Raw genomic sequence first — 144179 nt, forward strand, 5'->3', positions numbered from 1 at the left:
AATGGCACATTTTGGGGTGGCCTACCCTGAACTCCATCAGAGGGAATATGAGGGGTAGGTCCCTAGTTTGACAGGGTGGGGGTTACAGTTGGACTTGCTAAATTTAGAGGCATAATAATCCAAGCAGTGATGTGGGATAGCTCAGCAGAAATGCTAGGGAGGGAGACTTATCTTTGGGTCTTGGCAAGATCTGTGATCTGAAACAAGGAGAGGAGAGATGATCCAATTAGAGAATGAATACAGTGAGAATCAAGAAGAGGTTGAAAAGCTGAGGATGGGGTTATTCTAATATTTATTGTTTAGGGAGACATGACACAGCCAACAGGAATACTGAGAAGTGGCTAGGAAGGTGTGAGGAAAACCAGAAAGGGAAGGCATCCTGTAAGTCAAATACAGAAAATTTATCGGGAGGATGGTGCGATTGACTGGTCAGTGATGCTGAGTTTTCCATAACCCTTAGATATCACAGAATAATTTTAATAGCTGGTACCTCAGTATAGCAGTTTATAGTGGCAAAGTATGTTTGTTGGTACAGTAATTTTATAGAACATCCTGTGAAAAATGAGTGCAATGATCAATTATGGGACATGCTGGATGTTACGTTTCACTCAGAAGTTCATAATCTACAGTAGTGTATGGATTAGTATATGGCCCTGACAAGCCATGGAAAAGAAAACTGCTACTTTCTTAAAACCAGGAATTACCCAAACTGTGTTTTTTTAAACCAAGTCTAGTGGGAATAATTCTTAAGCAATAAAACCCAACCATTCTAGGTATACAACATTATGAATTTTTATACAATCATGTAACTACCACCACAATTCCAACCAACTTTAAATCATGAATTGGGTCAACTTTGAATGTCTCTAGCTCCACTTGGGGAAATGAGGGTTTGCGTAGCTCTTCTACATATATTATCCCATTTAACCCTCATGCCAGCTCTGAGTTACACACTAATGGGGTTCCAGACATGCTACCCCAGAAAGTGGCACCTTGGTATGCTAAAGACCTTAAGCTGAAGAAAATTTTTGTAAATGGTGGAAGGTCACTCCGACCTCCCCCACTCCCATCACCTTTCTTCCCTGAAATTAGGCCATAAAATTCCCATGTGAAAGGTCCCCTCCCTGTACCAGGAGGAGGGAAGACATCACTAGAGACAGGAATTTGAAGCCAAGAAATCTATATAAGCAAACCTTGTTTTTTTGTGTGTGTGTGTGTTTTTTTAAGATTTTATTTATTTATGAGAGACCTAGAAAGAGCAGAGACACAGGCAGAGGGAGAGGGAGAAGCAGACTCCATGCAGGAAGCCTGACATGGGACTCGATCTCGGTGTCTCCAGGATCACACCCTGGGCCGAAGGCAGGCTCTAAACCTCTGAGCCATCCAGGGATCCCCTAAACAAACCTTGTTAAACTAACTCTTATCTTCTTAGATATTTCTTCATCATTTACTACTTCTAGCCTAAAACTTTTTGACTGTCAATTCTTCACAAGTTCACCATTTCTTTCTCTAAAAGTTATAAAAGCTTCCTAGTCTGGTCACTTCTTTAGCTCTTCATTCTCTTGTGAAGGCTCCCATGTACCAGTAAAAATTCAATACAGTCTGTATATTTTTCTCCTATGAACCTTTGCCAGTTTAATTTTCAGACACAGCCAGGAACCCTAAGAAGGTTGAGAAAAACTTTTTCCTCCTTTGTAGTACCATTATTTCCTATAAGACAGAAAAAGAGCCATAGAGAAGCAAGGAATCGTATTCAAGGTCACACAAAGCTACTCAGTGAAAGAGATAGATTGAACACAAATGATCAAATAAATCCTCTTTTCGCTTGGCAGGGTGGAAAAATAACACTGGGACAAACTATCAACAATTAAGACTATTTACTGAGGGCAGTCTGGATGCCTCAGGGGTTTAGCACCTGTCTTCAGCCCAGGGCCTGATCCTGGAGTCCCAGGATCAGTCCCACGTCGGGCTCCCTGCGTGGAGCCTGCTTCTCCCTCTGCCTGTGTCTCTGCCTCTCTCTGTCTCTCTCTCTCCCCCTCTCTCTGTCTCTCATGAACAAATAAATAAAATCTTTAAGAAAAAAAAAAGACTTTATTGAGTCCTTGATCCATCAAGCAACTCTTTAAAACAGATGTTGTTATTCTTAACACATAGGAACATAGGAGTTAAGTATTAAGGGGTCAATCAATTTGCTCAAGGGTAAGGAGTTAGAAATTGGTGAAGAAAAAATTCAAATCTAGTCTTTCTGAATTCAGAGCCTGAAATTCTAGCTGCATGGTGCTTTCTTGTCCTACACAGCAGCCATTAGCTAGCTATATTCGGCTATTTGAGAACTTGAAATGTGGCTACTACAAATTGATCTATGTGTAAACGTAAAATATACCAGGATTTTGAAGACATTTTAAAAATGTAAAACAGCTCAGTAATTTTTTATACTGATTACATATTAAAACATAATATGTATTTTGGATATACTGGCTTAAATAAACTGTGATATTAAAATGAATTTCCAGGGGCCTGGGTGGTAGTTCAGTGGGTTAAGCATCTGCCTTTGGCTTTAATTGTGATTCCAGGATCCTGGGATTAAGCCCCTGCATTGGGCTCCTTTGTTGGGGTGGGGGGGTCTGCCTCTGCCTCTCATCCCAACCACCTACTCATGCTTTCTCTCCCTCTTTCTCTCTCTCAAATAAGTAAATAAAATCTTAAAAAAAAAAAAAAAGAATTTCACCTCCTTACTTTTTAAAATGTGGCTCCTAGAAAATTAAAAATTACATATGTAGCTTATGCACTGTTTTAATAAATATAGGCTGTCCATAGAATTTATTTCTTAGTATTGTGGTCAAGAGATTTCCCTTTATTTTTCTATCCAGGGGTAAGACACATCACCAGGATATGCTGTTTTATCCAGAGTTGTTTTTTTTCCGGGAGAAATAGGTAGAAACAGGATTCTTCCTTTGGTCCTCAGCTGTTTGCAGTCCTATTCTTTTGGTCCTACATAATGTTATTGCATTCATTTTTGACAGATGCATTTTATTAAAAATATTAGCTAATCAATGATTTGTTAAAGGCATGCACCAGAAGGTTTTTCTTTCTTTCTTTCTTTCTTTCTTTCTTTCTTTCTTTCTTTCTTTTTTAATAAAGCAATGATATGCAATGATCATGGGGAATCATACTGGACTCCGGCATCCAACCTGCTGTATTTCCTGGAAGGGCAAGCCAGCAGCTCTCTGATGCCTGTATTCTGTGTCACATCCCACGCTTATCCTGAAATGCATGTAATACCTCCTAAAACATCTCAAGGGGTTACCAAGATCTTCTAAATATTTTTAAAGCTCTAAAGAATTAGAATTATTTGAAATAATATGTTCCTTCCTGAAACCTGCTTCATTCTGGCTCTGAACATTCCTTTAGTCATTGGTATTAATTTATCGATTCTGAAAAAGGAAGAAGTCTTCATAAGAGTGTGCTTCTTTAGACTAGGAAGATAAAAGTATTATAGTGTGTGTGTGTGTGTACACATACATATATATATATATACACTCACATATATTTACCTATAGTGTCCACTACCTCAAAGTTAAGTGGAAATCTGGCACTTCTCTAGTATCATTTTATTTGTGTGTTCAGTAGCTGTCAATCCCATTTCTGTATTGGAATCAACAGGGGAAGTTTTGAAAAATACAAATGCTTGCACTTTGCTCCTAGAAATTCTAATTTAGTGAATCTGAAGTCTACCTCAGTCAACTGAGAAAATGTGAGGCACAAATGAAGTTGAGAACTATTTGTGAGGACAGCAAAACTAGTATTTTAGGTTCCCTAACACTTACTTTTAAAAAACAAATTAGTTTGCACCCACCTCTCTCTTCTGTCCTCTCTGCCTGCAAGGTTTATCAGGACATAACCCCATTGTAAATCAAGGAAGATCTGTGTGTAATTTGGATAATCAAAAGACACTTATAAGTGCGAAATAAAACAGTTTATATTACTCATAATGAGACCATTAGCTTACAGTAGTCACAAATTTTCAATATGGTAAACACAATTTAAGAAACTTATGAGTTTTGAAGTGTTCCTTTAGAAAACAGTACAAGGCAAAAACAGTCTTGGGAATTGCAACAGCACAGGAAATACCATCTAGACTTCACGGGAATCTATATTAGTTAGCTTGGGCTGCCATATAAAATATCACAGACTTGGTGACTTAAACAACATACATTTATTTTCTCACAGTTCTGGAGGCTGGAAAGTCAAGATGAAGGTATTGGCTGATTTGGTTCCTGGTGAGGACTCTCTTCCTGGCTTGCAGATGGCCACCTTCTCACTGTGTCTTCCATGGCTGGGGAGAGAAAGAGGAGAGAGAACTCTCTGGCATCTCTTCTTACAAGGCTGCTAATCCTACAGGATCAGGTTCTCACTTTATGACTGTATTTTACCTTACTTACCTCCTTAAAAGCCCAATCTCCAAGTACAGTAACATTGAGGGTTAGAGTTTCAACACATGACTTTGAGGGTATGGGGGTGGGTAATACAATTCAGTCCATAGAAGAATCTTTCCACAGTATCTTTGTCCAGCGATCAGCCAGCCATTACCCCAATGATTCTAGTGAAAAATCAGTACTTCTTGTGGAAAAGCTCTAATGGATAGAAAGCACATGTGATATGAAGTCAAAGTTGTATCCCCAAAACTTCAGTCTTTGGTTCATGATATACTCTTAGGAACATCACAAAAACTCAAATCAAATCTCTCCTCTCATGATGCTCCTGTAACTAAAGGTAAGTGCAGCTGTTATGGAGCTCAATCCACAAACTAAAGTTTGTAAGAAATATAATCTCCTAATTTTACCCAAGGGAGGACTTTAAAATCACCACATTCAAGATTTTCTCCTGACTCATCCATTCCTTAACCTCAAACTACTAGGGTCCATCTTCTTTAAAGCAGGCATGAAGGAAATGATATCTTATAAACTTTTCTTTTTTTTTTTTTAAGATTTTATTCGTTTAATTCATGAGAGACACACAGAGAGAGGCGGAGATATAGGCAGAGGGAGAGGCAGGCTTCCTGCAGGGAGCCCAAAGCGGGGCTCCATCCCAGGACTCTGGGATCATGCCCTAAGCCAAAGGCAGATGGTCAACCACTGAGCCACCCAGGCAAAACAAACAAACAAACAAACAAACAAACAAACAAAAAAACAAAACCTCTCCCTACCTCAGAATTTTTGTTAATTACATAAAATTTCCTGAAATGCCATGTTTTGATTTATCTATCATACCATTAAATTAGAATATATACAGCTAAAGTGTGATCGAGACTTTATATTTTACAAGTATTATGGTAGCTATTTTACAGTTATCACAGCTGAGTTTTCTGATCATAGCAGTGTCAAACTATTATTTCAGAAGAATCAATCTACCATCCACGTTGATGAGTAGGTTTAAGAAATTAATACATTTTTTTTTTCTTTTATGAGACTTCCTCCTCCAGGCCTATTTTCTGGCCCACAACCCAATAAAACTCTGTTGACTTCCCACTGGAATAAAAGTTTAAAAATAATTTTGACGCACCCTATTAAGTCAGTCCTTCCTAAATATTCTTCAGTGAAATACCAGTAGGAGAAGAGGACAGAAAGTGCAGTATGTAGCTGGAAGTAGCCCCTAAACTAAAATTTTGTTGCTGATTAAGATTAAATCCTAATGAAAATTTTCCACTTCATATCTTTATACATCATTCCTTTATTTTTTTTAGATTTCATTTATTTATTCATGAGAGACACAAAGAGAGGCAGAGACATAGGCAGAGGGAGAAACAGACTCCATGCAGGGGAGCCTGATGTGGGACTCGATTCCTGAATTTGGATCACTCCCTGAGCCAAAGGCAGCCGCTCAATGGTTGAGCCATGCCAGGGGTCCCACATCATTCCTTTAAATATTAAAAAAGGTTTCACTTCCATGAATCTTTCAGTGAATTGATGCCATAGGAAAATACGTTTGTTTACTTCGTGGCTTTGAATAAATTGGTGATATACATAAAAATAAGCCTTAACTCCTGCTGGGAAGAAGCGGAAGCTTGGAGGAAAGGAAGAAAAAGCAGGCCCCATGTAAAAGCATTGAATAACAAAAAATTTCAGTGTGAAAACCTGAGGTTTGCTTGATATGCTCATAACGTACCTTAGCCCTTATTCCCTTAGACCCCTTTACCCTGTAGTACTTGCAACAGGACTTCCTTTCCATGGGGCCACTAGAGCCTGAAGGTGCAATCCCTTCTGATTCATTACTCTCTTTCGCAATAGCAAATATCCTGCTTTTCCAGCTAATATTGATTGAGCACTTATTATGTACTTGATTTACTTTTGAACTCTTCACATTTGTTAAGGCTTTAAATCCTCTCAACAAATCTATGGTGATGGCATTATTATTATGCCCACTATACGTAAGAGAAATCTGAGCTATAACTCATCCAAGGTCACCCAACTAGTGCATAACTGGTAGGGGACATTCTCACCTAGGCATTCTTAATGGTTACAACATAGTGCTTTAAATGACTCCACATCTAAACTATGGCCTTAAGGCAATAACAAATGTGTAGAACACATAAAGCCTTGATAATGTTGGTTGTGTCATAAAGAAAAGGGGTTTAAGGAGATCCCTGGGTGGCTCAGCGGTTTAGTGCCTGCCTTTGGCTGGGGTGTGGTCCTGGAGTCCTGGGATCGAGTCCCACATGGGGCTCCCTGCATGGAGCCTGCTTCTCCCTCTGCCTCTCCCTCTCTCTCTGACAATCATGAATAAATAAATAAAATATTAAAAAAAAGAAAAAGGGTTTAAGAGTAGACTCTTTATTCATATTGAATATTGGAAGTGCATAAATCATGTTCAAAAGTAAATATCACCCACGTAGAGAAACAGAATATAACGAGAGATCCCCATTCCCTCTTATGCTCTAAGTTTCAAGCTTCAAAATAAATTTTCACTTATTATTTACTGAACCCCATAATCTGTTTAAAACCCTAATTAGGGGCACCCTAATGAGGCTCAGTGGTTGAACGTCTGCCTTTGGCTCAGGTCCCGATCCCGGGGTCCTGGGATCCAGTCCCGCATGCGGCTCCCCGCAGGGAGCCTGCTTCTCCCTCTGCCTCTGTCTCTGCCTCTCTCATGAATAAATAAATAAAATCCTTTAAAAAAAAAAAAAAACCTGATTAAATCCATTTCCCTAGTAATATACTCTTTCCAGAGCAGTGATCCTCAAAATGTGGTCCCCAGACAAGCAGCCTAGCATCAACTGGGAACTTGTTAGACTTGCAAATTCGAGAATCTCAATGCAGTTCCACGGAACAGAAACTCTGGGAACGGAGCCCAGCGATTACGTTTTCACAAGCCCCCGAGGTCACTGTGATGCACGAAGGTCGCAGGGGCAGGGACGTAAGTCCGCTGGAAGGGTTTGGGTTGGGGAATCCTAGCGTCTAAAGCGTTATCCCTGAAAAACGGGGACAGGTTCTAATAACCTAAGTGGTGTTTTTTTGTTTTGTTTTGTTTTCTTTTAAATAACCTACCTTTTTGAAGTATACCACGGATAAAACGCTTTTCTATTTGAACTAACCGTGTTGCCATTCCCGTCCCCCCGCGTTTTACAGGAGCGCGAGGCGGCCCCTCCCTCCCCGGGGTAGCGGCCGCCCGTTTACCAACAAGAACCCGCCCCAGCGTGGCGGGGAATTCAACATCCAGGGGCGGGAGCAAGGCTCGGCCAATCAGAAGCAAGGCTCGAGTCGCTCGCCCATCCGAGCAGCGTGATTGGTGGTTCCTCACCGGCGGAAGAGACCTTCGCGGGCACCGTGCGGCGGGGCCGGGCCCGCGCGAGCGACCAACATGGCGGAAAGCGCTCCCTCGGCGGCTCCGAGCCCGCGGGGCTGTGCGGACGGGGAGGACGCGGCGCCCCCAGAAGAGGCGACGGCAGAAACGCCGAGAGATGACCAGGAGCAGTTTGAGTGCCAGGAGCTGCTCGAATACCAGGTGCAGGTGGGGGACCCTGAGGAAGAAGAGGACGCGGGCGCGGTGGCCGAGGCCGAGGCGGTAGCTGCCGGCTGGATGCTCGACTTCCTCTGCCTGTCGCTCTGCCGGGCCTTCCGCGACGGCCGCTCCGAGGACTTCCACCGGGCCCGCGACAGCGCCGAGGGTGAGTGCTGGGCGCGCCGGGCTTGCGGCGCTGCGGCCCCGGCGGGGGCGGGGGCGGGGGCGGGGGCCGACCCGCGGGACCGAGGCTCCGAGGCTCCGGGTTAAATGAACGTTGTTGGTTCCAATCGCGCATCCGCCTGATTTCAGCCTCTCAGGTTTTCTCATTCTAATTTTTTTCTCTTCAGTAAAAAGAGTAAGACTCCCGTTTGGAATTGATAACAGGATTTGGTGAGTGAAAATGTGTGAAATCGGGCAGCCCGGGTGGCTCAGCGGTTCAGCGCCGCCTTCGGTCCAGGGCGTGATCCTGGGGACCCGGGGTCGAGTCCCACGTCGGGCTCCCTGCATGGAGCCTGCTTCTCCCTCGGCCTGTGCCTCTGCCTCCCTCTCTGTCTCTCTCTCTCTTTTATTTATAAACAAATAAAATCTTAAAAAAAAATGTGTGAAATTGCCGCATCTTTTTTCTTTTCTGGCGTTGTATTTTTTTTTTTTTTCAACTCAGGTATTTCTGGGATGGCATGCATGCATGCATGTATTTTTTTTTTTAAGATTTTATTCATTTATTCATGAGAGACACATATAGAGAGGCAGAGACACAGGCTGAGGGAGAGTCAGGCGCCATGCGGGGAGCCCGACGTGGGACTCTATCCCGGGACTCCAGGATCACGCCCTGGGCTGAAGGCAGGCACCAAACCGATGGGCCTCCAAGGGACCCAAGAATCGGGGTTTTCTATTAATTTGTGACGTTTTTAGATCTCCTTTGGCATGCCTGCACAGTCTCAGCTGCGGGATAAAAGTAACTGTCAGTGACATTTCCTACCTAAGACACCACAGTCTGTAACTGAGACAAAGATACAGACCCCTTAGAGAAAGAGGGACTTGGCCTGGCTTTTTCAATGATGACAGAAAAATGCTCTATTTAATATAAAATTAAATACTTCAGAAAACTATATTGACACATTTCATCTTCATAGTAAGCCCATTCCTTAGGTAAGTGATCTTAGTTTACAGAGTGGGCTAATCTAGCGGCCTCAAGTATTGGTAGATGAAAAGGATTGTGACCACGTCTGTGCCTTATCTTCCAGCTCAAGAACCGGCCCTCCACCTGTATCAGATACCACAGATGCCGTGGTTAATTAATATTTATGAAAACGTTAAATCCCGATATGAGTTCATTATGTAGATTACCTCATCTTCCTTTGGGGGATGGAGAGGGGACATTTGGCTGGCTCTTTGGCTCCAGTCACAAAATTCCTCACCAACAGGTTAAGACTGTATTTCTGGGGGAGGTTGAAAGGACAGTTAGATTTGGTGTTAAGCCCCAGATTGGGGACTCAGCCTGAAAGACCATTTTGGGCCAGTGGTTTTAACAGTCGTTGCATATGTATTTCTATACATATCTAGGCACAGGTTAGTATATGCTCATATATTTCTTTGTTCTGTTAGATGAAAGGGCACAGAAGCAATGGAACCCTACGTAGCAACCTAGCACTCCAGTCTTGGTCTCTAATACCATTCCTTAATAAAGGGAACAATAGCTCTTTGGAAAAATGGCTTGATTCTTGGACAGGAAATATGCAAGATGAACCTGGAGCATCTTGTGCCAGAAAGTAAGGGAGTACTTAAAAACCAAACCCCCAAACAGAAAAACTCACAATGGTGGCAACACAAAGGGACACAGAAGCAACTGCAGAGCTTGCAATGGCCAGAGCAACTCAAGCAAGAAAATAGTTTGGATTAGAGTCCAAAGGTAAAATAATTATGAGTCCATACATATTGATGTAAATAAAGATGGAAAAAATAAATGGCAGGAAAAAACAATCTCATGCAGAAGAATCCCCGGTAATTTATGTAGCTGCTATATCCTCAAGGAGGTGAAGTATAACACCCCACTCCTTCACCTCAAGGAGGTGAGGTATAACACTCCACTCCTTCACAAGGAGGTGAAGTATAACACCCCACTCCTTAAGTGTACTGTGCATGGTGACTATTCTGAAGACTACAGTATGGAATTGGAGGGAGGAAAACTTTACATTCAAGAAATTTAGCAAGCACTACTTCATGCCTATGTAATCAAGGTCAACAAGAACAGTGACATTTGGTAGTATCTATACTTGATATGATGTGTTGAAATGGAACTCTGATATTCTCAAAACCCATTAACCCCAGTCAAATTGTAAGGAAAACAGCAGACAAATCCCAATACAAACTGCCAAGGTCATCAAAACCAAGGAAAGTCAGAAACTTTCATAGCCAAGAGACACCTAAAGAAACATGATAAGTAAATGTAATGTGTCCTGGGTGGGATTTGCAAGCAGAAAAAGGAAGTTAAGTAAAAACTAAGGAAAACTAAGAACTTTAAACATTATTAATGTTGGCTCATTAATGTAATATATACCATACTAATAGGGGGAACTGGGTGGAGGGTATATAGGACTAATATCTTCATAGTAATTCTGTTAATTTACAGAATTACCTTTCTGAAAAATAAAGACTCCTTTTGAGGTTCTAGATCAAGCCCCAAAGAATAATCTAGGTTACCTCTATTATTTTAAGGTTAAGGGCACAGAAACCCAGAGAAGAGTAAACTGTTTTTTTATTTTTTAAAGATTTTATTTATTTATTCATGAGAGACAGAGAGGCAGAGACACAGGCAGAGGAAGAAGCAGGCTCCATGCAGGGAGCCCAAAATGGGATGATCCCGGGTCTCCAGGATCGCACCCTGGGCTGAAGGCAGCACTAAACTGCTGAGCCACCCGGGCTGCCCTAGCTCTTTCATTCTGACTCAGAATTGTTCTCACGCATCTCCCTTACCTCAGATAATGCCTTTTCTAGACTGTATTCCTAACCTCTCTTTCTCCATGGGAAGCAGTGTAAAGCTAGTGATTAAGAGTGTGGGCCCCAGAATAAATGGTCTGAGTATGATTCCTGGCTCTGCTACTTTCTAGCTGTAAGGCCTGAAGCACGTTACTAACTTCTTGGTACCTCGATTTCCTCATCTGTAAAATGGTGATGTAGTATCTATCTCACAGAGCTGTTTCTCAGGTATAGAGCAAAGTTTCTCAGCCTCAGCACTACTGACATTTGAACCATGTAATTCTTCTGTGAATGCATGGTGGGGGCAGGGGTTGTGTAGGCATGAAGGTGGAGGTTCTCCTGTACATTGTAGAATGTTTGGCAGCATCCCTGACCTCAATTACTAAATGCTAGGGGCACACCCCTTCTACTCATGATGATCAGAATTGTCTTCAGCACTGCCATATGTCCCTAGGGGACAAATTCATCCCTAGTTGAAAACCACTGGTGTAAAGTGCTTAGAATAGTGCCTTGTATTATCAGTGCTTAAATACAGTTGCTATTAAAGCTAGTCATTTGATGTCCCTAATGTGTTTTTTGTCATCAGTGTTTTGTTACAGGTGAGGAAAAAGCAGGGCAGTGCTATGTAGGGTATTTGTAGTTATTGCATAGTGGACTAAATTGAACATAGAGTGAAGTGAAGATGGAGGCCTGACTTTCTTCTCTAGGATGGCGCAGGTCCTTTTGTTTTGCTTCTATACCATACTTAACCTTGGTGGCATTAAAATTTTAAATAATAACTGACATAAATTTTGAGTTATGTCTTCTCAAACTAAAACCTTCCTGAGGGGCAGGGGCTGGCTGTCTTATTAGTCCCTGACATTGGGTAGCAGTAGATGTTTAGTAAGTATTGAATGAATTGTTTAAATTTTATATAACTTTTCTATTCTCTCTGAATCCTGTTTAAATTGTGGCTATATTTCGTCTGAATAATCTCTAGAATAACATAAGATTATGCTAGTTTAGAATTGAGGAAATACATACAAAAAATATTTATTTCCTTGGTAGCTGCAGGATGACTGCTTTTGGTTTTGCTAGTTGATTTAATGTTTGTAATACATACCAACCAAGCCCTGGGTGAAGTATAACAGTCATACCTTCAGGTCTTTAAACATGATTTCCTCAGAGAAGCTTTCCAACTTCTCCAGCTAGCTACTAAAACACGCTCTAAAGGTTTGTTACATGCATCACAGCATTCTGTAGTTTTTCAGTTTTCTCCATGTTTTTTTACTGTTTAATCATTTGTCTTTTGTTAACTACATAGTAATAATAAACACACTGAGGCCTACGATTATGGCTTATGCACCATTATACTCATAATATCTGGGCGGGCATTCAAATATTTGGGAAATTAATATTAATAAATTTGTTTTTATACATCTGCAGTTTTTCTTCTTTGAAGTTAGGGTTGTGGAGAAACAGGTTCTGACTGAGAAGTAAACTTTTTTTGCTGAAATTGTATCCTGAAAGTTTTAAATCAGTAGCAGAAGGGGAAGATATAGGTAGTTGGTAAACTGGGGCCTAAGGTTGCCATCCCTTTTCCATGTCTGGCTCCATGACTTCCTGTCCCAAATCAAGTTACAATAGGAAAGGGAACCATTCTCTTTTATTTTGCTTGGTAATGATCTAGACAGGAGACAGAGAAGGGGATGACCACAAGTCCCAAGAATGAGGAGCATGAGCCCATTCATTGTACTGTCTACATCTGAGGTACTGTCCCTAACACCTTTATCAAAGCATAAAAGACCTCTACAGGGACTTGATTTGCTTCCAGGATTTTTCCAGAGCTTTTCTGTCCAACTGTCACAAATGAACAAAACCATGCTCTCAGTAGCCTCTTCAAATTTCCAGAACAAGTGTTGTTACATTAGAGCTGAGCAGCAGCTTTTGAACATTCCTCTTAGATGAACTGCACATGATTTTCTCCACATACTCTGAGGAACTCCACCTGAGGTGGTTTTAGCCTGGGAATTAGAACATGGAGCACCTTTTTCAGCCAACACAAACTCTTCCACCAGCCAGCATGGCAGATCTGACATGCCCACTGACAGCTGCTACCAGAGCCTCTGCTTGGCAGAGCAACCAGCAGAGATGGCTGCCCTGAGGGAGGCCTTGCCTCCCTGGGCCCATAGGGTGCTCAGCGTCACACCTGTCAGGGACAGCAGGACCAGCTTGACTGGCCTCATACCTCCAACTGGTGCTTACACTGCAGCCCTCCAGGAGCTTCCAGGTCAGGCCTGTGGTATGCTGGAGTTGCCTGTTGGGGCAGAGGCTTTATTTCAGTGTGCCCACATTGAGAAAAGCCAACGTGTTTGTCAGATTGGGCTGTGAGCCCACTTGATCCTCAGAGCTCACAGGAAAGGCACGGGGCCTAGTATCTAGCCCCACCCCCCACCCCCAACACCACCGGGCCATCCCTGTTGCGGCCATCTTGCCCCAATAAATATATTTTTAAGATCTTTGTCAACTTAACAGACTCACTTAACTGGAACCTTGACCAAAATATAAAATATTCCTATAGTATTAGAGGTTTTAAGACATAAGCTTCCAGCTAATGATTTGACACGTTTTATAGTTTGAATCTATACTAACAAATCGCCCCTTTTGTTAGTATAGAGTGCTACCTGTGGAAGTACTATTAAATGTTATCTGCATATGAAAATCTGTTTTTATTTTGCAAGACGTGTTCATTGCTATTTTTCTCATTTAAAAAAAAAATTGCCCGTAAATAAAAGCATACAGCTCTCAGTTTGTGACAGTTTTTTCTTGTTTTGTAACCTATTAACCAACCACACAGAGGCACTGCTGGGTCAAGTTTGGCTTTTTAAAAAAAAATGTTTTGGGATCCCTGGGTGGTGCAGTGGTTGGGTGCCGGCCTTTGGCCCAGGGCGCGATCCTGGAGACCCAGGATCGAATCCCACATCGGGCTTCCGGTGCATGGAGCCTGCTTCTCCCTCTGCCTGTGTCTCTGCCTCTCTCTCTCTCTCTCTCTCTCTCTCTCTCTCTCTCTGACTATCATAAATAAATAAAGAAAAAAAATATTTTATAAAAATGTTTTAATAAAATTCATGTTTTTCTTCTTCAGCTATTATTCACGGACTGTCCAGTCTAACAGCTTATCAACTGAGAACTATATACATATGTCAATTTTTGACAAGAATCGCTGCAGGAAAATCCCTCGGTAAATATGTTTTTATCTTACTTTGGAAATATTTCAATCTATGTCTAAAGGTAAAATGATGAGAAGAAACAGATGGGAGTTATTACTTGTTTTTGAGAGTTGGCACAATGTATTTGGCATGTACATCTACAGAAGCATATCTAAAGCAAAGTAAAAGAAATATAGTTCTAATCCTTTTGGAGCACTGGTTGTCAAATTTAGTTTTTTTCAGGATTATTAGAGAACTCGTTCAAAACACACACACACAAACACAGAATTCCCCATCATGAATTCCTGATGTAATAGGTTGGATGAGAAGGGCCCTGGAATTTATATTTCTAGTAACTTCCCCAGTGATTCTAACACTGTTACTGAGGAGCCACACTTCATGAACAGTCTTGGAGAGTTTCAAATTTGACTATGGTAACTTGGTGGTGACTCTTTTACTATCATATATATATTTTTTTACTAGCAACTATGATAATTGACACCTCTTATTTGAACTGGATTTCAGCCCTTCTTTAGATAGGCAAATATGATTTGTAGGTATAATATCCCTCCTTTATCGCCACAGGTTGTTTTAGATTGTAACAGGCAAGACTGCTTCAGTTTATTTATTTATTTAGCAGGTTTTATTTATTTATGACAGACACAGAGAGAGAGAGGCAGAGACACAGGCAGAGGGAGAAGCAGGCTCCATGCAGGTAGCCCGACGTGGGACTCGATCCCAGGCCTCCAGGATCACACCCCAGGCTGCAGGTGGCGCTAAACCACTGCGCCACCAGGGCTGCCCAAGACTGCTTCAGTTTATTAGAAATGGCTGATACTTACAACATGGTCATTTTTTTTTAAGATTTTATTTATTTATTCATGAGAGAGAGACAGACAGACAGACATAGGCAGAGGGAGAAGCAGGCTCCACGCAGGGAGCCCGACATGGGACTCGATCCCAGGTCTCTAGGATTAGGCCTTGGGCTGAAGATGATGGTAAACCGCTGAGCCACCTGGGCTGCCCCACAACATGGTCATTTCAAGGACCTTTTGTCGCAAATAATTACATATTTATGTTGGCTTTTACAATTTATGAAATGCTTTCCCAACAGTACCAGGTGGTAGGTGGTACTTAACATGAGCTGCTTACTTATAATCCTGTTGTGTTACATAAAATCCCAATATGTTAGTACCACTCTCATGGCCCTCACTATCTAGTTCTGGCTTACATAGTATGCTCCATTTTAGTAGTGAAGCTGGGCCTGTAAGTGAATAGGATTAGAAGCAGAGTAAATGTTAGGGAGACAGAATTATAGGTAGTCTGGGCCTGTAGCTAAAGAAGAAAACCGTCTTAATGTAGACATAATTGTAGAATTCTTGACCATGTAGACAATAAGCTAGTGTGGTTGTTAACAGTTGTTTTGTAAATTAAATATGACAACATATTCTGAAATGCCAACTTTGTTTCATATATTAGCAATTGTTCAGTGAATCTTACTTTTTTCCCCTACAACCTGTCCCCGAACCTGTCCCCCAACCTGTCCTTTCTTTTTTTTTTAAAATTTATGATAGTCACACAGAGAAAGAGAGAGAGAGAGAGGCAGAGACACAGGCAAAGGGAGAAGCAGGCTCCATGCACCGGGAGCCCGACGTGGGATTTGATCCCCGGTCTCCAGGATTCCGCCCTGGGCCAAAGGCAGGCACCAAACCGCTGTGCCACCCAGGGATCCCTCAACCTGTCCTTTCTTTCTGTAAAGAAATGCAAATTTTTGTGTGTGACCCCATTGATCTTGAAATTCACCAGGATCCCCTTTTAGGTATATCTTAGACATAATAGACCCATGTCAATTATCAAGAATCAATATAGCTCAGCATAATGGACTCAAGTGAGGCAGCTAAATTTTATTTTAATTTGCATGTTGGATTTTCAGTTATGCGTAACTCTTGCTTTTTTTTTTTTTAATAAAGTGGTTGCTCAATAGCAGCACTGCCTAGTAGAAATATGTGAGCTATATATATAATTTAAAAGAAATAGGTAGAATTAATTTTAGCAGTATCTTACTTATCCCAATATTTCTAAACTATATATCAACATAAAATCAGTATAAAACGTGTTAATGAAAAAAAAAACGTGTTAATGAGATATTTTACCCCTTTTTTTGCAGAGTCTTTGAAATCTCAGATATATTTTATACTTTTTTTTTTTTTTAAGATTTTCTTTATTTGCCAGAGAGAGAGGAGTACAAGCAGGGGGAGTGGCAGGCAAAGGGAGAAGCAGACTCTGCTGAGCAAGGAGCCTGATATAGGACTCGATCTGAGGACTGTGGGAGACTTCCTTCCTTTCCACTTCAGCTTTCTGCAGTGCTCCAGAATTCAGCAAGAGTCCTGAGGCAAAAACCAACCATGTGTTTTCAGTTCTCCTAATTTCTAGTCCACCAAGCTAGCCCCAAGGAAACCACTAAAAGCCTTTGTTTACCTTACCCCAGTAAAATCTCCCTGCCTGGAATACACTGAATTCTCATCCTTATAAGCAAACAAAGCCAGGGAAGAAAAGCTACAAATCATCCACTCACCTCACCCCTGGAAATGTAGTTCATCTAGTTCTCTTGCTTCCACCACTATCCCATGTCTTTAGCAATATGATTTTGCAACTTACCCTACTTTGTTCTACATGTAATGAGAGTGTTGGCCTACTGCAGTGTCCTACATTCTACCTGAAAGTGAAAGTCTACTAAAAACATTCTAAAGGTCTAACATAGACACATTGGTTTTCTATATCTCACATTTATAAGAGGGCAACAGATTAATGAGATGGGTTAGATAATGTCCAAAAAGAATAGGAAATGCAAATATTTAAATGAGGTTTTAAAAGAAAAACCAATGTGAAATGAAGAAGGATTAGGCAATCTGCCTTTGCATTTTCATATTTCATGCTTTCCAGCATGTACTCTAGACTTACCAGGCATCCTGTTATTCCTGAAACACAGGAATAACTTGTTTCTGAGACACAGTTGTGGTTTTTAAGGGTTCTGGTGTCCACTTCTGCTACTTGCTAGCTATGTGACCTAAGACTCAGGTCCTACTTTATAAGACAAGGTTGATAATGTTATATATTATATACTCTTTTAAAGAAATCGTGTGGATAATGGAGCTACTGCACCTTAGGCACTTAGTTTAGTGCCTAACATACCTTAATATGTGTTGACTATGAGTGTGAATATCTTTTGTCCTCCTCTACTTTATGTTCTGTTGCTGCCTTCCTGAAATGTTCTCCTTCCCCTCCTTATCCTCTTCACTTAGTTATCTCCTATTTATCCTAAATGTCCCAATTTGGATGGTTTCTCTTTCATAAAGGATTCTTTTTTTTCTTTTTTTTTTTTTTTTTTCATAAAGGATTCTTTCCGGTATCCTTTCATAGAGCTAATCTTCTATTTCTCAGATACACTAGATCCTCCTAGAGAGTTTTTGGAAAATACAAATACATGGGGCTCTACCTTGTACTAATTAAATCAATCTCTAAAGGACGGGTCTAGGCATCTGTATTTTTCTAAAAGCTCCTCAGATGATTTCGAGGCATAGGTAGGATTGAGAACACCAGCATAATAAATTTGGTAAAGTACCAATCACATTGATTTGTCTTTTTTCATAGCTGGCATATGAATTTCATAAGGGCAGGAACTGTCTTTTTCTTCCTGGTCATATCCTAAATATCTGACACAGGGCCTGAAATATAGAGAGACTTTGTATATGAATTAATATATTTTTATGTTTAAAATATTGGAGAAACAATTAGGAGAAGACAATAGGAAATAAAGTAGAAATTGTTGAAGCTACTAACATTGAAATTGCTTGCTCCTTCTAATTTTTCAAAGAAGGAAAAGGAAATTAACTTGAAAAATCACTTGGCTGACCTGTTGGATACAGTAATAGTGCCTGGTACATAGTATATACTCAGTAAATATTTAAAGAAATTAATTCATAAAAAACTGACAAAGTAAGGTTTTACTTAGCTTCCTAAGTTACTTATCTTTGTTCTGGTTTTAAAAGATGCACAATTTGAAACTGATGAACAAATTACACCCTTGGAATCAGCCCTGATGATTTGGGCTTCAATGGAAACAGAACATGACAAGCTTCATGAAGAAATACAGAATTTAATTAAAATTCAGGTATGTATGTGTACTGCATTATTATTATTTTGCTAGAAAATAAACATATTACATCTAAAGAAACTAAGGGCCACTTAATAGAAGTTGGGCGGTAAATTCAAAGTAAAACTTAATATAATCATTCTCTTTAGTAAATTGATCTTTGGTTTATAGTCTTGATGCATGCTCTAATAACTAGGACTTAATGTTTGCTACTTAAGTATGTATTGCCCCCACGTAAGAAAATATACTGCATTGACTTAAAGATCACAAAGCAACTTTCAAAAACCAGTGCTTTGTGCTCTCCCAATTTCTATTCAAGATTACAAATATGAAAAAAATAAGTATTCAGTAAGAAATCAGTGGATTTTTGTAAATAAGATAATGTAAAATTTTAATCTTGTAGAGGAAATTTAAGGAGTAACCTATTAAAGAGTGAGAAGCTTAAAAAGTCATCCAAAGATAAAATAGCAGGGAAAGTATATTTTGCTAATGGGCAGAGCAAATACTAAGGATTGTTCTAGTTAAATAAATTTGTCTTCATTTTTAGAAAATTATTTTATCGTTGGGTAGAAGAGAAAATCCAGGTGATGTCCCACCTTCCCAAAAATTAATTATTGTTAGTATGGTGACTGTCCAGTAGAATTAAACTGGAGGAGAATGGGCAGAAATATGACTGCTACTTTTAAGAATTTCAGCCTGGGACAGAGAGTTTTGTTATGTCTGTTTTGGGGGTTTCTAGAGAAGGAGACCATCATTAATATACTAAGATAAAGTTGAGTAGGTTACTGTAAATACATAGCAAACATGTAATACATTACTATTTGTCAGGTAGTATTCTAAGCACTTTTCATGTAGAACTTCAATTCTTATAGCAGCCCTACAAGTAGGTGCTTATATCTCCACCATTTGACATACAAAAAACAGGCACAGGAGGTTAAATAGCTTGTCAAAGTTTACAGACCTACCCAGATGGTAATGATTGGTCCCTATTTTACCACAGTATCAGGCCAGTTTATCAAATGATCATTCAGAATCATCTGGCTTCCTAGGTTTCTATTAGAGATTTTTCAGGGATCCTAACTAGCTAATTTTAAATATCCTCCTGTCATGAACACCATCAACCTCCTCCCTCATTTTCCTTTTGCTAAAATTAATATTTAGGTGGGTCTTAAATGTACATAATGTAGCTCCTAATTTGTTTATTAATGTCTGCTTTTAATTGGCCTAAATTCAAAAGATCTAGAAAGCTGGGCATTTACTAGCAAATAAAATATGCAAGGGGCCAATGAAAAATGTTTACATCTTTTTCAAACCACAGTTTTCATCTTTGAAAAGATAGTGAAGTAGTTTAGACGTAACAAGACTTACTTCAATATTAAACAGCAACTTTACATTTTTAAAAAATAATCTAAGATGTGTATTTGTCATCCTGTCTTTTAGGCTATAGCTGTTTGTATGGAAAATGGCAATTTTAAAGAAGCAGAAGAAGTCTTTGAAAGAATATTTGATGACCCGAATTCTTATGAGGTAGTTGTTTAAATTAGAATTTTTAGAACTGCGTCTATGGAAGTAAATGAAAGAATACTAGAGGAAGAAAGGGATGCTTTATCTTTTAAACAGTATAGAGCAGTGCTGTCCAATAGAAATATAATTGCAAGTCATATGTGTTTTAGTAGCCATAGTAAGTCAAAAAACCTAGTGAAATGGATTTTAATATTTCATTTAGCCCAAAATACATCCAAAAACATTACTTTTAATGTTTAAGCAACATAAAAAAGTATTAGTGGAATATTTTACACTTTGTTTTTTGTACTGAGTCTTTGAAATCTGGTGTGTATTTATACTTCTATCTAAATTCAGGTCTCGCATTTCAAGGGGTCAGTAACTACTTATGGCTAATGGCTACTATATTGGGCAGCACAAGTAGAGAAAAAAAAGCATTTTTTAAAAGATTTTGTTTATATATTTATTTGAGATGGAGGGAGAAAGAGAGAGTGCCAGCATGTGCATGAGCAGGGGAGAGGGGCAGAAGCAGACTTCTCAGTGAGCAGGGAGTCTGATGGACCCTGGGATCATGGCCTTAGCTGAAGGCAGCTGCTTACCCTATTGAACTACCCAAGTACCCCCAGAAAAAAAGCATTATAATTAGCTTATTTCTAGAGGTTTCTTATGTGATCATTAGTAATTTTTGTGTATATGTGTAATGTTAAGGTCAATTGAACTTAGTTTTTAAATATTAAAAACAAAGCATTGTTGGAATAAAACTTAAAGAAATGATAGTTTTATACATTTTTTTAAAAGATTTTATTTATTTATTCATGAGAGACACAGAGAGAGAGAAAAAAAGAGAAAGGGGGGCAGAGACACAGGCAGAAGGAGAAGCAGGCTCCATGCAGGGAGCCTGACGTGGGACTCAGTCCCGGGTCTCCAGGATCAGGCCCCGGCCGAAGGCAGGCACCAAACCGCTGAGCCACCCAGGGATCCCCAGTTTTATACATTTTTTAGTGAACTTTTTATTGAACAGCAGCATACCTTTAGTAGCATACATGTAATATAGTGTATAAAGAGATGTGTTTTCACAAAAGAAACATGCTTTTGTGATGACCCCCTAGATCAAGAAAAAGAACATTGCCAGCACCCTCCGGTCACTATCCCTCCCACCTTCCTAAGGATAACCACTATCCTGACTTACAACATCCAAGTTTAGTTTTACTTGTTTCCGAAGTTTATGTAATGCAATCATATAGCAAGTTTATGTAAGATTGATCCATGGAGTTGCTTGTAACAATAGTTCATTTATTCTCAATGTTCCATTGTTGGAATATGCAACTTCTCCATTCTGCTGTTGAGCAACATTTATTTCCGGGTTTTGGCTATTAACATTCTTTTACATATTCTTTGTAGAATACATATGTGTTTCTATTGGTTATATACTTAGGAATAGAATTGATGGGTTATCAGATATGTACATACTCGGTTTTAGTAGATATTGCCAAACAGTGTTCCAAAGTGGTTCTGTCCATTCCTTCAGTAGTGTGGAAGAGTTGTACTTGCTTCACAGACCTTCTCTGTAGTTTTCCTTTTAGTGATTCTGGCAAATATGTGGTAGTATCACATTGGGTTTTAGTTTCTCTTTCTTTGACTAGTGAAATTGAGCACCTTTTTCTGTGCTTGTAGAGAGTTGGGGGCTGGTCACCTTAATCTGTTGAGGGACTATGCTGAGTCAAGAGTTGGTTGAAGTTTTATTAAGGCTCGGTCTGTCTCTAATTTGCCCCTGTTCCTAGGGTATAACCCTCCAGAGATTTCAGCTGAGAGCCTGATCTGTTTATTGGGTTCCTTGCCTCTACTTTTTTGCCTTAGCACTGTTAGGCTACTGCAAACCCCACTCTGTACCTCACAGAAGAGGAAACCTTACAGCCAGTAAGCATAAGAGGAAATGTTTAACCTCACTAGTGTGAGTAATCCGGGCAATCCCATGTGATATATTGAAATAGTATGTCTATACCTCAGACTGACAATGATTAAAATATCTTAGAATACTAACAGTTGGCTCAAAGAGTGGGGAAATGTTAAGGCTGCCATACCTTCTTAGTGCTATAAATTAGTACTTAAACTTTGGAGAGCATTTTAGCAAAATCTGTAAGTATGTATTCCAGCAATTCTACTTCTAGATAAATACCCTGAAGTAATTGTTTTTATTCTTGCTGCCCATTTTAAAAGCCATGAACGGGTTTTTTGGTTTGTTTTTTCAAGATTGATTTACTTATTTTAGAGCCCAAATGAGGGGAAAGACAGAGGGAGAGAATCTTAAGCAGACTCCCACTGAGCGTAGAGCCCAACTCAGGGCTTGATCGCAGAACCCTGAGATCATGACCTAAGCCAAAATCAGGAGTTAGCCATTCAACCAACTGAGCCATCCAGGCTTCCCTAAAAGCCATGAAGTTTTATTTATAAAAAACAAAAAGGGCAGCCTGGGTGGCTCAGCAGTTTAGTGCCACCTTCGGTCCAGGGCATGATCCTGAGGACCCAGGATTGAGTCCCACGTCAGGCTCCCTGCATGGAGCCTGCTTCTCCCTCTGCCTGTGTCTCTGCCTGTGTCTCTCTCTGTCTCTCATGAATAAATAAATAAATGAAATCTTAAAAAAAAAAAAAAAAAAAAAAAAAAAAGACAGTTTGCCCTGTTAAGACAATTGATCTGAATAGAGCCTAAGTAGATTTTTTTTAAGGATCTGTAGCTTTTATTGTATAACCAGCCTTGAAAAAACAAGTCCAAGAGAAACTTGTACTGTCCACAAGAAGACCTGTAGAAAAATGTTCAACAGTATTGCAGTAATAGAAAATAGCTTTTAAAATCTTTCAAAAGGCTGGAAGAATGGATGAATAAGTGGTATTTTTGATCAGTGGAATATTGTTTTATAGTGAAAGTAATTAGTTCTATAAAAATCAAATCAACATGGATAAATGTCACAGAGTGAGCAAACATAGGAAGTTTCAGAAAAATATGCATATGCTAAATAGTACCATATATTTAAAGGTACATTCATACTTAGTGCAAGTTACAGGAATGTATGGATATGATAAATTCTAAATTCAAGATAATGGCCACCTTGAGGAGAGGAGAAGCTGGAGGTGCAATCATTATGGTAGTAAACAATGTCTTCAGTTGTACAGATGAGATTTTCTTAAACTTGGCAGTGGACATTCAGGTTCATCATTTTTTAATCCTTTTGTATGTGTGTGAAATGCAAAGTAGGTTTTTTTTTAAAGTAAGAAAAAATATATTGGTGAGCCGTTTAAAATAGGAGAATTTATTTTAAAAAAATCTCCTGTGTCTCTGAGTTTATAATGTGATTTTTTTAATTAAATAAGACAAAATTTCTATCTTATTTGTGATTTATGTGTTAATACATTTTTCCTGTTGTCTTTAGCCTTTAAAAAGGAAATTGCTTGTGATAATCTCTCAGAAAGACACATTTCACTCCATTTTTCAACACTTCACCTACAACCACATGATGGAGAAAATTAAGAGTTATGTGGATTATGTGATAAACGAAAAATCATCAGCCTTTCTTATGAAGGTATGCATGTTTCAGACTCTAACAGTAGAGTAAGGAGAAATTGTTATTATAAAGGGGAATACTTGAAATAGAAATCCTTAAAAGTAATCAGAATTTTATTTAGTGATTTTGTAGAAGAATGGCAAAATGTTATAATTAGTAACATTTATTAGTGATCTTTGCAGTGTTTTTAAACTTTATGAAATAAGAGTTGGGGAAATTTTTCAGAATTAAAGTTGAGGGGAGAACAGATTAAAGAAATTTTTAGCATGTTTTTGGAAAAAGTAAAATTGGGCTGAAGAAGGACCTTTTAAAAAGATTTTTTTTTTTTTAAGATTTATTTATTCATGAGAGACAGAGACACAGGCAGTGGGAGAAGCAGGCTCTTTGCGAGGAGCCTGATGTGGGACTCCATGAGTCCCGGATCCCAGGATCACGCCCTGAGCCAGAGGCAGACACTCAACAGCTGAGCCACTCAGGTGTCCCTAAAAAGATTTTTTAATAATATTTTATTCTCAGTCTTGGCCTCAAAAAATTTTAACTTAATGTTATAATGGAGTACTGATTAAGGGAGTGTAGTAGATACCTAGAATTTTTTAAAAATTTTTATTTAATTTTTAAGATTTTGCTTGTTTATTTAAGGGGGTACAGGGGGAGTGAGAGAATCCAAGAAGACTCCATGATCAGCGTGGGGCCCATTCTGGGGCTTGATCCCACAACCCTGAGATCATGACCTGAGCTGAAATCAAGAGGCAGATGCTTAACCAACTGAGCCACAAAGGTGCCCCAATCTGGAATTTTTATTGTTTTTTTTTTTTTTTTAAAGTAACCTTTTATCTTAAAATTGCCTAGCAAGCACTGTGTGTATCAAATACATATACAAGGAAAGATTTTCTCTATAAGGCTTGTAGACCAAGCAGGTAACTAAAGCAGCTGCTGTTGATGTCATAGTTACTGGAGAGAACACAATGCAGTCTTTTTATTGACCTGTGAACAGATATATTGGTTATGACTATCAAAATATTAGAAAGCTTTATTTTTAATACTATTTGTTCAAAATGACCTAATGGATTCCTTCCTCCTCCACAACTCCATTTTTTAAGGCAGCAGCAAAAGTAGTGGAAAGTAAAAGGTCAAGAACAACTTCTCAAGATAAACCTAATGGTAACAATATTGAAATGGAAACTGAAGCTAATTTGAATGTAGGAAAAAGGTTTGTAAATTCATTATTTTCAATCTCATGGATGCATCTTTATGTGAACATGTTGCTAGTGAGACATTTTTAACAATTTTTATAGAGGGCATGTTTGATTATTAACATTTGGATATTTGGAATACTGTACAATTACTTCATGGTTTATGTAAATTGTTATATGTGCTAAGCAAAATAGTGGTTTAAATAGTGTACATTCTCAGGCAGCATGTGCTCTGAAACTGTTAAGTTTGAAAACTTGAATCTCATCTGTGCCCCTTAGTTCTCAGATCTCACATCCCCCATCATGGGCCCCAGGATACTGAGGAATGTGTTTTAAGACATTGTTCTTACATCTTTTTTTTTTTTTTAAAGATTTTATTTATTTATTCATGAGAGACACAGAGAGATAGAGAGGAAGAGACACAGGCAGAGGGAGAAGCAGGTTCCATGCAGGGAGCCTGACGTGGGACTCGATCCTGGGTCTCCATGACCAGGCCATAGGCTGAAGGCTGCGCTAAACCGCTGAGCCACCCAGGCTGCCCTCTTCTTACATCTTTAACAGTAGCCTAACCACTTGGTCTGGTGCTCAGCTGAAGAAATTGTGATTTGCTTCAATGCCGAAGGGAAATGGGCTATGTCAGTCCTACACATAGACCCCTTATCCATGGGGGTATGTTCCAAGACCCCTAGTCTGGGCCCGAAACCTCTGAAAGTACCAGACCTATATATATATATTCTGTTTTTAACTATCTATACATACCTCTGATAAAGTTTAATTTATAAATTAGATACACTAAGAGATTAACAACAACAGTAGAATTCTAACAGGATAATGTAATAAGAGCTATGTGAATGTGGTCTTTCAGAATATCTGAGTTCTGAGACAGCGTGACAATGTGAGCTGATAAAATACTTTGTGTGGTAAGATGAAGTGAGAGTAATGATGTAGGCATTATGACATAGTGTTAGGCTGATAAGATTCTTTGGAGGATGATCTTCCAGATGCAGTCAGCCATGGGTAACAGAAACTGTGGAAAGTAAAGCTGCAAATAAGTGGTGGACTACTGTAGTAAGAGACAAGTTCAGTCTCCAAAATTATTTCTTTAGGGATTTTCAGGGGTGATTTTTACCTTTCATTTGGACTTTAGAAGCTAACCTTATTGAAGAAGATAAACTCTACCATTTTAAAGTTTTTTTCTTGAACCTATGGTCCATTGCCTCTATTCTTCTACCCTTAACTCAAGGCCAGACCTCAGATCCTTATGATTTCTGGATGGATGGATTTGGCAGTGGATTTCTTGGTCCCATGACTTTATTGCTGCAGGTTGCTCATCTTAACTACTTACTTCGAGGTGGGGATTGGAGTTCAAGTCGGATATATAGTCATTATATCTAAACAGAACTCTTGATGTTCTCATCTGTCTCTGTACCCTGACTCTCCTTACATGTCCAGTTAACTCCCTACGTGTTATGACTTCCATCTCCATGCTTCTTTAATATATTCTTCTTATCACTTGTGTCCTAGGTTATTACTTAGCTTTGTACCATGCAAATCCATCTTTGACATGACTTCTAGAGCCAGCATCCCATAAGAATAAATCTGTTTAAGTCACTTTCCAGCTTAATCTCTTTTGGCTTTGTTTCGTGCTAGATGAGAGTTGGAAGTTTATCGGCATGGCTTACAAAGCCAAACTTAGCCCCCCCCCCTTTTGTTTTTTATATACAACCTTATCCCTAAGCATTAGCCTTTCTCTACCTACCTAAATGGTACTTTCTAGCAACACAGAACTTCATCCCAATCCTCAAATACTATAAGCTCTTTCGTGCCTGTCTCGTGCTTCAATTTTGAATTCTCTTCTTTCTGTTGTCTCCAAAGCAGGCCCTTACTTGCCATTCAGGGTCAAGCTGAAAGAATTTGCAATGCACTAGACATAGGGAATAAAACTGAAACTAGAGACAAAATAAAGATCAAGAACCAAGCAGATATCAAGGCCATCCTGGAGGCAGATAGAATCAGGACAAGTTAAGCATCAAAATCACCAGTCTCAGGATAAAAATCAGGACAGAAATGAACAAGGATAGAATCAGAAGTGTGATTGCAAAATTAAATAATAGGAAAGATGAAACCGTCATGTTATCAGTGATAGATAAAATAAAAACTTTGCCCTGATAAAGTGTATAAGCTATTTTGTGACAAAATGAATTATAGACATGAAACAGGAACAGCAGAAGGCATTACATAACTTGTTAAAATATATAGACTTAAATGCTGAAGAAGTTGAGATGGACAGCTTCCAAGAGGAGTGAGCATTGGGCAGACACTTGAAAGATACTTTTGATTTTTACAGTTGGATGGAAGAGGAAATGTCTTTTTAGGACAGTAGAATTGTTCCATTGAAGGCCCAAAGGTGTAAATGGTCACGCTGTGTTTGTGGAGGCTAAATTTAACTTCAGCAAAGGGGGAAGGGACTTGGTAAAAAAGTTCATTTGGAGCCTGGTGGGGAGGGCAAGAAATTAAACTTGAATCCATGGAAATAAAGATCTATGGAAGAGTTTTTGAAAGAGCCATATGAATGCTTGATTATAACATTAACTCTGCTTAATTTATGTTTGTGAAGGCTTGATTTAATATATGGTAAGCACATCTGGGCAAAAATTATCCATGTTGTAATTCTCTGTATGTTCTAATATTATCAGAGTTTCTTTCCAAAGATATTTTGTATAAATTGAAATAGGACTTGATTATATAGTAGGTACTAACTTTGTGCAAAGTTTCTTTTGCTTACATTCTTACATATTTTTTCTTCTTTTGAAATATTAGTGACAAACAGCCTGCAGGAACTGAATTCTCAAGGAATACAGTATCCTTATTGAGGTGAAGTAAATTGACCTATTTCTTATCTATCTTTTAAAATCTTTGAAACACTTCATACAGACTTAGATATGTTATAATAACTGTCATATAAATACTATGATTTAGAGAATATCGTAGGTGACTGCTTATCTCAACAGGTATTCAAGACCTTGACATGTCTTGAAATTCCAAACCATAGAGATCTGCCTCTGGGATCCTGGGTTGTTACACATTGTTTCCACAAGGCCATTACTAGCATACACATATAGGGAGTCCTTGAACTTAAAGCCAATATTTAATAAATTCTAATTCTGTCCTAGAAACAAGGATATGTTGCTGGGGGTGGGGGACAGTTACATTTCTGATGAATATCCCAAGTTCTTTTTTTTTTTTTTTTAAGATTTTATTTATTTATTCATGAGAGACACAGAGAGAGAGAGGCAGGCTCTATGCAGGGAGCCTGATGTGGGACTCGATCCAGGGTATCTAAGATCATGCCGTGGGCTGAAGGCAATACTAAACCGCTGGGCCACCGGAGTTGCCCAATATCCCAAGTTCTATTTTATGAAATTACTTGAAAAACTATGTTTAATCTACATTTTAGTTACAGACATGTAACATGTTCAGAGAATAGAAAGTCTGCATGAATGATTTCAGAGATAGAGCAGCTGAGATGCTGAACAGGAACAGTGATGCGAGGTTTTGGTTTGGTGTGGGGGAGGTCAGTGGAACTGAGGAATTGAGAGGTCAGGATTGTATATGGGTTATCCATGAGAACACTGAAGTAACATGATAAAACCATCCTTGGGGGGTAGAGAAAGATCTTTGAATGATGGGAAGTGCTTGCAAGGTTAGTGAATGATTCTGAAGAGTGGTAGATGGAGATACACATCAGTGGCATAAATCCTCAAGGGCTAAAATTTCTGTGGAACCAGGACCCTAAAAGTGGTATTCGTTAGGAAATGAGAAGTATAGAGACCCACCTCTGGGACTCAGTTCATAAGAAGGTAGAAGATTAAACCTGTCTACTTGAGTAGGCCACAAAGAAAAATATTCTCCCTAAGGGAGAGCTAGATTTTGGGGCAAAAGAAGTAGGGGAGCTGGTGAAGAGGTTGAGAATGACATTAGAGCACAGGGAGAACGGGAACAGATTAGCAGGTTGCATGTGTACTTAGGTAAAAATAGAGGTTTTAGGTGGTGGTAAAATCATTTCCTAAGCTTAGGTAAACTACATTTTTCATCTAGACTAGCTCCTTTATAAAAATTGAAATAATACCAACTTTGCAGTGTTGTCAAAATTTTGCTACACCCTGTATTTCCAAACAGCCTTCATTTCAAAAAAGCTCTTTTTGGAAGCTATAAAAATAATCATTATGTGTAAAGGAATTTTGGAATTCCTATTTTGGTAATTAAAAGCCACAAGAGAGATGAAAGTTAATAGCTGATAGTCTGAGGACTTTTTTTTCCTTCACCTATATAATTAGGAGGTCAAAAGAATCTTGATTTCTAAGTAGATGAGATAGGGAAATTAAGTGATAGGAAGAGAGGAAGTCGGACAACAAAAATCTTAAAGAGGCCGTGGTTAAGAGGAGACACTCAGCAAGGAAACAACCTGAAGTAGGAGAAGGTCTATAACAGATTAAGACAAATCATCTATCTTTTTTTCATAGCTATTCTACTTTTTATGGAACCAATCCCATGCTTTTATGTTTAATTTAGGTCTCACAAGAATCTCTTTCTATATAAGTCAAAACATGGAAGCCAACAACAGGATTTTAATAGGAAAGAAGAAAGAGTGGAAACTCTTCAAAGTGAGTACTCTTACTTCAATTTTAGAAGTGGAGAATTAATGTGTCCCTGAAATTGATCCAGCCCCTGACCTCCCCATCATAATACCCAGACACTTCAGAAAACTGAAGCACAAAGGATTAAATGCCATACCTCCATAGAGTTAACTTAGAAAGTTAGTACTTAATTTAGAAAATTAGCTATTCTGATTGCCTAGCTTGGAGTACTTTTGCTATGTTGGCACACTGCTTTTCTACTTTAGCTTTTATTCAGCAACTTGAAATAGTTACTTATCTGAAACATGGAAGTTGTTACTATGGTAGTTATGTTCTATAAAGTCACCGCAACTAGTAAATACTAAACCTTAGGGGAATTACAGGGTTAGATTCCTTTGAGCGTCTTGTCACCAGCTTTGTCAACTGATAAATATAAATGTATAGTCTTGCTCAGAATGTTTACATGTTTCGGTTTAAAGACACTTTTTAATATATAATGCTGATTTGACAGCCGGTAGCACTGTGACTTGTGCCTGGGTAAAGCTTAGCTAACACATTTTTTCTGTTGGGAACATTCAAGTCTTCTTGCACTTAGGAACACTAGACAACACTTCCACAATACATTTGGGGGCCATTCTAAACAGCAAAATTACCCCCCAAACACAAAATGTAGTATAAAATAGACACTAAAAAAGACATTTATAATAGAGCTAAAACAGAAAGGCAGAGAGTTATCTTGTTTATTAACCTTTGCTGGGAACACACACATCAGGTGAGATGAATTTTTTGGTCTATGAATGTCCACCAGTGTCCACTGTGTATTGACTTTTGAGTTACAAATTATTAGGGATGTAAATTCACAAATACAGGATACATGAATAATGAGGATTGACTGTGGAATCTAGCTACTCTCTTCCTTGCATTTAGAATTTATTCTTTTTTTTTTTTAATATTTTATTTATTTATTCACGAGAGACACAGATTGAGAGAGAGAGAGAGGCAGAGACACAGGCAGAGGGAGAAGCAGGCTCCATGCATGGAGCCCGATGTCGGACTAGATCCCGGGACTCCAGGATCACACCTGGACCAAAGGCAGGCGCCAAACCGCTGAGCCACCCAGGGATCCTCAGAATTTATTCTTATAAAAGGGATCACTGTATTTAAAAAACAACATTAAGCACCCCCCCAAAAATCTTAAAAGCAGTCCTAATTATTTTAAATTAAAATTTGATTATAAGTTTCTCATTGATATTTATTCATTCAGCAAATGTTTATTGAACCTCACTACATTCTAGGTAATGAATGAAAATGAATACAATCATTTTTAAACTATTGATCCACACTTAGCAACTTATTGGTCAGTATGAAAATAATAGATGTACCAACTTGATGCCAGGGACATAGTAGAGCTACAGTAAGTATTAATTGACTAAATTAGTTCATAACTGATGGCTGACGACAGGACTAGTCTTAACTAATATTTGTAAGTTATACCTCTAAAACATTTACATCCATAGATCTTATCATCCTCATTTTAAAGATGGTAAAGTTAAACTCAAAGAAATAATTCATGTTGTTACTCCAAAATTGTTCTGCATCTCTTACTGCAAAATGGCTAAGAATCATAATTCTAAACTAAAATAATTTGGGGATTCAGGGCTTTTAATTTCATAATACAAAATTCAAAGAAATGGAAACTTATACTACTTTTTTAGATTCTAAGTAGTTGATTAGTAGTTAAACTCAACTGTAATCCCATTGCAGTGGTTTGACACTGGCTATGGATATTGAGCCTAGAAGATTTTGAGTTGTAGTACATTTCTTAACTTTTTGTTAGATGTTAGTAATATATACATACATATTTTTTTTTAATTCCACTTTGCTTAAAGGGTACACAGTACCCTTTCTTCATAATTAATGGATTTCGTTTTATTTATGCTAAACAGTTTTTTCAAATTTTTTTTAAAATACCCTTTACAAAAAAATTTTTTTCAGATTTGTAATATTGTCATGTACTTTTAAAAAATCGAGTGATTCAGAAAACTTGAAAGAAAATTACCTAAATTCTTTCTGTGCAGAAAAAACTTAGCATCCAGCGAAACAGTATGTAAATTCATTTAATCCTCAAAAATCTTAAAAGTGCCTTTTTTTTTTAATAATCCCATTCTATACATGGGGAAGCCACTACAAAAAGAGATTAAGTAAAATCTACTTGATCTCAGAAATAGTGAACAGAACTAGAATCACAGGCAGGGAGCTCCCATGCAGGGAGCCTGATGGTGGGACTCGATCCTAGAACTCCAGGATCATACCCTAAACCAAAGGCAGACACTCATGCTGAGCCACCCAGGTGTCCCTAGTGAGTTCTTTGCCCAAAGTGGGGCTTGAACTCACAACCCCAAGATTAAGAGGTTCATGCTCTGCCGACTGAGTCTGCCAGGCAAAATTAGACCTTCTGCCTGCAGAGCCCATGCTTTTAATTGCTGGGCTAGACTACATCAGTAGAAAAATAGTCAAATAAAAATTTAGAAAAATGTGATTAGTTTGCATGTTAACTTTATTTATTTTTTTACATGTTAACTTTAAAACACATTTACATTTTGAACTTTATGTAAATGCTGTTTCATAAGAAGTCTATCATAATCTATATGATTCCTCCAAAATGAAGAATAAAGAATATGAAATGCTTCAAGAGATTGGCTAGGCTTGCCTCTGTAATCATAAATTTAAATTTTAGACTGTTGATTATCTAAAAAGGGCAATATTAGCAAAAAAACAAAACAGCCCTCTCCTACCAATTCCCAATTTTTCTTAGTTTTATTTTATATGATAAAAATTTGTTGAATTCTCTTTACTAGTCATAATTCCCAAAATAATTTAATCTGTATTTAAATTGATTTCATGCTAGTTACTAACCTTTGATCATCATGTCCCCATTCCTTACCTCTTGTTTGGCTAGATTTTGTTTTTAAAGATAGATAGATGATAGATAGATAGATAGATAGATAGATAGATAGATAGATAGATAGATTATTGATTGATTGATTGGTAGACATAGGCAGAGTCACAGGAGGAGGGAGAAGCAGGCTCCATGCTGGGAGCCCGACGCAGGACTTGATCCCGGGACTCCAGGATCGCGCCCTGGGCCAAGGCAGGCGCTAAACCGCTGAGCCACCCAGGGATCCACTGGCTAGGTTTTTTAAAAAGATGGGATTATAGGTTCTATAATTTCTAAATTCCTATATTGCTGGGAAGATCTATTATTTGGAGGGAGTTGAGAAAGAGAATTTATTGGCTCCTATTTAGAAGTTCAGAGGTACATTACCTTCAAGTGTGGCTGGATCCAGCAATTCAGTCATTCACCTCAGTTCCTGCTTCCTCTATCTCTCTCAGTAGTTGATTAGACCTGCTTCCTCTATCTCTCTCAGTTCTACTTTCCTCTGTGATGGCTTCCCCTCTAGGCAGACTCTTCAGGTGGCAACCCCTGACAGATCCATACTCTTATCATCACTAAGGTGGAAGATGCTCCTTTCTTTTTTTTATTGAAGTATAGTTGACATACAATGTTACATTAGTTTTGTGTGTACAGCATAGTGATTGGACAACTATATATTATGCTGTGTTTACCCCAAGGGTAGCTAACCATCTGTCCCCATACAAGATTATTACAATGCCATTGACATATGGAACTATGCTGTACCTTAAGTGTATACTGTTTTTTGCTAAAGAAATTTGGCTAAATATAATATTCTTTGGAAATATTTTTCTTACAACTTTGCAGATACTGATCCATTATATTTTGACTTTATGAGTGCTGCTGTGGACAAGTCTGATGTCAGCCTTTCTTCCCCTTTATATATGAGTTGCCTTTTATTCATAGATTCCCAGGTCTTTTTTAATATGTGCATTTAATGCTATAAACTCCCCTTTAATTACTGCTTTAGTTCCATCCCAAAGATTTTGAGATGTTGTTTTTTCATTTAGCTCAAAATATTTTTTCATTTCCCTTAAGACTTTTTTTTCTTTGACTTACAGGATACTTAGAAGCTGTTTGTTTAATTTTGAAATATTTAAGGGTATTCCAGATATCTTTCTATTATTGCTTTCCAATTTAATTCTGTTTGGAAGAGAATATACTTTGTAGGATTTTTTTTCTTTCCTTTTTTTAAGATTTTTATTTACTTGAGAGAGAGAAATAGAGACAGCACGAATGGGGGGGGGGGGGGGAGGAATGGGAGGAGAAGGAGAAGCTGAGCCAGGAGCCCAACATGGGGCTCAATCCCAGGACCCTGGGATCATGACCTAAGTCGAAGGCAAACACTTAACTGACTGAGCCATCAGGTGCCCTGGATTTCTTTCTTTTTTTAAATTTAAGATTTGTTTTATAGTACATGATATGGTCTATCTTGGTGAGTGTTGATATGCACTTGAGAAAAATGTGAATTCTGTTATAAATATGAGGTCAGGTTGATTCATAGTGCTGTTCAGATTTTGTGTATGCTTGCTTATTTTTGCCTACTTGTTTCAGCAATTACTGAGAGACAGTATTGAAGCCTCCAACTGTAATTATGAATTTCATTGGTAATTATTAATCTCTGCTAATTTATTAATTTCCTTTTTTGCTATTTTAGTCCTCTAGCACCTGCTTAAACAGTTTGCAGTATGAACATCTCTGTTCATAATTAGTGTGGTTTCCATTTTCCTGACTAGAGTCTGATCAGCATGTATGGTCTGTTCCTGCAACAATACCATATTGTCTCAATTACTGTAGTTTCATTATAACTCAGTATGCGATAGGGAAATCCCCTTCATCTTACTGTTCTTCAGGAATATCTTGACTATTCTTGGTATTTTGATCTTCCATGTTGTCAGGAAAAAACCGAACTTCATAGAAGATCGCAAGCAGAAAAACTGCTACCACTCTGTAGGTGCCAAAAGTAGGCAATACGACTTAATGAGTCAGAGCAAAACAGTAGCATGGCATCAGAATAGTTGTGCTGGTTTCTTTATCCTGAGTCCCATAGGCAATACAGTGGCCCCAGATAGATGCTGTACAGGCAGATAGGTTGTACTATATCTTAGAAATTTGGTGTTAAGGGCCTACCACTTTTTGAGTAAGCAGCAAAACAGGAGAGCAAACTAGCCAGTCTGCTCCCTGAGAGAGTAGTTACATGGTGGTCAGGCTATGGTTCCTTTGACCTACTTAGGTGCCTATTTGACTATAAAACTGCTTAGTATCAGGAAACAAATAAGCCTTGTACATTCAGCAAAAACTGCAGGGATGCTCAGGGCCAGTGGTGGACTACTCACAACACATATAATTTTAGAATAATGTTAAGTTCTACCAAAAAACTCTGTTGAAATTTTGATTTGAAACTGTGTTGTAATAATATACTTTTCAGAAAGAATGGACACAGTTATTATATATTAGTGTTAATTATAGGCTTTAATTATATTAAGTCTTCTATGCATGAACAGAAGTATATTTCTCTATTTAAATTGTCTTATATGAAAAAAATAAATAAATTGTCTTATATGTATTTTCTTATAATGTGTAGTATATATACACATACACATAGTAAAGCTTTAAAATTTACTAGATATACACATCTTTACCACTTTTACATGATTTATCTCTAAGAATATATTTTTTGTTAGTATTGTAAATACTATCTTTTATTGTCAATATTTTAACTGCTGCTAATGAACAGAAATATTATTGAGCTTTGTTTACTGATCATATTTATTCATGAGAGAGAAAGGCAGAGGGAGAAGTAGGCTCCATGCAGGGAGCCGGATGCAGAATTTGATCCCTGGTCTCCAGGATCAGGCCCTGGGCTGAAGGTGGCGCTAAAATGCTGAGCCACCTGGGCTGCCCAACAATTTTTTTTCAATACTTAACTGTTTTCTTTTCAGTTACAAATACATTTTTATCTTACTAAACTGACTATGAATAAGAAAGGAATGAAAGAAGGGCTGTCTTCTTATACTAGGTCAAATACTCCTTAAACATCTTAAGAAAATTTCAGCAATCCTATGTGATAAATATTATTCCTTTTTTTTTTTTAAGATTTTATTTATTTATTAATCAGAGAGAGAGGCAGAGACACAGACAGGGGGAGAAGCAGGCTCCATGCAGGGAGCCTGACCTGGGACTCAATCCCAGGTCTCCAGGATCACACCCTGGGCTGAAGGCAGTGCTAAACCGCTGAGCCTCCCGGGCTGCTGTACTATTCCTTTTTTTTAATAGATGATGAAAAAAGGTAGATTCTTCTGGAAGGTGAGCTAACTTGTTTGAAGACCTATAAAAGAATCAACAACATTCAGTACCACCTGTGATTTTCAGAAACTGATCTTTGCATTGTACTATGCTGCTCCCAGATTCAAAGGGGAAAAAAATAAGCAGATAGAGTTCTATTTATTTATTATTTATTTATTTATTCATGAGAGACACAGATACAGACAGAGGGAGAAGTAGGCTCCTTGCAGGGAGCCAATGTGGGACTCGATCCCCAGACCAGGATCACTCTCTGAGCCAAAGGCAGACGCTCAAATGCTGAGCCACCCAGGCATCCCAGTTGTTTTTTGGGTTTTTTTTTGTTTGTTTGTTTGTTTTTAGATAGCTAAATACTAGATAGGAATTTCATGGTAACCTTTAAAAACATCCCCCTTTTTTTTTTTTTTTAAAACATCCCCTTTTTATTATAATTTGGAACAGTTTTTGATAACTATTTCTACTTTTAGGAGGAAAGAAAAGATTCAGACAAACCACTGAAAACAGGAGAAGACCTGTTTTGAACAGTCACCCAGTAACTTCTAAAAAACTTCAATCTAGGAAGAAACAGGTATTTATTATATTTAATAATAGTGGACATTAACGATGATTATTTTACATCATTTCTGCTCAACTCTAAAAGATCTTAAATGTAAAATGTTTCCACTTCACCGTCTTTGATTTTGCCATGTTAGATTAATTGACCAATCTACCTGTTCAAATTTCCAAAAAAAATATTTTCACCTGTATTTTTAAAATAGCCTTAAGTTGCATATTGATAATGACATTTATTTAGAATTACTACAGTACTATCATAGGTCTATTTATCAATGTAAATTGGGACTTAAATCCACCTTATAAGCTTTTATATTCATATCTTCTGAATAAGAATCCAATTTAAATAAGGTCCTTCTGTGCCTTAAAAAAAGAAGAAACCATTTGATAGGGGATTTTTCTTTTCTTTACTTTACTTTTCTTTTTTTAAGATTTTATTTATCTATTCATGAGAGACACAGAGAGAGAGGGGCGGAGACACAGGCAGAGGGAGAGGCAGGCTCCATGCAGGGAGCCGGATGTGGGACTCGATCTAGGCATTCTGAGATCACGCCTTGAGCCGAAGGCAGATGCCCAACTGCTGAGCCACCCAGGTGTCCCCAGGGAATTTTTCTATTCAGAAAGTTCAGATGAGTTAGTTTTAGGTTCATTTCTGCACTCAGTGATTTTAGTCCTATGCCATTGGTCCAGTGTTTCAAACCATTGTTCCCTGTAGTTTATCTAGTTTTCTAGTTGTTTATAGCAAGTGAACAAATCTAGTCCTTTTCTATCACAGCTAGAAGTTGAAGGTGACTCTACTTTTTTCTTTTTTTCTTTCTTTTTTCTTATTCTCCTTTAAGGATTTTTACCCCCCTTAGATGGTTCATGTTCAGACACTGGGGCTAAGGTCAAATTCCAGGCAGTTCCTACTTCTGATTTGCTTCCTGTAAATATTGCTTATCCATATGATTCCTTATTTTGCACTACCACCTTTACTATTTAGAGCAACTGCATGATGAGAGAGTTTCCTGCTCTTGCACACCACAAATTCAGGCTAGGTTTTCTTTACTCTGCAAAATTGCACATCCACAGGCTTTCTCAGATCTCTAGGCAGAGTGGCTCTGTTCTGCTTCCTTGCATACCTTCTGTCAGTTCACCAATAGTGTACCCCTTCCACCTATATTATGATTCAGATCATAGGGGTCTTCTAATTTTTGTAAGAGTTTGGGATTTTATTTCTTTCCTTGTTGCTGTTGGGTGAATTCCCAAAGGAGAATGGGGAAATGCCGACCATATGCTGCTATATATGCAGCCAAAAGTCTTACATATTTTTTTGTCTTTGAATTTTTACTTTGAATATCATGTGCCAAGGTGTAGATATTTTGGCATTTGTCCTACTTTGTTTCTTTGGAGTTTCTTGTGTCTTGGCGTCTGTCATTAATTTTGGAAAATTCTCAGTTGTTATTACTTCAGTTCTTTCTTTTATTCTCTTTCTGATGTCCCATTATCTATAGGCCACATCTTTTGTAATTTTCTCAGAGTACTTGGCTGTTCTTTTCTCTCTTTCTCTCTCTTTTTCTTTCATTCTTTTTATTTCATTGCTTTCCAGTTTGGGAAGTTTCTATTTTTAGTTTCAAGCTCACTGATTCTTCATCCATGTTTAGTTTGCTGATGCGCCCATCAAAGGCATTCTACATTTCTGTTACTGTGTGTTGATTTCTAGCATTTCCTTTTGATTCATAGGGTTGACATTTCTCTGCTTACGTTTACCTATCTGTTTTTACATGTTGTCCATTTTTTCCATTACAGCCCTTAACATTAATCGTAGTTATTTAAATTCCCAGTTTGATAATTCCAAAATCTCTCTCATAGCTGAGCCTGATGATGCTTTTGTCCCTTCAGATTGTGTTTTTTTCCCTTTTAGTGTACCTTGCCATTTTTTTGTTGATAGCTGGACATGATGTATCAGGTAAAAGGAATGGCTGTAAGCTAACCTTGGGCATAAGGTTTTATGTTTGTGTAGCTCAGAGGTAGGCTTTATTTACTATTTGCTCTAGTCCATGTCAGAGGCTAAAATTTCCTTATTTTTGTCTCCCTTGCTGTCTTTGGTTTTCCCTGGTCTCCTTAGTAAGGACCTGAGATGGCTCTTTCAGCTAAGACAGTTGATTTACAGGAACCTAAATAATATGGTATAATGAAGGAGGAAGAGAAGAAGTATTCTATAGTTTTGTGTGATTTTCTGATTCTTTTAGTGAGTTTGTGTCCTAGACTAAAGCCTTCATATCTGCTTCTCAGCTTTTATTTCCCCCCCTTCAGTCAGAAAGGATGGCTAGAAGGGGTAAAAGTTGGGCATTTCCCTCCCATGATGGAAGGGTGGAGGGAGCTGGAGTTAAGTGGAGATGAGTTGGAGTTGTGGCCCCGCTAAGACTGGACATCTGGAGTTTTTTTTTTTAACTCAAGCTTGTCCACAGTGTGCCTCTATCAGTTCATCCATCATGGTTAAGTTTTCTGTCAGTACTGGTTCCAGCTGTGAGCTTCTGTTCCTGGTAAGCTGGGTTTCTCTGTATCCACCTTTATGTTTTTCTAGTTTTGTGGCAGCAGTTTACCTATTGATGTTAGTTCTCTGACAGATCTACAAAGAGTTGTTGACTTTCAGTTTGTTTAGTTTTTTTCTTGTCAGAACTGGAGTAATATTTGCAAGCTTTTTATATGTCAGTCCCCAAACTAGAAGTCTCTGCCTCATATTTTAATTGATTTTTCCCAGTAGTTATTCTGGCAACAATTCTCGTGAGTTTGTAGGTGTTATTTAATAGATGTATATTAAAAAACAATTTCTCTCTCTCTCTCTCTCTCTCTCTCTCTCTGCATTCAAAACAAAATGTGGGTAATCAACTATGTAATTTAGAATTAGATTATAGGTGATACTGTCTATCACTGCTTACCATGCCAAAAAAGATTTCTGTGGCTATCACAAGTGTCTCATTTTATTTTCTACTTTCCTCTGTTGGCTTTTTGAGTAGGACTTTTTTTTTCAGATGAGTAACAGATTTTATCTTACTTTGTGTTATTAACATTTTGATTCTTTAAAAAATGTTTATTGCACTACTCTGTACCTGATTAGATAATTTCTCCTTGCTGTATTTGTCTGTTAAACAGATAGGTATTTCTACCAGCTTCATCACAGTTCACTGAGACTTCCTTTTGTAAGTTTATTCTATTAAAGAAGAAAAGTAAATGTTTTTCAAGAAGAAAGACTTTTTTCCCAGAGATAGTATATGATGGAAATTACTATATAACTTTTTTTTTTACTATAGATAGTATCACTTTAGGCATTATAAACCATTGTTTTTTCCTCTGAACAGCATTAAAGATGATATATAATTTTCAAATATAAGTTATATAAAACCTTTTTAGCCTTAGGAAAGAAAAAGATTGGTGGTTCTTTTTTTTTTTTTTTTTTAATGATTGGTGTTTTAATTTGTTATATGTTCTTTGTATCTTTTTGGGTTGTGGGCTTGACCAGGGTTGTTATTTTTTTTGTTGTTGTTGTTGATTCTATTTTTAAATTTTCAAGAAAAGGAAGACAGAAAAGCACAAAAAGCACAGGTTTTTTTTAATATATCCTAAAATATATTATCTTAAATTCTTTGTTAGCTATGTGATATTATGGATGGAATCTACAAGAGTCAGCAAAAGAGTAGACTCATGAAATTGTGCTACCCTGACATTTTCTTTCTGATCTGTCACTGATAAGCCAAATGTGTCATCCAACTCCTTTCTTGAAAGTAGGAGTTGGCCTTTTTAAACTTTTAATATTTTTATTTTTTATTGAGAAAGAACGCACCTGCAGGGGCAGGCAGGGAGGGGAGGGGCAGAAGGAGAGGGAGAGAGAAAATCTTAAGCAGGCTTCATGCCCAGCACAGAACTCCATCCAGGGCTCGATCTCATGGCCCTAAGATTATGACATGAGCCCAAATCTAGAGTCAGGTGCTTAACCAGCTGAGCTACCCAGGCGCCCAGGCCTCTTTAAACTTTTAAAGATTGTGTTATTATTTGGTTATATGATCTTGTTCCATATGATGTTTTTCAAGACACTTACCTTTAAAACATAGATGAAATTAAGATTCCAAACATTCATAACAAAAGAAGGCATAATCACAGAGTAACAATATATCAAATTAAAGTTGCTCTTTTTCAATAGAAGAAAACATTAAATACTTAAAAATGGTAGTTTTCAGTTAACCTTCACTTGACAAAATTATAACTAACTTCTAGGTCAGAGTTTGGCAAAGCTTTTTTATAAAGGGCCAGGTAGTGGGTATTTTAATAGGCTTCCTGGGCCGTAGATAGTTTCTATCACATTTTTTCTTTTTTTTTTTTTTTTCTCCTTTAAAAGCAACCTTTTAAAATGTAAAAGCCATTGTTAGCTTCTGGACAGTACAAACAGCCTGAGGCTGGATTTTGGCAGTAGCTTGCTACCTTTGCTGTATGTGATCCACTGGAAAATACTGCTTAAACTTGTATCCAGGAACCTAAGTAAGATTCAGGCAGAGAATATTATTTATTTCTTGCGATAAATGAGTTTTTGTATTGTATCAGATATCATCTGTGCACTCTTTAATAGTAATTAGCTCATATTCAAACAAGAAAATTATGGTGTATATATGAAATTTGCCTAAACTAAGAACTACTCTTTAAAACTGAACAAAACTGTAGCAACTTCTACAGTTGGGGACAGTAAAAGCAGTTATTTTTTTTTAAGGTTAGCCTAAGTAGCCCCTGAAATGTTACATAAAATTTTGTAACCTTCACTTCTCTGTGAGATGGATCCACAGCTTTGATTATATCCTCAAAGATCTAATCTGTAAGTCCATTTCTCTCTTTTAAACTGTTCACCCACACGTGGAAAAATTTACATCTCTTTTGCTTTAGCATCAGTGACAAGCAGTGGATTGAAGCTTGTAGGAGTGGTGACTGAGAATTGGGCAGGTTAATGTAGACCATCATAGGAGCATGTCTTCTTTCTTTTTGTCTAGAGATCAATTAGCCATGTACACTAGGCACTCAGGAGACAACACATTTGCCAAGACAAGCATCGCAAACAAGGTTTAATTATGGTCACTTCCAGTTTTATGGCATTGAGCCATTTACAAGTCTTCATCTCAGGTCTGTCTTCTGGAAGCCACCCTGAGTTCTTTTTAAATAGTGCATCAGATTAGCGGAGTAGGAATTTTTTTAATTGTACTAAATACACGTAACAAAATTTATGATCTTAACCATATTAAAGTATATATAGTTCAGTGGCATTAAGCATTCATATTGTTGTGCTACCATTACTACTGTCCATCCACAGGACTCTTTTCAACTTGCAAAACAAAAACTATATCCATTAAACAATAACTTCCCATTTGCCCCTCTCCCATGCTTCTGCCAAACACCGTTCTATCTCCCGAGTTTGACTATTTTAGGTACCTCTCATACAAGTGGAATCCTATAGTATATGTCCTTTTGTGTTTGACTTCTTTTCACTTAGCATAATTGTCCTCAGGTTTCATCCATGTTATAGTTATGTGTCAGAATTTCCTTACTTTTTTTTTTTTTTTTTAATTTATTTATGATAGTCACACACAGAGAGAGAGAGAGGCAGAGACACAGGCAGAGGGAGAAGCAGGCTCCATGCACCGGGAGCCCAACGTGGGATTCGATCCTGGGTCTCCAGGATTGCGCCCTGGGCCAAAGGCAGGCGCCAAACCGCTGCGCCACCCAGGGATCCCCTAATTTTTTTTTTTTAATTTCCTTACTTTTTAAAGCTAAATGATATCTCACTGTATTTATATACCATATTTTGTTTATCCATTCATCCATCAGTGGATAACTTAGTTGGCTTCCAAGTTTTGCTTACTAACACTGTTATCAACATGGGTGTTGATACCCATGGATTTCTCTTCAATTACCTGTTTTCAATTCTTTTGGGTATATGCCATAAGTAGAATTACTGGATAGCATGGTAATTTTAATTTTTTTTTGAGGAACCACTATTCTGTTTTCCATTCTGGCCACACAATTTTTATTCCTTCCCGCAGTACATAAGAATTCCAATTTCCCTGCATCCTCACCAACATTTAGTTTTTCTCTGGTGCTTAGATTTTGTTTTTCTGGGTTTGTTTGATGGTAGATGTGCTAATGAGTGTGAGGTAATATCTTGTAGTTTTGATTTGCATTTCCCTAATGATAGTGATGTTAAGCATCTTATCATGCAATTACTGGCCATTTGTGTATGTTCTTTGAAGAAATGTCTTCTCAAGTCCCTTGATCATTTTTTATGTCTTTGTAGTAAAACATACATAACAAAATTTATCTTAATGATTTTTAACTGTATGGTTCAGTGGCATTAAGTGCATTCACGTTGTTGTGCAACCAATCTCTATATAACTTTTTCATATTGCAAAACTAAAACTCTGTACCCATTAATTCCTCATTGTCCCTTCCCATCTCCTGGCAGCCACCATTTTACTTTGTTTCTGTGAGTTTGACTATTCTAGATACCTCATGTAAGTGAAATCATACAATATTTATCTTTTTGTGACTTGATGATGAATGGATTTTTAAAGAAAATAGGAAATTCAACTGGGGAAACTAATCACAGACACAATAAATAAACACATAATCATTTGCTCCTTCAGCATGTCAGCATAAGGAATAGGTTAGTTGGTCTCACCTGTAGCAAATGCCAACTATCAATAACTTTTCTCGGTGTATGGTACTAGCTTGATTTTTAAAAATCTTCAGCCATTTTTCTCCAAAATAAAATGTTTTGAATTCGTCTGATTAGTTATGTTTTCAAGAATCTGTTTTAAGGGGACGTCTCGGTGGCTCAGCGGTTGAGCGTCTGCCTTCAGCTCAGGGCATGATCCTCAATCCAGGATCGAGTCCCACATTGGGCTCCCTGCGTGGAGCCTGCTTCTCCCTCTGCCTTTGTCTCTGCCTCTCTCTCTGTGTCTCTCATGAATAAATAAACAAAATCTTAAAAAAAAAAACTTTCAAAAAAAGAATCTGTTTTAAGGAAGATTTGAGGTTTATGGCTATGCGTACTTTGCCTGACATAGAAGTGGGTTTTCTCTGGGTTCCTTAAAGAAGTATTAAATATTCATAAGTTCTGTTTAGAGATACATGGGATTAAGAAGTATCATCTGGGGGCTTCTATGTGGCTCATTCAGTTGATTTTCCAACTCTTGGTTTCAGCTCAGGTCATGATCTCAGGTTTGTGAGATTGAGATTGAGCCTCAAGTTGGGCTCCTCCATCGCTTAGCAAGGAATCCACTTTTCTCCCTCTACTCCTCCCCTCACATGTGTGCGAGCATTCTCTCTGTCTCTCTCTTTTTCTCTCTAAAATAAATAAATCTTTTTAAAGGGTGAGGGACGCAGAATACCAGTCTCATGACAGTTGTAGAAAAGCATCTAAGAGACAATGTAGGCTTAAAGTCTGATAAATTGGGTTGGGTTAGCTCTACAATTGTGTAGCTATCTGATCTTGGGCAGCTGAGCCATACTGTACTTAGATAAAATGCACGGTAATAGTAAGGACCCTGAGAAATCTTATAAGCTCTTATAGAAATCTAATACATATATGCAAATTCTTCCATACTTAAGAAACTAATATCACTTTGATTTTAAACAGTTGGATTTATAGTAAGCATGTTCTTTAAAGAATTGTTTCTGTGAATAACTGTTCTGCATTTTATCAAAAGGCATGGCTTTGGGAAGAAGACAAGAATCTGAGATCTGGTGTGAGGAAATACGGAGAGGGAAACTGGTCTAAAATACTGTTACATTATAAATTCAACAACCGAACAGGCGTCATGTTAAAAGACAGATGGAGGACTATGAAGAAGCTAAAACTGATTTGCTCAGACAGTGAAGACTGAATGTGTTTGTAAAAGCTTGATGAAAAGACAGTTAAATATTTTGATCACTGCATTTTCTTTGAAACTTCGTGGTCATTGATGTATCTTAAAATTTTTGTCTAAAGCATTACAGTATCATTATGGTATCACTTTAACTAAAATGGAGATTATGCTGTAAGAGTAAGATTAGATCCCGTCATTGCATTCTTTAAGAACCTTTTTCCTTTGGTAAAATGTAAATTTGTTGAACCCTGGTGCTTTCAGTAACCCCATCCCCAAATCCTATTCCAATTAAAAGGGAAAAAAAACCTGGTAAAAGAAAAATTATATTTATTCCTATTAACCCATTCCATGTCTGTAGGCTAACCTCACCTTTGTAAGACACATTAAAGTGAAGTTTCTCTAAGACTTGATGATGGCTTTAATAGATTAGTTACCAATGCATTTGTTTATAGAATGTTATATGTATGAGGTAATCCATACATAAGTAGTAACATATTTAAGTTTTTCATATAGAGGAGAAAACTAAAATAGTAATACCCATAGGAGGACAAAATTTGTAATATTACCAAAAATAGCGTCATGTCTCATTTAGGTACATTTAACTTTCTTCCAGTGTTAAAACTTTGACAAAGATGGTTTTAAATCTGCATTAACCTGGTGTCATAAATACCAGTTTCTTTGATTTTTTTTTCTGTATTTTCATGTAATATATCAATATTGGGTTTAAGTAATATTCTATAAATGCTGCAGTTGGTATTAACCATGATCATTTTGATGTCCGTGGTGATTGTTAACTAAGGTTAAATAACCACCCATACCTTACTTAACAATGTTGAGTATTCATCAAGATTGTGTTCTTTAGAGAATTTAGTCACTAAGAATTATTTAGCATTTTGAGTTACATGTGCTTTATTTAATGAGTGGAAATACTGATGTATTGGTGTACAAAAGTAAATTGTAAATGGTAGTTTATAATTTATATTTCATTTCTTAATAAAGTTGCATATATTACTTTCCCATTGTTCCTGAACTTGTCTTATACACGTAGTTAACAGAATTGTGGATAATTATTATATGCTTCCTGACTCCATCTATCCTGTTAGTTACTGTCACTGTTTATTACAGACATTTTGATGGTTAGTGCCAAAGCTAGCGATGTAAACCAAAATGGACCTGTAAGTAAACCTCATACCATAAATACCATAAATCATCAAATCCTAAGTTTCCACTAACTGCGAAATGCTCAATTATTTTATGTGCCACTAAAAGAGATCAGTATAATTCTATAGTACGATGCTTTCTTGAGAATTTTATTTTACTTATTAAAAGAGCTATTTTAGATTTATCTAAAGATAATTTCTATCATTTATGGATGCATAAAAATCAGTTGAATAATGTGCTTCTAAAACCTCCTCATCCTAAATCTGAATCTTCTGAATTACTTTTTTAAATTAAAATTTTTGAGATAGATAGTTGTAGATTCACATGCAGTTGTTAAGAAATGATACAGAGAGGTTCCTTGTACATTTGTTCCTCTGATTTTTTTTCCCCTCAGTATTCATAAAACTATAGCATATCACCATTAGGATAGTGATACAATTCACTAGTGTTATACACATTTCCCTAGTTTTACTTGTATTATATGGTACGTGTGAATTTATTTAGTTCTAAATTTATCACTTGTGTAGGTTCATGTATTCACCACCATAGGCAAAATGCTGAGCAACTCCAACACCACAAAGATGCCTCTTGTTGCTGTTCCTCTCCCTCTTGCATCATTCCTCCACCCCGTGGCAGCCACTAATCCATCCTCCATTTCTAAAACTTCATCTTTTTAAAATGTGACATAGTGACATGACCAAAAATGGTGGAGTAGTGAGCACCAAAAACTTTTCCCTTTACTGAGACAACTATTAAGTTGGCAAAAGCTTTTAGAATCTAATCTTTGAATCTCTGGAATATAATAAGAACCTAAAACAACTGGAGCAGCGCTTAATAAAGAGGCAGTAGCCTCTTGTAAGACATTCTTGGTGTGGCATGACTGTGCCAGAGGGGCGCTCTGTTCTCACATTGTTGTGTCTTGACCGGTCTGGCATTTCCCTGAGGGTTTAATTCAGAAATTTGCCTTTGTTTTACCCCTCTCTGAGCTATTGAGGCTTTAAAACTATTACTTACAGTTGCCTAGTGTCAGACATGGTACACACACCGGAAATCTGGGGAGGAAGATAGATGGGGGGCAGGGGGTTGGAGTAAAGGGGCTTTGAAGGACTCTTGAGTAAATCAGGGAATCCAGAAGGCCACGCACAGGCCCAGAACTGCACAGTCTCAGGAAAGACTTGAGAGGACCCTAGGCCTCCACCTCTGATCTTTGCGCTTCCCAGGTACAGGGGGTGAAGGATAAGGTGGAATTGTAAGTGATCCAGCTCCCCGCTGAAAGAGCCCCAACTCAGCCAATGTGCAGAGGCCAGGAGAATACCTTGTTTTCTTTTTGACTAGAGAGACATCTAAGGAAATGAAATAAAACTCTAGTTTGGGGGCTTTTTTCTTTCAATTTATGGATGTACCTTTGTTCATATATGCAGTAACAGACGATCATGTCACATTTATTGTATTGCTGAATACTTGAGTTGTGGAAATAAAAACCACCCCCCCCCCCAAAAAAAAAAAAAAAAAAAAAAACACCCAGAAATGAGGACAGGCTCATTCAGATTCAGATCTTGTTATAGCAAAACATGACCACTTGTGTTCTGCAGAGTTGCAGGCAGAAGTCTGTAATGGGAAAGCTTTATAATGAGAAACAAAGCTGCAGGCATGTTCTGATTGGAGATCAATGGCAGGAGAAAGCTGGAGCCTGGCCAGCCAGCAGCAGGCATGGAACATGATTGTTAGGGGGAACATATTTGGCTCTCTGGTCCTGAGTCTGGACAAAAAGTCAGGATGTTAGCAGTCACCAAACAAATCTTGACCATTCTGGGTAGTTAGTTGGCTGCAGGGGTTTCATTTGGCGACCTAAACTGGTTGCTGCAGAGGTCCTGAGTCCGTTTGTTGTCATGTGAGGTCTACCCATTGTCCATTTTTATATTCAGTCTCAGCTGTTTCAGTTTATTGCTGCAAGGCTTTTCCAATTTACATGAAGTCTAATATTAGGAATGATACTAACCCTTAAATAGAAAACTTCTTAGGTATATTTGTAATCCCTAGAGCAACCGTTTTAAAGAATGCATATTTATAGCCAACAAATTAAAATAGAATATTAAAAATTATTCAAGTAATCCAAAAGAAAGTGAAAGGTGGGAGGAACAGGAAGCAAAAACAAACCACAGGGACAAACAAAAATTGGTGCACCAGAATCCAACCACATCAATAATCATAATAAATGTCAGTGGCCTGAGCCAGGGGTTGGCAAGCTTCTAAAAAAGGGCCAGATAAAATAGTTTAGGCTTTGTGGGCAGAAGGGTGGGTCAGGTCTGCTTGGAATACTAAATGGGTGGGTGTGGCTGTGTTCCAATAAAACTAGATTTACAAAAACAGCAGGCAGCAAGATTTAGCTTGTAGGCTGTTGTTTGTTGACCCTTGCCTTTGAGTTCTAGATTTTGTTTTCTTTAAAATATGTAGGTCTCTGTTCTGGTAAGCAGTTACTTCTGAAACTGGGAATGTCTTTTAGTTCTCATTTTTTTCCTCCAGGTTTGAAAATTCCCAAGTTTAGATCTATCCTTTTTTTTTTTTTTTAAGATTTCATTTATTTATTTGACAGCACAAGCAAGGGGAGTGGCAGGGAAAGGGAGAAGCAGCCCCCTTCCGCCCAGCAGGGAGCCCAATGTGAGGCTCAATTCCAGGATCGTGAACCAAGCCCAAGCCAAAGGCAGATGCTTAACACTAAAGCCAACCAGGGCGCCCCTAGATCCACTTTTACGTGTCCTCCTTTCACAGGGGCCATGCTAATCTCCGTATCCTTCCAATTTTAGTATATGTGCTGCCAAAGCAAGCACTAGATGCACTTTTATTTTTTTTAAAGATTTTATTTATTTATTCATAGACACAGAGAGAGAGAAAGAGGCAGAGACATGGGGAGAGGGAGAAGCAGGCTCCATGCAGGGAGCCCGATGTGGGACTTGATCCCGAATCTCCAGGATCACACCCAAGGCTGCAGGCGGCGCCAAACCGCTGCGCCACCAGGGCTGCCCACTAGATGCACTTTTAAAGTAAATTGGCCATGTGGGGTTTCTAAAGACCAGCCTGGTGATGAGAATTTGGGGTGCACATTCACAGGACAGCAGACTGGTGACAGCCTTGATTAAGCCAAAGTAATGTTCCCACAGTTCCCTAGGGAGAAGGGGACTGTTTTGTATTTACTTCCAGTTCCACCTTCCTCTGAGAATACAGTCTTTTGGCATTCTTGCTTAATTATACCCCACCTTGGCCTTGGGCTTTGCATTACACACACACCCCTCCCCGTGCTGAGGAAGAGAAGAAACTACCAACCAAAAGGCACCCCTCTCCTGCCGAATGGTGGAGCACAGCCTGCTGGAGGTGAAGAAACTCGGTGAGTACAGGTCTGTAAAAGCAGTCCACCATTACTGGGCGGTGTGGGGACGATGGAGAGGAGTCCTGACATGCAGCTGGAAGTCCTCCCGTAGCTCCCTCACTCTTAATGGGGCCATAACGGGGTGGGGGGTGGGGGTGGATTTGCTGTCACTATCATTCTAGTGACTCCAGCACCCTCTGTTGATAAAGCGTAACCCCAACGTCAAGAAATGTGTGCAGAGTTCCAGCTCCAATACCACAAAGCAGGGCAAAGAAGGGTTTGCAGCTGAGAGCCAAAAAATTGTTTTGGTTTGGTTTGGTTTCTACGCGCCGCTCCCCACCACATATACCTTCATATGTCAGAACGCTTTAATATATTAAAGCAAGCCCTAATTTCAACCTCTCCTGTGTCGAAAGAACAAAAATAAAGGGACAATTTAACCTAAGAAATGTGATGGTTTAATAATCCACGCCTCTCAAAGGAAAATACTTCCAGTGTTTCTGTTTTTTACAAGAAAATTGTTTAAAGAATGCTTTTCCTTGCCACTTGGGTCCTAGAAGAGCTCACATCTGTTTTTATCTTTATAAATGTGTGAGTGCTTTGCTTTGCGTGGATTCGAACTCTTGCAAAACCCTGATGAGGAGGCAGAGGAGTAATAATACTGATCAGCGAGTGTCACAGAGGAGGAATCAAGCTTCGGTTACTCTGATTGCATTGGCACAATCGCCCTGGTGACAGCACGTATATTGTACCTGCTCATGTCCCGCAATTAAAGCTTTATCAGGAAAAAAAAAAAAAAAAAAAAGAAATCCTCTTCCCTCTTTAGTCCGCGAATGTCGATGTCCCTCATAAAGCCCAGCTCCGTGTTCTCAGTACCAGTGGAACTTAGCAGCTGCAGCAGCAAATGAAATGTGCAAGAACTCCTCAAAATATGCCTGGGATTGGGGTGTGGTTTTCACTGTCAAGTATTTTCTCATTATTTCAGAGATGCTCTTTTAAGTTTCTCTAATTCTAAGGCTTCCTACCATTACCAAGTGGTTAAAAACAACAGTAACGAGTTTGATGAGTTGTCCTACAAATGAATCCTACGATGAGCCCTTTTGCTTCTGCTTCCATATCTTGATGACCTACACTTGGCTGTTGCTATGATGGTAACTGCCCGATATGATGCATGAGACATTTAACTCCCCTTCCCTCCCGTGCTCCTCCTGAACTTCACACAGTGAATGAAGCTGCTTCTTTGAGTTACTCTTATGCCATCGGCTTTATCCTTGACTCTCCAGTGTAGGATGAGGAAATTAGGGACCCTGACCTCAGCACTTAGGCTCTCCCCAGCTTCCTATACTCTCCTAGCACTATTACATGGCCAAGGGTTCTGTTTCTTTGGTTTGTTTTTAGCATTCAATCTGACAATTATAATGAAATATTTTGCACTTTAGATACAGAGTAAATTTTTTAAATTTTTTTCAAGATTTTATTTATTTATTCATGAGAGACACATACAGAGAGGAGAGAGAGAGAGGCAGGCTCCATGCAGGGAGCCCAATGTGGGACTCTATCCCGGGACTCCAGGATCATGCCCGGGGCAAAGGCAGGCACTAAACCGCTGAGCCACCCAGGGATCCCCCAGATACAGAGTAATTCTTAAAAAAATCAGAAACCAATAAGCCTGTATCATGACTACTCAGTATATTATTCACATTGGATCCTAGAAGCATGAGTAACTCAAAGTTAACTTTGTATTATAAATTCTTGCAACTTAAAAACCTGAAGGTCAATTGTATTCTCCCTCTCTCTCTCTCCCTCCATTCCTCCTCCTCCAATAGCTCAAATCATGGCATGTTTTAGTTCACTTCGCATTTTGACCATACTTATATTTTCAATTTTTTCTTGGAATTTTTATTTCCATTTTCACTAAAGTAATCCATGTTCATAGTTTTAAAGGTAAAATCGTTGCACATGGCTTAAAATGGAAAAAATTCTTCCCTTCCACTGCCTTTCAATTCTCCCTAAAGAATGAGAGATCATTCTGAACTCTCAACTCATTTCTCAAGTATTGATTTTTTTATTTAATAAAAATATGCTCATACTGCTATTTGTTATTTTCTGGCTTGAGGTATTAGATTATTGACCTCCCAACCCCCACTGTATAGGATGAGGTTTTAGGTCTCTTGCATGTTCTTCTCCCAACCCCCAGAAACACACACATTGCAGCAAAGAACCTCCTCCCAGTTCTTCTAGAGTATCGGTACCCATTTTTTGGTTGTATCAATAATCAGTGTTTGTGTTATAGCTCTGTGTGTACCCATCAATTATCATCTCCAAATTCTCTGACCCAGCTGAAAATCTGAGTACACTAAAATATGTCAGATATCCTGTTGATTTCATTGTTTTCTTGGTGACCTCCTTCGTCCTGCTGTCATGTGTCTGGCTGTCCCCCAGGCCTGCTGCACAGCCATCAAGCTCACATGTCCCTTCTTCTTTCTCCTGGGGATCCCAGTCATCTCTTCTGAATTGGATTTCCTATTTCCTGGGCACTCGTTTATGGTTTATACCCTCATTTAGGTAGAGCACCTCTCCCTGTACCTTCTCAAGAAAGGATGCATAGAATGGAAAATTATTTTATCTGGCATGTTTGACAATATTCTTATTCTATCCTTGTATTTGACTAATAATTTTATTGGATATAGAATTTTAATTTGGAAAATATTTTCTCTCAGAATGTCAGAGGCATACTTCTTTCTTTAGTGTCAAATGTTGTTTCAAGTAGTCTGATAACCATTGTGGTTACTGATCCTTTGCATGTGACCTACATTTTCCTCTCTGGAAGCGTTTAGATTCTTTTACGTGTCTAATAATCTAGAATTTCATGGTAATTTGCTTTGATGTGAATCTTTTTTCTTTCTTTTCTAAACTAATGAGACACTCTGTGGCTTTGGCAATGCATATGCTAAGTTTTGAAACATACTGTATTATTCTGAGTAATCTCCCTCCTAGTTTCTTTGTACTCTTTCTAGAACTCCCATTATCCAGATGTTGGATCTCTTTGACTGCTCTTCTGATTTTTTTTTTTATCTTTTGTCTCCCAATTTCTGTATTTAATTTTTTTGATTATTTTCTGGGAAAATGTTGCTTGACTTCCAAATGTTACATTTATGTTTCTACTATCAATCATTTTAATATCCAAGAGGTTTTAAATTCTCCTTTTTAAAAGTTTTAATGTTTCCTTCTCTGGGCATCCTGTTCTTATTTCATGATTGATATTATTTCATCTCTTTTGAACCTGGCATTGTTTATTGCCTCTGAGTTTTGTTATATTGCTTCTTTTCTATTTAATTTTGTTTTCTCTGTTTGTTAGTGGTTTTCCACAAATGTCTGCTTCCCCTGGGCTGTTTATTTATTTTCATGAGTGAGAATGAAAAAGGTGACAGAAATCTCTATGAGCACTAATGGGTGCTCACATGTCGAGATCAAGGCATACCCAAATAGTGATTGGACAGGAACTTTTCTATTTCAGCTGTCATTACCTGTAGTCATTTCTCTTGGATGATCGATTTCCTCAAAGAGGAATCTAACAAACTGCTGTGAGCAGATGAGCGTGAGGGTGAGGAAGGGGAGTACATATTCCTGGTTACAGTACTCTCAGAGCATGTGGAGGAAAGACTTGGCGGTCACCATTCAGAATGGAGACTCACTCAGTTTCCATTCTCAGTTGCTGTTTCTGGCATTTCCAATCTGGAGTCTCTCTCAAGAGTAGACCTGTCAGGCTGTTGCCTGGCTGCAGAGACTCTAAGGCTCTGTTTCTTATACCAACTGTCAACCATTCCATTAAAGGAAGTATTGGGAACCTTTCCGAAGGTGTTGTAAATTACCTTGCTCGTCCAGATTAACTTTAGTAGGTATTTGGCTTTCCCCTCTCTTCTTAGACAGCCATCTGCTTTTTTTGTCCCAAAATCTGGTGGCCATCCCTTTCCTGCTATCTTTTTCTCTCTTGATCTTCTTATATTTTTTAATCTTTTAAAAAAAATCCTTTAAGTTTATTGGAAATTGGGAGACAAATATATGTTTAACCTACCATGTTTAAATGAAAAAAAAAATCCTATTTAGGACCTTCATAAGGCTTCTGTATCCTTCTACCTCTTAAAGTCTGTTTTGCTTTCACACTTCATTAGTAATTTGGCTGACAGAGAATGCTAGTTTCAAAATTATTTTCCTTCAGTGCTTGAAGGCTTTATTCCATTAGACCTCAGGCATCCGTGGATACTGATGAGAACACTGCTATCTTCCCATGAAAATTCTTCTTCCTTTGTAGATGATCTGGGTTTCCTCTCTCTGGAAAGTTTCATAGTCTTAGCCTTGATTTTAAATTTCACATATTTGTTTCTAGTGGTAGGATGTTTAAAATTCATCTTGCTTGTTGCTCAGTGGGACTTCTCCACCCCGGGAAGAATGACCCTCACCTCTGATTACACCTTCTTTTCTACATTCTTAAAGGGTATACTCTTTCCATTGTGGTTTGTCCACCAAGAGAAGCCCATTTACTTGCATTCTTTAAAAAAATTCTTCAAAATCTCTGATTTGGGGCTGATACCTCATCTATGTTATGGACTTCTCTGCTGTGGATCCTGTAATCTCAGCGGAATTTGGGGAAGGAGAGAGAGTAAATGTGTATCCATTTGTCACTGACCTAGGTGGTTCATCTCTCTTTCAGTATGCTCATCACCTGATTGCTAATACCTCAGAATGTCCAGGTCTTTGTTTTCTAAGTCAACTTGAGGTATTTATATGAATAGTCACCAGAATATTCTTAAAGAGTAGAACCAGTTTTATTTTGCATCGTTTTTGTGCATTTCTGGAAAAGATGGCTAAACTATTGCTGTTGGTATTTATGCTTAATTATAGCATTCGCAAATAAAAATGTCCCAAGAAAAATCTTAAAAAGAGAATAGTGTGATCATAGTTTACCTTGACCCTTTTTCTTTTTTTTTCCCATCTCTTTTTCACTTTTCCCTTCTGAGTGATCACCATCCCTAATTCCTTTCTTCATCTTTCCTGAGTGTGTGTGTATCTTTACATATGATATAATTTTTTTGGTATACTTATTTTCAAATTACTTTCCACAAATACATTTAAAAAATCAATCTATTAAGTAATCCTAGGATCCGCACATCACCATAGAGTGCCTGTGGCAAGGACCCTATGGTACTCATTGAGAAAAAATACTGAAGAGGTCTTAAATATTTTGATCTTTAGCCTTGAAAATAAAACTTTTGGTTCTTCCTTAATCACTTGGGCTACAATTTTTAGTTCTGAACTGTTTCCTTGTAATCTGTTAGAATTAATAACCTTTTCAAAGCCATTCTAGCCTATGAAGTTGTTCTCAAAAATAGAAACAAAAATATACTTCACTGTGAAAGTAATAAGTGGCCAGCACTAAAAACTACATAAAGTGAAAAATGATTTTATACAACTCAATATGTTAAATAATATAACACACCCTGAAACCAGAAATACAGCTTAGCTTTATGGCTGATAGTCTCCATATGTATCCCTAGCAATTCTGAAGGATTTTTTAAATTTGGTTTTGGGGGAAATTTTGCTCATCCCCTGTCCAGTCCAGGAAATGTGGGTATTTTCTAGTCAAACAAGTAAAGATCTCTTAAAAATGTGAACAGAGAGTTTATTAACTGGTATAAAAATGTTAAGTAACATTAAAATTACCCAGGTATAATCTTCAAAAATCTTGCTTTACAAATGTTAGAAATGGTCCTAAAATGTTAATACTGAACTTGTAGCTTAAGATCCTTACCTTGGACTCAAATTTTATTAATTAATTTTATTATTAATCTCTGAAGAATTTACCATAACAACAACTCTGACAGTTAAGTGAATACATAGTCAGAAATATTGCTACTCTCAGCATTAAATACTAGGGACTTTCCTGGCCCTATTAAGGTTGCTAGTGTCATTCTTGCCATTACTTGATAAGTACCAAGAAATATGTATTTTAGTAAATCATTTGTGAGTGAATAATATTTCATATAAATGAGACTGAAAGGGTTTAGATTTTAAGATGCAGCTCTCCAGAGAAAACACCCTAAACTTAACATTTGTTTCAGAACGGAAAAGAGCTTAGCTTTCACAGCTGTCTTTGGCATAGTCAGGCTTTTCGTTGAAGCTGAGTCCTGGATGAGAAACTAAGATTGGTCTCTGTGGCTGACCAGCAAAATAACCCATCCGTAAGCCACTCTCTCTGGTTCACTGGTTTTCCAATCATAAAAGAAGAAGACTAATACTTCCCTGTGTGTGAGATCACCACATATGTAATAAAATCCACGTCTTCCATAATTTAGAACTCTACCTTCCACCCCAGTTAGAAGAAAATGTATGCTGTAGAAAAAAAGTAGTAGGTTTACTTCAATTAAACTTGAAGTTAGTTTAAGCTTAAAGCTGAAAGATTATTTAAGTCAACTTCAAGTTTTAAGCCAGCGAAACAATCTTAGATGCTAATGACGGTAAAATTTTCATAGTTAAAGCATCGTGTCCTTCACTGGTGCCAAAATTCTCTTCATGAAAATTATAGCGTTTAAGGAACTTGGATTGACCTAAAATGAACATTTGATTGGTCTTCTCAATTAACCAAAGAAAATTTCTTCTTCAAAAAAAGCATTTTTAACATAACCATTGTTTTTTTTTTTTTTTTCATTACAAAACACCTACTAAATCTTAAATAACTCATCCTGTGGAAAATTATTTGTGACTTTTTTTCTTGAAATCATTTCACAATTTATGGAATAATATATGGGAAATGTATGTGTGGGAGTGTATATATATATATATATATATATATATATATATATATATATCTGTACACATTTTTTAAAGTGAGAAGTTTTTAAGAGATTACAGAATAGAAAGAAGGAATGCAAGATTCAAAGCATGGATACCCTTCAGTGACAACTTACCAATAAATGGACCATATTGTAGTGATTTTAGTGCAAACAGACATGTATTCTGTGTTGTGTGGGCCACCTTTGTATGAGGGGACACGAAGCCATAGGACATGGACATGAAACTACAGGAACCTTTAGAATGGGTCTTCAATGCAGTAAAAATAAAAACAAAGGTACTGTACATCTTGAGAACCGGCCCGTGAATTTTCTTTCTCTTCAGATTCTGGCAAAGACATGTGTTCAGGGACTTTGGCCAAATGGTTTTTGAAGGTTTTTGAAGTACTGAACATGACATGGTAATGTGTAGCATGTTTACGAACACATTCTAGACACATTGCATCTATATAAAAATAAAACTGTGAACAGCTGGACAAGAACACTGATCTACCCGCCGAACTTTTTTCCAAGTTCCTTGACACCGAGGATTGCCAATTGCTTGCCAATGGAGAGTTTGATTTCTGAAACGATATTTTGAAAAAGTTAATGCTGAAAGCAAACCAAAAAAAATTCTAATTTTACAGAATCATACGTTGAAGTGTTTTGGTGTTGCTTAAAGAATGATCATACCAGAAGTTTTGAAGTGCATTAAAAATTGAAATTAGTAAAGGATCACAAACTGAGTTTCCCTCCTTAGGGGTTCCATCAAAACAAGTTACAAATTAATCTCCTTTTTGAGGATACGCTCTTGTTGAGAGAACTGTTTGAGGTTTCTGTATTCATCTCTCTCACTTGATCTGAATATATGAAGTGTTACATAAAGGAACATAGCTCCTGTTTCATGTATATTTAAATTACAGAGGTCTACCCAAATGAGCTCTTGAATCCTCCACTCTTTGATTCCATAGTGAAAGAACGGGAAAAGCAGGAAGAGCAAAGCCAGATTGTTGAAGTTAATATTTTTAAAGTCATTGGAACTTCAGCCAGGGTTTAAGGTACTTTCTGGGTACAAATTAAATTATAAATTCATTTAACGACAAAATATGGATGAGATATTCAGAAAAATATTAAGTCTAAAGATTTCGTTTTGATTTGATATGCATGTCTTACCTACTTTGCTGTTCATATGGTGTACTCCTTACAAAGGCTATTAGGCACAAGTGACTAACAAACATAAATTCAAGTTATTAAATATTAAAATATACTGTGGGGAGTAATGACTAGCTGGAAAAGTTCATATTTTACTTTCTAATTCGTATTTTTACCAGTTCCACCTGATATAGTTAATCGGGGATCCCTGGGTGGCTCAGCGGTTTGGCGCCTGTCTTCAGCCCAGGGTGTGATCCTGGAGTCCCTGGATAGAGTCCTACATGAGGCTCCCTGCATGGAGCCTGCTTCTCCCTCTGCCTGTGTCTCTGCCTCTCTCTCTCTCTCTGTGTCTCTCATGAATAAATAAATAAAATTTAAAAAAAAAAACATAATCCATGTGTGACTAAAACTGGTCTTTGTCCAATAGCTGACCAGCATGAAGTCTAGTCTTAGGAAGAGTGTTATCAGATATAACTGATAAATGTACAGACTGGGATAGATTTTCAGGGTGACAAAATGTTTTCAGGGTAACTTCTTTTGGACAATCTATAGATTTCTGTAGGTTTCTGATCCTGCAAAGATGAGCCCACCACCATCTCGGCTATGGTTTTATGACTGTCCCCATTGGGCAGTGGTTCTGAAACACTGCTATGGGAGTGAATCATCTGGGCAGGGGTCAGCACACCACAACCCTTGGGCCAAATCCAGCCCACCCTTTCCACCAACTCCTGACCTAGAAGATGGTTAAAAATCTACCCCCAAAGATACTGATTCAGTTTGTCTTATATGGGGCTCAGGAATCTGTATATTTTAAATCACCATCCCAAGAGGTTCTGATTTTCAAAATATGGCTTTGGAGTGATCAGGTTTCAATGGTCCTTTGGGAGAATGATATGAACCCCAATATCCAAATTTATCCCCTCATCTCTGCCATAGAGCCTCTGAGTCCCATAGTGTAAACTGGGCCCTGGATTCAGGAATTGCTAGACAAGGTTCTCCTTGGTTTGTTGACTCTCAAATTATACCCTGATATGTTACATAATAGTCTGCTGTTCAGGACACAGGATAGATCTCTCCAAATGAAAAACAAAAAAAGTCCTTCAACCAACGTTTCTTCCTTACCCATCAGAGTCCAGGCCATCTCCAGAACAGCGAAGGCTCACAGAATTCATAGCTGGGCGTTGACAATCAACGCACACTGTGTACCCCTCTCGGAGATACTGCATCCATCGAGTCAGAGGGCGATTTTCCAGAGCACAGTGATGAGTCAATGACTCTGTCTTGAACTCCATACAATATCTAGAACAAAAAATGCAACACTTTCATGGGGTGTAATTAGAGATAGGCTAACACTGTAAAAAGCCTTAGGAAGCCTGCAACCCCCAAGGACATTTGACAGATTGAAGAAGGCAGTGGTGCCGTGCATCTTCACAAGCTACGCACCAGTCACAGAATGCCTTGTAAAGTTTCTCATTTGCTGAACTATGATGATGGACGTTGTCTGACTGGCAACTAGAGTGAAACTTATGGCTCTTTTCCAATCCATAAGTTTGCAGAAATTTGGATATCCTGTTTCCTATCAAATCTGACCACCAAATTGTGTATAAAAAGTACATTTCAGTAGGAAGAGAGCCCCTAATAACTTTGCTGATAAAGAATAGAAATCAAGTAAGAACTTGCTTATTATTATCAGTGCCTTAGCTGGCAACAGAGCTTTTCTGCCCCATAGACGTTCCCGGGGGCGTTCCCTATGCTCCCCATCTGGCTCACCTGCATGATCTGGGCTAATGAGGAGGAGTTTGGACTTGAATCCAAGCATCAAAGTTATAGAGGGCATCATCATAGATAAAAGGAAATGGGAAGCTGGAGACATTTTTCTGTGACAGAGGCTAGTGTCACCTTCCACTGAACTGTAAAACTCCCTAGCACTGTAAGTGACTAGACTGAAGGCCTGTGGGGGGAGCATCCAGACAGGGGTGAATATTTTAGAGTCTTGTACTAAAAAAGCAACACAATTTTACAATTCTTCAGGGAAGCAAAACATAGTAAAATTTCTACATGTGGTGTTTTCGGTTCTAATTAAGCTCCAATGGGCTAGTTTCTTGTCCATAGAATTCTGAGCTGTCCTAGGTTAGATGGAAAGCGACTGGCGAGTCTGCTTCAAAGAGCTTTAAGAGCAATAGGCCGTTTACTAGGTACCTTTGGGTACTGAAGTAGGAAATTCTATGACGCAGCTTCAATCAGCTTCAGTCAGACAGCTTAACCCAGACGTCTCTTCATTATTTTCTCATTAAATTCTCCTAACAACGCCATGTGGTAGGCATTAATATTCTCATTTTTCAAGAAGAACAACTGAGGTGGGACACCGTATCCAAGGCCTCACGGCTAGTGCCTGGCAGTGTGGGGGCCTGAACTTGCAGCTGCCTGGTGTCCCTGTGCTGACCGCTGAAGTGCAGGCTTCAAGTAAGCGTGGAGGTCCCTCCCAGCCTGTGCCTTCTGTCTTGAAAGAACTCCTCAGAGCTGAGGTGTGGGCCACTTTCAAATTCACCAAACACGGTACTAGAGTCTGAGCCTGAATTCTCCTAAAGCCTGTAAGAGGAACATCCTTAGTACAACTGATAAAGTGATATCCTCATTTTATATAGCGTGTTTCTTGTTGATAGGACCTCAGAGACAAATCCTGTGGCCCCACAAAAACAGGGGAGAGACAGGTAAGTCCCAGCTTTGTGGTAAGGAGTCATGTTTTCCCCAAAATCAATGAACAAGTAAGAGAAGAAAACTTATCCCACCCAGATGAGCTTCGTGGGCCGACCAGGCCATACCAATGGAAAAGCATAAGCTGAAAAACCCAAACCGAACAATACAAAACAAAAATCCCAAATTACCCGGCATCCTCTGTGTCTGTAGACCACTGTGGAGAGGCGGCTTGTCTTGTTCTCTCCTTGTTGAATGCAGAGGTAGTTATAAAGGCAGGGACTAGGAAAGAGAGAAGGGCATTGGACACATGCAGCCAAAAAAAAGTACCCAGAACGACCTTTCCCAGACTTGGTGCCAATCCTGTCTCAAGCCCCCCCATCCCTAAGTGCAAGGGGCCACGCACGGTACACCACCAGGAAAGAGGCGGGGCCAAGTTACCCCCCACCCGAGTCCCCAGAACCCAGCTGGAGGAAAATCTGTGTGCTCCCGATGGGCAGGGAGGACTGTAGGACTGACAAGCAGGCTTGTCCTTGGTAATAAACTGACACTGTCTGAAAGGGAAGGAAGGGGAACGGGGAACAAAAACCAAGAGGAGGTAAGAAAAGATGCGAGTAAATCAGGGGGGGAAAGCTCATGGGGAAAAGGAGAGATTTTTAAAGATGAAAGGAAGAGAAAAGGGAAAGATAGGAAGAATAAAATTAGAGAATAGGAGGGAGAAAGGAGGAAGAAGACAAAAGAGAGGGAAGAGGGGATATAAGGAGAACAAAAGACACCTAGAGAGAGGAAATGTGAAAAGGAAAAAACTGCAGTAAAAAAAAGGGAGGAGAAAAAAAAGGGGAGGAGGTGTGAGTGTACACCGGCCCCAGGTCTCTGCAACCCCAGCTTGGAAGCTTCCCCACCTGCACGTGGCCTCAGGATGACTGCCTGGTTCCGGCCAGCACAGCATCCTCCCCACGCCAACTTTCAGCCTGTGAGCAGGAAAGTCAGACTGGTCCCCTCCCCCTCCCTGTCCCCAGCCCCAACCTAACTCCGCAGCTCTGGACCAGAGAGAAGAAAGGGAGCCAGGAAGCCTTCCCTCCCACCTCCGCTCTCTTCTTTCACTGATTTTGCTTGTGTGTCTCCTTCCTCTTCACCCCTAAGTGTGGGGAGGCGTCTGCTGCGAAGTACCGTGTAGCACCTCCAGATAGCCTCCCACTGCCGCCCTGCTGTCAACTCAAGGAAGGTGGGCTTTGCCCTGGTCATCACTGTGGCCCTCACACATTTACACGCTTAGTAAGCACGTAGGCAATGAACGGTGGCTCGATGAGTGAGTGAATGATGTCTCAGAACTGCCACCAAGGCACACAGGTGCTACCTCCCTGTGGTCTTCTGTTCTGCCACTGAGCCTTGTGGCTGAGATGGCTCCACGGTCCTTCCTACCTTTCGTCTCAGAAACTGGACCGCCCCAGGAAGGGTGGCGACCAGCTGATGTTGGCTGGTGGGATGCCAAAGTCACCACCAACGTGAGCAAAATGGCACGAGGGTACTAGCTGCAAAACCGTGGCAGGCCCACACGTTCATTTGACCTGGCTCCTTACTAGCTCCTTATGGCCACAAGATGGCAGCCCTAATTCTTTTTTAGATTTTCTTAGGGAGGCCTTTTGGTATTCCTAGGGAATGTTAGACCAGAGTGGCCTAATACCTGGTTGCCACCTGCTTCTAGGAGTTGCAGGTATCATTCCTGTCACAGATGGCTTGGTGCTTAATCTCCTTGGTATGAAAATTACTCACCTCTAGCACAGGCCCTCAGAGTCCCAGCTGTGAGACTCTTCCTTGTTGCACAAACACAATTAATTGTTTTCCAGAGAACATGCCACTTCTACCTGTGACCAGTTTAAAAGTACATTAAATGGATGATCTTTTACACCACATCACCGTGAACACATTGGGGAGAAGTGTTTTTTTGTTTTTTTTTAAACTCAAGGTGCTAGATCCCCGATTCAAAGAGGAACATTTCTCCTGTTTGTTCATTCTAGTTTATTTTAAAAATCTTTTTAGATTAAGTTTAAGCTTTTAAAAAATAAGTTAGTTTTGGAAATTGAGACACATCACTAATACTGTAGGAATTGGTGAGGCCTTGACTTCAAACTTTCTTTGTACTGTGATTTCCTTTTGGGTGTATCTTGCTAAGTGAAACTTGTTAAATTTTTTGTTAACTAAATTTTTTTCTTAAAGATTTTTTCACAATGAAAAATAAATAAATAAATAAAAACAACTCAGTTGTCGGAGGTGGACAGCTCCATTTGGAATTTCCCACATTGGTAGACAGAGTCAGAAAGAACAAGTGAGCGCATGTATGTTAGGAACTTACTGTTTCTCTTAGCTCTAATTATCTGGAACACAAGCACCGAAAGAATTTTAGCTTTCCCACGTATTGTTTCCATTTCTGTTCTTCTGACGCATTTAACGAGTCTATTCAGTAAGTGAAGAATACAATTGCTGCTCAGTCCACCTGGCATGGGACCAGTCAAACTATGAAATTTTCAGGATGTGTTTCTTTAGCTCAAAACATTTATGTGATCTCCTTATTTGTACCGCATATATTACTACAGAAGGTCAAAGGCGATGCATTTAATATATAGCTCAGGGGTGGGGCGAGGAAATGAGTTTAGGGGGTGGAGGGCATCTGATATAAAACCCTTAGCAAAATTCCTATAATAATAATGATGAAAGCTAACAATGATGCACTTCTAAGTTTCCAGGCATAATGCTGAGCACTCTTATGCGTGAATGCATTTACCCCTTACAGCAACCTTCTGGGATAGGTCCTACTGTTTCCCCATTCCACAGATGAGGAAATTGTGGCACAGAGAATTTAAGGGACATGTTCAAGCATCCTGTCTAAACACGGCCGTGTCAGCCCGTATCTCTGAAACCATCGCTGCCTGGAGACTATCGTTAACGGAGATCACGATGTGTCACTGTTTTATGCAGCATATATCCTATGAATTGCTTAAATCCTGCTCCATGTTCCCTTTCTGTCCCTAACCACTGTCCTTAATATGAAGCAACGTTAAAAGAGAAGGAGGGGGGCTCTAGGGGGGCTCAGTCGGTTGAGCATCTGCTGCTCCCCCTACTTGTGCTCTCTCTCTCTCTCTCTAAAATAAATAAATAGGGATCCCTGGGTGGTGCAGCGGTTTGGCGCCTGCCTTTGGCCCAGGGCGTGATCCTGGAGACTCGGGATCGAATCCCACGTCGGGCTCCCGGTGCATGGAGCCTGCTTCTCACCTCTGCCTGTGTCTCTGCCTCTCTCTCTCTCTCTCTTTCTCTCTCTGTGTGTGACTATCATAAATAAATAAAAATTTAAAATAAATAAATAAAATCTTTAAAAAAGGAAAAAGGAAAGGGGACATTGTGAGCCTCCATCCTGAGCCCCTGCAGGTGCCCTGATGAGGGGTTCTCATCAGAACACCGAGGCTCACAGCAGTTAAATGAAAGGAAGATCCGCAGCGAATGATGCAGCAAGGACCCCACACGGAAGATAGCTGCTTCTGGTTCTTCTTCTTCTTCTTCTTTTTTTATTTAAGGTTTTATTTATTTATTCATGAGAGACAGAGAGAGAGAGAGGCAGAGACACAGGCAGAGGGAGAAGCAGGCTCCATGCAGGAAGCCCGACCTGGGACTCGATCCCGGGTCTCCAGGATCAGGCCCTAGGCTGAAGGCAGGCGCCAAACCGCTGAGCCCCCGGGGCTGCCCCTGCCTCTGGTTCTTGAGGTCCGCTGTCCACATGCCGCGCCAAGCCTCCGTGGGTGCGACTGACCACAAAAGCAAGCCAGTAACCCCGGGGCTTGGGTCTTGTGTGTCCTGCCGCCTCGCGCCCCGGCCTGGTTCGGTGGCACATTCTCCTGAGACAAGGGCCACGTCCTCCTTGAACAGGAGTCCTCAGAAAACAGACCGGCAGCCAGATTGCCTGGAGGTCTCTGAACCAGCACGACTTTTGAATGCCTCCCCTGAATTTAATTTGCATTACTTAAGAGTGGTAAGTGATGTAGAGGTTACTTTTGCCTTCAGTCCCATGGCTGCTTGTGTGTGGAGGAACACAGCCCGGGGACAAAGGCTCTCAATAAAAGCTACTCCCCGTACCCCCTTCTCCCTTCCTGGCAACAATATTCAGATGTAATAATTCTTTGTTAAGAGGCCACTTGCCAGCTTTTCTGGCGTCCTATCGGCCTCCCATTGTTCGGTTTTATAACAACTCCACTTCTAAAAGCATGGTACGGCACATACTGACTTTGAACATGAAAGTACATTGAATTTGCTTAGAGAATTTCATCAAGCCCTCTGACACAGTGGGGTGTCACCAAAGCAGGCTTCGAACCACTGGTCTGTAGATACAGTGTCCGAGGGAACGGAATGAAAAGGTGACAACTTCTTTTGGGAGGAGTCAGGATGTACAACTAATACAATAACATGGCCTCTTGGATTTACTTGATGAAAAACATGCAATCACGATATGCATTTAAGGAAATGGGGGAAATCTGGTGGCTACTTGATCGTTAATAAGACAGCCTCAGTGATCGTGTTTTATTCACGGGCCTCTCCGAGCCTTCCTCTTTCTACTTAGTTACCAGAACCTGTAATTGCCATGTTAGCTCTCATGATCACAGGAGCAGCAAAGCAATATCAAGAGGGGGGAAAAGCCCACAGGATTCAGAGCCCTGAGACCCAGGTTTAGATTCTGGAAGTCCCTCACAAATGCTGTCACCTCCCTGAGCTCCAATGTCCTTTTGGTTTCAAGGATAACGAGGCTGTCCCCTTTCCAAGTAAGCAGGATAATGGCCCCTCGAAGATTTCCACATCCTCATCCCTCGGGCCTGCGAATATGTTATTTCATAAAGAATTAAAGTTGCAGATGGAATGAAGGCCGCTACTCGGTTCACCTTAAAACGGGGAGATTACCCTGGATTTTCTCAGTGGGCTGTGTGTAAGCACAAGGGTCCTTCAAAGAGGAAGAGGAGGGTGTCACTACAGAAGAAAGCAGGGAGATGCAAGGTAGCTGGGTGTGAAGAAGGAGGGGCTGGGAGGAAAGAAATGTGACCGTCCCTGGGTGATGGAAAAGACATTCTTCCCCAGAGCCTCCTGCAAAGCAACGCAGCGCTGCCAACACCTTGATTTTAGCCCAGGGAGGAGGCCTGGGTTGCACTTCTATCCCACGGAACCCTAAGACAATAAATTTGAGTCGTTGTAAGCCACTGCGTTGGGGGTAACTTGTGACAGTAGCTGTGGAAGGCAAATATGCTCTCCTATAGGATGGCCATGAACACTGAATCAATGATGTTCATAAAAGCTCTCTGCCCTGCAGATGTGAGGGGCTGCTACCCCAGGCATCGAAGGCTACTGCCCTGTGAAGAGGAAAGCTGGTGGGGGAGGGGGGGGCGGTGGTAACCGGTGGCCCCGCAGCAGAATTGAGAGCCCTGGGTGGAGGAGGGTGCCCCTTCTCTGTGCTTCTGCACCAACCTGTGCATCCCTCCACCATGGCAGTCGCTCGTCACCCCGAGCTATAATTAGCAGGAATATGTTTGCTATTTGAGTCTGTATCTCCAGAACCCAGCACAGCACTGGCTGTAGGTAGATGCTCAGTGAATCTTCAATAAATGACACACATAACTGAATGCATGGGCATTGCGGTGACACAGGGCTCAGGACAATCCACCAAATGGGATTCTCACGCCACTGTTCGCATTTCCCTTTTCGTTGTCCATCTTTTTCCCAGGTGAATTCCACAGAACACTAGTGACTCAATGAGATCCCCTTGGAAAAAGTGTCATTCAATCAAGTAAGGTGGGAAAACATCCCCTATCTTATCTCCCTCTTGTAGAATGAAAATGCTTATTAGCATAGTAAAGGCTCTGAGAAGTTCTTCGTTAGTGAAAATAATCTGATTTACCCCACATTTTCCGGACTAAACCCCTCTTTTGCATTTGGGAGCTTCTGCCTTCAGGAAAGTGCCATTTAGGTGATCCAGCTCTGAGTCAGAGGCTGAGGGAAGAACCCCCCATACTTGGGCTACAGCAGCGGTTCTGGAACTTCAGTGAGTAGCAGAGTCCCCTGGATGCCTTGTTACAAGCACAGTGCGAGGCCCAGCTCCAGCGTCCCGGATCTCATGGGGCCGAGGAACTTGCCTAACAATTTCCCAAGTGAGGCTGATGCTGCTGGCTGGGGACCACATGTAAGGAACCACCAGACTGGAATATTTGAGGGGTCCTGTCTTCCCTGACCCGTTTGTGACCGCGGTCATCATTTCCAAGACATTACAGTAGGAAAGTGCATCTCAGGAACCGAAGGTGGGCTCTAAATGCCAATGCCCCGTCCCCAAATACAGATTTCTCCTCTTCCCCAGCTGGATTTTATGAGGAAAGGCCACTGAGTACAGATACCTCCTGTTGGTCTTCTGAGGAGTCACATATGAAGGCTGCTGCTTTATATATAAAATCCTCTTACTGGAGTTTGGTGGGAGGGGTGGATGAGAGGGGTAATTTGGGAACATGAGGACCTGTGGAGGAAGACAGACCTGTGGAGGAAGACAGGGGCCTCTGCCCAGAGGACACAGGAGTGGGCAACTCCAGGCAGAGATGAGAACCCCAGGGGGCAGGGTGTGGGCCCAGTGCTCCCTGGTGCCCTTGACCCATGTTCTGTAGCATCATCCTCTTCATTGACCTTCCTGTCCCTTAGCCCGTGACCTATATTATGCTGTTACAAAGAGCTACTGCGCTGCGAGGCAGTCTGCGTAGCACTAAGGAGTCAAATGTACGTAAGAAATACTTTCTAGGGGCACCTGGGTAGCTCAGTGGTTGAGCATCTGCCTTTGGCTTAGGGCTTGATCCCAGGAGTCTGCTTCTCCCTCTGCCTATGTCTCTGTCTCTGTGTGTGTGTGTCTCTCATGAATAAATAAATAAAATAAAAGAAAGAAAGAAAAACTTTCTAGCAGCCAAACTCTATAGATGAGCAAAGTAGCTTCTTCCCAGATAGATCAACCATAGGTTTAAGTGTCATCCAAAAAATCAATAATGTCCTACAGCGACTTCCTCCCCAGGCCTTTTCTACAGTGCTCTGCAGAGCGCATGAGCTGAATGTGGTTTGTGACCGTTTCTGTGAGCACTAAATTATTTCCCAGGGAGCTTCATCTGACTGCTGTGTCCATGAGAGGCCTCCATCCCGGCCCTTCCGTTAGCTACTCCTCTGCCAGAACCATCTTTTCTTTTCTTTTCTTTTCTTTTCTTTTCTTTTCTTTTCTTTTCTTTTCTTTTCTTTTTTTCTTTTCTTTTCTTTTCTTTTCTTTTTTTCTTTTCCTTCAAGATGTTATTTATTTATTTATTTATTTATTTATTTATTTATTTGAGAGAGAGAGAACATAAGCAGGGGAGCAGCAGGCAGAAGGAGAGGAAGAAGCAGGCTCCCCACTGATCAGGGATCCCAAGGTAGGGCTCGATTCCAGGACTCTGGGATCATGACCTGAGCAGAAGGCAGATGCTTACCCGACTGAGCCACCCAGGTGCCCCCAGAGGCATCTATTCAAATCACATATCTGACCACATCAGAAAATGCTATGGTGTCTCTCCAGGGCTTATAAGGTAAAGACCAAAATCCAAAACCAAGAACTCTGGGCAGACACTTCCCCTCTCAATGCCAACCTCACTGTCTGTGCTCCCCAGACTCTGGCCTTCCTTCAACTTCTCAAACGGGCCTTGTGCTTTCCCTGTGTTACAGAAATGAGCCAAAGATGGTCTCTAGGTTGTTTACTTCCTCACAGCAGGCTGAGACCTGCTAGCTCCAAAGCCTACTGGCAGCAAACTCAAATTTTTATGCATCCAAATTGGGTTTTTTAAAGATTTATTTATTTATTTATTTTGAGAGAGAGCTCTTGAGTGAGCATGGGGGAGGTGCAGAGGGAGGGAGAGTCCTAAGCAGACTCTGTGCTGAGCACAGAGCCCCACTCAATCCCACCACCCTGAGATCAGGACCTGAGTAGAAGCCATGAGTCGGCTGCTCAACTGACTGAGCCACCCAGTCACCCCCCAAATTGTTTTAAAAATCACCAAACAAGCAGATTTTTTAGCCATGTAAGCCCCTTCTGCTTTACATACCATTCAGAACTCTCCCTGGCATCTGCTGGCCACTGATGAGCTAAAGCCTTATAGTTGCAAGACCCCAAGCTGGTACCACATTTGCCCTTCAAAACTCTCTGACCCAGAGATCCCCACCCATGCTGCTTAGTTGCCATCACAGACACGTAGCCCCTGGCAGATTCCTCTCCTTCCCCTCTGGATGGTGGTCCCCCCACATTGTAGCCTCTGGACTTTCCCTTCTCACGCAAGTCCGTCCAGGCACCACCCAAAATAGCTTATTGCATATTACCTCCTTTTGTGGTCATGTTTTCCCTACATCGCCCCCAAATCCTTCAAACTGCTATGCCTGACTACCTGGTTCACCAAGCCAGTGTCTGTTTGGAAAGTTCTTTTTTTTTTTTTTTTTAATTTTTATTTATGATAGAGAGAGGCAGAGACACACGCAGAGGGAGAAGCAGGCTCCATGCACCGGGAGCCTGACGTGGGATTCGATCCCGGGTCTCCAGGATCGCGCCCTGGGCCAAAGGCAGGCGCCAAACCGCTGCGCCACTCAGGGATCCCTGTTTGGAAAGTTCTATACTCTCAGCCTTATCTACTCTTCCTTAGGGAAGTCTCCCTGCCCGTTCCTGTGGTTCCGCTCCTCCCCCAAGACCAGGGGAAATCAGCTTAATACATGCACTCGGAGCTCCAACCAACTCACTCATTTAGTACCACTTGCACCAAAATGAAACTGTAATTTTCTGGGACTAATCCCCTAAGAGCATCATTTATCATCTCCCTTCTCCCCACCAGACTGTGATCTAAATGACAGCAGGCTCAGGTCAACTTATGTCACCAATGGAACCCTGGCACCCAGCCCAGTGCCTGGCATCAAGTAGGCTCTCAATAAATATTTGTGGCTAGAGTGGAAAAAAAAAAAAAAAGGAGCAAAATGGCTTGATGAATATCATGTTGGCATAAAAATTTCCAGGTTCCTATGAAAAACACCTGATATTTGTTATCCTGAGAAGTCAGTGTTTTGCTCTATCAGATTCCATCCAGATCAACACATTGGTGCCGGCCTTTTTGCTCATTTCTTTGTGAGCTTCTTATGGCTCCCGACTCCTTCATGAGCCGAATTCTGGCCTCTCCGTGGGCTACTCCACAACCAGAATGATCTTTTCAGATCACAAATCTGATCCCATCAGCCCCAATCTAGGCAGCTGGAGAGGAGGAACAGGTGTTTTATGAGAATAATCTATCAGTGTTTAGGAGTTAATCCTTTTTTAAAAAATAGATTCTATTTATTTATTAATGGGGGGGGGGGGCGGGGGGAAGAGAGAGAGGCAGAGGGAGGAGCAGGCTCCATGCAGGGAGCCTGACATGGGACTCCATCCCAGGTCTCCAGGATCAGGCCCTGGGCTGAAGGCGGCACTAAGCTGCTGAGCCACCTGGGCTGCCCAGGAGTTAATCCTTTTTCTGTTGCTTTCACACGTGCGCGTGATAAGCGTACCTGACTGCATAGGAATTAAAAGTGCAAGATGAGAGCAGCCCCAGGCGGCTCAGCAGTTTAGTGCTGCCTTCAGCCCAGGGTGTGATCCTGGTAGACCTGGGGTCGAGTCCCACATCCGGCTCTCTGCATGGAGCCTGCTTCTCTCTCATGAATGAAATCTTTTTTTTAAAAGTGCAAGATGAATGGTTTTAAAAAAAGTGCAAGATGAATAGTAAAAAAAAATAAAAGTGCAAGATGAATAGTTTAAAAAAGTGCAAGATGAATAGTAAAAAAAAATAAAAGTGCAAGATGAATAGTTTAAAAAAGTGCAAGATGAATAGTAAAAAAAAATAAAAGTGCAAGATGAATAGTTTAAAAAAGTGCAAGATGAATAGTTTTTTAAAAAGTGCAAAATGAATAGTTTAAAAAAAGTGCAAGATGAAGAGTTAAAAAAGAAGTGCAAGATGAATAGTTAATCCTCCTGGGCGCTTAGTGTCCGGTGAAGTACCGTCATCCTACCTGAAGGCCTCTGTCGCCAGCTTGAGTTTTGCTAACAATCGCAAGGCACATGTCCTCCTTCCCACCCAGGGCGCCCCCCCCCCCCGGAGCAGGGCCCCCACCGGGTTAAGAGCACCCCCCAGGGCACCCGCAGGACACGGAGGGCTGGGGGGCTGGGGCTGGGGCTGGGCGCTCGCTCCTGCAGCCCGGCTCCCCGCGCCCCGCGCCCCCGCGCCCCGCGCCCCGGCCCCCCGCGCCCCGCGCCGCAGACCCCGCAGCCACGCGGACCGCCCCGGCCGCCCCCGCCGACCGCCAGTACCGAAGGCGCGCCCGCAGTCCTGGCCCCGCGGCGTCGAGTAGTCCAGGCAGCCGGCTCTCTCCTCCAGGGGCGGGCAGGGCGCGCCGCCGTTCCGGGGCTCCTGCTGCACCGGGCGCCTCCGCACGCGGGCCGCCGGCCTGCACTGGTCCCCGCAGCCGCTCCAGGGGCTCCACTCCCCCACGATGCACGGGCGAGCTGGAAAACAGCACGGCGGCGGGATGGGACCTCACCTGGCCACACCTGCGCCGCTGCTCCCGCCGACGCCAGCGGTCGGGGCGCCCCCCCCACCCCGGCAGCGCTGCGCATCGGGGGGCGGGAGGGCGCGGGGGCAGCGGGGCCGCCGGCCTGCACTCCCCCGCCCTGGTGCTCAGCCGAGCACCCGCACCTCATAGGGGCAGGCGGGCAGGCAGCTCTTCGGGGTCCGGAGGGTGGGTCTGAGCCGGGGAGCCCCCCCCCCCAACGCCCGAGTCAAGGGAGTGATGCTTTCCGGCCCTTCCTCACACTCTGTGCGCTTAGATACCATCATTGCTCCTGCATTTGTCCTTGCTCCAGCAATTGTCATTGCTCCTGCATTTCCTTGACTTTAACGTCACCCTCCCCTGCCCAGAACGTTGTTTACTGTAACAGCAATACATATTCATTGTAGATAACGAAAAGGGGAATTTTTTTTTTTTTAAGATTTTTATTTATGTATTCGGGAGCGGCACACAGAGAGAGAGAGAGGCAGAGACACAGGCAGAGGGAGAAGCAGGCTCCATGCAGGGAGCGACGTGGGACTGGATCCCAGGACCAGAGCCAAAGGCACATGCTCAACCACGGAGCCCACCCTGGTGCTCAAGGGAAAAAAATTTTAAAGGAAAGTGTCCAAGTCACTTCTTACCCTCCAAATGTGTCTCTCCATCAGACATAGCTTAGGGCCACACCTAGGGACCTCTAGAGTTGAGACTTCTCTTAGGTGCTAGATTCTCATCCTCCAAGGCCCTTAGACCCCTAAACTAGGAGAGTTGGAATTTGCAGAAAAGCAAACAGAACCCACAGAGGTGAAGAGTGCTACTCATGGTCGCATGAAGGGGCAGAGTCGGGGGTAAGAATTTGGTTCTAGTGACAATTTTCTGGCCACAGCTGGAAAACCAATGTGGTTGCATACTTAATTTCCCCACTAAAAGTCTTAACAAATCTTTTAAAAGGACCATACTGCGTTTTTAAGTGGAATTATCTTAGGACTTGAAACCGTTTATAAGAAAAAGAAGAAAACAAAAGATGTACCTCTGAACGAGAGGCCAAAACTCTTTCTTTCCCACAAAATGTGACCCACTTTCCCTACCATCCTCATACTTTCAAGCTTACAGAGTCTCCACCAAGAAAGCACTCTAACTTCTCTGAAATCTTGACTTGGGTTTCTAACAGCTTGTACTTGAAAACTCATTTGGCCTCTCAGCACACTCCAGTTTAGGGTTCATGGGTTTTGGAAGGCCAATCATTTGGCAGCACACAGCTCACCCTGACATGAAAAGGGTCACATACAACATAAACATCTGTCAGTAATTCAAAAACTTCAGACTGCTTTAAAACATGCTTTTATTAATCATCTAAAAACTCACAGGCATCTCATGTCAGGTGGGTGAGGAAGCAAGGATGAGGCACATGAGACTTGCTGCCGGTACCTGCCAGGCACACATCCTTTGGAAAAGCAGTTAACAGGCCATTTCAAGCGGATCAGAGGGATCCTTTAATTTTAGTGATCCCATGATTTAAGGGAGCCCTAGAGCCAGAGGCATAGAAAGAGATTGCCTGCCGGGCTAGGAGCTGAGAAGCTTAAGTCTCCCAACAACTCTCTCTGTCACCCAAATATCTTCATCCCTGAGTCTAGTTAGTCTTGTCCTGATGTGTTGGCCTTGAGCAACATTTAATAATACACCTTAAAAAGCAAACGAGACACTTGTTTCGAAGATTAACATTGGACATCACTATAGAATAAAATGTTGCCATGGCATTAACTTAGAATTTAGGAATAGGGCCTCAGTTTGAATACACACTATCCGTATGGTAAGAGATGATACTGGGGACAGTTTTCTGACGGAATTGAGTTTCCTGGTATTTCTTCAACATTTGTGTCTCAGGTGCAATGTTTACTTATTTTACTTGGTTTGACCCAGAATTAACGCCCTCAAATCACAGTATCACTGAATCAGTTGTTGTTCCTATCGGTTACCTTGGACATAGCTATGCCTCATATTTCCAATCCATGACTTCAACAGCTCCATAAAGAAAATTAGGAGTCCTGAACATCATCTTGACTGCTTCATTATAAGACATAATGAAAAAAGTTCACACAGAATTATACAAGTAAAAAAATTTTGTATCCCAAAAGTTTTTTGAGTTGGACGATGAATCTGAGGTATTTATTCCTATTCTGCAGAAAAGATTATATTCATGATTAACTTGTGAACTTTTGATTGTTTGGATTGCAATTCGCCATAAATCACAAGAGATCTTTGGCCACGGAGGCCAGGGGAAGTACAGGAACTTCTAACAGATTTATCAGCCCAAATCATACATTATAGCTGCATGACACAAATTTCCTTTGAATTATTCCATTAGTATTCGTATCTACAGCCAGCATGTCAAAATATTCTTTGTTCAGATCTTTCTCAATCTTTGCATCTCACTGGTTATCACCGGAGGCCAATAGACCTAGTGAGCAACGTCATCATCCCTGACTCCAGGGAAGTCACAGCTTCCCAGTGTCCTAATGGTTAGGATTTAATGACATCATCTCATCCCTTTTAGAAGAAAAAGCAGCCTGGGTTTAATGGATGCCAGAATGCTCGGCAAGCTGTTTTCTTTTTTCCTTTGTTTAGACTCGGTATAATATTCAGGTGGAGTTTCCCATCTCTGAGATGTGGATTCCAATGCAAGTAATTTATTTGGGAGGTGGTCCCAAAAAGTGTAGTAACACCAGAGATGGGGAAGTAGACACAGAAGAGAACAGAGGCATAGATCCCTAAATTCCTGACTTAGGCCCAGTGGGCACATCTGGCCCTCGGCTCACTCGGAAGTGAAATAATGGGTAGATCCAGAGTACAAGGAACTATCAGGTCCTCTCTGAAATTTTGGCTAGTTCCCCCTTCCTCAAGAGCTTTCTGGTGATCAGATGTCCAAACCACAACCACAAGGAGAATGGCCAAGAACAGAGAAATAAGTTAATAGATTTCAATAGGGAATCTGCACAAAACAAGAGTAGAGCACATTTTCACATGTCCTAACAGGGATATCCAGTCATATCCAAGTTCAATTACCTTAAAAGATTTTCTACTAATCTTCAAAAATATAATAATAACAATAATTTATAAATGGCTTTTTAAACTGTCTCAGTGGTTTGCTATTGAATTTGGAATAAAATCGCATGCCGTGTAACCCAGTGTGTGTCCCTCCCCTCCCACCACCTTCTCTGCTCCAAGTTCCAGCCACGCTGGCCTCCTTATGCCAAACTCTCTCACGCTTCAGAACCTTGTATGTGTGTTCCCTCTGCCAAGAATGTTCTTCCTACGTGGGGCATGGCTGGGGTTAGCTCATCCATTAGGCCCCAAATGAATTATTGGTTTTTCAGGGAGTCCTTCTCTGGCTGGATTATCTAAGTGGTCTCCCAGTGCCACCTCCAGCCTCCCACCTGCCACACCATAAAATTACTTCCTCTCAGAGTTCAGTGTTCCTTGCTGCCTAATATTTCCATAATTGACAATTACATATTTTACATATTTATTTGTGTTATTTATTGTCATTGAGTTTTTCATTTTGTGCCTTGTGCTTAGCACATGGTGCTCAATAAATATTTGTTGAATGAACGAATGAAAAAAAGAAATGGCACTGGACCCATTCCTCCTCCTTCCTAAACAAATTTGCTCATATCATTAGTTAGAAGCCAAAGAATTGCCAAAGTCTCTAGAGTGGGAAGGAAAGCCAGTGGAAGGACAGGAGCAAAATACAAAACTCCCAGAGCCAAAAATACTGGAATTCTTAACCTGGGCAAGAGTTGTCTGGGTTCTTCCAGGAACACGGTGGCCCCAAACGGTGTCACTGGAAGGAGTGTGGCTTTCTGCAGCTTTGGCATATATAGATCCCAGCCTCTCCTGGCAGCCACAAATCCTCCCAATGCTTTTAAATCCATTTATGTCTCCTGCCAGTACCCGCTTCTTTCATTTTATTATCAGTGGCAGGGAGTGGTATTTCCTCCTTTTTGATCCAAATTTCCCTCACTCAAGAATTTCAGAATATGGTGGAAAAAAAAAAAATCTATGTTTATCTTATCCGTGCGGCTCAGGGATTTAATTTGTCAGGAAGTCCCCTTCCCTCCAGCAGGGACTTTTTAGGGTGATGACTCCAGCTGCTGGACCCATCTCTCTATACCTATTCCCCCTCTCAGAATTACCAGTGGGCCCCCTCCAGGTCCATTCACAGGCTCCATAAGTAGGAGCAACCAGAACCATACACACTAGTCTCAGTCTTAAGTACCAAAAGGTAACTAAAAAAACCATTTTCTACTATTCTTCTTGATGATGCTATACACACACATACACACACACAGAGCGACAAACTGAGCTGACAGCCAGTCCTTCATTTCATACTTATAGTTTGGGATATTTCTTCTTAATATAAAACCTTGCTCTCCTTTTCATGCAGTGTCTCCTTGGTTAATCAGGGATCTGGCCCTGCCTGCTTGGCTCTTTCCCACCTAAAAGTTTAAGGCCACCCACGAGCAAGGGTTTTCTCCCTCACATTGTTAAGTTCAAATAGTCCTAGTCATTCCTATGAAAATATTCTTCTTGCACTTTACCCACAGCAGTCCCACGTATGCCTAGCTTTGGTTTCTTGACATTCTGTGGAAGAAAAATAAAGCAGCCCCTTCACCACATGCACATACACATACACATCTCATGATAAGACGATTTTAAATGTCATAGGCCTTTTCTCTTTCCTTGTGTATCCCCTTATCTGAGAAATCTTATCAAATCTTCTCTGAAGATCAAATGAGACTACATTGCCCACTGCCTATTTGCCACCTGCCCCCCTAAAGCACCAATAAAATGATTAAGTATTTCCTCTTCTTACAGAAACCATGTTATAGAAAGAAAGAAAGAAAAAGAAAGAAAGAAAGAAAGAAAGAAAGAAAGAGAAAGAAAGAAAGAAAGAGAGAGAGAGAGAGAAAGAAAGAAAGAAACAAACAAACAAACAAACAAACAAACCATGCTATTAGGACGCCTGGGTGGCTCAGTGGTTGAGCGTCTGCCTTTGGCTCCGGGCATGATCCCAGGGTCCTGTGACTGATTTCAGCAGGCATCAGGCTCCCTGCAGGGAACCTACTTCTCCCTCTGCCTACATCTCTGCCTCTCTCTCTGTGTGTCTCTCATAGATAGATAGATAGATAGATAGATACATACATACATACATACATACATATATACATAGATAAAATCTTAAAAAAAGAAAAGAAAAGAAACTATGTTATCTGGCCCCTAGTGGGTTTTTTTTTTCTTTTGATATTAACTAGACAAGTTCATGAAATCCTAGAGAGACAATAAAAAGGACTCCCTCATTAGGAAATAAAATTTTATACACCATATAAACCCAGAAAAAAAGGGGCATACAAATCAAAAAAGATAATTATGCTTTTAAGCATTTACTGGGTAGTAAGTTTCCAGGTGAATTGTTTTCTTCTTTTGTATATTTCTATATTTTCCAAATTGTCTGCCACAAACATATTTTGTAGTTAAGGAAGGAAAATGGGATATATAAAAGGACAGGTGGCTACAGTCCAGCTGGTAGTGCCCTCTGACTGAAGCTATAACATCCTCTCGGTGGACTGACTGTTCAGGTTGTTTAGACAAACATAATTAAGTGACACCACGATGGCTGTTAGGGGATTGTAAAGAGGAGCATGACACACTTTTTGCCCTTGAAGAGTGTCAGTTGAAGGACAGAGAAGGCTCACTCACTCTCCCAAATATTTATCTGGGGCCTGCCCTGCAAAGTACATAGCTTCTCATAAAGCCTCGTTTCTCTGAGGGTCAAAACAAAATGTTTAAATGTGTGGGCTATGGACTCAAGACTTCCTGAGTTCAAATCTCACTCCATCACTTGTTAGCTATAGGGCTTTGGATAAATTTCCCAACCTTCTGGTGCTCTGATTACCAACCTGTGGGTTGTGAGACCTAAGTAAGACTAGAGCTGTGAGGTGCCTGGCACAGAGTAAATGTTGCATAAGGGTTGACAGCTCTACCCTCCTCCACTGAACACCAGGGCTGCGGCCCAAGCCTGCAAAGTCAAGTCATGTTGAATGTTGGCGCCAGGCCCTGCTCATTTTTCCTACAGAGACAAAGGCAGGGGAAACCACATGCTGTCTCTTGGGCCACTATGGTTCCAGTAAAGCCTCCACTTTCTAAATCACTGTGGATGGTGACATCCTTCTTTTGGGTGAGTTCTGGAGCCCGTATACATTTTTTTAAGATTCTATTTATTTATTCATGAGAGACACAGAGACAGAGGCAGAGACATAGGCAGAGGGAAAAGCAGGCTCCCTGTGGGGATCCTGATGTGGGACTCGATCCCAGAACCCTGGGATCACGACCTGACCCAAAGGCAGACACTCGACCACTGAGCCACCTAGGTACCCCTGCAGCCCATATTTTTAAGTACACTTGCTCCTTCTCCTTCCAGGTGTGCAGTCAGCAAATTTGGGCCAGTTAGTTTCCTAGATTCCCCGGTAAATCTAGCAGAAAAGACTGGCTCACACAGGCTACTCAACTTTTGCCCTGCCCCACTTGGGTTAAGTATTTCTCTTTCCTGAATTCGCTTATCAAAAATCTAATGCAGCCTACTGTTTCTACCATCTTAGAATGCAGACTCTAGGAACCCAGATGATGAACTGGAGACTGGGGCCTTGTGAGCCCGATAAGTGAGCCTTCTAAGAAATTCTAACTTGGGTCTGTCCCCTCCTTTATTTATCTCTCCCCATCCCTGGTCAGACACAGCCAAGGGAGAATTTTCTATTCCTTTTCTTGGTGGGGGCAGGGGAGGGATATGGAGATACATAATCGGTGTTGAAACCCATACACCAACATCCTAATGAGATTTTCCTGCGCCCATTCGTTTCGGGACAGATATTTTTGGCACCTTGGTAATTCCACAGCTCTAATAACTTATTTTTATTTTTACTAGGTAAAAAAAAAAAAAAGTCCTATTTAGAAAAAGAAATTCCAGTATTTCATCTCTTAGCTGCACCAGAAGAAAAAAAAAAAAAAAAAAACCAACAACCATGTCTTTACAAAGAAGAAAAAAATCAGAAGGAAGAGAAATAAGGCATTCTTAGTTCTACTGACACAGCTCCATTCTTGGCTCACCTATAAAGTGATTTCAGCCAAAAACGTTTCAGACAGCATCAGCAGGTAATACAACCCTGGGGGAGCAGACGAGATCCCAGGGGGCAGCCCGGGTTCTATGCCCAAGGAGTGGCTGGCAGGCCCCGAGCTGCCGAATCTTGATACGGTGGGGAAGAAGGGACAACGAGGCGCAAGCCCCACGAGGCACAAGCCCCACGGCAGCGCAGCCATGGGTCCAGGTGTCGCTGTGCCCCCTTCGGGCGACTCAGTCCGGGGCAGCCCCGCCAAGGCCCGGCTCCCGGGTCTGGGAAGCCCCCGGCCTCCACGCTCAGCTCTGCCCAGCCAGCGGCTCGCTTCCCCGTGGCCACTTCCAAGTGTCTCGGTTTTCTTCCTCTGCCCCCCAGAAACCGCAGGCGCCGAGGATTCACCAACGAGGGGCCTCTTAGGCCCTGCGCCGCTCCTGCTCAGGCCTCAGCCAGCTCCCCAGGGGAGGCCCCTTGGCCGCAGGTGCCCCTTTTTCTTATTTATTTATTTATTTATTTATTTATGATAATCACAGAGAGAGAGAGAGGCAGAGACACAGGCAGAGGGAGAAGCAGGCTCCATGCACCAGGAGCCCGACGTGGGATTCGATCTCGGGTCTCTAGGATCGTGCCCTGGGCCAAAGGCAGGCGCCAAACCGCTGTGCCACCCAGGGATCCGGTGCCCCCTTTTCGATTCCTGTGGGCGCCCTCCTCCTCCTGGTTTCCAGTCCCAGGCCCGGCACTCGCAGCTCCTCCCCGGGCACCAGGCTGCCGGGGATTCTCCCCGAGCCCTTCCCAAGGCCGTCAGGGCAGCTCTCCTCTGGGCCTACTTACCCCACACATCCCTGCTCCGAGTGATCGCTCTCTGTTTTTTTTTTTTTTTTTTTTTTTAAGATTTATTTATTTATTTATTTATGATAGACACACAGAGAGAGAGAGAGAGAGGCAGAAGGAGAAGCAGGCTCCATGCCCGGAGCCCGACGCAGGACTCGATCCCGAGACTCCTGGATCGCGCCCTGGGCCACAGGCAGGCCCCAAACCGCTGAGCCACCCAGGGATCCCCCGGCTCTCTGTTTTAAGATTTCTACCGCCTGCACTGAAAATCAGGGATTGTATCTGTGACCAAATAACGACTGAGGACCCTGCAAGCCCTCACAGCGCCGGAGGCCTCACTGGAAAGCCGGTTCTTCTCCAGCGTCCGTCCTACCCGGGCCTCTTCTGTGCCTGAATCTCTCCACAGCTGTGGTGGCCGTCTGTCCTTCCACCGGCGGAGCCTCTGGGGCGAGCCCAGTTCCAGGCACAGAAGGCGGACACCCACAGGGACTGCCGAAGGACCACAGGATGCTTTCCTGCTAGAATTCTCCTTCCCCTTCCGGAGACTTCTTGCTCATTCTCCGGCCCATGCTTGCACATTACTTCCTCTGGGAAGCCTTCCTTGAATCTCTTGGGGCTTCTGAGTTTTCCCTGTCTAGTCTCCTGGATCCCTTATTTGGGCACTGAGCATGTCGCAGGTGGTTGGCAGGTGTAGTCCCCTGCTTGGCCATGAACTCGTAGGGAGCAGAGACCATGCCTCCGTCTCCTTTGTATCCCTGCGCTTCCCACAGACTGGGGGCACATTACCTGGTCTACAGGAATTCTCTATTTACCTTTAAGATGTAAGCAAGTCACTTGTGAGAAAGTGATCCTGCCTTAGGGATCAGCCTTAGGGAGAGAGGCTTTGCTCCAGGGATCCAGGTAACTGAGGCAAACAGGTGTTTCGGTCTGATGCTCAGTGGAGGCGGAGAGGTTTGGGGACCCTGGGCCCCAGGGCATCACATTTCCTAAATAACTGACTCTTCACCTTGCTTTAATAATAAAATACCCGGACCTTGAAGCAGGATTGGGAAAGAACTTATCAAAAAGAGGATCGATATTCATAGGTTAATCATTAGCTTTCAAACAGGATCAAAAAAAAAATCTTAATGTTTTTCAATTGTGTTCTTTCAGTAGCAGGTCTGGGTGATATCTTGCCAGGGGCAGGTGGCCTCTTCCAGCATCAGGGACGCAGAGGAGTGGTCCTCTTTATGGGGCATCCGGTTCCCCAAGTAATTACAGAGACCCAAGGGTTCCTCTCCCAAGAGGATGCCAAGGATACCACAACACAGGGATCCTTGAGGTCCAACCCTAACATTTGTGAGGCATTTGGGGCGATGAGATCAGTAGGGAGCAAGGTTACTCTCATTTCTAGAGCTGGCTTCTCTTAGGTAAACCTTGTTCTTTGGGACTATACTCAGCATCCCTACATCTCTTAATTTAGTTAAATCAGCATCTATTGAGCCCTTACCAGGGGCTGTGATATTGTGGAAATAGAAAGATGAAAAAGACTGACCCTAAAGGAAAACCAGCAAGATGAAAACATAATAGGAAACCCGAGACAAAACCTTTTATCATACTACAGAGATAAAACTGAATTCAAAGAGTGTATTGAACACCTCGGATGAGAGAGGGGCTGTGCTAGGTGCTGGAGTCCAGGAGGGAGGACCACTGCAGTCCTCCAAGAACTTGTTCTGTAGAAGTAACCGGCGGGAGCCAGCCCTTGGCACCAAGTGGGTAATTACACATCCCTTGCCTTGTCACCCCTCCCAAGGCCCCTGAGATCCCCGAGCGTTAACAGACTGAAAGTGGGGGGCACGGACGTGCGGAACCTGACAGGCCACCTTTCCAGGTGGGAGGTGTCCCCATCAGGCTGCAGTTCCGGGACCCCACAAACTTCCAGGAGAACAGATGGCTCCAGTCCCTTCCATCCAGGTTGTGGTGGGGAGAGGTGCTTCGCAGTGGTGTGTCTAGATGGAGAGGCCTGGGGGATCCCTGGATGTGGGGGGCGTCGCGGGAGGGGGGGCTAGGGTAGAGGGAGCTGGGTGTACCTGATGGAGGGAGGGGTGTGGAGGACTCTAGGATGGGGGAAGCCGAGTGCACCTGGATGAAGGAGGCTGGAGGGCCCCAGGCCGCAGGGAGGTGTGCCTGGATGGAGGGGTCAGCCGGAGGCCCGGAGGGGCGGCCTGGACGCGCCAGGATCCCCCCGGGGCTGCGGTCTTTGGGGGGACCCTGTACCCCTTGGCTGCCGGCGCCCCACCCTCGGCCGCGCCACCCACCTGGGCACGCCCTGGCGTAGTCGAAGCAGCAGTCCCCCGTGCGGCGGCAGGCTTGGTCGCAGTAGCACGTCCCGTACACCCTGTCCAACCTCCAGCCGCGCGCGGAGCAGGCGGCGTCCCGGCCCGGGCAGCAGCGCCCCGCGTCGGCGCAGCCGGCCAGGCTCCCCGGCCACAGGCGCGCCAGCGCGCACAGCGCCATCCACAGGGTCCTCATGGCCAGCGCGCCGCCGCCCGCCGCCCGCAGACCTCGCCGCCCGCAGACCTCGGCGCCCGCAGACCTCGCCGCCCGCAGACCTCGGCGCCCGCAGACCTCGGCGCCCGCAGACCTCGCCGCCCGCAGACCTCGGCGCGAGCGCGGAGCTGGCTCCTCGGAGAGCCGCGGCCCGAGCGGCCCGGCCCTGCCCCGCGCGCGGCCCCCGCCCTCCGCGCAGCCCCTCCCCAGCCCTGGCGGCGCGCCTCGGAGCGCGGAGCGGAGGGCGGAGGGCGGAGGGCGGGCGGGCGCGGCCCCACGCGGCCGGGGAGGGCGCCTCTCCGCGGGGCTCCCCGCAGTCCGCGCCCGGCTCTCCGCGCGCCCCTCGGGGGCTCGGCCCGGCGGCAGGTGCTCGCGGCGGGCGGTGGCTGTGCGGCCGGGGCGGACCCGGCTCCTGGCCCCCGCGAGTGCCCGCCGCGCCCGCCTGCGCGCCTTCGCCCGGCGAACCGCAAACCCTACTTTTTCCCCCGGGACCTCAGTCCCCCGCGGGCCGCAGAGGGCCCTTAGGCGCAAGGAGATAAGACCAAAGCGACATCCCTTCTTGCTGCTGCGTTTTACGAGGAGATTTCCCTGGCCCAAGAAAATGCCACTTTGCTTCACGGGAGAGCCGGTTGATGAATGGTTAGGGAAAGGAGTTTTAAAAATGAACTGTGCTCTGCTTTCTGTGAGAGCAGATTTCCGCAGAGGAGCCCTGCTTAATGATACTCTAGCAATACCCCCCCCCCCCCCCATAAAGGGCTCCACTAACTCCTCATCCATTTCCTTCCCTCTTTCTCTCCAAATGTATTGCATTTTCTGCACCTCACTCTTTTTGTTAACCAAAAACCACCCTGAAAGTTTCCTTTTATTTTATGCTCTTAAATCATTTAAGCTATTATGGTTTTTGGCGAGAAACCAGGAATATGAAGTTTTCTGTACCTTGTGAACCTAAGATTTCTAATGCATTTCGGAGATTAAGTTTATTTGTTTATTTTTTTCTTTTCCTTTCTCATACAGAGACTTCTTATAGAGGACTTTACTGTTTTGAGAGACAGGCAACAACAAAAAAAATCTAAAAAGTCCTTTACTATCACAGTAAGACAATAAAAAATAAAAAGTCATGAAGTCAAACCGATTTCATACAAGAACTGTGTCTTTCAAACTTTCAGGGAAAACACGCTCTGAAGTCAAAAAGCAATTCTTTGTTGGTGATTATTGATAGACATAAATCTCAGGGCTGAAAACCGTTTTCGTTTTTAGTTAAGCCTCTCTTGGTTGAGCAACTTAAATAAATAATACAAACTTTTAAAGTGTTTTCTATTTTAAGTTCTTGGTAGACGGTACTAAATAACTTTGTCTGCAAATTACACCCTCTGCTTTTTACCTGTGTTGTAGCTTTTATTAGCAGCTTTGTACTAACTCATTCATGTAATTTATCCCTCGCTTCTTCCCCAAGGCTGTCTCCTTGATGGAATGCCTTTAGCTGGAGACAGATTCTGTAATGCCATAAAAATCTGGAATTGTTCCAGAAAAATGTAAAGGAAAATGATCCACTAAGTTCATTTTCAGGAATAAAACATGAAATGAGGTGATACAGGGAGTGGAAGAAGATGATCTCCGGTTTCAAAGGATTAAACATATAATGTCAAATGTCTACTCAAATACCTCCCCGCACCATGCCCTTTTCTTTATTACTTAGACAACCAAAAAAAAAAAAAAAAAGAGTGTTGGGGGGGGTCTGTGCTGGGGTGATTTAGGTCCATTTTGATTCTATGATTTCTGACACATCCCCTCAGTGTCTTCACCTCCAACACAGGATGCTACACCTTTTCAGATCGCTGTGGGATATCTACAGAAACAGGGTGATGTGTGTAATTTGAGTACAAAGTGGGCACCATCTCTACCAGCATTATTCTAATGCCCCCTCCACTCCCACTCCATAATTTAAGCCGAAAACCAAGTAAAAGATAAACTCGGTTTTAAAAGTGTCCAAAGTAGAGACAAGTACAATGTGAAAAAGGTGATGGAGAAAACCACAAATAAATGATTGCTACTTTAACACCCAACATAAAAGGGAGCTGGTCTCTGATAAGTAACATTGGAAAAACAAAATTCAGTAGTCTCAAGTTAAAGCTTGTACTGTCTTGCTAAGGCTCTCCTAACAGGCCCAAGCAAAGGAAACAGTTCCTGCAGGATGGGGCAAAGTTGGGGGGTGAAGGGGGGACCCTGACATTTAAAGCAATGGAGTGTACATTCTTACTGGAAACCGGGCCCAGTCAAATGTAACAATCTGTCACTTTGTTTTCCGTGTCTTGTCGATGTTTGGAGAGCAGGAATCATCTCAGTGATCATGTGGGTGCATATAGGAAACCATCAAATGCACCTTAAAAGTCACCCTTTCTTCTGAAGTGTTGTCTTTGGAAGCTGTCCAAGATTAGTGAAATTACAGAGGGGGAACAGAGGCCGTTCTGTTCCTCAGATTCCAGCATGCAGTAATTTTAAAGGACATCCACATATATGATCTCATTCAACCTTGCATGACTGTGAGGAAAATATTGGCACCCCCATGTCGCCAATGACAGAGATTAGACATGTAGCTAATTAGTGACAAAAGGGGACTAGAACTAAAATTATTCTTTCCAAAACATTACAGAGTTCTTCCCATTACTTCAAGTTTGCTGCTGGTGGCGAGATGGTAATGGAAAGTCAAGACAAGATTAAGTGCTTATACTAAGTACTGTAACTAGTATATGGGGAAATGAAAATACAAATCATTTCCCAGAGCGTTTGGATACATTTAAAATGTAGGATGGATCGGGAGTTATTAAAAGCTTCCAGAAGGCTGTGAGGGATGTGGAGGGACCTTCTGGAGGTTGACAAACTGAACAGTTGATTCTGAGGCCAGCTTGGGGGAATATGTCAGAGGCACTACTGCAAGGCTATCAATAGTATCATTTAAAAAAATTTTTTATTTCTTTATGAGAGAGACACACAGAGAGAGGCAGAGACATAGGCAGAGGGAGAAGCAGGCTCCCTGTGGGAATCTCAATGTGGTGCTCGATCCCAGGACCCCAGGATCACGACCTGAGCCACAGGCAGATGCTCAACCACTGAGTCACCCAGGCATCTCAATAGCATCATATTTTGTTGAACACTAGACACCTTTGATTGTAGAAGTCATCATTATCTTACACAACACTAAAATCTGGTATATGAGACATAAGAAAAAAAATACCATCGAATAAGTTATGGTGCATATTTATGCACGGATTGCAGGATTGTCTTAGTCTGCTTGGGTTGCTATAACAAAAAACCATAAACTGCGTGGCTTATAAACAACAGAAATTTATTTCTCACGGTTAGGGAGGCTGGGGGGGCCCAAGATCAATGGGCCTGCAGATTTGATGTATGGTGAAGGCCTGCTTTCTGGTTCACAGACAGTGCCTTCTACCTGTAACCTCACATCCAGAAGGGGGTGGGAGCTTTGTGGGGTCTATTTTATAAAAACACTGATCTCATTCATGAAGGCTCCACCCTCATGACCTAACCACCTACCAAAGGCCCCACATCCTCCTACCATCACCTTGGGCATTAGATTTCAACACATGGATTTGAGGGGGAGATGAATGTTCAGTCCATTGCAAGAACGGATCTCAGTTTTAGAGACATTACAATATGAGAAAATGAGCCTCTTAGAATTAATGAGAAATTGAAAGAGATAGACTTTCATCATTTACATATTATAGCATACTTCTCAGTTGATCCCATAAGGCAGATGCTGTTAATTTTCTCATTTAGTGGAAGAAGAGGTTCCAAGGGGCTAAAGGACCTCACCAGTATTCCACAGGCGCAAGCCCAGCTCTCTCCTCTGAACCAGCACTGCTCATTTGGCTATGGTCATTCACTTCCTGTGCACCAGGATGCTCCTGCAGGCTGAGGACCAAAAATGGGTAAGAAATGGCCCTTTCCTAAGGAGACTGACTTCTAACAGAGATGCTAGGCATTCAAAGTTATCGCAGTGTGCTGTGATGAGGTTGGGAGGTTGATGGGGACACAGACGGTGGAGCTGGCCGGATAAGTGGGAGATAGGACTCTAATGAATTCTTAGTTATAAAGACGAAGAGTTGTTGTAAAAATCCTAGTCATACAAGACTAGGGTTGGGTCACTATTAGTCCCTTTATTCTTTTCCCAGGAAAGTACAGATTTAGCCACCAGGAAAAGACGGAATACTTTTGGGAAGGTTCTGCCTTCATAGGCTGATACATATTCATTTTAGCAATGCCAAAAATGCAGGCAAGTATCCAAAGAAACGTGTTTAAGATTGGTGTACACAATGTACCTTGAGCAATTCCCCCCTTACCAGCTTCTACCAAGTGGTCAAGTACACCACTGCCAAGGTTGATGATGCCAGTTTTGCATCTTTGATGGTATCCATTAAATAAATGTGGAGTGGATATGGAGGTGGTAAAGAAATTCATTGGCTGCCCCCAAAACATTCATTCTTCCCTTCTTTTTCTAAACCTCCCAGATTTTCATGTATGGAGGCAGTAGCCCTTCCCTCCATTGTGTGATAGCAGATCTTTTGGGGTGGATTAACCCCACCCTAGCTCTAGGGATGGGCTCTGAGGGTTAATTCCGCCTTCGGCCTGTGGCCTAGTCCAGGGATTGGTCCAATCAGAGTTCCAGCATCCAGACGTTCTTTCCATACATGATCCAGGTTTCACCTTTACCCTGCTGGTTGGGAATGAGAATGCAAAGTGGCCTACGTGAAGCCGTGAAGCCGGCTGGAGATCTTAGCCAGCAAGTCGGGGAAGGCAGAGCCAGGAGTCACGGCACTTGGACTGGTTGGCCCCTGAAGTCACACTTCCCTTTTGCAGTGCCCTGTGCCAAGTCCTTCTCTAATTTATGCCTTTTTTGGTTTGGATTTCTGTGGCTTAAAACAAAATCACCCAACAGAGGTGTCATGGAGAATGAAGAGCTCAGACTTTAATTTAAAGAGAAAAGTAGATTTTGTTGTTGTTGTTGTCAGTTCATGTCTTGTATTAGTAACCCATATACAATTACTTGTCTTCTGGTTTGTTGAAGCAATAGGTCAGACAACAATGTCTGTCGAAGTGGCTAGCCACAAACTCCAGCACCACGTTCATCTGAAGGGCACTCCCGACGAAGGCGACTGGTTTTGCCATTTGCATCCACCTTATAGTATTTCATGATGGCCAGTTTAACCTTCATTCTCTTACATTTATTCTTCTTGGGAGTGGGGTAAGACTTCTTCCTCTTCTTAGCACCACCACGAAGTCTCAACACAAGAGTAGATTACTTTTGAATGTTGTAGTAGACAAAGGACGCCCATCTTCCAGCAAAGATGAGTCTGCTGATTAAAGGAGGAATCCCTCCCTTATCCTGAATCTTGGCCTTTACATTCTCTATTGTATCGGAGAGTTCAGCCTCAAGAGTGGTGATCTTCCCTTTCATGAAAGGGTTTTCACGAAAATCTGAATCTTGGACGCGATTCCACTGCAGATAGTGGATCGGAAAGGAGAAAAGTAGATTTGAGCTGTGGCTCTATCACGTGTTAGCTATGGAACATGAGTAAATTATTGGAAACTCTTCAAGCCTCAGCTTCCTGATCCAAAAAGTGGAGGTAAATTAGGAAAGGATTACATTCTGCAATGTACATGTGTGCCTGGTATAGTGCCTAATATAGAATAATGAGTTGGCAATCAGTGGTAATTATTATATTTGGTCTCTGGACTTTAACACAAAAGTCATGCTTTAATTATGAATGATAGCATGTTTTTACATAAACTATTATGTCAGGCACTAGGGTGCCATCGAAACAGATCTGTCCTAGGAGTCCAAAGACCTAGCTTCTGGAAGTGAGTGGTCTTGGGTAGTACATTTAGGTTCTCTAGATCTTAATTTCCCCCATATAATGTTACGATGTGAGCCAAGAAAATCTTGAGGGACCCTTTTAGCTCAAAAAGTCTACTATTTAACTTAAGTGGCAGTTTGAGTCATGAGAGAGAGGTCTCACTTGTTGTCTTTGACCTGAATAGCAGGCCACAAGCAACAGCTGAAGAAGTCATCATACAGAGTCCAAGTCTCTCCCATTGAGGTCAGAAGAGCTAATGTGGAGACAGACATTTATGCCCACAGCTTAATTACAAGTTCATCATAGAGGCTTGCATGGAAGTGTGTAAGTCATGGCAATTATTGGAGAATGCTGTGGTTTTTGAAAAACCTGATTTTTTTTTTTTTTTAATCAGGATATGGGGATAATAGTTTTGTCTCTATAACTCACCAGCTGTATGACTTTGGGGAAAGTATTTAATTTCTCTGTGCTCCAGAATCTCAGCTAGAAAGGAGGGGCCTTGAGAAGCTCTGTAAGGCTTCTAGCAGGTCTCACACTGATTCTGACTATAATCTTCTAATGCAAAGATAGACAAATTGTGACTTTTTTTGTATCGTCTGTGAGCTAAGGAAAAAAAATCCTAAAATTATTTTGCATCACGTGAAAAGGAAACAAATTTCAAATTTCAGTGTCCATAAATAAAGTTTTATTGGCACACAGCCATGCCCATCTGTTTGCATATTGTCTAGGGCTGCTTTCCTGCTATGAGGGCAGAGCTGAGTAGTTACAACATATAGGAACTGCACAGCCTGTAAAACCAAAAATATTTACTACCTGGGCCTTTACAGAATACGTCTGGCCAACCTCTAGTCAATACATCTGCTCGAAAATTCTGTGAACTAAAGACCATTAAACACTTTGTAAACCACATAGCATTCATCCATATGTAAGGGGTTCATATAAAATGGAATTCTGAAATTAAAATGCACAGCCAGAAAGCTCATGCCCCGCAAGCATTGTTTACGACGGGTGAAGCCATGGATAGTGCCAAGTTAAGCCCGTGCTGCTAAGAAATGCTGTGGAATTGTAAGCAAAGCTTCAAAAATGAGAAGGAGAAAATCATCTGGATGACATTAAAGAAGTCATGTAATTTGCTCCTTTTACGGTAAAATAACCTCCTCCGATCCACAGCAGGGAATTTTTTTTTTTTTTTTTTTTTTTTTTTTTTTTTTTTTTTTAACAGCAGGGATCTTTATAGCAAACTGTTCTTGCTTCCTACATTCAAAACTCCCACTTAGTGCAGGGCACAAAGCCCCAAGAAGTGCCTGCCACATGACAAGCTGGACAGAAATGTGCCCCTTCGAGGCAGAGGAATGTTCTTACTCCATTTAGTTCTAAGAAGTGGGAAGTGAGCATGCTCCCTGACTGCCCAGCAGCCCTGTGTGGGTGTGAAGTCAGTCCATGGCTGCATATTAGGACTTTGACCTTGATCCTCATCATTTGCTTGAGAGAAAACATGTTCTTCGCATGCTAGACCTCCAGTGACTCTCTTATTTGTAATGAATTATGGAGCTACCATTTATGAAGAACTATTTGGTTCCAGGAACTACATTAAATACTTAATGTGTCTTATTTTTTGAAAGCTTCTGAGGCCAAGTATTACAGTTTCTTTTTGACAGTTAGGGAAATGGTAGTTTGATGACTTTAAGTAACTTGCCCAAACTAGAGAGATTCAAACCTGTTCTGTGCACTCTCAACAGTCTCCTTTTTTTTTTCTACTCAGAGCTAATTATATAAGCAACAATTGGATTTCTATTTAAAATTTCACAGGCTCTTTATGATAAATATCTTGACAAAAAGCACGTAGTTCGATCATTAAAACAAAACTGGAGGACATTAAACCCTGTGGTATAATTTTCTATTAACAGTTTCTCAAAGTTTTTCTTCATTGTCACAAAATCTTTTCTTGTGGTGAGGGCTTTTGAGATCTACTCTCGTAGTGCCTTTCAAATATACAACACAATATAATTAATTGTAGTCACCATGCTTTACGTGATAGCCCCATGACTTATTAACTTCCTAACTGGAAGTTTGTACCTTTGACCCCCTTCACCCATTTTGCCTTCCCTCTGCCCTCTACCTCTAGTAACCACCAATCTGCTCTTTGTTACTTTGAATTCAGTTTTTATATTTGTTTTTAGATTTCACACATATGTGACATCATACAGTATTTGCCTTTTTGTGTCTTATTTCATTTAGTATAAGACTCCCAATGTCCTTCCATGTTACAAATGGCAGGGTTTCCTCTTTTTTTATGGGCGAATAATATCCCATCGTAGATATGTGTGTGTACATATGCATACGTGTCACAATATCTTCATCCATCCATCCACTGATGGACACTCAGCTTGTTTCTATGTCTTGGCTGTTGTAATGCTGCAGTGAATGTGGGGGTGCAGATATATTTTCTATTCAGTGTTTCCATTTCCTTCAGATAAATATTGCAAAGTAGAATTAATTGCTGGCTTATACAGTAGTTCTACTTTTAAATTCTTGAGGAGCTTCCATACTGTTTTCCATAGTGGCTGAACCAATTTACATTCGCATCCACAGCACACAGGATTCTTTTCTCTGCATCCTCATTACCACTTACTATTTTTTGTCTTTTTGATAATAGCCATTCTGACAGGCGCAGGGATATCTCATTGTGGTTTCGATTTGCAATTTTAACAATTCCTTAAATCCTCAAACATTTAATCAATGAGACAGCATGTTGAACCAGGGGTTGGACAGACTACATTTGGGGTTTTCTTCTGCTACTTTCTATTTGTGCTTACACTCTAGGAATCTCAGTTTTCTCATCTGTATAATAGGCTATAAGGTCTATGATGATGACACCACAGGGCTCTGTGCAAAAGTATTTTATAAACACTATTTCTTGGTCACTGTTGGATTCTTTTTTAATGTAGATATTGAAGTTTCTATGTTAAAATGGCAGTTAATAATATTCAAAGAAGTAAATAAAAGCATGTCTCAAAGACTTAAGTAGATGTAAATATAGTCTTTGCACATACTATTGGCTTAAAAATGTAATGTTTGGGATGCCCAGGTAGCTCAGCAGTTGAGCGTCTGCCTTCGGCTCAGGGCGTGATCCTGGGATCTGGGATGGAGTCCTACATCGGGCTCCCTGAGAGGAGCCTGCTTCTCCTGCCTATCTCTCTGCCTCTTTCTCTCTGTGTCTCTCATGAATAAATAAATAAATCTTTAAAAAATTAAAATTTAATGTTTAAGGAAAAAACGATGCCTCTTTTTAGTAGGCTTAAAAGGAAAAAATTATTATCACAAAGAATGGCTATTTTCTAACTTTGCGTAAGATGCTATGCAAAGAGAATGGCACAGCCACAGTGACAAATCCTCTAAAAGTCTGCACTGTAGTCCAATGTAGCAAAAGTTTTAATTCCATGCTCACATACCATACTGCTCACCCCTCTGGTTATAACCACCAGGAATATTTCCCACAGGTCCCTGTTTGCAGTCTTCCAGGAATCACAGAGGATGCTGAATACAGCTTAGCAGTTGTCTGCATGTCCAGCAATTACCACTGCTGGCTACTCCACTTGCAAGCCCCTGACACATTGGAAAGACCCACCGGTTGTCTCCCCTACCTGAGAGCTGTTCCAATCAACAACACCATCTGCTGGCTGGCACCAGGAACTGCTCAATGTCCTCTCCTTCCTCAGGACGTCTTTGACCAGCCATCCTTCCCCATACCTATTTCACGTTTCACAGTTCACAATCCAGTTCATTCCATTTTAGGAGATTATTCTTTAACATGTATACACACATTCTCTTTCATTCCTAGTTTAATTTGCTAGGATTGCTGTAACGAAGCACCACAAACTGGCTTCAACGACAGAAATTTGTTGTCTCACAGTTCTGGAGGCCAAAAGTCTGAAGTCAAGTTGTCAGCAAGTGTTCCTTCTGAAGTCAGTGAGGGAAGGATTTGTCCCAGGACTCTCCACTTGGCTTGCAGATGGCCATCTTCATGTCCACATGGTGTTCTTCTTGTATGCGTGTTCAAATTTCCCTTTTTAAAGATGAGACACAGTCATGTTGGATCAGAGGCCACGCTAAAGGCCTCATCTTTTTTTTTTCTTTTTCTTTTTTTTTAAGATTTTATTTATTTATTTGAGAGACAGAGAGAGAGAGAGAGAGTAAGAGTAGGGAGGGGCAAAGGGAGAGAGACAGCATGTTGAGAGTAGACTCTCCACTGAACAGAGAGCTTGACTCGAGGCTCCTTCCAGGACCTCGGGTCATGACCTGAGCTGAAGAGATAATGCTTAACCGACTGAGCCCCCCCCCCCCCAGATACCCCTAAAGACCTCATCTTAATTAATTACATCGATGGCATTATTTCCAGATAAAGGCATTCTTAGGACCTCAACTGATGAATTTGGGGGGGCACATTTCAACCCATAACAACTTCCCTCCTCCCTCCTTCCAACTTGCTCAAATACCTCAAGGCAATCTTCTATGCCTCCTCCAACCTACCTTGTCAGCCTGTAAATTATCCTACATATAATGGGAACACATAAGATGGGCAAATCTAGGAAAAAGAAGGCCATATGCTTTGAAATGTAACCTGATTTGGATAGAGGTGGGAACAACTCCTAGAATCTCTCAAGATCTCTTTTCAGAAGACCCTTCCTCACCCTCTCTATTTAAACCAGTTTGTTTTCTCTTCCTTAAGCACATTCAAAGTATGTCTTACATAACATTTTTCTGTTTCAATCACTAATATTCAAGCTGTATTACATTCTGCTATATTTTCATTGTCGATATGTAGTATTTTAACTGTTATAAATTAAATTAGAATAAAAATCCTTATGAGATGGTAACTAACACTTGCCCTGCCAAGTCATCACTATAGTTCTTCTTCTCCAAGTATTTACAAGTAACATGTTGGGTATTGTGGGAGATGTGGGGGATATAAACATGTGAGTGATGATGTCTGCTCTAAAGAAATATCCAATCTAGGGGGGCAGACAGACAAAACTCATACTCTGTGTCTTATCATAGTGGTATTTATAGGATGATATGGCAGCAGGGAAGATGGAATGGTTAATTAAACACTAGGAATCAGAAGTTTTCAGCCCCTACCCGTCTAATAAAGGACAGCATTCTTGGTGAAGGCAAAATGATTGAATGATGAGAGAGAAAGTCTGGCACGCAGAAGAGAAGGGCATTTTAGCACATTGAGGAAACTGGAAGGTAGATGGCCGATACAAGTGGGGTAGCAGATGAAAGAGTCTTTGAGCAATCTTCCATCCAACAACTGGCCTCCGTCTACTGCTGTGGATTAGTTTGAATTGGTTAAAGACCCAAGTATGTCAAAGTGATGGATGCCATCTTTGACCTCAGGGACAAACACATTGCCTACTGGAAGTGAATGAAGTATTTCTGAACTTGCTTTAAAAATTGCAATTCAAGTCTCTTCATCAATTTACAAGAGTCATTATAATCATCCAACCAATGAATTGTTGACACACTATTTCATCTACCCTGCAGATGACTATTAAGAGCTGCAATGTGACCAGTCATCCATAGAAACTTTTCATTTTCTCTTGGTAGTTAGTTTCACATCATTTCCATTTATACCAATTCTCACAGTTTGTTTGGGACTGAATTATTTCAGCGCTTGCCATGTGCTCACTGAACTAAGACCTGGACATGCTCATAAGCAGGTTTTAGAATTATTTCTTGAAAAGGACAGTCTCAGAATCCTAATTTTCATTAGAACCATTTGATTGTGTCATTATAAGCCAGAAGGAGCATGTTTGTTTTGTTTGTAGTCTATGACATCAAGATTTGGTCAAGATCTTGCACAGAGGGTCCTTTATTACCACTGATTGTTTCACTTTCACTTCTCATCAATTAATATAAGGTGAACATACTCATGAGCCAGGTTGTTCCAACCAAATCCTATCCCCTACTCTGGAATTACTTCCTGTCCTTCAAATAGTGGCGCAGATCCAAGAAATATCTTAAAGCTGAGAGAGTTAGAGATCATCTCATCCAACCATATAATTTTACAGTGAGGTAACTGAGGTCAGAAATCACAGGACTGATAAATTATGCAGGATCCAAACCAGAACCCAGGTCCCCAGGTACTCAGTTCTGCTATTAGTTTTTCCCATTAAAAAAAAAAAAAATCTGTTCCAAGGGGCACCTGGGGGGCTCAGTCGGTTAAGCATCCAGCCCTTGATTTTGGCTCAGGTTGGGGTCCTGGGATCGAGCCCCACATTGGGCTCCATGCTCAGCAGGAAATCTTGAGATTCTCCCTCTCCCTGTGCCCCTCTACCCCCACCTCTTTCTCTAAAATAAGTAAATCTTAAAAAAAAAAAATCCTTTTCCTATCTCTCTCTCTTCATGTAAGCCACATTAAGGATTTTGATCCTTATCTAAAAAGTTAGGAGATCAGCTAAAGGATTTGAGGCTGGAGTGAGCATGACCTGATTAGGATATATTTTTAAAATTCCCTGGTGGCGAGAAGAGCATGGACTGGAGGGAGCACTGTAACAAACATGCACTATGGAGTTTGCCACCGTCACAACTCTGAAGTGACCCCATGTGCCTCCCGAAGCCCACCCACCCTGGCCACAGCTCCGTGTCCCTGCGTGGACCCCTGACCCCAGGGCAACCAGTCAGCAGCCATGACACAATCTGCCCAAACAGAGATGTGCTGGTTTATTATTCTCTCTCCAGAGATTCTGATTGTGTCATCTGGGATAGGACACCAAGAATCTCTATGTTTTACAAAACCCTAAACGACTTCGATGATAAATATGAAAACAAAAGACTGAAGAATTATTTTTATAAGGAAGCAAGAAAAGAAGCAAGGAAGAAAGGAGGGGATGAAGGAGAATGTTAGGAGAGGTACTATCGCTGTGTAGACGCCATGGCCAGTCCTGGTGGACGGTTTGTTGACTTGCTCGACAGAGTGCCGGGTTCCCAAACTTTGTGTGTGAAAAGTGGAGGCTACATGCACCACCCAGAAGAGAAGCAGAGAGACACCATCTGCACAGGGAGACTCTGCTCTTCCAACAGAGGATTTACTCAATAGTAAAAACACTTTGTTCCTGTTTCAAGTTGAAATTATAGCCACAGCGATACTGAGAACTTGATGAAAGGATCGTTCAGGTCAACTTCAAAGTGGAGCTGAGTCTAGGATCTGTCATCGGAGGGCAAGCCCCACCTCACCTCCACCTCCACCTCCCTGCAGACCCGCCCGGGCCGGAAGACAAACACGCCCCCTCACTTTGTGTGTGCTCCTGGGGATTGAACTGATGGGATCAAGATGGGGAGACTTCAAACACGCTGCATTTTTGTACCTTTTTTTTCCCCTTCTTCCCTTACTTGCTTATTTCCTTGTGTCTGTTTACTCTGTAGATCTCTCTCTCTTTTTTCCAAGAAGCTAGGATGAAAAGTCCTCAAAACCAGAAGCTGTCTGGCTGTATGCACGTGGGGTGTGATTCTGTGACTCACAAATCCATCCCTGGTTGTCTGGTGGTGATTTGCCTTCCTTCTGGACCGCAGGCCCCAGCCTGGGGGCTGAGAACTAACTTCTCCTGAGATGAACATTGCATCATTTAGGCTTATAAGAATCCTTTTCATTGTATTTTAAGTTTTTAATTCAAGGATCCCTCAAGGACCCTTATTTTTCTTCAGAAAAATACATTTATTTTAATATCTCAGATGCCAACAAGCCTAAAGTGATACCAGACAGGTCAGATGAAACTGGCATTGTAATTATCAAACCACTATTTAAATTCTGAGCTTCCGGGTCAACATTTCAGAAAGAGCATTCCCTCCCTTATGAATAAGAGTAACACTTGTATTTTGTTTTTGCTGCATGCAAAGCATTTATACATTCCCTGAGATGAAACTTTCTTTTTTTTTTTTTTTTTTTTGAGATGAAACTTTCTATAGCTCTGCACCGGAAACAGGGTGTGTGTTCTAATATCTCCAGGGTACAAAGACAGGAATTGGAGACTCAAAGAGGTTAAGTGATCCACGGAAGAAGGGGGCCTCTCGGACAGGACTGAGGCACAGCCGTTCTGGCCCAAGTTGGTTCCACACCGGCCACCACTCAGTTCCATTCCCCAAAGAGAAAGAAACTCCTCTCCTGGCATTTACTTTGCTGCCCACAGGCACCAGGGTTAGGATGGTGCTGGGGAAGACGTTGGAAGCTCTCTGAAATATAATTCCGAGGGCACCTGGGTGGCTTAGTGGTTTAGTATCTGCCTTTGGCTCAGGCCATGATCCTGGGGTCCTGGGATCGAGTCCTACATCAGGTTCACCGCAGGGAGCCTGCTTTTCCTTCTGCCTATGTCTCTGTGTCTCTCATAAATAAATTAATAAGTTCTTAAAATGTGTGTGCGTATATATATATATTTCCAGTAAAATTGCATGCTTTATGTCTAATATTTATTAAAAATTTTAATATGTGTATCCTGTTTCAATCATGTGGATCCTAATATTTGATAACTCACTCTGGGATAAATTTTTAACCTTTTCAGTCTTAAAGACAGAGGAAATCTAAACATTTCAACTTATATGCATATTTTTACCTTAGGAAATTATGATAGAGTGGTTAATAAAACTTCAAGCGTAACAAGATAATAGGATAAAATTCTACTGGAGAAATGCAGTGGAAATACAAGTTCAAGGAGGCAAAAGGACACTGCAAACTGTCCCACCACTAGAGAAGAGTTTTTCCATGTATTGCAAATGGGTGATGGTGGTTGTAACATAATTATGGTATTTGTAGTTCGGTGAATATATTTAAAAGAGTAATATAATAACATTATTTTTAAGTACCAATATTTATACTACAATGGAAATTGCATCATTTGCCTCAAATTATATCAATGATAAAACATTTTAGATGTCAGGTTTTTTTAAGCACGAGAGTTCCAAAGTTTGCAACATTTTGTGGGTGTGGGAGCATCGACAAATGTTTTGAAAACCACTGCATTAAGCACTTGTGGCCTCATCTGAGAGTGGAATGACCAGTGAAAGGTGCTTGTCTTAATGAACTATTTAGTGAGAGAGAGGAACTTTCAAAAGAATAATACAGGTCCATCACTAACATGTATGTGAGACTTCATTTTAGACTCCACTAGATCTGACTTTTTAAAAGCCCGAAGTGACCCAAAAGTTGTAGGACAGGGTATTGACAGAGTATCTTTAAATTTTTTTTTTTTTTTTTTTTTTTTTTATTATTTTTATTTTATGATAGGCACACAGTGAGAGAGAGAGAGGCAGAGACACAGGCAGAGGGAGAAGCAGGCTCCATGCACCGGGAGCCCGATGTGGGATTCGATCCCGGGTCTCCAGGATCGCGCCCTGGGCCAAAGGCAGGCGCCAAACCGCTGCGCCACCCAGGGATCCCGACAGAGTATCTTTAAAGGCAACGATTGGGGATGCCTGGGTGAGGCGGTTGAGCATCTGCTTTTGGCTCAGGTCATGATCCCAGGGTCCGGGGATCTAGTCCTGCATCAGGCTCCCCGCGGGGAGCCTGCTTCTCCCTCTGCCTGTGTCTCTGTGTCTCTCATGAATAAATAAATAAAATCTTTAAAGAAAATAAAAATAAAGGCAACAATTGTGTAAAAAAAAATTGAACTTTTGTGTTTGTAATTAACCAAGTTCTGAGGGTTCAGTAATCCACTAATACCACATTTTCCAGGGAAAAAATGGCCTTTTCCTTTCATTAATTCAGCTGGGCTATATGAAATAGCAGAGGAGAACCACAGAGGGTTGCCTGTAAATCAAGCCAGCTTAGGAGCCAGTGTATGCATTCCCAGGAAAGGGGACAGTACAGTAAGTGCTTCTCTTATATCCACAGAACCTGCCAGAAGGGATCTCAGTAGCAGAAGGCCCTTAGGGTATCCCAGGGCAAGGGGTCAGAGGTGCAGGAACAGTCCTGAAAGGTATCTCTTAATGAGTAGCTGAGATTAAAAAAACATACATTCATATAGCCCTGAGTAAGTAAATATACTTATTCCTATAATGAGATAGGGCTAGTATAAATTTTATTCCTTTTTTTTATATGAGCCCTGAGAAAATTGTTCACATAAATAAGTATATGAAGTGGAAGATATTTGGTTACAGCAAAGTCCTTCAACTCTTTGAACTCCATTAGAGAATGCGGTCATCAAAAATGGTTTTTCATGAGCAGTTTACAGCTCAAAAAGGTCATCCTTCAATTTCTTTGAAAGCAAGTGCTTGGAAAAATACCTGAGTTGCAAACATACTGTGTGACCCGACCCTTCGAACCCCTGGCTTTCTCTGCACTGACACCAACACCAAAGCAGCACGAGCTGTCAAACCGCCTCTTTGCCAGGCAGCCCGGAGTTTTGTGAGCCCCTGGACAACGCAGTGTGGTTAAGATTAGAGACGGAGGATATCTTTCTTCTGTAAAATGCAAGAGGGACAGTTAGGAACGGACATGGAAAATCAGGATCTCCCAACCTGCGGGTGCCCCTAAGCAAAGACACATCAACAAGTAAACACACAGGTCCCCCTGATCCAAGGTTTTGCTTTCTGTAACTTAAGTTACCTGCGGTCAACGGTGGTCCAGAAGCAGATGATCCTCCCTCTGCTGTGTGGTCAGAAGGTCCATAGTAGCCTAACGCTCCCTCATGCCTGTGTCATTCTCCCTTCATCTCCTCGCACGGGCATTTCATCATCACACATCATTGCAGGACGTAGGGGGAGTGCAGTACAGGAAGATATTTCAAGAAAGAGAGAGACCACCTTCACCAAACTTCCATCATAGTATATTGTTCCACTGTCCTATTTTATTATCATTCTTGTTAATTTCTTACTATGCATTAGTTATAAGTTAAACTTTATCATAAGTATGTATGTATAGGAAAAAAACGGTTTATCTATGGTTTGGTACTAACCATTGTTTCAGACACCCAACTGGGGGGTCTTGAAATGGATCCTCTGTGGATATGGGGGAGGCTACTGTACATGGATGTTGATGTTTAGGAATACGATTTTCCTAAAGCTATCTGTGAGCTGCACACTTCTGGGAAAGTTTTTGTGCATTCGGGTGTGTTTGTGAGACCATGGAAAATATATATTGGGCTCTGCCTCTGGTTCCCGGCACAGGACTCTTGAAACTCTTGTAATTTCCTGGGTGACAGGAACATCACATAATGTGTGACTCTGGGTGGGCCCTTGGATGGCTCCAGGATGGCTCCTGGCTGAGGGCTAGTCACAGGAAAGCCTGAGTCATCATTAGAAATGTGGAATGCTCAGGCCCACTCTGCTTCTCTTGAGAAGGGAGAAGGCCTGAAAATAGAGTTAATGATTGATCACATCTACATGATGAAGCCCCCACAAAATCAGCAAAAGGTAGAGTTTGGAGAGCCTCTTTGTTGGTTATCATGGAGGTTGTGGGACAGATGCACACCTGGACAGGACAGGGAAGCTCTGTGCCCCTTGCCACATACCTCATCTTACGCATCTCTTCCATCTGGATGTTCATCTGCATCCATTATCATATCCTTTTAGAATGAACTGGTAAAGGTAAGTAAACTCTTATCCTGAGTTCTGAGAGCTGCTCTAGCAAATTAACTGATCCCAAGGAGGAGGTTATAGGAGCTTTCAATCTATGGTTGGTTGGTCAGAAGCACAGGTGACAACTTCAGCTTGTGCCTGGCATCTGAGTGGTGTGTGTGTGTGTGTGTGTGTGTGTGTGTGTATGGGGGGCAGTCTTCCTGGATCAAGCCCTTACCCTGTGGAATCTGAGTCTATCTCTGGGTAGAATGTCAGAATTGAGTTACATCAAAGGACACCTAGCTGGCGTCCAAGAGACTTGCTTGTTGTGGGGCAAACTTTACACATTTGGTGACCAAAGTAGTAAAGGGGGCACACAGGGAAAAAACACATAGGTGAGAATCAGAGTTTTTCCATTAGTGTTCCAGCTTGGGGGCCACTGTCCTGGTCATCTTTTAGGCTCCACCCTGTCTCCCACCTCTCTGTCCTGTTTTGCCCTTCTTCTACCGCCGTACTCTGTAAACTTCCCTGGCATCTGCCTGCTGCCCAATGTCCTGTGTGGTCTCTTGGCTTCACAGTGACTTTCCAAGGGTCAGTCCCATCCTTTTTCTCTTTTCCAGCCGAGCATCTCAGAACTCAGCTTGGGTCTAGTGCAAAACAAATAAAAAACAAACAAACAAAATATAGACATTTGTTTTGAGCGTCCTTGGTTAGCTCCATATTAATAGCTCAAAATTGAATAAGAAAGTCGTCTCAAGTACCTCAGCAAGGTTCCTTTTCTATAAAGTTATCCAAAAGGAGAAGAGATAAGGTGCTCTAGAAACAGCAGCTAACTGCAATGATTATGGGAACAGGTAACACTTGTTGCTGTGGTGAGAACCTTGCATACATTAACTGGGAATATTCTTCATAATAAAGACATTTTCTGGCCGATTTGATCCTCATTTTACAAATAAAGAAACTAGGGACCTGGCAGGTTAGCATGGCTACCTGTATACAACTAACTGGTAGGGCCCCAATTAAAACCCACACGGTTGCGATTCCCAAGTCCATGGTCTTTATTTCTTTTATTTTTACTTTTTTTTAAAGATTTAATTTTTTATTCACAAGAGACACACAGAGAGAGGCAGAGATATAGGCAGAAGGAGAAGCAGGCTCCCTAAGAGGAGCCTGAGGCAGGACTTGATCCCAGGACCCCAGGATCATGACCTGTCCCAAAGGCAGATACTCAACCACTGAGCCACCCAGGCATCCCTGAACCCACGGTCTTAACCATTATGCTTCCTGGCAGTGAAGGAACATGAAAAGTAACCATTAATACTTAGGACGGTTAAGAGGTAATGCTCTAAGAGCCCGTTGTCCTTTTATTGACCTTACCTTCCCGTGTCCTTCACCCCCTTGATCTCCCTCTTTCTGCTCTTCTCATTTTTCTTTAGGTGTACCAATGTTTGAAGTCCCTTAAAGGCACCCAGGAGTATTGCCTCATTCCTCCCAGGGTTAAAAAGCTCAGGACACGCTGGTCTGGTGGGCAGGATATTCAGGGTTTGGAACCGTTTCTAATGTCACATTCCATTTCTGGACTATCTTTTCCTCTGAAGCCCACACAGAGTAATTAATATCAAATAGTAAGACAAGTTCTTCAATAATTAACACCTGGAAAGAAGCCAGTCAACTGGCACCAAAGCCAGACTCCATGCGATGTGGTTTCATTGAGCCGGACAAAGAATGAAGCAAAGAACATTTAGTCACCGCTGGAGTATTTGGGCTTTAGTAGACTAATAAAAGCTGGACAGCAACCAAAGATAGGAGATAGGAAATTGGAAGCCACATGGAGTAACAATGTGGGCAAGGACAGCTAACCCGAAGTGACACATGAATCGGAGATGGGACATAGCAGAAAATATTATGTGGCCTGCGGACAGTAGAAGGCTTTATATGGTTAAAACCACAGATCTAACCGAGCTTTTAAAAGTTCTATGTTGGCAGTCAAAAGGGGCATTTGGATTAGCTAAACAATTGTTCCAAAACTGGTTCTATTCCCATAGTGCAGGCTTTCCCCCCAGGCTTGATGAGATGCATAGAGAAGGAATGGAAAGTCCCACTTTCATGAATGCCATCTGCTTTATTACTGCCCAGCCTTGGTGCTTCAAAATCCCCCACTAGTTCCCCTTCCGTATTGAAGCCCTCGAGGTGCTATTATAATGTGTGCCTTAATAGTATGTTGTAAGATTCTAACAAGAGAGCCAATAGCTTCTCTTTCATTAAAATAAAAAGAAGAAGAAAAGAGAAAAGTCAGTAACCTAACTGTCCAGTTAGGGTTTCCTCTTCCACCAAGCAAGCTCCATGACCTATGCAGGACCAAGGAGGAGGGCACGCCCAGCCACCTGGTCCGGCACATCATCACCTCAGCCCATCAATGCCATAACCGCTCCACCAAGCAAGAGGGGCTGCATAGTCACATTATTGCTCTACTGTGTCAGGAAAAATGCAGTTTTACTCTGAAAGGCAATATAAAGTCCAGAGTTTACTACCAGTTTTGCTTTGGATTTTTGCTTTTCAAAGAAAGCATTTCTGCAAAATTTTCCTAGGTTTACAGAAAGAGGGTAAAAAAGAAAATCTACCTGCCATTTCAATTAAATATTAACCCCCGCCCCCAAATCATCCTCACTGGCCAGTGACTAATTCACTGTGTTGTTGTTTTTTAATCGAGGTGAAATTGACATAACATAAAATTAACCATTTTAATACAAACAATTCAGCCATCAAAGCTAGACTTGGTGCAATTCAGTTTTGTGGAGCTGGACGGATAATGAAAAAAAGGACATTTAGTTACCACCAGGGTGTTTGAGGCGGTAGTGGAATCATAAAAGCTAGACAAACAGGGGTATTTGGTACATTTACAATATTGTGTAACCAGTAGCTTTACCTGGTTCCAAGACATTTTCGTAATCCCAGAAGGAGATCTGGTACTTAATAAGCAGTTGCTTCTAATTCTCCCGGCCCCTCAGCCCTCTGTCAACCACCAATCTGTGTTCTGTCTCTGTGGATTTACCTACTCTAGTTATTTCGTATAAGTGGAATCATAGAGTATGTGATTTTTTGTGTCTGGCTTCTCTCATTTAGCAGAAGGTTTTCAAGGTTCGTCCAGGTTGTGGTATGTATTGGTAGTTCATTCCTTTTTACAGCTGAATAATATTCCACTGTGTGGTTATATCATATTTTGTTTATCCATTCATCTGTTGATAGACATTTGGGTTGTTCTATCTTCTGGCTATTGTGAATAGCACTGCTTTGAGCCTGGATTTACATGTGTTTGTTTGAATATCTATTTTCTATTCCTTTGGGTATATTCCTAGGAATGGAATTATTAGGTCATATGGTAAGTATATGTTTAATTTTTTTAAAGATTTATTTATTTTAGAGCTAGCAAGGGACAGAAAGAAGGAAAGAGAGAGGTGGGAAAGGGCAGAGGGAGAGGGAGAGAGAGTCTTAAGCAGACTTTTGGCTGAGCTCAGAGTACTACACAGGGCTTGATCTCATGGCCCTGAGATCATGACCTGAGCCAAAACAAAGAGTGGAGGCTTAACCGACTGCATCACCCAGGTGTCCCTATGTTTAACTTTTTGAGGAACGGCTAATGTGTTTTCCATAGAGACTGTAACATTTATGTATCGCCATGACTCAGTTTCTCCACATCTTCACTAATACTTGTTATTTTCTTTCCTACTTTTTTTTCTTTTTAAAGATTCCTTCACAATCTAGTGAGTGTGAAGTGATATCTCATTGTGGTGGTGATTTGCATTTCCCTAATGACTAATTATTTTGAACATCTTTTCATGTGCATATTGGCCATTTGTATATCCTCCTTGGAGAAATGTCTATTTAAGTTCTTCACCCATATTTTAATTGGGTTACTTTAATTCACTTTAAAATGTGATGATTATGGCTTCATGGAACCATTCATAATTGGTACTTTCTAAGTTTGGGGGATAATGACAGTCAGCAACCTGACTCATATCTTTACCTTTTAAAAAAAATATTTAAAAAATTTATTTGAGGGAGAGAGAATGAGTGAGGGGGAGGTGAGCAGAGGGAGAAGGAGAAGTAGACTCTCTGCTGAGCAAGGAGCCCAATGTCGGGGTCGATCCCAGGACCCTAAGATCAGGGCCTGAGCTTAAAGGCCTGAGCTCAACCAGCTGAGCCACCCAAGAGCCCCCATTATATCTTTACCTTGACACTACTCTAAGAGATGCTCTTCTGTGATCACAATCCCAGATAATAGCCACACTAATATTTTCTGAGTCCCTACTATGTGCTAGACATTGTTTTAAGTGCTTTTTTACAAGTATTAACTCATCAAATAATCATAACCCTATGAAATATATGTCATAGAAGAAAAAAACAAGACATAAAGGCATTAAATAACTTACTCCAAATCACATAGCTAAAAAATGGTGGAACCAGGATTTAAACCCAATTCAAATAGACATTAGTAGACATAAAGTAAGATTGAGGTAGTCCTCAACTCAAATTTTTGCCCTGTTAATAGTTCCTAAAAGGTGGTTTTCAGGTTGGTTTATACTCCAGAATTCTATAAAGCTGTATGACAGGAAGATGAACTGCCATGTGCAGAACTAAACTTTCTCAAGACAAGGACAACCATGTGAGTCTTAAATTTTTATCTGTGCGAATAAAAAAGATGTTGACAAAAATAAGCACGTGTAGGGGTACAGTGTACAACCTTCAGTGAAAAACTGTACGAATGTCCACTAATGAATGGGATCGATGATGGAGGACACACAGAATAAGAATGTGGCTTTAGGAGTGCTAAGACTAAGGACTCAATAAAAAGGACCCATGGACTGCTCAATCTTGTCATCAGGAAAATGGGTGAACAAGCTGGATGATTCATAGATGCATCATCACATACTACCTTAATGAAAACCAGGTACCAAAATTTGCTCATGAGGGAATTAAAAAAAAAAAAAAAGCTTAGTGGCATGTTCTATATTTTAGCACAGAAGAAAAGGCCAGGCTAATTATATTGAGTAAGGTTTATTTTTTTCCTTTTTTTTTTTTTTTTTTGTGACTGTATTCATTAAGCACAGGATGTGTCCAAACTTCTTCCTGAAAGTATGTTAAGTAGTCTTTGAAGATGTTGTTGCCTCAATGAAATGCATTAATAAACCTAAAAATGTTAATATGTTTTAATATAAGTGAGTCATGAACATGAGATACAGCTTATTCCCCCAAAGCCTTCATTTCCCCCACCCACTTCCATCCCTTTAGTTACTTCCTATTCCTTTAAGTCTTTTTCCCTCATTAAAAATGACTTATAACTTCATAGCAAGAATTGAGGTCTATAAGAAACTGTTATAAACTGGAGAACTAAATGCCAGAAGAGAAGGGAGGAGTTTGGAAAACAAAATCAATTTGGACCAAAGCAGAGAGCAAAATTGGCAAAGAACAGGTTGACAGCAAACTGCCCGAGGGCATGGGTTTGACTGTGTGGTTCATGTCTCATAGTAAATGGATTTTATAAATAGCCAATCATCTAATGGATAGGCATTAATTTCTGAAATATCGATAGACCTAGAACAAGCCAATGTTTGACCAAGATAAATATCAGAGACAACTATAACACCACCATTATGCAAATGCAGCTCCACAAAGGGGCAGAAAGCAGCAACTGTTTCCTTGTGTTTAATGAAATTGCCTGTTACTCTAATAGGCATATTATCAAACGATGCCCTTTGCAGAATCTGTTTCATGGAGGGTTGAGTGGATGTGGTCATGGGAAAGTGGCTGGGGGAAGAGAGATTGCTAGACAGAGAGTTAGGAAAGATGTCCCTGTGGAGTAGGGCTTGGAAAAGGATCTATAAGGAAGAGATGGGGTGACCAGGCAGGAAGGATGTGGGAGGCTCTTTCAGCTGGGGTGGGGGTGGGGAGCAGAGACATCTGAGGAAGAAGGGAGAGTCACGAGTATGTCTGCTTGGGAAAAATGCTAAAAGGCACCCAGAGAGGTGAGCGGGATGAGAATGTCACAATGTCACTGAGCACAAATGCAGAAACAGGGGCAGGACTGATGGCTGGGTCAAAAAGCCTAGAGAGTGAGGCTATTCCAGGAGTATTTTGGTCTCAAGAAACCAAAAGCATTGAGCTGCTAAGAGTGTGAGGGAAAGCCTGCAGATCACATATGAGGGCAAGGTCTGTCCTTCAAAGCAAGTCATTGTTTTGCTTCTACAGATGTTGGAAACCTTTAATGCGACATTGACCTAGGCAGGCTGAGTACCATTTCCATCACCATGATTTATGTGGTTGGCAACAAAAGGAGTAAAAGGCCAATGTATAGAGCTATGGTTCTCAACTGGAGGTAATGTTGCCCCCACCTCCCCCTGGGGGACATTTGGCAATGTCTGCAAACATGGTTGGCTGTCAAGACTGTGGTGGGGAGGTGGTGGTACTGGCATCCAGTGGGTGGAGGGTAGGGCTGGCTACTGCTAACTACTCTATGGTGCTCAGGACAGTCTTCACAAGAAAGAATTATCCAGTCCAAAATGCCAGTCGTGCCAAGGTTGAGAAGCTCTGGTATAGACTGATTCATTGTTTTCCTTCTCTTGTGCTTCATGCCCAGGGCGCACGCACGCACATACACATGAAGTGAATTCAGGAATCTGAATCTGAGCCTTAGGTGTCAAGGTTTTGGGCTGTCATCTGAAGACTAGCGAGTGACTGAGTGATGACAATAATAACAGCTACCGATCTTGAGTGTCATGTGCTGGGTGCAGTCCGTAATTAACCTCTCATTTAATCTCCACCGCGGCCCTGGAAGCTGGGTGTTCTCAGTTCAGTTCCACAGAGGGAGACCCTGAGATTCAATTGGAAAATTTTTCCAGGATCCTGCAGCCAGCCTCTCAGGGGGCTTAGCAGGATTTAAAAGCCAGTTCTGTAGATCTGAAAGCCACATCTTTTGATAAGACTGTTTCAACATCCCCTGTGATGCCAGAGCCAGTTTGATTTGGAACATTTTGCAGTGGAGATAAAAAGGTCATTAAATTCTCAGCTGTTTGGTTTAACTAGCCACATTTTGTGTCCATCCCAGACCTTCACTTCTTTGATTGCCTGGGTGGGGGTGAAGCTGAGTGAGGCTCAGAAATACCTGTTGTTTTATTTTATTTTATTTTATTTTTATTTATGATAGTCACAGAGAGAGAGAGAGAGGCAGAGACACAGGCAGAGGGAGAAGCAGGCTCCATGCACCGGGAGCCCGACGTGGGATTCGATCCCGGGTCTCCAGGATCGCGCCCTGGGCCAAAGGCAGGCGCCAAACCGCTGGGCCACCCAGGGATGCCTACCTGTTGTTTTAGGTTTGGGGAGGCAATGGAAATAAGGTGGCTTTCAATTAGTCTGATATTTGTCTCTGTTCTATATCACATTACATTTCATCTGTCATATATATATATATATGAGAGACACAGAGAGAGAGGCAGAGACATAGGCAGAGGGAGAGTCAGGCTCCCTGGGGGGAGCCCAATGTGGGACTCGATTCCAGGGCCCCGGGATCATGACGTGAGATGAAGGCAGATGCTCAACCACTGAGCCACCCAGGGGTCCCGCTTTCTATTTTCCTTTCCTTTCCTTTCCTTTCCTTTCCTTTCCTTTCCTTTCCTTTCCTTTCCTTTCCTTTCCTTTCCTTTCCTTTCCTTTCTTTTCCTTTCCTTCCTTCTTTTTTCTTTTTCTTTTCTTTCTTTCTTTCTTTCTTTTGTTCGTTCGTTCATTCTTCTTTTGTGGACAGTGGACAGTTGTTTTCCTATGTAACAGATGTTCTATCTTCTTAATTACTCCTGCCCCTTCCCATGCTATCTCAGCCCAAGTACATTATTAGCCCACAGCCATGTCCTCAGTAAGCATTTCATAAATGTTAGCTGTGATTACTATTATTTCCAGGATATGGATCTATCCTGTCCTTTTGCCTGTCTCCTGTCCAGGACTGGGACCTCCTATGAGGCAGAGACTGTCCTTTTCTCATCTTTGTAATCCAGCTCCTGGTACATGTCTGGCACTCAATAAATATCTGTTGAATGACCTCTCTATTGGAAAGTAGGTGTCAAATGCAAGACTGATGATCCAGGAGGTGTGATTTTGGTGCTTTCATTCGTCACTTCTTAAATTTCAAGACAATAACTGAAAAGTTAAAAGCTTAAAATTTTTAATGTGCATGTTATGTATGTAACTTTTAATAAAAGTTCACTTAAAATCCAATAAAGAAGAGACGAGAAAGAAGCAAGATGTGGTTCTAACTGTTCTATCACCTCCCTCATTTTTTCTAAAAGAAGTGTTTGGTTAGATCTTGGAATTAAGAAACAAACAAATGTGTCCTTGAGTCAGTAAGTAGGGCTTTTCCTTTTTTTGCATTGGTTCATACGGTGCAAATTACAGAAAATGGCTTTTGTAGTTCTTGGCTTGATGATCACCCTGGAAAATAATTTTGGAATGCTAGTGATTGCAAGAGTTTGTTTATTCCATTACTTTCACTCTGACCAAGCCCACATCTTTCTCTAAAGTATGTCTTATTTTTAGAGTTTATAAATCAAATGTATTGTAGAGATGGAATGCAGAATGAAATGTGCTCACAAAAATTCAGCCTGATTCTGCAGTCCTTACACAGCAGAAGCAAAGTGTAAGCCGCTAAGACTTTTCCCTGTGAGGCTGTAACTTTGGGCCCTTTTTGGGTAGTTAACAAATGTTCTTATTTTTAAAAATTTAGGGATCTACCTTTAAAGAAAATTTGGTTATTTGAAGAAATATGTAGCAAGACTGACAAAAACTAACACTGAATTTTTATTCATTCAACATTTTGAGACCACAAATTTTAAATATTTAAAGTCCACTGAAGATATATAAATATTCAAAATGAGCATAAAAAATGAGGACAAGCAAGAAAAATAATTCATTAGCACGTGATCACTTCTGTATCTAAAACGAAGGCCCATGCCCTGTGAAATGTGTACCCTCTCTGCTCAGTCCATCACCTGAGAGATGAACAAGTTGAACCATGTTTTTTCAGGTTCCTTCCTGGTCTCCCCACCATGATTCCCTATTTCTCACTCCCAAGTCTATCAACCATCTCATACGTCATCCATATTTTATGTAATGCTGATCCCACAGCATTTGGGATAAAATAAAATTTGGAAGAGTTTTATTTTAGACACAAGTCCAGTGAGAATCTCTCAGTTGGCTTGATAATGGAACCAGCTTCTAGTGGGAAGTCAAGTTGCTTAGAGGCCTAGTCCTATGTACTTGACCACTGATGAGATGCCTCTAGATACATTATGGAAAACTTTCTTATGTCTTTCCTGGTGGCATCCTGGTGCCTGCGATCCTCTGCTCCTTATCCCTTTACCCAGGGGCCCCAGCCACTGGGGACGTTCAATTGCCCATGAGTGTCCCCACTTTCTCACTTTGAACCTCAGGCTCATCACTGCAGGTTGGTTTCCTTACCGTGGTAAATCCCATTCAGATACATATCTTAAAACCTACTGTGCACATTTCACATGAGCCCTGGTGAGTTTCTTCCTTAGAAAGTTTTTATTAGCTCGCTGGCTGTTTGGAAATGGCAGTATTCAATAATAATCTCAGGACATCTGGTTCCTAAATATAGTCCTACTATTCTTAAAAAAAAGAAACTTACGTGTTTTACTTTACCTTACGTGACTCATCTGGAAAAAATGGGAAATAGTCACAGCCTTTGCTCCCTCACTCAGATACTGTAAGGATTAAAGGAGATATAGATGTAAAAGAGGTCCGAAAGTTTTTGATAGGGCTAATACCAATAGATAGTAATACTCCACATGAAATTTATGTTAGAACAATCTCCAAGAAATATTTTTAAATGTGTGTGTGATGCCTCTTTATGTCAGGTGCCTGATAAATTATAGCTTTCAGATCCAAGTTAATAGAGCGGTGGGAAAGAATCCTCCCTCTCCCCACGCCTCCCACCCCCTCTTTTCTCCTTGCCTGGAACATCTGGCGGCCCTTTGTAGTTCTGGATGATTTGATTTGGAATTCATTAGTAATAATTGATGTGCTTTCTGGAATTTGTTTAAACAGTTAATCGTGTGGTGAGTAGCTAAGCCAAAAAGGATTGTTCAAATGGAGCCTGCCAACCTGGTAGAACTGAGATGGGCAAGTATTGAATGCTCGGTGCCTGAGGCTTTAGAAAGCTCCAGACAGCCCTGCCCCTCACCCAGCTACGGTGTAAGGGAGCTTGTCCATCACGAGGGAAGCTTAGCTTCCTTGTAGTGTTTTTAAGAGCTCCCTTTTGGCAGACTGATGAGGAGAACAACCAAAGACATTGAGACTTTAATGACTATAGATCATGGGGCCCGCACATATACATAGAGCCAGGAATTTGCATTTGAAAGGTTTAAAATCTGAAAATCTAGAGGGAGAAGAAAGTGTCTACACAGGCAACCCTAAGCAGAGTGGGGAGGATGACTTGCAGGCAACTCTGGGGCAAGGGTTCGTCCACATTCTGTGGGTCATGGACCTCTACCAGCATCTGGTGAAAGCTATTGATGGAGGTTCGCACACATGTATGACGTGCATGGATGTGTTTGTGAGCAGGTATTTGTGTGCGATCCCATTTGGCCTACAACTGCAGCAGTTTCACAGACTTCCTGAGGCACATCCAAGGACCCAAGTCAAGAACCCCTGGAAAGAGTAGTGATAAAATAACAAATATCATGTCAGTTATGAATCTTTCTATTATAAGTAACAGAAACTCATCTTTTTTTTTTTTTTTGCTAAATTTTAAAATTATTAATGTGCACAAAACTACTCTGGCATATTGTGATAAAGGTTTCAAAAAGTGTACTCTCAACTTCTGTACTTATCTTGTCAAGGATCAGTAACAAATTCTGTAGGCTGGCATGGGTCCGTGAGCCACCCTGTGTAGCCAGGCTTGTACTAGAGTACACTTGCTCATTCAGGGACATTATTCCAGAAATTCTCTCTTCGTTCTAATGAATTGTCAGTTTTTCCCTCTCTTCTAGATAACTATCATAAGCATTCACGCATAGTTAAGAAAACTCAGCTCAAACTGACTTAATCACAATGGGAATAAACCCACTGAAGCATTTCAAAGGTGATATTATCCCTAAATAGTTCAGCATATCTTTCTAAAAATTAAATTCAGTTTTTTATACAATTATGGCTAATATCACACTTGAGAGAATGAAACAATAATTCCTTAAGAATACCTAATATATTAATTTTCCCTAACCATTCTCCCTATGTTTGTTTACAGCTGGTTGTTTTCAGGAGGATCCAAATTAGGTCCACATGTTGCATTTGTTTGCTCTGTTTCCCTACTATCTTATAATCTTCAACAGCTTCTCCCCTATCAACACACACATACATGCTATTTTTCCTCCCATGCCACTGATGTGTTGAAAGACGGCTCAGGAGTATTTAGAAGTTTCCACATTCTGGATGCCTCTACTGGCTTCTTCATGGTATCATTTAACCAGCTCATATCCTTTTATTTCCTATAAACTGCTACGTTAGATCCAGAGTCTTGATTAAATTTGGGTTCAAACTTTTTGGTAAGATACTTGATAATGATGCAATGTATTCATAATGCATGACATTGGGGGAATAATGTCTTATCCTCTCACTTTCAGTGAGATGGAAATTGATCAGTGGGTTCAGGTGATGATAACTTTATCCATACTTTTAAAGACACACTCTCCATTTGTGATCAACAAATCATGGATGAGTTGATACAAAGTGTTTCCAAGTATCAAAGAAGGTTACCTCTGCAATAACTGGCTAAAGTTTGAATTTATGGAATTTGTGATGTGGAATGTTATTTCTTTTAACTTCCCTTCCAAAACACATGTAATATTTCTGCACAGGTTCTGGCCTCCAGCCTCCCAGGAAGTATGATAGATATGAAAATTTCTAGACGAGCCTGGATAGTTTTTGCTTTAGTGTTCATTAAGTTTCTGCAGTGTGCTACACTCTTCTTCTTATCCAGCTCCTAGTTCTTTCTCCTACTCAAGAGCATGGAACCTGGAAAATCTTGAAAAGATTGGTGACACTGAATATTTCTATTATGCTTTCCACAAAGCTATGATAGTTGTTAGAAGTCAAATATTTCTCAAATTTTCTTTATATTTCATACTTATAATATTTTCCCCCTTTCATCTTTTTCTTTTTTCTTCACCTGTAAGACCTCAGGCTTTTTTCCTTTTTCTTATAACCAAATATTATCACCACAGGAAGCCATTTATTAAGCTATATATGCTCCCCAGAGCTTATGAATTGATAGATGATATTGTGGAAAGACCCACGTTTTAATCATTTTCACCACATACATTGGGCAGAGGCAATTGATGTTTTACTGATATTGGTTCCATTTGAAGTAGTCAACCTTCTTTTGGAATTCTAAGAATGTGCCTTTTCAATTTTGTGAAGTAAGGTATGACAATAGGAAGAGTCATCACAGATTATGGTTTCCAGTTCTGTTATCAAAATAGAATATAAGCAAATAAAATAAAAATTTTGGAACTATGTTAAAGACAAACAATAGTACTGTTTATACACTTGTGATAAATTTACCATAAATCTTTAACAAATGGTCTTTTGGATACAGATATTAGTGTTCCTAAAATTTTCCAAATACATCAGCATTATAGAATTTTAGAGGTTTTTTTTCAAGACTTATTTATTTATTTTAAGAGAGAGAAAGAGCATTCATAAGCAAGTACAAGCCGGAAGAGGGGCAGAGGGAGAGAATCCTAAGCAGACTCTTTGCTGATTGGGGAGCCTGATGCAGGGCTTGATTCCATGACTCTGAGATCATGGCCTCAGCTGAAATCAAGAGCCAGAGGCTTACCCAACTGAACCAACCAAGTGCCCCAGAATTTTAGGGTTTTGAGGCATCTGAAAGTCATGGAGTATAATCACATGTCTTATCCATGACTCTCAGGTTCCACCAGTGAAGGGTCAAGCATCCTCTGCTCTGGCCTTTCCTAAGGGCAGATCCTCCCTGTCTTGTGCATTCCCTTACTTACTTACTTATTATGTGCCTACAATGTGCCAGCTGCTGTGCCACGGGCTAGATGACCGCAAGAGAGACTTTTGTGGGTAGAGAAAATAGGAAAAGTGAAGATGAGGAATAAGAGATCCTTGAACAAAGAGAGATGGTTCTGGATGCTAAGAGTCAAAACAAATCACAACTCATCCAATAAAACCCAACAGGCATTTTACTTAGCCATTCCCTCCTCATTCCCCACCCCGATCATAGTGACAAGTGTGTTATAGCACACTTACATAATTGGTCTTATGCCTCCATTTACGTTCTGAAAAATATTTCACCACTCAAGTAGTGTTACAGTGACCCACATTTCCCTGGAAAGGTTTCATGATCTAAATCCTATAATAGTCAAGACGACACTGAAAATGAATGGGAAGGGTTATTTTCCCAGTTTCTGTTCTCTTGTGTCTCCATCTGGTGTTATTGAAAATAACTCTGGGGACTTCGTGGGACTCCTGAGAGCCTAGAGAGGGTCTGCATGTCTGTGTCATTTCCTAGCCCATCCTGGCCCCACCATATCCCCGAGTATGGCTAGTGGATGGTGCAAAGTAAGCTGCAGATATGGCTGTCTCAGAGTCTGTCGGCCAGGGAGACAAGGGGGTGGAGGGAGCAACTTTGAGCCAAGGTGCTGTCACAAGGGGACAGAAAGGAGATGACAACTGCAATCCATAATGCCAACCACTCTGGGACACTCTACGCTTCTCTCCGGCTTGGGATTTTCATTCCAAGAGAACAAGACTATTATTCTTGTTCACTGACATGGAAGGTTATGGCTCCCAATTGTCCTTTAAGACTTTCAGGGTCTCTTTCTTTTCTTCTTTCTCTCTCTTTTCTTCTTGTCCTTATCTTTCTCTGTTTTTCATTTCCTTCCACTCCTTTACTCCTCTTGTTCTTTCTTTCTCTCTCTGTCTCTGGTCTCTCTCTCTCTCTCTCTCTCTCTGTCTCCCCCTCTCTGTGCCACTGTCTCCTTCTTTCTCTGGCTATCTCTCCCTCTAGCTATGTCTCCTCTGCAGATGGGCAAGCATTCTGAGCATTGATCTAGAGACTTCTAGTGGCATGAGGAGGACAGAACATGGGGCTAGGGTTCAGGAAACCTGGATACTCTCCTTGGCTTTGTCATTAAAATTTGTGACAGGGTAAGATGAAAGATGTAAATGTGCTTTGAAAATTAATACAGAGTACAATTGTCTATTCTTCTCAAGCTACAGTGAAGCTGGGGAAGCCTAAGGACAATAAGAAAACTGTTTAGTCACCTGCTGTTGTGCCTGGCATTGGGTCAGAGGCTCCACTCAGCATATAGAACTATTTTTGAGTTTTAAAAGGTCCGCTTACAGCAAGAAAGCCTGAAGAATATGTGCAATACCAGACATGCAGTGAAACCTGAGAATACAGTAATTCCTGAGCTCAGTTTAAAATCAAGATCAATGTTGTCATTCTGAAGTCACTGTTCCATTTAGCTCCATGCCAAGGATTACTGCCATGCTGAGTGATGGGGCCACTGGACCCAGCTCTGCACTATGAAAAGCATAACACAGACAGATGTTGTTATCTCTAATTACACTCTTGAATGAGCCACTACTGATGTCTCTGTTACAGGCCTGTCCCCAAACACATGTTGCAGGGAATGCAAGTGACTCTTACACACTGCTGTGTGCATGCTTAGGGTGATAATTGCTTCATTATACCTATACTTTCAAGTCGTCTTTTCACTTCACTTCACTTTCTCAACTCAAAGGATACAAAGAATGGTCAAATAAATCAAATGGGACACTTTAGAAGCTGAACCACCTGGGGCAGTTTAGGGCTTCAATGAAAGAAAGCCGAGGTTATAAGTATGGTTTCTAGTCCAGTGGAAGCAGCAGCATCTCCTGGGAACTAGTTAGAATTCTCGGGCCCTGTTGAATCAGAAACTCTGAGGGATGAGGCCCAAGAATTTTTTTTTAAGATTATTTATTTGTTTGGGGGGTGGGGTGGGGGAACAGAGGGAGAGGGAGAGTGAGAATCCCAAGCAGACTCTGGGCTGAGCACAGAGCCCGACACATAGTTTGATTTCACAACCCTGAGATCATGACCTGAGCTAAAATCAAGGGTCAGATGCTCAACTGACTGAGCCACCCAGACTCCCCACTGAGAATCTGTATTTTAATAAGTCTTCCAGGTGTCCTGATCCATACTGAATGTATTCTTTTCCCACCACTGTAACAAATTACCACCAACTTGGTGGTTCAAAGCAACACTGATGGGGTATCTTGACCTTCCATAGGTCAGAAGTCTGATACAGGTCTTGCAGTCCTACATCAAAAGGTTGTCACGACTACATTTCTTTCTGGAGGTTCAGAGACAGGACTCTTCCCCTGCTTATTCCAGCATCTATGGGCTGCCTGCATCCCATGGCTCAGGGCCTTATCCACCATTCCGAAAGTCAGGAATGCAGATCTAGTTTTTTCCATTCTCATGTTCTCTAACCTTTCTTCCACTTTGTAAGACTCATGTGATTAGATTGCACCTATCCAGACAATCTCTTTTCTCATCTCAAAACCAACTTTTACCAACCTTACTTACATCCATCTCTGTTGCCACGCCACATGACATTGTCACGGGTTCCAGGGATGTCCAAGGTGTGGTGGACAACGTGGGTGGAGGTGGGTAATTTGACAAGGAGCAGTCTACCTTCCAGCTCCCAAAGTTCCATGTCTGCCCCACAGGCAGGATGCACTCACCCTGCCCAGGTCCCCAATGCCTCAGTACACGACAGCCTCAATTCAAAGTCCAAAATCTCACTTAAATCTCATCAGCTCAAAGGTTCCCAATCTCCTTATCTAAATCATCTAACTAAGGGATGGGTGAACCTCTGGGTGTAATCCATCCTGAGGCACAATTTCTCTGCATCTGCAAACCTATGAAACTAAAGATATCATGGTAGGAGAAGTGTAGCATAACAATTACAGACAGTCTTACTCAAAAAAAGGAGAAAAGGAGGGGAAAGGGAATCACTGATTTCAAGCAACTTCAAAATCCAGTTTGGTAAATTCCACTTGGTTTCAGGACCTGGGAATAATCTGTGGCTCATTCCTTTGTTCTCTGGGTCAGCATGCATGCTTGGAGCCAAGTAGCTCTAGCAGCCTGTTTACTGAATTTTGGAGCGCCAATAGGCTTCTTTCATTTTATAATCTCTCTGAACCTTTCAGACAGAGCTAGAGGTGTTTCTGCTGGTATTAGATTCCCAGGAACCTTGTGGGTCTTCCGTGTAAGTCATGGTAATTCACTCTATCGACAAAAGGATTGTTCCAAAATCATTCTCAGATAACCCATGTTTATTTTTGGCCTCTATTGAGTTGGCTGATGGGATCTATCAGCCCCACCTTCATCTACAATGATATTTTTTGTGACCCAATATTCCAAATGTTTGGTCTTTCTTTCTTTCTTTCTTTCTTTCTTTCTTTCTTTCTTTCTTTCTTTCTTTTCTTTCTTTCTTTTTTTTTTTTTAAGATTTTATTTATTTATTCATGAGAGACACAAAGAGAGGCAGAGACATAGACAGACGGAGAAGCAGGCTCCCTGTGGGGGGCCTGATGCAGGGCTCGATGCCAGGACCCCGGGATCATGCCTTGAATGAAAGATAGACACTCAAACACTGAGCCACCCAGAAGCCTCAAATATTTGGTCTTTCTAAGGGGTTATTAATATGTTGTTCAGTCATACCTTCAGCTTTTCCTCTATGGCATGTTTTCCTGATGGTGAATCTCTGAATTTAAACATTGTTAGCAATCTGGATAAGCTGAGAATTTTCCAAATCATCAGGTCCTGGTTTTTGTTGATTTTTCTTCCTTCATTTATTTCATACTTCTTACACTTTGCTCTAAGCAGAGAAACCAAGTCACACCTTCAACACCTTCCTTGGAAATCTCACCATTGCCCAGTGTCATCACTTAACGGTTGTACTTTCCATGTAAATGCAAGACACAATTCCACTAAGCTTTCTGCCACTGTATAACATGGATTCTCTTTCCTCTAGTTTCCCATAACAAGTTCTTTATTCCTTATTTACGCTTTCTCTTCCATGTTCCTCACTCCCCCCTAAGTCCTCACTAGCAGAGCCATTAGCATCTAAATTTCTACTAAGGATCTGTGCAAGGCCATTCAGACTTTCCTGTCATGGTCCTCAAAATTCTCCAAGCCTCTGCCCATTGCCCAAATCCAAAGGCACTACCACATTTATAGGTATTTGCTGCAGCAGCACCCCACTGATGGTACCAAAGTTTGTATTCATTTTCTGTAACTACCATAACAAATAAATCACCACAAACTTAGTGGCTTAAAATAATACAAAGTTCTTATCTTAAAGTTCTATAGCTACAATTTCAATAAGGGTCTCATTGGGCTGAGGCAACAAGGTGTCCAGGTGACTGGACAGCATTCTTTGGACTTAGACTTTGATATGGAGAGGTGAAAAATGTGTCCAAGATCACACAGCTGGCACAACAGTGGAACATCTGGTACAATGCTTAGGTTTATAATAGGAGTTTAATAAATATTCATTGTAGGCAGCTATGACTGCAACTTTTATTGCTAGCTAAGAAGGGAGTGAGGTATATACACTATGAACTCAAAGAAAAATACAGAGGGATGAAAGGAATTTGGATATGATAACTATAGAATCAGATTTCCAACATAAAAGTAATTGGCATCCCTGAACTAAATAGCCTGATAAATGGATCAGTATCAGAGAAAGGGTTGTAGGATATATGGGGAGGTTTTCCTGAATTGGAGGATAAAGTGAGTCAGCAAATTGGAAGTTCAAACTGTAGGCCAGGAAAAATTCATAACAAATGTTCAAAGTGAAATATACTCTAGTTAAGTTCTTAAAATTCAAGAAAGAAAATATCTAGGCATCCATGAAGAAAAATAAAACTACCTACAAGGGGGGAAATTAGGTAATTTTCAAGTTTCTCTAAAACAATATCCCATGGTGAAAGGTAATTGAACAGTGTGTGAAATTCTGAGACAAATGTAATTTAAGAATATTATAAATCAGATTATATTCAGAAATAAATGCAAGAAATAAATTTATGTTCCTTCCTTTTTTTTTTTTTTTAAAGATTTTATTTATTTATTCATGACAGTCACAGAGAGAGAGAGAGAGAGAGGCAGAGGGAGAAGCAGGCTCCATGCAGGGAGCCCGACGCGGGATTCAATCCCCGGTCTCCAGGATCACGCCCTGGGCCAAAGGCAGGCGCTAAACCGCTGCGCCACCCAGGGACCCCTTATGTTCCTTCCATATGATGGTAACCTATGCAAACTTAAAAGAACAAGGCAGGTCTCTATGTTCTGATAGTAAACAATCTCCAGATGTAAAGTTAGCTGAAAAAAAAGGTGTTGAGCAATGAACATAGAATAAGTTTTATTGACTGCCACTCTGTAACTGTTGAATTTTTGCTGTATCCATAGATTTTTTTATTTACAGAAATAAAAATGTTTTTTAAATACATATATTTTAAATAAATATTTTAAAAATAAAATGGAAATATTCTTAAAACAGAAAATAAACATATATTTTAAATTAAATCTTAAAAGTTCTTATCACAAGAAAAAAATTTGTAACTATATGTGGTGAGGGACAATAACCAGACTTATCGTGGTCATGATTTCATGAGATAGATTAAATATATATATATATAAAATATATCATCATCATGCTTCACACCTGAAACTAATGTAATCTTACATGTCAATTATATCTCAATAAAAATATTTTAAAACATTTTATAAATGTAAGAGACAATCTCAGCATGAAATAATTCAGTTAATATTATTTTTAATCACTTTTTCTTTTTGTAAGAAAGATTTATTTATTGATTTTAGAGAGGAAGAGACCAAGCACACGTGAGAGGAGAAAGGGGCAGATGGAGAGGAAGAAACAGAGTCTCAAGCAGATGTGGGACCAATTTCATGACCCTGAGACCATGACTTGAGCTGAGATCAAAAGTCAGATGCTCAACTCACTTTGCTACCTAAGCACCCGTATGACTTTTTTCTTTTTTCTTTCTTTTTTTTTTTTTAAGATTTTATTTATTTATTCATGAGAGATACAGAGAGAGAGACAGAGACACAGGCAGAGGGAGAAGCAGGCTCCATGCAGGGAGTCCGACGTGGGACTTGATCCCGGGGTCTCCAGGATCCTGCCCTGGGCCGAAGGCGGCACTAAACCATTGAGCCACCTGGACTTCCCCTGATTTTTTTCCTAAAAAAAAAAAAAAAGAAAGTTAGTTTGATGGAATTGAGGTATCTGCAAGAAAAACCAAAATAAAGAACACAGAAATGGAGCAGCTGTAACAAAATCACCGTTGTTGAACATTGTTTCATGCAGGTATAAAATTAAGACTAATATTTGGGTATTTTGGACTGCAAAATGGAACATAAATGTTATGAACTCTGCCTAACAAAAATAATCTAAGTCACAAAATCTGAAGATGGGATATGAGAATCTGGGGGACATTTTCATAGTAAAGCGTTGATTGAGATTGCCTAAAAATTCTTAATGTAAATGAAAATAAAATACTCAAACTTCTAAGTGTTGAGAAAGGCACACTAGACCTACCTCTAGAAGATTTGTAACATACTTGAGGTTTTAAAGGAACAGAGTAGCCACAGTAAGCAAATGAATAACATGTCTCAAATTAACTACAGAATATTTTTTCACATAATGGATGTTTCAATGTTTCGGAGGAACATATCTCCAAGAATGCAGCACCAGTCTTAATAGGTGGAAGATGAGAACCAGCAGAAATTATACAGAGAACTGGGGTTATCTGATCCAAAGGAAGAAGGAAAGAAGAAAGAAGAAAGAAAGAGAAAGAAAGAAAGAAAGAAAGAAAGAAAGAAAGAAAGAAAGAAAGAAAGAAAGAAAGAAGAAAGAAAGAAAAGTAGAGCAACCTTAGTCCTCAAGCATATGAAGGATTGTTGTAAATAAAATAGTAGACAGATGGTCTCTATATACACAAAACCAGAAGAATCACCAACTAATCAAGTATTTCTTGAACCTTATAATCATGTACTTAGAGCAATGTGAGCACCACAGGAGATGAAGTTGTAGAAAAAAGATCCACACATAAAACAACGTCCTAGGAGATAAAATAAGCCTGGTGAAGCATCAGTATAAAACTACGTGAAGCTGCATAATTAAGTATCATGATTTGTCATGAAAATGATGAAGAGATAAACACTGCGGGGGTAAGGAGGGGGGGTGCCGTGGGAGCTGGTGATACCGTAAACTGGTTCTACGAAGTAGGCCAATGTTTCCATAGAAGTTCTAAGCCACTGACAGAATGCATGTCAGTGTGGAATGCTCTTTTGGAAAAAGTACTATTTTTGCTTCTAGAAAAAAAAAAGAACAAGGTTTTTCATCCAGCAATTGGTAAGATGTTCTCAGTACAAAAGGCTGAAAACCACAGCCCTAATGGCCACCCAGAGAAAATTGTAATTGATCCAATTTTTTTTTTTATGTTTTGATTTTTTATTTAAATTATGCTTAGTTAACATAGAGTGTAATATTAGTTTCAGGAGTAGAATTTTATGATTCATCACTTACATTTACACCCAGGGCTCAACACCACAGGTGCCCTCCTTACTGCCCATCACCAGTTTAGCCCATCTCCCCACCACCACCCACCACCCCTCCAGCAATCCTGCTTGTTCTCCATAGTTAAGAGGCTCTTATGATTTGCTTCCCTCTCTCTTTTTTTTCCCTCCGTTATGTTCATCTGTTTTGTTTCTTAAATTCCACTTGGGAGTGAAATCATATGGTATTTATCTTTCTCTGACTTATTTCGCTTAGCATAATGCCCACTAGTTCCATCAACATTGTTGCCAATGGCGAGATTTAATTCTTTCCTTTGGCTGAGTAGTATTAATATTAGTAGTATTAATATATTATTAATATATTAATAATTAGATCATTAATATATATACCATATCAAATGACCAGTTCTTGAGAGCTTCCCCATTTTTGAAATAGGACATAATATTGCAGCAAATGGCAGCTTAAGGCAGAGCAAATTCTGTCTGAAGTGACAAATTCCTTTGAAAATGTGAGTCCAAAACAGAAATACTCACTGTGAACCCTGAGATTACAGGAGACTCTAGGTGGAAAGGACTTTACAAAAGAAAGTAAAGGTTCTTCACCTTAATATTGATTTTTGTCTTGTTTTGTTTTGCTTTTGGATCCAAACAATACTCTTTACTGGAGAGCAGATGTTCAGTAGAAACTGGAAGTAGTAAGTTCAACCAAGGGTGTCACTTGCTTCATGTCCGACAGACATAGTCAAAACAAATAAACAGAAAAAGGCCTCCAGAGAGTCTTCCCTTTGTGACTGCTTTCTCCAGGTGACATGAAACAAACACAGCCCCCCACATCAACCGAGCCCTGCGCCCCTTGGGAGGCGGCTGTAGACTGCTCTACAGTGCGTGGGCTGGAGGCATCCAATGTCTCCGATGGACTGGAACAATCCCAGAGAGAAGGATGGGAGTGATTGCACTGCATCCTCAGAAGCTGCTTTCACACTGATGTGAGGGCCTCTTTATATGAAGTCTTTTATCGATAAACTCAATTCTACTGGGAATTTGTCAAGACTCAAACCTCTTTTTCAAAGGAATCCTATAACATATCTATTTAACTCGTTTTTCATAACTTGATTTAAAATGTCCCGGCTTTCTATGTCTTCCTTCCATTGGTCTGTTTCTCACATTTTGAGTATACAGATCTTCGAAAGATTGGTGTGAGCAACCTGTGAGCAGGAACTATATTGTAACACACCTGGGGGGTCAGAAGGAGCAGCCAGGATGGTTTCTCCTGAGAAGCACCAAAAAAGTGCCTAAAAATCTTCTGGTGTTGGAAGTCCCGATGAGAGCCTTGTCTCCCTCACCTTGGACAAGTGGTCTCAGCTCGTTCGAACCTGTAGTCTCCTAATTATGATATTTTCTTTCAGAAGCAAAGTGGATTAGATCATTGATAAGTCAAACTGGAGGGTCTGAGATTTTACCCTACTTGCAAGCTAACAAGTTAACCTGCCACAGATTTCTGTACTTATACTGACAGGAGACATGAGAACTGTGGGTCAGAGACAAAGACCATCTATCTATTCCTCACAGTGAATGTAGAGCAATATCTTGCTTTGGTACCCAGTGTGATGAGGACCAAATGGCACCTGCACACGCAGTGGGGGTGTGTTAGAGCAGATGAACTCTGAAATTAGGAACATCCGATCTCATGTAGGGCTGCTGGTAACCTTCCCAGCCTCCCCTCTAAGGGCAGAGATTACTCATTACCTTGGAATGTAAGCAGATCTCCAGGGAGGGGAAGAAATGGGCTTTATCTTTATTACTGGGATGTCTCCAGAGAGAGGGAGAAACATCTCCAAGCTTTACTATCCTGGAATGTCTCTTTATACAAACATTGGCTTAAATTCCTTTGCTCAAAGAAACTAGACCATGCAGGAACACGAGGATTCCATAGATAAATGGAAGCACCCAGCAGTTGCTTACTTGCTTAAAATCCTCAGTGGTTCCCTTCTGTCACTAGAATAGCATCCAAGGCTATCTTGTTACGGGCCAGGAGGTCCTACTTGATCTAGTCCCTGTCTATCTTTCCAGTCTCATCTCATTCAGTTCTGTTAGGCTCCAGGCACACTGGCCTTATTTGCATCCCTGAGACAAACTAAATTTATTTTTACCTCAGAATCCTTCAACTTGCTGCTTTTTCTGTCTGGAACACTATTCCATGGGACCTTCCCAGGACTGACTCCCGATCTTCATCTAGGTGCAGCTCAAGTGTCACCTCCTCAGAGAAACCTCTCGTCTCCCCAGCACTAGTCCCTCTGGACCACATCACCATCTCATTGTCTTCATGGCCTCAGGGCCATTACCATTATCTTCTTATAGTTCTCAGGTTTCTGGCTGTTTGCCCCTGAAAGAATGAAAGTCCTGTGAGAGTAGAGAACTTGACTGGCACTCAGTTTTTAATCTAATAGCTAGAATATTAGCTAGAAATACTGCCTTATTCCAGTAAGTAGTTGTTGAATGAGTGTGGGATGTGTAAAATGGGGATTATCATAGTTATTTCAAAGAAGTCTAGATACTTTAACAAATGCAAACATGCTTTGTAAACTGTACATACATATAAAGTAAATGTATTCACACTGAACCCAATCATACAGGGATTAAGGTGAAGGTATCATGTTAAGGGTTAGCCCTACACTGTAATCTAAATAGTCATTAGTCTACTCCAGAACATAGCATCCTCTGGCAGAGGACGTAAGCCAAATACAAAGAACTCAAAAATCTGTGGGGGCCTCATTTACATGTGCATCTTTTTGAACTATTTACAAAAAGCTATAGAAATGCATGAATGAATTTGATGTAGCCATGTGAGAATTTTTTTTCTCACTCTTTTTTTAAAGATTTATTTATTTATTTGAGAGAGGAGGAGAGCGAGCTCACATGCATGGGAGGGAGGAATAGAGGGAGAGAGAGTCTTAAGTAGGCATCACACTGAGCACAGAGGCCTTCTTGGAGCTTGATCTCATGACCCTGAGATCACAGCCTGAACCTAAATCAAGAGTCGGATGCCTAACTGACTTAGCCACCCAGGCGCCCCAAGAATTTTTTTTTTAATTTCTTTTATTTCTGAGAGTTTAGCTCAATATGGGACTAGACATTCATTAAATATATATTAAAATGAATTGAATTAATTATCCAATATGTAGATAAAACTGCTCCTAGGGCATAAAGATCATTTTCTTTATTCAACAAATGCTTATTGAAAATCTTCAATATGGGACGGAGATTTTCCCATGATCTGCCACCAGGCAAGTTCCCTAAGATCATCTTTTGCTCTTCCCTGCCTCACACTATACTCTAGATACAACTGATCTACTTTTATTCCGTGACCTTGGTCTACTGTTTCTGACTTCTGTTCCTTTGTTTATTTTTATTTATTTTTTATTAAAGATTATTTATTAGTTTATTCATTCATGAGAGAGGCAGAGACGTAGGCAGAGGGAGAAGCAGACTCTCTACAGAGAGCCTGATGTGGGACTTGATCCCAGGATCCTGGGATCATGACCTGTGTCAAAGCAGACGTTCAACCTCTGAGCCACCCAGGTGCCCCTATTCCTTTGTTTAACCGATGCTCACTGACTGGAAAGCCTTGAGCACATCCACCTTCCCCTGCTCAGGTGGGGCTTCACTAGGCTAGGAGGCGATTCCAGATCCTGCTTGATTTTCAAGCCCCGTGGTTACTGGAGATGTGCCTTTCATCCGTGCTTCCTGCATTTGTCTCTGTCACTGCACTTACCCTGTTGTATGATTTTCTGTTTCCATATCTGTTTTCTCCACTCTACTTGCCTCTTCTGTGACAGATTGTGTTTGAATTATCTTTTAATCTCCAACATCTTTATGACAGAGTAGGTGTTCAAATTATACTTGTTGAAGGAAAGAAGGAAGGGGGGATGGGAATGAACAGATGGAAAAAGGAAGGAAGAGATGAAGAATCATTTTTGAAGTGGAAAAAATAGAACTTTCAAATATAGTAATCTGATTAAATAAGGTGATAAGAAAGCAGAAATGTAAGCCTTTTGATTCTGTCTTGGTTAAAATTAAAAGAAATTGCAAGTAAAAATCAATTTGATACTTTGGGAGTAAAGTTCTATTATGTCAAATATCAGTCACTAATAGAGACATGGGTTGAAAAATATTTCCATTCTAGTAATCTCCATAGTCCAAAGAACAAAGAAATCAGACAGGAGAGAAAGATGTCTTATTTACATTTGAAATATATAGACCATGACTGTTACTATATTTCCTAAAAAAGATATGAAGCTTCCCGAAATATTCACAAGTTCTTTATGGACTTTTCTTTCCAGAATGGTCTTACAAGTTAAATACAAATTTCCTAGAATGTTAACTTTAATCCCAAAGCATGTAGAACAGTGAATTGTTTATTTAATCTGTAGAAAACATTTGTTTTAGGGACTGCAATTTATTCACTTAAAATGCAGATTAACTAGTTTTTCTCTCTCTCTCTCTTTTTTTTTTTTTTTTGTTGAGGTAAAACTGATGTCCAACATTACGTAAATTTCAGGTCAACATTACAATTCGATGCTTGTATAACTACAAAGTGATCACCATCACTAGTTACCACCCGTCACCATATAATTGAGCCCCCTTCATCCTTTTAGCCCACCCCTAACTGCCATCCCCTCTGATAACTACCAATCTATTCTCTGTATTTATTAGTTTGCTTTTGTTTTGTTGGTGGGTTTGTTTTGTTTGTAAATGAACTGTTAAGCTGACTCATCGTTATATAAATTGTGTGAAATCCACTAAAGAAAATCATTCAAGGCCCCTGGGTCTAGTTTTTCTCTATGCCACTTTTGTAATACATAATAAAAAAAGGAAAGTTCTGTGGCCAACTCAAATCCAAATACAATAAGTCCAGTATCATTGAAAATATATTATCCCTTATTCAACCACACACTATTATCATGGGTTCAGTTTTCCAAACAACACTGCTGGAGGTCCAGTCTTATATTGTCTCTGGTGTTAAAAGATAAACCAAGGCATCTAGAGATTTTTCAGTTTATTTGATCATTTATTGACTCAAACCAGGCAGTACCAAACCCAGAAGTGGTGAGGAGCGCTGGGTGGGCAGGAGCCATGGGAAAGTCATACAGAGAACCTTTGGGAGCAAGGAAAGTATTTGATTGGTCACAGCAAAAGCCTAATCGACTTTTTGTGATTGGTTGTCCTTAGGGCTCTGCTTTTCTAACCTGGAGATATTAACAGGCTTAGGTTTTGGTTTGCTTACGTGGACCAGCTGCCAGGGCATCAGAATCACCTCAGTCAAATGGCCTCCTTGTTTAATTATTTTAATACTGGATAGAAATTTCTCTCAAATTCTTACAGTCTGCATTTATTTTTTAACTTTTTAAATGTAAAAAATAATACAAATATCCTCTACCCCAATCTGAATTTCTCAGATGTTGGGAACAATTTGATGCTGCTCTTTGACCCTTTTTCCTATTTCAGTAATATTTTCCCCTTTCCACTTAAGGAAGAGATGAAGGTTATTTTCCATGTATGACTTGGCTGCTAATAACAGGGCATTTAAGAGAAATGTTACAGGGCCAAAGTGGGATAGGAGACCCCAAGAGGTCCACATTCACTGTCTAATTGCATCATGGTATCCTACATGAAATCCCTTCTCTCCAAGAAGCATGACCAGGTGACAATCCAGTTATTCTGGGCATAGGTAAAAGGAGACATCTCAGTGCTCATCTCAGAAATCTGCATGAAGCAAGACTGATTCTGTGTGGCATGGCTCATCTGGGCTACAGTGACCACCTGAGACGCCAGCAGGCCCAGGCTGGGGGGCAAGCTTCTTGCAGTGTTTATATCCGTGAGATGAACAGTCACAGCTATGTCAATGATAGGCTATTCTGTTGGAAGTGGCCTTAGGAAAAATAAACAAAGCCCAGCTGCCATTTCTAACATCTCAGCTCTTCAGTAGAAGAGAAGGGCTCCACCTCACCATTCTGTCCTGGAATTAGTAGATTTTTATGATGTCTGATATATTTCCGAAGTTTAGGAGTAGGAATAATAATACTATTAGCTACAGCTTATTGGACCCTTAATCATACTTTGCATTTATTTTCTCAATGAATCCCCTCAGTCACCGAATGTGTGTTACTATTCCCATTTTCCCAGGAGGTAAAGTTATACAGCTAATAAACGGCAAATCCAGGATCTGAACCCCTGAGTCTGTCTGATTCCAAAGTCCTAGCTATGACCATGACCAGTGGCAGTTGCCAGATTTCAAGCCAACTAGAAGACAGGAACATCTGCCGAGGGAGGAAGTGCGTCTGCCGGCCAGCCTTGGAAATAAGCAGTCATCAGTCCCCTAGAGCACAAGAAGGCACTCCCAAAGGCTAACTGCTTGAGCTGAGTAATTCAGGAGTGAGAAGAAGAAGGTGGAAAGTAATCTGTAACTGAATGAAGCAATGGTGGTTAAGGGAGCTGAGGCTTCTCAGGGTGGTGGGCAGGAAACAAGTGATTAAGAGCCTTTTCTGCAATGCTGGCAGTTAGGACTTACTGTGTGCCAGTGAGCAACCCTTGGACTCACTTAACAGTGGAGTAATACAAACAGATCTGTGTTTTGGAAGATTCTGTTAGCCACAATATGGAAGGTCAATTGAAGATAAGCCATGATGGTGGCAAAATGGAGGCCAAATTGGTGGGATTTGGAGACTGAGGATGTGAGGGAGATGGAAGAGCCAAGGATCGTGCCTAGGTTTCTAATCTGATGGGAATAGGTGACTGGTGGTACCACTCACTGAAGTAGGAAACAGGAAGAGAAGAAGGTTCCTGCTGATGGCTCAGATTTGGATATGTTGTATTTGAGATGTCTGTAGGATATCCAAGTGAGTGATAGACAAATAAATCTGGGGCTAAGGATCGAGGTCCAGCTGGAAAATGGGAATGAGGAAGTCACTAACTTATTGTGACACATTAAGTTAGAAATATGGATGAGTCTATGAAATAAGAACAGAAATCTTGATCTAGACCCTTGAGGATTACCAATAGGTAAGGGATGAATAGAGGAAATGGAGCCATGAAAAATGATCGAGAGGGAATGACCAGAGAAAGGAAAACCAATATGTATTATTCTAAAAACCAAAAGAAGAAGTGTAAAGAGAACTTGCCTACTAAACTCAGACATGACAAATAGATCAGTAGATCAGTAAATGCCTTCTGTACTCCCCCAAACAGCTGCCAAGGTCTTTACCATGTCATGTTACTGTTTGTCTGTTCACCTAGGAATGGACAAGATCTTCAAGGTCTGGGGCTGATTATTTGTCTCTGGATCTCCAAGATCTGAAACATGGCCATTGGCTTAGGCAACCTAGAACAGCTTCGGTAAAGTGGTGTGGGTGGAATTCTGGTTGGAATAGATTGAGGAATGAATGGATGAGGAGGATTTTAAAATGTTATATCTCAATTATCTAAGCTGAGGGAACAGAACAGAAATGTGGGTGATACAAAAAAGAGATAAGCCCAAAAGTTATATTTGACTTTGAACATCGACTCCATACAAAATCTGTGTTCTTTCATAGATTCAGATAGCCCTTCCTCAGCCCCAGCCCTCCTCTGATGTGACCCTAATGCCTATAGCTGGAACTTGCCCAGGAAAGGAAAGGAGACAGTAGACACTGCAAAGGGGATGAGCCCTTGCTCTGTGATTGAAAACTAATATGAAAGGGGCCTAAAAAAATGAAGCTTCGTGTAAGGAAACTCTGCCGCTGCAGATAACAGATAATCATAAGGTGTTTCATTTCTATTTTTGTGACAAACAGAAGGCCTGAATGTTTGCAAGCCAATAAAACATCCTCAAGCATTTGAAGATTAATGTACTTTAAGATTTTGGATGAATGCCATTCAGAAAATGTTTCCTTCATGAAGGTGTCATTATAATAATGAATGTTTTGCATTTGGGGAAGTGGTGTAATATTTGGAATGTTCAGCCAAAGGGAAAAAGATTAGTAGCTAGTTCTAATGACTTCTGGAGAACATGAGAATTTTAGTTTCTTGAGTCTTCTTTTTATTTTTTTCACCCCAAAGTCAAATGAAGGGTGGAGTAAGGAAAACTTGAAAACAGAAACAAAGGATTGACTTGATCATAATAATAACAAAAGTACTTCATGTACATATCAATTTGTTTTTTTAAAGTGCTTTGACGTGCCTTAAGCTGACTTGAGGTATATTTATAAATAAGCCATAATGAAGGCATGTTAGCTGTGGTAATCCTATGATAGAGACGAGGAAATTGATGATCAGATATAGCTTCATCCTTAGCAGCACCATCCTTTTGACAAAATGCCCAAACCACCCTCCCACCTTCCCACCCTACCTTCCTCCCTTTCTTCTCCCTTTCATTTCCCCTTTCCTTCCTTCTTCCTTCCTTCCTTCCTTCCTTCCTTCCTTCCTTCCTTCCTTCCTTCCATGGAGCACTGAGTACTCTGCCATTGTGATACTGTGATGTAATAAGAAATGTAAAAAAAAAGAAAGAAAAAAGAAATGTATATTTTGATCTTCATTCCTGGCTCCTAAAACAGTCCCAGAACAACAAAGATGAAAGGAGCACCTTTTGTTTTAAGATTTGGTTTCTGTCCCCAGTTCCTAAAATTGTTCTGGTTTAATAAAGATAAAAAGATCGTCTTTTGGGATGCCTGGCTCAGCAGTTAAGCACGTCTGCCTTTGGTCCAGGGCATGATCCTGGAGTACCAGGATTGAATCCCATATCAGGCTCCCTGCATGGAGCCTGCTTCTCCCTCTGCCTGTGTCTCTGCTCTTTCAGTGTCTCTCATGAATAAATAAATAAAATCTTAAAAAAAAAAAGATAATCTTTTCTTATTCATTACCAGCCCTTTCAATCCACCTGAGTTTATATTAACGAAGGTAACTTTAAGAAAGTTCCTAAGGATGAGAACTGGTTCTCAAGGGAGTCAACCTTATAATTAGAGAGAGTTGGAACTCTCAGTGGCCTCCTCCCCATTCTACCTCCAGGTGGTGGGGAGGCTGGAGTCGAAGTTAACCACTAATGGTCAATGGCTTAATTAATTGTGCCTATGTCATGAAGTTTTCATTAAAAAAATCCTAACTGAAGGGGTTCAGGGAGCCTCAGAGTGGATGAACACATGGAAGTGGCCCAAGACTCGTGCATCTAGAAAGGCCATGGAATCTCTTTGCTTCCCCCATACCTTGCCCTATGGGTCATAAGAGGAAAACCCCACGTTTGTGTTACACGTGGTAATAGTAGTAGCAGTAGTAGTAGTAGTAGTGAGAGAAATGGAGTTTTTAGTCATGTACTATACAAGGCATTAATCTGATAAATATCTTATTATAACCTGTGTTCCCAAGTTATCTTATTGCCAAATAGATATTCTTCTTGGATTTCTGTATACAGGGAGATGAGAGCTGCATGTGGTCCAGAGCATGAGTTCTGCGTCCATATCCAAGGTCTTTGACCTGGGGCCAATTAATTAAAATTTGTGTGCCTCAGTTTCCTCACTGGTAAAAGAATCCCTCCCTTAGAAGGTTGTTAGGAGTGGTAAATGAGTTAGTATTTGTAAAGTCCTTACTTGGCACTCAATAAACATTATTTAAGTGTGTGTTTAATAAATAAATGAGCTGGGTAGGCTCAACATTCCTTTGTGAGGGAAGAATAGTTCTTTATTCCTTATTGCTCAGCAACTTGTTCACACAATTATAACTAATCTCTAAATACGCGGGAGCAAGACATTCACTTTATTGCTTCTTTCCACCATCTAGAAGAAATTCCATAAATGAAAGAGTTTATGAGAACCAAATATATATCACCAAACATCTCCTGTAAAGGCTCAGATCCAATGCCTACTTAAGGAAGAAAGGCGGCTTCTTTCCTAGGGTGCACCCTTTATTCAAATCCTGGGGGACATTCCATATCTGAAATGTAGAAGCTAATGATTCCCAGAGACCACTTTTTGAGATTGTTGAACTGATTTCATCAATTTATGCCATTTGTGGGTGGGTGGGAAGATTTTACAGTTCGCTACCAATTCTTTCCAACTGCTAGTGAAGAAGAACATTCACTCATGGTTGCTTCTATTAAGGTCATGAGGTCACAGCATATTTTTTTTCTCTTGTCCTTACAAGGAAATCTTCAAAAGTTTCTTCAGACAGGGAACCAAAAATAGTGACAAGGAGAAAGAGTTGCCAAAGATACGTCCTTTTCCCCCTCTCCATTTCATTTATAGTAAAATCTTAAATCTTTGAGAGCAGTTTTGCATGTTCCTCTCGCTAGACACTGTTTATTTCAAGTTGTAATTCATGCTGCATTTACACCACCACTCTCAGGTTATCTTATGTTTAAATATCCACAGCGACCACTAGTCCTTTCTGGTCGTTTCTTAGTGCCAATAATTTTCCAGAAAGTTATACTCACCTTTTTCTGTCTCTGCCAAATTTTGCAAGATTCTATAGTCTCTGAGAGGCAGCAGTGGGTAAGACACCGTGGGCTCTGAGGGCAGAAGACACGAGTTCAAGTTCTGGACCTACCATTGGTTCTGAATCTTGGGAAAGATCTCTGCTCTATTTCCTCACTTCTGAAATGCAAGCGATGGTACTGAAAGCTCCCCTTTCTTCCTCACAGAGTTACTGGGAAGATCAAGTGAAACGCTGATGGAGAAGCACTGGAAAGGTCTATTTAAAAGTAAGTTACATTTGTGCTTTAAGCATTTTCTCTGTATGTATATTTCACAATAAGTAAAGCTAAAATAATTGAGGCTGAAAAATATAACTGATATTTATAAGTTATTGTTGAATTCGCAACACACAAGGTGTCTATTCAAATATTAGTGTGCATACACACACTACACACACACTAGGGTGCTAGACATGTCAGTGCTCTAACCAGAACCACAAACTTCTGATTTACCATCTCTGAAATATTAGAACCTAGGATTCGGAAAACAGATTGTATTTTCTCTGCCCATAAAACATGCATCTTCTCCTTCTCTTTCTAACAAACGGAGGCTGGATTTTTAGCAGATCACACTGATGCCCAGCTAGAGGACAACACGTCTCACTTTACCTTACAGTTTGGTGTGACCAGGGAAGTTCTGGCCGATGAGATGTAAGCAGGAGTGTTGTGTGGGATTTCCAGAAAGTTCTGTTAAGTTCTGTAATAAGGAGGAGTTGCACCATCTCTCTTCCCTCTCTTCCCTTGTCCCTCTGTTTGGAAAGTGGCTAAGATGGCTGGTAATGCAGCCATTACCTCAGGTGTGAGGAAGCAGGCTGCATCCTAGGAAAGGTGAGAATAAGACAAGAAAGGTTTTGTGTATCTGTTAACAATGGAGTCAACAAACAAATTCTGGACTACCTGGCTCTAAAATTCTTATGTATGAGAAAGAATTAAGCTACTACCTTGTTTTGCCTTTTTGGGAGGGGAGAGAGGGATCTGTTACTCAGAGCTGAACCTAATGTTAACTGAAAAATATCTCTCTGTGACCCATCCATTTTTTTTAAAGATGTTTTTATTTATTTTAGAGAAAGAGAGAGCACGAGCAGGAGGGGCAGAGGCAGAGGGAGAGATCATCTCAAGCAGGCTCCTCATTGAGTTTGAGCCGGAGTCAGGGCTCAATCTCATGACCCTGAAATCATGACCTGAGCTGAAACCAAGAGTCAGACACACCGAACCTGAGTCACCCAGGCACCTCTGTAACCCATTATTTTCAAAGACAAGTTTGAATCCCTTTTCTAAAGATGCTGGGAGGCAAAATATGTGGTCGCACGTGATTATTTGGCAATTATTGATGACTTTGTGATAAATCCCTGCAACTCCCAATTGTTGCTCTTTGGCGATCAATATGATTTGCACAAATGAAAGGTTGGGCCCTGTCAGCCAAAACAGAATAGAGTGTCTTAAAAAAAAAAAAAATCTGTTTAGGAAAAAAAAAAACAAAACAAAACAGTGAATTAAACAGGTCACCATTGAGTTGCCTGTCACTTGCTCATGGAAGCTGATTTGATGGAACAGCACCCTTGACACAGGTGCTGATGAAGATTTAGGGTGGCACATGGAGGGGGGTGGATGAGCACGTGTAAGTACGTGGGCCAATAGTTTTGTGCACAACATTGAGAAAATCTACCTAAACAGCATTTGTAGCTGTATTTGAAAACTGATGAAGTGATTCGACAATATGTTAATATTTATTGGGCAACATGATATTTTTGTACTGACAAAATAAACAGCCTGTTTGGGAAGGCACACTTGGCCATCTTGTTCTCAGACCGTGTGGTGCTGCACTGTCTTCTTCATTCACTTACTCAGCATGTTTGCATAGAGTGCCTACTGCATACCAGACTACATACTGACACCAGACCCCCTTGCTGACACAATTCCCCCTTCTGGGATGATATCTTTTGTTCTCCCCTTGTCTATGGCCAATGTCCCTCAGAGGCCTGAGTCTGGTCCGAGAAGTCTCCTTGGATCACCACAGCCCTCTTAGCAGTGGTTCCCTGCTCTGCTCCAAGATCCTACAGCACTTTGTATCTGCACAACCAGTTGGGCACTTAGAAAATGCTACCTTAACTGTTTTTACATTTACTCTACTGTAATGCAAGTGCCTTGAGTTCAGGGACACATCTTTGGTGCTTAATAAATGCTTGTGGATGATATCATGTTTGTTTAGTACTTGACAATTTCTTTGGTCAACATTAATTGAGCATCTCCTGCATGCCTTGTGCTATCCTAAGCACTGGTGGGGAGAAAAGATGAATTAGACTCAGACTCAGGGGCCATTGGAAGAAGAGAATTGTGAACAAATCATTGTAATTCAATGTCATAGATGTTAGAAGTTTGGAGCAAGTATTAGAGTAGAAGCTTCTGATTTATCCTTGGAAAGACTTCATAGAAGAATCAGTGTTCCCCCACCCCCCTAGCTCTAAAGGGAGAGGAAAGGCCAGGTGAGTGAAGGAGCCTTTCATAAATGGCCAATGGGCTCTTCATGATCTCGTGCAAAGTAGGCAGGGCATGAAGAACTGGGAACAGAACATGTCAGAGCACATTGTCCAGGAGCTCCGGCTGTAAAGAGAAATGAGATGGGCCCAGAATTCAAGCTCTGGACCCTAATCCAGTGCTCTGTCTACCATGCCTCCTGGTCTCCCTAAGTAACATGGATGATCATGAGTTCGACCCCAGAGGAGGTCAGGTGTTTCTTATTTTCTCAGTTAAAATGAGTCGAGTAACCCAATTCATTTACTTTATTGCATTTTCCCCTTCCATTTTTCATAATTCTCTCATTTATGAGGCCAGAGTTTTTAGTAATTCCCCTTCCTGGAATCTTCCCTAAGGAAATAATCAGAGAGGCAGACGTAAATTTATGTACAAAAACTTTTCCAGCAAAACTATTTATAATAACAGAAAATAGGAAACAACTTAAATTTCCAACAAAAACAGACGAGTGGGCAGGCCCTAAAGATCTTCCCACATATTTTAATAACATTTTTAAAATGCTTACAATTAATGTTATTTAAAAAAAAGGACAGGATAAAGACCTATGATTCCAATTTTGTTGGGTATACATGCCACTATATGCATAGGGAAAAGAAGGGTTTTCAGCAAGATGCTCACAGGGCCATCTTGGTGCCATTTGTTTGAATCACCTGTTTTCTACAGTGCTCATTGTAGCATCAGAAAAATAAATTAATTAATTAATAAATTTTAAAGATTATTTATTTATTTATTTATTTATTTATTTTTCTGATGCTACAATGAGCACTGTAGAAAACAGGTGATTGAACTCCAATAAAAAAAAAAAAGAAAGAAAAGAAAAGAGGCCGTCTCTTTCCGCTGGGAGCCCAAAGCTAGAAAGCCTCTTGGTGTCGGGGGGCCTCACCATGCCACAAAATGAATATATTGAGTTACACCGAAAGCGCTGTGGCTATCGTTTGGATTACCATGAGAAAAAGAGAAAGAAAGAAGGTCTAGAGGCTCATGAACGTTCGAAGACTCCACAGGGAGCAGTACCTGCGTATCTACTGGACAGGGAGGGGCAGTCCCGAGCTAAAGTACTTTCCAATATGATTAAACAAAAGCGAAAAGAGAAAGCGGGAAAGTGGGAAGTTCCTTTACCCAAAGTTTGTGCTCAGGAAGAAACAGAAGTATTAAAAGTCATTCGAACAGGACAGAGAAAAAAGAAAGCATGGAAGAGGATGGTCACTAAAGTCTGCTTTTTGGAGACGGCTTTACTAAAAAACCACCTAAATACGAAAGATTCATTAGGCCAATGGGCTTACATTTCAAAAAGGCCCATGTAACACATCCTGAATTGAAAGCCACCTTTTGCCTGCCAATACTCGGTGTAAAAAAGAATCCCTCATCCCCACTATATACAACTTTGGGTGTTATTACCAAAGGTACTATCATTGAAGTGAACGTGAGTGAGTTGGGCCTTGGGCCTTGTGACACAAGGAGGCAAAGTTATTTGGGGAAAATATGCCCAGGTTACCAACAATCCTGAAAATGACGGATGCATAAATGCAGTCCTGCTGGTTTAACAGCAGTTTCAGACAAGTAATCCCTTATAATTACTGAAGACTACACACCCGTCAGGAAGACCACCATTGTTGTGGTGGCTCTGGATGCTACCAAACAGCCTTACGTATCTACAGTCATCAAGACATTTATTCTACTGTAAAACAGTTGAAATAGACATTTATTAAAATTAAAAAAAAAGAAAAATAAATAAATAAATAAATAAATAAATAAATAAATAAATATTGGGTAATAAAATGCAAAAGTCATCGAGAGGGCAATACAACTAAGACTGCATTCCTGTATTGGTCAGGGTGTCCGGAGAAGCAGAAATAGTAGAATGAGAGAGAGAGAGAGAGATTGATTTGTTTGAAGGAATCGGTTCATGTGATGATTATGGAGGCTGGCAAGTCCAAACTCTTTAGGGTAAGCAGTGGCTGGAGACCCAGAGAAGAGTTGATGCTGCAGTTTGAGTCCAAAGGCAGTTCGCTGGTTGAATTGACTGAGAGGTCAGTCTTTTTTCTAATAAGGCCTCCAACCGACTGAATGAGACCCACTTACATTATGGAGGCTGACTTCTTTTACTCAAAGTCTAACTGACTTAAATCTTAATCTCATCTGAAAAAAGACCTTCACAGAAATGTTGGGAATAATGTTTGACCAAATACCTAGATATCAAGGCCTAGCTAAGCTGACAAATAAAATTAACCATCACAATTCCATAACTACTTCTCACCTGTAGACCCAACCATTTGGAGACAGAGACTATCTCTTCCTCTCCATCCCTCTGTTACATAGCACAGGTCTGGCTCATGGTAGATGTGCAGCATGTGTCGAGATGGGTGTGTCACTGAGTGAGAGAGCAAATTGCGAAGAGGACAGGCACTAATATTACTGATTTATCAATCCAGAATGTCACAATCTACAGTCAAGTTCTCTTAGCCCGGGACCTGGCCAGCCTTCAGAGGAAGCCATATCACACTGTAAGGACAGGCCCCGGCCACCACGATTACCCTAAACCCACAATTATCCTACCCTACCCATATTTCTAGACCTACCAAAAACTTGCCCTGAGCCCAGAGACTACTAATCCATCCCAGTGATGTTGCCCTGCCGTGAACAGTGATCAGTGGGAAGCACAAGTCCTATAGACCAGAGGTATGGCCCCTCCGGGGGATGCTTGAGTATAGGCTCCTCACTAGAAGCCTCCTTTGCCTCAGTCCAGGCAGGTAGCTGCGGGAACAGCAGTTCACAGCGACCTGCAGCCACACAGTGGCCCCTTGCTGCCTCAACCCCTGCCGAGAGTGTACAGCTTCTCTAGCCATCACAGTCCTTTTCCATTTTTCTATGTGGGTGTTTGTCCCCTCCCTTCTGGGTTTCCCATTTTACTGATTAGTTCAAATTTGCCTGAGCTAGAATCTTTCTTGAAACCACAGAGCCCCAGATCCTCTGACCTGCTGATATTCCCCCTCCTTCTGGAGCCTCAGAAGGGCAGGACTCTGGGTGCCCAGTCAGTTCAGAACAGCCTGGTTTAGTAAAGACATTTCAATAGCTGTGGTCACTATGGCACAAAGGCCAGGAAATTCCAGAGGCCCAGAAAGTGATTTGAAAGAAGGAACAAAGGACAAGTTTGTTTTTTATATAAGGAATAAAAATCTTCTATTCAATGTGGTGATCTTGTCCTAGTCATGCAAAAATGGTTTGGAGTTTTTTTAAATGAAAAATCTACTTCGGGGAATAAGTTCTAAGGTCTCACTTATTTCACAGGAAAATTCACACACACACATTCTTATTGAGGGAGGGAGACTATGATTTTATTTAGGGGAAGGGATAGAAGCTGGGCTTGGTAGACATTAGACTACATCAACTGTAGTCAGAAGCAGGTTTGAGGTGGGGATTAGAGGACCAGGCTTCCCCCAACAGAGGAGTGGACCTGTTATGTGCACCTATCCCTTTGTAGGCACAAAAGTGAGGACATGCAGTCTGTGTGGAAGGGGTTAGTTTTGTGTACAGGTGGGAAGCATACCTGGTGGGCAGCGTCCCAGAAAATCAACAGCCTAAAAAGTATGGGTCATATGTTGTCTGATGTGATAACACACATATTTATGGGTCACTTACCAATTGCCAGGCACTGTTCCAAGTGCTTTGCATAGATAATCTATTTATTTATTTATTTATTTATTTATTTATTTATTCATGAGAGACACAGAGAGAGAGAGGCAGAGGGAGAAGCAGGGTCCATGCAGAAGCCCGACGTTGGGACTCAATCCCGGGTCTCCAGGATCACACCCTGGGCCGAAAGCAGGCGCTAAACCGCTGAGCCAAACAGGGATCCCAATAATCTCATTTAATGTTCACAATGTTCCTATGGAGTAACTATGAAAATTCTCCCTACTTTGGAACTATGGAATCTGAGGCCTAGAGAGTTGATGTGACTTAATTTGTCAAGTGAATAACTAGTAAGTGATAGAGCTAGGAATTAGTCCTATAACTGTCACTCTTAAATGACATGCACACACACACTCATGTACACATACACACAGATTTTGGGGTGCTAAGGTCAGATGTCCTGTCTCTTCTCCTCTTACACAGAAATGGCATACAAACTCACTTTTTCACCTCCACAATCCCTGCCTGAGCCAATTTCCTGACCTCTATTCCTGTTCCATCTCACTCCAACATTCCAGTTACAAATCTAAACAGCTGTATTCCAGTCTTGACCTTTCCTTCATTATGTTCCCGTCTATGAGAGCTCTGGACTGAGAAGTCACCACATACTGGGATTAATAGGCATTCTATGACCACTCAATAGCTGCCCTTGGACACCTGTTACTTTGGTCTTGGCAATGATGGACCACATGGAGAGGAAGCTGAAGAACTCTGCCTCAGCCCTCAGGAGACCCCAGTTCTACCTCTGACCTATGAGGCAGCCTCCTGGGCACAAGGTTCTTATCCCTAAACTTAAGAAATTGGCATCAGCTACCTCTGAAACACTAACAAGTTGTGTTTCAGTGGTCTCTTTCCAGGGGTCCCAGACTGGTGATTCTTCTTTTTGTAGCCACCACTCTTGCCCAGGCAGCTTGGTGGTCTATCTTGGGGCAGGAACGAGACACAAGGAGATTTATTTGAGGAACCTGGCCATCCACACACACAAGTGTTCATGGTGTCCTCTGGGGCATAAAAAAGTAAGACCCAAACACTGACAGCGACTGCATCTTTGCCAAGTCTTGCTTCCCTGAGCTTTCTGATTTATAGGATCAAATTTATTCCTCGATTCAGAACGACTTGTTCTTCCTCTCCTTTCAGGATATTTATGGAGGAGAATTGTAGAATCACTCATGGTCATTCAGTGAAAATAAAAATGGCATAAGACTAAATGACTCATCGTTTTAAATCAATACTTTAGAGAAAGGTAAATATTTGCAATTTATCCATTCTGTGCATTATACAGCATTATAAAGCATCAAAGAACAAAAATAGCTTCTGGAAGGCAGGCAGGTGCCTAAGCTAAGTTAGCGCCAAGAGTCACGTGTAGTTAGGGAAACCACCCCTCAGAGAGGTGAGGGAGAGCTCCTTTTCTTTGATGTACCAGCCTGGCCTTTGGAATTTGCTGATCTTTCCTTAGAATGGTGGGATTAATGCAGTGAATCTAATCCTCTTTCAGGCATTGCTGGGACTACCCAAAGGAAGAGAGAAAATAAATACGGTTAGTGGCTTGGCAGCCAGTGAGGCAAGTGGGGTGCAGATTATTCCTGACTAGCTAATTTATTGCTTTATGAAACCCTCCTTCCCAAAGTTGAATCCTCCCCAAACTACATTTCCCAGCTTTGCTCATACATGCTTGCTCCAAACACATAACCAACACCAGCTATATCATTTGTAGGGCCCAGTGAAAATTGGAAATGTGGGGTCCTTAATTCAAAAAGTAGGAGGGAAAGGTGCAGTTAAAGGTACTACAAGATAATCCATTTTTCTTTAAAAACATTTTATTACTCATAAAATGTGCTATGGTGTCATAGTAATGTGTTAATAGCAACATAAATTTAAAAATTGAAAAAAATTGTGTCATAATTTTAAATCAGATGGTAAGAGACAATACTTTATTAATGTGCCATCTTGACTGATCTTAAGATTTTTCTAACCTGCTTTCCCAAAAATCCATGTATTATTAGGTTCTCAACACTTATGCTTTTAGCAACATGAGTTTCAATCAATTTAATCAAAAGTGATGTCAGTTGCTCTTATCAAATGTAGAACACAAATAATTTTCCATAATTTTTGATTTTGAGAAGGACTTTTCTGATGCCACTGTTATTGGAGTTGTTAAGAATATTTTATAGTCTCTGACAACATTTTTAATGAGTAATTTTGAAATATAAACTTTAATACCCCTAGACTTGATAATTCTTGCAGAAGAACTTTTCTAAAAAGATTTAACTTCTCATACAAATCAGTTTTGTGTAGGTCTGAATTTAATTTTATTTTATTAAAGATTTTATTTGTTTACTTATTTGACAGAGAGAGAGAGAGAGCACAAGCAGGGGGAGCAACAGGCAGAGGGAGAGGGACAAGCAGACTTCCTGGTGAGCAGGGAACCCACATGGGGCTCCATCTCAGGACCCTGGGATCATGACCTGAGCTGAAGGCAGACGCTTAACCTACTGAGCTACCCAGGTACCCTACTGAATTTAATTTAAATGTAAATTTATACAATGACATTTTGATGTTTCCTCTGGCATTTCCTATAATTTGCTGAGGCCATACAGAAAACTAAAAGTGTGTTCATGATTTGTACATAATTCAGAAGAACTATTTATGCTTTCCATCACTGTATAATCAATGATAAAGAAAAATTAACCATGAAACTATTTTCCTGTTGATGATTGATTTCATGTAAAGCTTCATCTGAAAATAGTGTTCTTTTCCATCAAATGTGACAATATCAAATTTCGAACTTCTACTTCTAACCCTGTAAATATTTGCTTTGCAATGTTGCACAGTTTTACAAACCAGAGACTCCAAACTCTGAAGAATTCTAACGATTCTCTAACATGTTTATTACAATGCCCACGTGTATGTTTTTATTGTGTAATAATTCACTAAGCACCAGCAGTTCCTATCCCGACTCTCAGGCTGGAGAATAGAAATCAGATTAGATGGAAAAAAAAAAAAAGAAATCAGATTAGATTCACTGCATTCATATTTTTGCACAGAGGTTGCAAGGAGGCACTGACAACGTGGCTTCCCATTCCGGTCCCTGCTCTACCCTCTACAGATCCCTTTCTCTCTCCAGGCAGCAGACACTACCACCACAGCTGCCGTCACCACCACCAACCTGGGCCCAGGTCCCGGCCCAGCCACCTCTTGGATGCCTTGGACTGTCACAGGTGAGGACGTCAGCACTGGGCATCCTCACACCTGCAGATCTGAGTGCACATGTAGATGCTGTTGCCCAGGGCACCTCCTCTGCCCGTGCCCATGCTCCACTGTCCCAGGAAAACAAAAGTTCAAAGGTCAAATTATTAAGAATTTCAAGACAGCAGCAGACGCTGTCTGTAGACCAGTGTGCCAAGCACAGGCCCCTTCGGAGACAGGATTCCCTGTTTTGCTGTACAGACTGCAGGCCATGAAGCCACTCTACAGAAAGGCAGGTCTAGTGATGAGACACATGCCTGACAGTCTGACTCAGGAGTGAGCTGTGTAGAGACAGGTGTGGCAGGGTGAGGCGGGGGGTGGGGGGGAGGCTGTTCTGTTCTGTGGGCATGGTGGCCAATGGACACAGTATGTTTCTGGGGTAGACAGTAGTGGTGATTTCTATACCACTGCGACTAGAATGGTGGATGGAGGCTGCAAGGCCTTGATCAAGCCAGTGAGACGGAATAATTCTGGGAGTTATTCCTGGAAATGTACCCCAAAGCCAATTTCTCTAAATCCCCTGGGGTGCTACGAGCCATCCACTATCTCCAATAAATCTCTCTCTCTTTAAACTAGATCAAGTGAATTCTTGTTTGCAAGTAAGAACCCTGATAATATGATAATTTTACTCATTTTACAGATTGGAGTATTTGCGAAATGGCGTATTATCATCTTTCTACCGATGAAGAAACTAGGTGCCAGAGAGAACTTGCCTATGTCCATGATACAAATGGATGATACAGTCCAGATTCAGACCTAAAGCCTGGACTCTGCTACCATACTGTACAAATTCTTCTTCATACAACATCAGAGAGCTCAATAAACCATCCTCTATACTGCATCATAACTTTGTACTGAATATCTGATCCTTTTTTTCCTGGGATAACATCTTTCCCCAGGGGAACTATCTCTTCTATACTTGGTGGTATTGTCAACCACATGCCTTAATTACCCAGTAAATGCGAGGTACATGAACAGCCTTGGCCAATCAGAGTATCTCACCTTTCAAAACACAATGATGGGCCTGGTGATGGACTCTTGACCCAGACAAGGTCATTTTGAGTCCACTTTGGAGGGACACATGCTATGCTGGGAAAGTGGGTCTCTCCTTCTGAGGTTATAGTCATCATGTAAGTTAATTTAAACCATTTTTTCTATCCAAGTGGAGCAAGAAGCCAACATAGAATAAAGCTGAGTTGGGAGACACTCTGATGATGTCATTTAAGCCCCTGGATCCAGCCATTCCTGAAGCTTAGAGTGATCCAATAAATTCTTCTTTTTCCCTATGCTATTTGAGTTGGTTTTCTGTCTTTAAACATTAAAACAACAGCAACAACAATAACAAAAACAACAAAGCACTACAAAGATAACTTCCCACAGCAGAAGGGGCAGCAGACTTGAGTCTTTTTTTTTTTTTTTAAAGATTTTTTATTTATTCATGAGAGACACAGAAAGAGGTAGAGACACAGGCAGAGGGAGAAGCAGGCTCCATGCAAGGAGCTTGATGTGGGACTCGATCCTCGGTCTCCAGGATCATGCCCTGGGCTGAAGGTGGCGCTAAACCGCTGAGCCACCCGGGCTGCCCCTGGAGTTGTATTTTTTGACCACTGTCTGCTACCTGCCTCTATAACCCTGTGGAGACTTCTTTGATCCAAATCCTCACAAGAGACTCTCTTCCATTATTTATTTTGCACTTCTGTTCACAATGGAGGTCACATTGAGCAGGAATTACTGCTACAACCACTCAATCACTCTACATGTAATTTATGAATCCTTCTTTCTCTTTACCTTCTATCTCTGGCCAGGCCTGACTCTCCAATAAAAGGCATTATTAATCCCTGTCAGAGACAGAGAAGGGTGTGAAGGAGGAGCTTCTCTTTACATTCTAAAAACATGAAATACTTTGGATCATGTGGCTTATTATAAATAATGTGATTAGGTTAACACCAGTGTCTGGGTTTCTTTCTTTCTTTTATTTATTTTAAAAAATATTTTATTTATTTATTCATGAGAGACAGACACACAGAGAGAGAGAGAGGCAGAGACACAGGCAGAGGGAAAAGCAGGCTCCATGCAGGGAGCCCGATGTGGGACTCAATCCTGGGACTCCAGGATCACACCCTGGGCCGAAGGGAGATAACCGCTGAGCCACCCAGGTGTCCCAAGGGTTTCTTTAGAAATATATACTAAAATGTACTAAATGGAACCATAGAAATAATCTCTCTCAGTGTCAGGTAAGTGTGGGTGGCTCTCTCTCTTATACAAAAGATGATTTCATAGGAATCTGGACATGGCATTACATAACGCTGTATCGGAAGTACGCCAGTCTCTCCTGAGTCTAATCAAAAGGAAACATCAGCCAACCAGGAATTGAGGGTCAGTCTATAAAGGAACTAGCCCTGCGTTCTTCCAGTATGTCAATGTCATGGAATACAAAGAAAGGTGAGGACCTGTTCCAGATTAAAGAGGACCAAACAGACATCACCACTAAATGCAACACAAGAGCTGAACTGATTCCTCTACTGGGGAAAAAAACTATAGGGACACCTGGGTGGCTCAGTGATTGAGCGTCTGCCTTTGGCTCAGGTTGTGATCCCAGGGTCCTGGAATCAAGTACTGCATCGGGCTCCCCACAGGGAGTCTGCTTCTCCCTCTGCCTGTGTCTTTGCCTGTATGTATCTCATGAATAAATAAATAAAATCTTAAAAAAAAAAACTATAAATGACATTATTGGGTCAAGTGACAAAAGTGAAGCAAGTACGGATAGCCTGCAGTTAGTGGAAGGAGAGCAGTGGTGTTGAGTTTCCTGACTCTCATCATTACACTGTGGCTAACGAACAGAATATGCTCGTTCTTAGGAAGTACATGCTGGGGCATTAAGCGTGTGGTATATGCAGCCTACCTGGTAGTTCAGGCGAGAATTGTAAGTGCACATACACAAAGAGAGGGAACGATAAAGCAAATGTGGCCAATGCTCAAAACTGGCAAGTCCAGACAAAAGATCTACTGGCGTCCTTTTGTACTATTTTTATACCTTTTATGTAAGTTTGAAATTATTTAAAAACAAAAAAGTTTTCTTTCAAAAGAGCCAGTCTTTCAAATTTCCTTCAACCCTCATGATTATGCTAAAAAGAAAGCATCAGTTTGGAACTAATAATATAAATAAAGAGAGAGCAAGCCTCAGGCTCAGTCTTTGGCAAGTAGCAGTTATTAGCTAGAATTTAATTGCATAATTTTTTCACTGTATTTACTTTCTATTTATGGCAAGTAAGGTAGCTTTCCTTATATGGTAAGATATAAAATTCCCTTCAAAATAAATTTATGTAGGGGCGCCTGGGTGGCTCAGTCAGTTAAGCGTCTGCCTTCAGCTCAGGTCGTGATCCCGGGGTCCTGGGATCCATCCCCACGTCAGGCTCCCTGCTTGGCTGGGAGCCTGCTTCTCCCTCTGTGTCTCCCCTGGCTTGTGCTCTCTTTCTCTCTCTCTCTCTATTTTGCTTGCTCACTCTCTCTCTCTCAAATAAATAAACTCTTTTTTAAAATTTATGTAATTAAAAATGAGTTAATGTAACAAAAGATATTAATATAAAAATGCAGGTAGCACTTGGAGGGTAAAGATAATGATATTCAATCACAAGTTGACTGATGTTTAGGAAACTGCTCTATTCTAATGGCCTCGTTCTGTAGAAGGGAACCTGGAACTCTGGAAGCGGGGTAGCTTGTCTGAGATCACAGGTCCCTTATGATGACAATGGCAGGCAGACAGACTTGGGAGCTCTCCTGGCTAGTACCCATTTGACCACAGCCCATGGCTGTATGACTAGAGACACCAGAGTGCCAAGAGCCTACCCTACAATAAGAAACAGCTCGAGACACAACACACATCTTCGTTATTACTAAAGATGTGTTATCTACACACACACACACACACACACACACACTCACACACACACACACTCACACACACACACACAGACGAGGTTGCCATTTTGCAAACCAGGCACTCATAGCAGAAGCAACCCTCACTATTGGCTTAGACCTTTGACACTGAAACAGTCTTGTTTCTTCTTTTCTAATTTCCCAAGCGACCAACAGGACAGAGGGAAGTCGTTCCTATATAGTTTATAGACAACTTCTAAACACTCTTCTAAAACACAGGTATAATCCTGGAATCCTGGAAGCTTGAAAGACCAGCTACTTCGATCTTGAAGATACTTTTAGGAATAGTTGAGGGAAGCAAAGCTGGGCATTCACATGTCCTGAGGCTGTGACCCTGTATCCCAGCTCTCACACTTAAAATTCTTAGAGTTGACAGTTAAAATATTTCCTTCTTCTCTCATGTTCTCGCTTTCACTCAACACTGTTTTCTGTAGGTCTGTCGGTGGATTTTAATCTGTCTTTCTGAAAAAAATTAGAGCTGTCACGGTGAGTGCTAATGTATATGTCTGACCTGCTCCTTCCACTACTGTCAGGGAATTCCAATCTCACCAGAAGAGAAGTCCCTCTGCTTACAAGGGTGCCAGAGGAGAGCATTTGACAGTTTTCTTAGAATTATTTCAGGCTTTACTGCTCTGACTGGCAGGACAGCCTTCCTCACACTAACCAAATCCATCTGAGCATGAGTGTGTGTCTGCATCACCTTGTTAACTCTTTCGTGGGGAGCAAATGGCCTCAGTGTTCATAAAATAATCTTTGTGTGTTTGAAGATGATTACCAATCCTCCCCTTGACTATCTCTCCCCAAAGTGAACTCGCCCAGTTTTTCCATTTTCATGCATAAAATAATTTTCCAATCCACTCATCATCATGGCTTACCTCTGTGCTTTCCTGTTGTTTTTTCCTATCACTTTGAAGTGGTAGAGTCCAGAATAGAGTATGGTATTCTGAGGGTGTGGGCAGTTAGTGCAAAACAGCCCAACATTCCTGCTTTCTTGGGAGGCCCAAACCTCCAGGCTATGCCAGGAACTCTTGGACTCACCGGGCCCAAGGAAACCTGCTCTGAGACCCTTGGAGTCCTAAGGGTACCCTTAGCTATTTAAGTTTCATCCATCTGACATTTTAGGTGAAAGGTGGCATGGGAGGGAAGTTAAACCTATCCTATAACTTCGTAAGTGGAAAGTCTGTTTATTACTAGGATCACTCAGTGGTCAAAAGGGCTACTAAAAGGTTGGCCAGGTCTTAAGCCTCTCTAGAGAACCAAACTCACTGTTAGGGGAAATTAGGCATACAGGTCAATCTGGGGCTTGTCAAATTCCTCCCAAAGCAACCTGTTTATCTAAGGCTGCTATGTGGAATGATTTTAGGCACACTAAGAAATCACAGAGAGATGTCCTCTCCCCAGTACTATGGGAGGAATTCTACACTGTGCCTGAAAATTTCAATTTACCTAACACATTGGAACTTCATTTAGCAATTCTGTTTAAGACTCTTGCCCTGCCCACCTTGCAGTAATGTGAGAAGATAATCACATATGGTGACACTCTGAAAATCATAAGAGCAGGGAGATGACAGGGGGAGCTGGAGGTACGGGATCTTCAGAGCCAGTTTTCACAAAGTTCTGTTTGAGGCAGTCTCAGAAATGTCTCAGCCCCTGACTGTCATGAGGCCAGTTCAGGACTTCAGTAACTCACCCGGTAGATTTAGAATCAGGATCTAAGTTCTGAGATTCACCCCACCCCCCCATGGTTTGACGGGGGGGTGGTTGTCAGATGGCTGTCTATTGGGCCGTCCACCCAAATAACAAGAGAAGTACTCTTTAAACAGTTTTATGCTGATTGTTGGAGGCCAGTGAACCTAGACTTCCATTATGTATGGGGAAACTGAGGCCCTCAGTGGGTG

General features: G+C 41.1%; 2 protein-coding genes, 1 long non-coding RNA gene, 1 other non-coding gene and 2 pseudogenes across 5 annotated transcripts; 3 read left to right on the forward strand and 3 right to left on the reverse strand.

Annotated features, from left to right (window-relative positions):
* Positions 1-7813: 7813 nt before the first annotated feature.
* On the forward strand, positions 7814-44939 carry TERF1 (telomeric repeat binding factor 1). 2 transcript variants are annotated; one of them, XM_038579519.1, is made up of 10 exons: positions 7816-8164; positions 14102-14197; positions 18215-18336; positions 19759-19845; positions 23247-23396; positions 24479-24588; positions 27392-27445; positions 29144-29235; positions 35953-36053; positions 43765-44939. In XM_038579519.1, the coding sequence occupies exons 1-10, from the start codon at positions 7858-7860 to the stop codon at positions 43939-43941; spliced, it is 1296 nt and encodes a 431-aa protein (XP_038435447.1). In that variant the 5' UTR covers positions 7816-7857; the 3' UTR covers positions 43942-44939. The 2 variants fall into 2 exon arrangements, with proteins under 2 accessions (XP_038435448.1, XP_038435447.1); XM_038579520.1 differs by lacking the exon at positions 35953-36053 and having other exon boundaries at positions 7814-8164.
* Positions 44940-47807: 2868 nt separating this feature from the next.
* On the reverse strand, positions 47808-47912 carry LOC119866805. The gene has a single exon (XR_005381315.1). It is a non-coding gene; the product is annotated as a U6 spliceosomal RNA (small nuclear RNA).
* A 6195-nt stretch (positions 47913-54107) lies between these two features.
* Positions 54108-80267, reverse strand: SBSPON (somatomedin B and thrombospondin type 1 domain containing). The gene is made up of 5 exons (XM_038579521.1): positions 80048-80267; positions 69518-69712; positions 59313-59403; positions 57550-57726; positions 54108-55859 (listed from the first exon to the last, which is right to left on the reverse strand). The coding sequence occupies exons 1-5, from the start codon at positions 80259-80261 to the stop codon at positions 55742-55744; spliced, it is 795 nt and encodes a 264-aa protein (XP_038435449.1). The 5' UTR covers positions 80262-80267; the 3' UTR covers positions 54108-55741.
* Positions 80268-85337: 5070 nt separating this feature from the next.
* LOC100688522 lies at positions 85338-97691 on the reverse strand (annotated as a pseudogene).
* A 34602-nt stretch (positions 97692-132293) lies between these two features.
* LOC100856004 lies at positions 132294-133008 on the forward strand (annotated as a pseudogene).
* A 4534-nt stretch (positions 133009-137542) lies between these two features.
* On the forward strand, positions 137543-139631 carry LOC111093217. Its single transcript, XR_005380871.1, has 3 exons — positions 137543-137604; positions 138144-138317; positions 138986-139631. It is a non-coding gene; the product is annotated as an uncharacterized LOC111093217 (long non-coding RNA).
* The last annotated feature ends 4548 nt before the right edge of the window (positions 139632-144179 follow it).

The sequence above is a fragment of the Canis lupus genome, chromosome 29 (genome assembly GCF_011100685.1).
Source record: "Canis lupus familiaris isolate Mischka breed German Shepherd chromosome 29, alternate assembly UU_Cfam_GSD_1.0, whole genome shotgun sequence".
NCBI lineage: Eukaryota > Metazoa > Chordata > Mammalia > Carnivora > Canidae > Canis > Canis lupus.

Coding starts and splice junctions, on each gene's coding strand:
- TERF1 (XM_038579519.1), top strand. CDS start 7,858: ATGGCGGAAAGCGCTCCCTCGGCGGCTCCGAGCCCGCGGGGCTGTGCG. Junction 18,337..19,758: donor AGAATTTAATTAAAATTCAG/GTATGTATGTGT, acceptor CCTGTCTTTTAG/GCTATAGCTGTTTGTATGGA. Junction 36,054..43,764: donor TTCAATCTAGGAAGAAACAG/GTATTTATTATA, acceptor TTTTATCAAAAG/GCATGGCTTTGGGAAGAAGA.
- SBSPON (XM_038579521.1), bottom strand. CDS start 80,261: ATGAGGACCCTGTGGATGGCGCTGTGCGCGCTGGCGCGCCTGTGGCCG. Junction 59,404..69,517: donor GGACTGCGGGCGCGCCTTCG/GTACTGGCGGTC, acceptor TCTCTTTCCTAG/TCCCTGCCTTTATAACTACC. Junction 55,860..57,549: donor GATGGCCTGGACTCTGATGG/GTAAGGAAGAAA, acceptor ATATCGTTTCAG/AAATCAAACTCTCCATTGGC.